General features: G+C 47.3%; 5 protein-coding genes across 7 annotated transcripts in view; 2 read left to right on the top strand and 3 right to left on the bottom strand.

Annotated features, from left to right (window-relative positions):
• FKBP1A (FKBP prolyl isomerase 1A) overlaps nt 1-6,195 on the top strand; it is a 25,674-nt gene extending 19,479 nt beyond the window's left edge. For both annotated transcript variants that reach the window (XM_058563038.1, XM_058563039.1), the window contains 3 exons: nt 1-65; nt 3,001-3,165; nt 5,103-6,195. The exon at nt 1-65 is cut by the window's left edge and continues 48 nt beyond it. In XM_058563038.1, coding sequence (XP_058419021.1) covers nt 1-65; nt 3,001-3,129 — 194 coding nt within the window. In that variant the 3' untranslated portion in view covers nt 3,130-3,165; nt 5,103-6,195. The remainder of the gene's footprint in view (nt 66-3,000; nt 3,166-5,102) is intronic.
• Nucleotides 6,196-30,042: 23,847 nt separating this feature from the next.
• SDCBP2 (syndecan binding protein 2) lies at nt 30,043-48,489 on the top strand. Its single transcript, XM_058563037.1, has 9 exons — nt 30,043-30,100; nt 38,972-39,044; nt 39,725-39,794; nt 40,561-40,661; nt 44,425-44,583; nt 45,243-45,418; nt 45,499-45,670; nt 47,686-47,777; nt 48,005-48,489. Exons 2-9 carry the CDS (start codon nt 38,991-38,993, stop codon nt 48,057-48,059), a joined length of 879 nt encoding a protein of 292 aa, XP_058419020.1. The 5' UTR covers nt 30,043-30,100; nt 38,972-38,990; the 3' UTR covers nt 48,060-48,489.
• Nucleotides 48,490-50,834: 2,345 nt separating this feature from the next.
• On the bottom strand, nt 50,835-89,383 carry SNPH (syntaphilin). Of its 2 annotated transcripts, XM_058563036.1 has the most exons (6): nt 89,326-89,383; nt 88,969-89,074; nt 61,131-61,227; nt 60,301-60,408; nt 56,640-56,789; nt 50,835-53,495 (listed from the first exon to the last, which is right to left on the bottom strand). In XM_058563036.1, exons 3-6 carry the CDS (start codon nt 61,178-61,180, stop codon nt 52,334-52,336), a joined length of 1,470 nt encoding a protein of 489 aa, XP_058419019.1. In that variant the 5' UTR covers nt 61,181-61,227; nt 88,969-89,074; nt 89,326-89,383; the 3' UTR covers nt 50,835-52,333. The 2 variants fall into 2 exon arrangements, with proteins under 2 accessions (XP_058419019.1, XP_058419018.1); XM_058563035.1 differs by lacking the exons at nt 88,969-89,074; nt 89,326-89,383 and having other exon boundaries at nt 61,131-61,571.
• Nucleotides 89,384-97,961: 8,578 nt separating this feature from the next.
• On the bottom strand, nt 97,962-122,260 carry RAD21L1 (RAD21 cohesin complex component like 1). The gene is made up of 14 exons (XM_058562146.1): nt 122,103-122,260; nt 120,628-120,803; nt 119,320-119,449; nt 117,632-117,725; nt 115,474-115,580; nt 113,533-113,703; nt 112,011-112,106; nt 110,749-110,859; nt 109,106-109,332; nt 108,767-108,866; nt 107,789-107,913; nt 105,402-105,497; nt 102,758-102,835; nt 97,962-98,331 (listed from the first exon to the last, which is right to left on the bottom strand). Exons 2-14 carry the CDS (start codon nt 120,769-120,771, stop codon nt 98,143-98,145), a joined length of 1,668 nt encoding a protein of 555 aa, XP_058418129.1. The 5' UTR covers nt 120,772-120,803; nt 122,103-122,260; the 3' UTR covers nt 97,962-98,142.
• A 14,963-nt stretch (nt 122,261-137,223) lies between these two features.
• C19H20orf202 (chromosome 19 C20orf202 homolog) lies at nt 137,224-141,343 on the bottom strand. Its single transcript, XM_058562145.1, has 2 exons — nt 141,215-141,343; nt 137,224-137,457 (listed from the first exon to the last, which is right to left on the bottom strand). The coding sequence occupies exons 1-2, from the start codon at nt 141,278-141,280 to the stop codon at nt 137,224-137,226; spliced, it is 300 nt and encodes a 99-aa protein (XP_058418128.1). The 5' UTR covers nt 141,281-141,343.
• Nucleotides 141,344-142,322: the final 979 nt, after the last annotated feature.

Below are 142,322 nucleotides of genomic sequence, written 5' to 3'. Positions count from 1 at the left end.
AGCCCTTTAAGTTTATGCTGGGCAAGCAGGAGGTGATCCGGGGCTGGGAAGAAGGGGTTGCCCAGGTATGCTGTCGTTTGTTTTGTGTTGTTTTCTAGTGTCTACCTTTTAAATTATGTTTATGGGTAGGACATTCATATGGCTCAAAAATCAAGAAAAGTATAAGTGAAAAATTTCACTCCCATCTCGCCCTGTCTTTCCAGTGCTCCTCCCCAAGTAACTCCTGTTATTAATGTTTCTTGTAGAAACATCTTGTGGTCTTTAAGCATACACAAAAACATATGCCTTTTATTTTTTTTTTTTTGCTTTTAGACACACACACACACATGTTGTTCTGCACTTGGCTTTTTCACTTAATCTGTCTTTGATCCCTTTAAAAGAGGAGGACGCTCTCTTACAGGAGTGTATTGTAATGCACTTCACCAGCACCCTATCGATGGCCGCTTGGGGCGTCTCCAGTATTTCGCAGTATTGTAACAATGCTGCAGTGACTAATCTTGTTTGGACTTTATTTTACATTTGTGCAAATGTTGCCATAGGCAGATCCTCAGAAGTGGAGTGAGGGATTCAGAGGCTGTGTGCACTGTCTTTTGACATATTGCCAAGTTGCCATCTTTAGGGATTACACTGTGCATTGCCATCAGCAGGTTATGAAGGTGCCTGTCTCGTCCCAGCCGCGCCAGCACAGTGTGGTGTTAAACTTTTGACTTCAGGACAATATAATGAGTGAAAAATGTTATCTTTTTGTAGTTTTAATTTGTATTTGTCTTATTACTGACCATGTGGTGTCAGACCGCTTCTGAGATGTCCTACTCATGTAGAAAGTCATTTCGTTTGTCTTGAGTCTGTTTCGTCACTTCTCGCCTCCCCATTTGTGTAAACAGCTTTTGTTCTGCCAACTCTACGAAATTCCCAGTAGATAGTAGGGGACCCAAGCTTGCCAAATTCCAGTTGGAGTCTATCCTCCCATCGAGCCCAGGAATTTTTTTCTTGGCACTAACCAGGTAAAAGGATATTTATAGTGGCCTGAGACCCAGGGGGCTGTATAATTAGGCCCTGTATGGTGGGTAATTAATCTATTTCCCTTTCACCAAAGAAAATTGGAGATTTAACCAAAGTGAAGAGAAAGATAGAAATCTTTCTCTTCTCCAGAACACACATTGCTCTGCTTCCTCTATAAAATATTGCTGATTTATCACCAAATAAACTGCTTAACTTTCAGAAACTTTAAGCCATCCCACTCCCAGGTGTCTAGATTTCTGTTGGTGCAGAGCAGAGGGTTGGCAGTACTAGAAAGAGAGGATCTTTGTGGATTACTTCCCTTTGGAACCTCACCAACCGTTCCTTTCTGTCCCATCCTGTCCCCAACCCCCACGTCTGGCCAGCCCTTGAGTCTGTAGCCCATCCCCCATCTCCTGTACCAACCATTGTCCACACCACAACTCATCTTCTGCGGCTGTTCTGCAGTGGAACAGTAATTGTGTGTTCCAAGAGCCATAGTTGCCCTGAGATAGTGTTATCAGCATGTGTCACATCCCAGGCTTGGCAAGGCATGACAGGATGCTGTCCCAGTCTCCCACTGGACCTAGTGTGCTTTGGGGTCAGTCACAGCTCGGCCACTTGTGAGAAGTCTGAGTGGTCTGACCCACACAGAGCATCTTCTTTTAAACTCCTCCACAGAACATTTCTTCAGCAAGTGAGAAAAGAGGAGTTGTCTTGTGTCCCTTTTCCTTTTCTTTTGATAATTTTGTTGGTTTGGTTTTTTATGTTTATAGGTATACAATCCTGTCACAAGTACTATGTTCAGCTTGCTTTTTTCATCTGATGATGTATCTTGGGCATCCTTCCATGTTAGTACGTGTAAGGCCGCTATATTCTTTCTAGTGGCTAACCTGTGGTGCAGATGTGCCTTGTAATGGGCATTTGGGTTGTTAACAGAAGATTCTGCAAGTGAAATTGCTAGGTAAAGGATATGATCCTTTTGAATTTTATTAGATAAAGCCATATGCTTTTAACTGTCCTTACCACCTGGGTCCAGCACATCCCAGTTTCTGAAGGGAGCTGTGTAGGAAGCAAGACTTCTGAGTGGCCTTGTAAACTTCATTATAGCCTGCGGCTTGCTCTTCATTCACCGTCTCTTGGGCTAGGTTAGAGAGCCAGGAATGCACACGTGGACACTTAAAAGAGACAGGTAAAAGGATAGAAACAGAACAGAGAACCTGCTCACTGTTTGGAAAGTAGGTATTTAAACTTAATGGTATATTTGATTAGAAAATGAAAAAAGTTCAAATATATTTTAAAAAGTGAAAATTTTCCCTCTATCCTAGCCTCTATACTCTGTTCTCCCATAGAAAAACACTGGTATTATTTGTGTTCCTTTCAAAGATGTTTTTTTGTTTATACAGGCGATTACAAATATTTTCCTCTTTTTCACACAAATGGAAGCATACTGTACCTGCTACTTGGTACCCCAGAAAATCATATTGGGTTTTTTTAAGTTTTTCTGTATTTCTGAGTGTGAGTATAAATATAGAAAGTACAGAAAAGTAAACTACGCCCAAATACTACTTTCTGTGTGTTTTCTTTTAAAGGAAAATTTTGATCAAAGTGTTCCTTTTTCAAGAGCATATGTGCCACTTAACATGTCCTTTGAGTAACAGGCCACTGAAGGAGTAGGTAGTGACACTTTCCAAATGTTGGCTGCCCAGAGTGAGGTCAGTAAGACTTGGGCAGAATGGTTGAGGCCCTGATCGTTCTGGGAGTTGAGAGGAGTTTTTATCTGCCATTGGGCCCCTTGGAGCCAGCTGCAGGGGTCATCCAGCCTGACTGCCAACCTCCACGTCCTGCACGGGGGGTGCCCAGCACCCAGGCAGCCACGCAGTCCCTGGAATGTCCTAGTCACACCATCCTGGCCAAGGGATACCCAGGCAAACAGCTCAGCTTCTTGCAGAGACAGTTGGGGAGTGCGTCCAGCTGATTCTTTCTTCTTTCTTTTCACAGATGAGTGTGGGTCAAAGAGCCAAACTGACTATCTCCCCAGACTACGCCTACGGTGCCACTGGGCACCCAGGCATCATCCCACCAAATGCCACCCTTGTCTTTGACGTGGAGCTTCTAAAACTGGAATGACAGCAATGGCCTCCTCCCTGTGCTCCCTGTCCTTGGGTAAGGAGACTTGAAGCTGAAAGGCCTGTAACCACCTTTGCTCCTCCTGTGTTATGCCCAGTGTTTGATGGAGAGCAAGAGACCCAGAAATGCTGTGGTTTTTTTTGCCCTCAACGTTATTCCTCTATCGGGTAGCCTTTCGGTTTTAGTTACTAGTGTATACTTTGAATGTAAAAGTTGGTCACCCTGTGGAAAAGGATGGCATATACTTTCAAATGAACTCATGGGGATGGGGCAGCTGATGGCAGCTGTTTAAATGAAGTATTTTTATATGTAGCTTATAAACTGAAACTGAGATGGGAACTGGAAATATAGGCCAAATTTTTAGTGCCACCATTTTAGTTCTTTAGAAGTAAGACTGTTGATGACTTGCTTGCCCTGTCCTAGTCTGTGCAGCTCCCTCGTTCATACAGTTGTGATTACTGCCTGGTAGATGATACGAGAGGCGCTTTACCACCTGGGCCACCTGCCTCGGGGAGCAAGCCTAGGACACTTGAGGACAGCAGGCCAGCTTGTTATCAGTGGGTTGACAGGTGATGCCAGAAGATGCTTGTGAAGTATAAAGGATGCTCTCAGACAGTCCTAGAAAGGGATCCTAGGGACCTGAGTCAGCCTTCCTGTGCAGCAGGTGAGGAAACGGGCCCAGAGAGCACGGGCTTACTCAGGGGCACATCCAGGCAGTGACAGACTAGGACCAGCTCTTTCCTGCTTCCCCATCATGGACGTTTTTTCTTTCCTCTCCCCTCATTTCTAGAAAGCCAAACTCAATATCCAAATGGCACATAACTTTTCGTGTAGGTATTAGAATCTTAAAACACAGGAAGCGTCATCTTTCCAGTTGGCCCTAGACCTCTACATCTGCTCCCCTCCTGCCCCTGGAACCATGGGGCCACAGCCAGGGGCTGGGTGAGAATGTTTTTGTTTGAAAGCTGCAACAAGTGGCTGCCAGCCTGTCTGTTATGGTGTAACCTTGTCCTGTTGTGGACTTGTTTAAGTAGAAGGGGTTTTTTTATTACTAGCTATTTTCTCTGTCAGTGGTTTGAGCCCTCCACACCTGGGTCTTACAGGCCTGGTCGGGTTTGATGACTCTGGCTTCTCCACTTGTCGTTTCTACCAGGAAGGAACTCCTGGCACTTTACAGAGCCTCTGTCTACCCAGAGGTCTACACCTAGTCCAAACCCTCTTTCCTATTCTTTGAGAGCTGAGTCTTTTGAACATAAGTGTACTTAAGGGAGCCTTGGAGTTTTCCTGATTTGAGAACAGGCTTTCTGTAAATCTGGTAGGACAGAGGCAGGGGAAGGAAGGGAGAGAGGGATAAAGGGCTACGCATCACCCTGGCCTAAGCCTCCCCTACACTGCCAAAGAACATCTGAGAGCGTCTTGCAAGGGTCTTGAAGGAAAGCCCAAGGGCAAACCCAGGAAGTTACAGGTTTGCATGAATGAATGAAGACTGCACATGTTTTCTAAGTCAGTTCAACATGAGGAATACCAGCTTAGGGCTGTGCACATTTAAGTCACCAGGGAAGCTTTTAAGACTCCTAATGCCCAGACCAGTTAACCGCAGTCACTGGGACTGGGGTCCCATCATTAAGATCTTTTAAAGCCCCCAGGTGATTCCTATATATAACCACGTTGGAGACCCAATGATAATGGGCAACTGTATTGTCAGTGGCTTTGTGGACTGCCCCTCCTGGTGTCCTCAGCAAGGTAAACTGAACCTTGGGTTTGAAAAAACACTCGGCCAATTGAAGCGGGAAGGAGGTTGCTCACCTGCTGTCCAGCCCGAGCCCGGCTGGCTCTTCCCCCTGCAGCAGAAGTGGCTTGGTCCCAGTGAGACCTGCAGCCACTGGGGAGGGACTTGGTGTGACAGACCTTCTCCCCATCACACACAGAGAGCACTGAGTTGCTGGAACTCACAAACTTTCTGTCCCCAACAGATGTGCCACGGAGGGATCTGGCGCCTCCAGATGCGCACGCGCGAGTCCGTACGGAGCTTTTCCTGATGTTCCACTACACTCTTTGTATAAACATCCACCCGACTGAACGTGTTCTGTCAGCCGGCTTTGCTCTTCCCCTTCCTCCTGTATGTGTGTTGACCTAAACGATATGCCATAAACCTCAAGTTACTCATTTTATTTTGTTTTCATTTTGGGGTGAAGATTCAGTTTCAGTCTTCTGGATCTAGGTTTCCAGTTAAGTATTAGTCGAGTATTAACAGCACAAGTAATGGGTTAACTTTAGAATAGGAATTGGTGTGGGTGGGGGATGCAAGAATCTTTATTTTTATTTTATTTTTTTTGATGAAATTTTTATCTATTATATATTAAACATTCTTGCTGCTGCGCTGCAAAGCCATAGCAGATTTGAGGCGCTGTTGAGGGCCGAATTATTCTCCAAGTTGAGAGATGTCCTTTGGTTGAATTAAAAGCCCTACCCAAAACTGAAGTGGGGAGGGGAGAGCCTTTGCCTCCGCTGCCCCACTCCACCCTCCCCTGAAACCTCTGCCTTTTGAAAGCAGATCGTTTTCACTGCGATGTTGGATGCTACAGGTATCTGTCCCCGGCCAGCAGGGACCTCTGAAGCCTTCTTCATGGCCTGGCTTTTTTTTCCCCCATCCTGTAGTTTTTCTAATGGATATTCAGGACTTTTGTAATCTCATATCTATCCAAGCTCCACTTCCTAAATTTTAAGAACTTTAATCGAGAGTTTAAATTGAAGGTGCTGTTTGTAGACACTTAACACCCAATGAAAGCCCAGCCATCATGACAAATCCTTGAGTGTTGTCTTAAGAAAATGATGCTGGTCATCGCAGCTTCAGCATCTCCTGTTTTTTGATGCTCAGCTCCCTCTGCTGATCTCAGAGTTTCCTGGCTTTTCCTTCCCCTCTCTCACCCCTTTGCTGTCCTGTGTAGTGATTTGGTGAGAGAAATTATTGCTGCCTACCCCCACCCTCACCTCCAACCCCCTGCACTACATATGAGTTTCAAGTTTTATTATTGCAATAAAAGTGCTTTATGCTGGCTTTTCTCAGCTCGGTGTGATGGTGGTTACTTTCAGGTGCCTCCCCCTGCCATTTGGTGCAGGGGGAGGGGGTTGGGGTGTGACAGTGGGATGTGGTGTTGGAGGTGGTTTCTTGGCCAAAGAACTGCAGGAACACCCTTCCCTCTTGGCCGTTCCGGGGAGCGTGGGGGGCACTAGATTTGCATCTTCACCTGAGGAGGGAACTACCTGGAGTTCGGGCTGGAGTCATCAGGGAGCACCCCGTCACCCATCGTCGAGTAGAGCACCATGCTGGGGGGCGTTTATCGAGAAGTGGGAGATGCAGCCAACTCTCAGGAAATGAGTCACAACCAGTTGGAGATGTGCTGCCCGCAAATTGATGAAGAGTTATGAAGGGAAGATTTGGTTTTAAATCGGTGTCCTCAGTAACGTTTGGTGTGGAGATTCTTTATCATTTGGATAGGCTGGGTGCTTGCAGTAGGTTTCCCTGGCCCCTCCCCTGTACATTCTGGTCGTACTCCTCCTCCATTACGGAGACCACCAGAAATGCTCCCACACCTTTATAGACACCTTCCAAAATTGCTCTGATTGAGAGCCTTTGATTAAATAGAAAAGTTGAAGAACTTAATGATTTTTCCAAATCTGTCCCTTTATTAATTTAAGTCATTGGATGATATTTCAGAGTCATATCTTTTCCCCAAAATTCTTTTATAAAAATCGTCAAACAACAAATGAAAGATTTTTACAGTGAACACCTATATACTCGCCATCTAGACTCTGCCATAAACATGTTACTATACTTATTTATCACGTATTTATCCATCCCTCTACCAACCCATGCTTTTATATCACATTTCAGAATATATGGCAGACATCACTACAGTTCCCCCTAAATACATATCATTAGAATTCATTATTTGTTTAGACTTCTGTACCCTAAAACCCTATCAAGATACAGAATGTGACCATCATCTCAGAAGGTTCCCTTATGCCCTTTCCCAGTCAGTCCCCACCCTACCCCCAGAGGCAACAATTGTTTTAATTTTTTCTACCATAGTGTTGCCTATTATAGAATTTAATTTAAATGGGATCCTACACTATGTCCTCTTGCACTCAGCGTGGTACCTTCACTCACACATAGGGAAGCTGTTAGTTCTCATTGAACTTAAAGTTCAGAGAAATCCTCTGGATCAGGCCCAGGGGTCTGTGACAGGCAGAACCATGGCCCCCAAAGATGTTCACGTCCTAATTCCCAGAACCTGTTGAATATGTTACCTTACAGGGCACAGGGATTTTGCAGATGTGATTATGTTAGGGACTCTGAGGTGGGGAGGTTACCATGGATTATGTGGGTGGGTCCAGTGTGATCACAAGGGTCCTTAAATGAGTCAGAGATGTGAGGACAGAAAGACATCCGTAGATGCCGTGCTGCTGGCTTTGAAGGTGGAGGAAGGGACTACAAGCCAAGGAATGCTGGCGGCCTCTAGAAGCTGGAAAAGGCCAGGAAACAAATGCTCCCCCAGGGCCTCCAGAAGGAACCAGCCCTGCCAACACTTTAGTTTTAGCCCAGTGAACCCATTTTGGATTTCTGACCTCCAAAACTGTAAGATGATAAATTTGTGTCATTTTAAGCTACTAAATCTGTGATAATTTGATACAGCAATGATAGGAAACTTGCATTAGGGCCTTTGTTTCTTTTAGTTTTTGTTTTTGTTTTTGTTTTTGTTTTTTTGCTGAGGAAGATTCGACCTAAGCTAACATCTGTGCCGATCTTCCTCCACCTGTATGCGGCATACCACCACAGCACAGCTGGTGAGTGGATTAGGTCTGCACCTGGGATCCGAACCTCGAACTTGGGCCACCGAAGCAGAGTGCATGGAACTTGAACCACTCGGCCACAGGGCTGGGCCCATGTTTCTTTTGGTTTTAATGTATAACAGAGAACACAATAACAAATCTGGATTTTTAAACAATCTCCAATAGGTGGTTAACCTTGTTAAAGGATACATGTTTTTTAGAAAGTAAAATCATGACTCATACAAAATGAACATGTTAAAGATTTTATTTAATTCGTTAATTAATGGGAGCACCAGTAGGATGTTTTCATTGGTTCATAGGAGAATCCAAATAGCAAGTAAATATATAAACCCAGTAGGGATGCTGAAATGAATTTGCTTAATAGATACAAAACTGGCAAAATTGGGCAATATCCACAGAGCAATAATCAGTTACATTCCACTGGATGCAATTTGCATTTTAATGGACAAGAATTGCCTGCATTGTCAGTTTCCCTCAATTTACATCATTGTAAAGTAGCTTAAAGAGAGTGAAGGGTGGAGACAAGCCAGAAAGGTGGGCTGGCTAGATGGAGCACCTGTAATTGGGGAGGGGGGGACCTGTTACAAAGTCTTTCACAGTGTTTCCTGACACCCTATTGTTGGATACTTGGGTTATTTCCAATTCTTTGTCTTTATTAAAACAAAAAGCCAATAATCTTCGAACGTGTAATTTTTTTCTTTCCTAACTACCTTGATTCTATAGATAAGATACTAGAAGGGGGACTGTAGGGTCAAAAGAGATTTTTGTGACTTTAAATTCATGTTGCCAAGTTGTATAAGCGTTTTCCCACACACTGAAAACAAATCCCATGCATGTCCCATGGCAGAAAATGGGCTGTCACTTCCATGATCTCCTAAAAAAACAAAGTTTTTTTGGTCACATGCCCTCCCACCCACCCACTTTTCCCTCATGTTCATTGGCCCAAGTTAAAGCTGTGGAGAATTGACTGATCTCAACCGATTGAGAGAATCAGACAGACACACACACACACACACACACACACACACACACACACACACACAGTGCTGGAGAAGGGCTCAGGCTCCCCCAAATCCCAGAGCCCCCTGAACCCCAGAACAGAATCAGGTTCTTCCTAAAGAAGCTGGGGCACCAGTGGGCCCAGCTAGAACTGGCTTATGTTGCTACTGACTGTAGTTTCTTTTATTTTTAAGAAGCATGATGGTCACATTCACAGTCCTGGGATTCAGGGAAACTTGCTGATTCTGCATCTGACCTCTGCTAAGGCTTAGACACTGAATAACCGTGATGACGGTTTGACTACAAAAAAGCATCCCATCGACTCCCGCTTGTTCTAGGAAATGGCTGGCCACAGAGAACCCTCCGCCCCTTCCTCTTTTGAAATGTCCCCAAACTGCTTGCGTGCCCCCTTGCAGCTAACCGAGGATGGCCAGATGAACCTGAATACCAACTGGTCTCTCTCCACAAATCCTACCCTAACAGAACGTTTTCCAGTGAGACACAGTATTTCTTTTTTACTCGATAAAACATACTCCCTGACACCTTTGAACTCCTACTGAAACAAAGATGATAGCAGAAGAGGTCCCGTGCTGCAAGTTTATGAATAAACAGACTTGGTTAATTTTATCTTGGACTTAGATTTCTGTCTTTGACACATGTGGGATATGCGTCTGTAAGAATTCTGCCCTTAACACACACCTGCTTCCTGGATAAATGTGAGTTCACTTCGGTTGACAACCTTGGACTACACTAGCTTCTTAGGAACCATCAAGAAGCCATAGTTTAGGGATTCTCGTTCAGCCCTCTAATTAAATTCAGTGAATTAATGAGAGACAGCTGACACCAAAAATGGATTAAAATAAAAATGCCAAGGGCAGCACTCCCCTGGCTCCTGCCCAGAGTGTGTCTGATGAGTTCCTCCAAGGCCCTCCGAGTTCCCTGAGTTCCATGCGTGTGTGGGGCAGATTGATTACGGACTCATCAGAGGCTGGGCTGGCGGCGGCAGCTGCCCCATACGGCACACAGGAAAACAGCTGTCAGCTTTTATTAGGAAGGTAGAAATATTTGCCCGTGGGTATGTAGGACTGGAATATTATTGGATCTGTCTGTTAATTACCACTGTAGTTTTTCCTATTTTAGAATTAATTCATCTATTTCTCAAAGCAGTACATGCCCAAGAGTTAGGGAAATAAATTCAGTTAACCACAGAGTGTGTTTATATAGGTTTGCTACCCCTGTGATCAGAGCTGTTTTAGCTGCTAGGAGTGAATACAGGATAGGACAGAGAAAGATGCTGCCTGCAAGGAACTTACATTTTAGTGGAGACCCAAAACATGAACAAGTAAAGAATGTCAGGTATCCAGTGTGACATCAGTGAGGAGAGTGAAGTAGCCCAGTGAAGGCTTAGAGGAAAACTGTTCTAGGCTAATGGAGCAGCAAGTGCAAGGGCTCTCGGGTGGTGAGTTCGGAGTGCTGGGAAAACAGTAAGACCAGTGTCGGGGGAGCAGAGGTGTGAGGGATAGAGTTGGCCAGGGGAGGCAGGGCGTTACATTACAGGATGTAGTGAGCGTGATGATGCCATTGGTGGATTTCAGCAGGGGAGTGATTATTTGTTTTAAAAAGATGTCTCTGGAAACTGGAAAATTGACTGAAGGGGACCATGGTAGCTACTCTCCAAAGATGGCCCCTAAAGATTTCTCCACCTCCCTTGAGTCTGGGCTGGCCTCGTGACTGCTTTGACCCTTAGAGGCGGTGCTAGGGATGTTCTGGGACTTCAAGCTCATGCCTTAAGAGGACTCCCGGCTTCCACTTGCTTCCTTTTGGAACACTAGCTCTTGGGTTCAAGCTGTACAGGCCCCCCGGAGGAGAACTGAGGCCCGCAGCCCTCCGTCCCAGCTGAGGACCCAGCCAACTGCCAGGACCCACTGCCAGCCAGGCTGAGAGAGCCACCTGGACATTCTGCCCAGTCGAGCCCACACAGGCCCACAGCCCCAGCAACATCACGTGAACAGAGGAACCACCTCGCCCAGCCCAGGAAAACCACAGAATTGTGAGATTGAATAATGGGTTTTGAAGTGGTTTATTTCACAGCAATGGATAACTGAAACGGGGGCAGGGGTGGAAGCAGGACACCAGGGAGCAGGCTGTTGGGGTCATTTAGGCCAGAGATGATGGAGGCCTTGACCAGACTGGTAGAAGTGAGGGTAGTCAGTGGTCAGATGCAGGATACACTTTATCAGTGTAACTTGCAGGCTGGACTGTGAGGGAAAGAGTCACAACAGGAAAGCAGTGCTTCCCTGCCTGGCCCTTCTCACTCTGGCCCACTCCGTAGAGACAACTATTTTAAACTCTTAGCTCTCTCTTCTGACAGTTACCACCATATTGCACCAATTGCTTATACAGTTGTTTTTTTTAAAGAAAGAAAATAAGATTAAAGTAAATCTTTGAGTGGAGAGAGCCTTCTTAATCAAGAAACAAAACCTCAAAAACACAAAGGAAATTATTAATAGATGTAATCACCAAAAAATGAAAAAACAAAACGAAACTTCTATATCATAAAAGATACCATAAAGTTAAAAGCTGAGCCATAATGGAGAGAAAAATGTTTGCAAAATATAATAAATTCTTATACCCTAAATATATAAACAATTCTAAAGAAAAAGACAATCTAATGGAAAATAACATTAAGCTGCTTTAAGAATTTTGCATGATGTTGCTGCATCTTGATGTATCACTTTCAGCCATCTTCTCCTATGGCCTCTCGCCGTCCAGTAGACATGCCCAGGCTTCACAGCGTGGTGGTCTCAGCTCCAAGAAGACGAGAAGAGACGCTTCAAGGCCTCTTTAAAGCTTTGGCTGTGGAACTCACAGTGTCATTTCTGCCACATGCTGTTGGTCATACAAATCACAAGGCCAGCGCACGTTCAAGGAGATGAAGAAATAGACTCCCTCTCTCACTGCAAGGATCAACAAAGGCACATGGCAAAGTGGTGTGGCTACAGGGAGGTGTGGTTCCCTGGGGACCATTGTAACACTCCACCACACCGTGACTAAAATGTCCTCTGCCCTCGAAATTGGTTGATAGCTTGGCTGGGACTGTTATTCTGTATTGGTAATTATTTTCCCTAATAAGGAAGGCATTGTTGCATTGTAGTTTCCAGTGTCGTTGAGAAGGGTGATGCCATCTTAATTTCTGTTCCTTTACATGTGATCTCTTTTATTCCTCTCTGAAAGCTTTCAAGATCTTATGCTTATTAGGATGGCATAATGAAGTTTCATAATATGGTTGCGTAGGTCTTTTTTTCTTTTATCTCCTCCTCGTTTTTCATTTACTTTTCTGGACATTTGGAAAGTCATTTTAATGCGGAAACATGTGTCCTTCAGTTTGGGGATTTTTCTTATGTTATTTCTTTGATAGCTATATTTTGCACAAATATATTTTTTCACAAAACATATTAGAAGAGTGGTGTTATTTTTCTTTTTGCAAATCTCTTTAATGCTTGGCTTAATAGAAGACAGCTGAATTCTCACAACTACTGCATTCCTTCTGTTGCAATATGTTGTTTAGGTTGAAGTATATGAAGAAATTGCGACTAGGCACATTTTAAAAGAGGCTTGTGTCTGAACAGATAAATAGTGCAGAAAGCAATAGAACTAGAAACCTGGCAACCATCTATTTATCTTAGGACTTGCTAAATGGGAAATATTCAGTCATCTTTTTTGAAAAGACTATCCAACCTCACATTGTAGAAGACAAAACTGGGTTTGTTTCCCTGTATAAAACCACTTATCACTTCATTTGTCAGTCTGAATGTAGAATTTTGTGAAGAGAACAGTCAGAGAAATCATGTATCCACTTTGTAAATATAACCAGCCAAGAGAGAATCTGCAAGGTCAGATGACCCCCTAGCTAGTCTGACAATTGCCATCACAAAGTGATGGCATGAATAACAGACTTCTTCCACTAGGGATTTCAGTGCATGAATTGGGCAGAAGATAAACCTTAGAGAACCTGAGGATGTGGATAAGACTGTTCAGAGAGGTACTCAACTCACACAAGCCACCAGGTATTCAGCATGGAGGGAGAGAGAGAGTTATGCAGGACTGCAATCTGCTAGTTATTCTTGCATATGATGAAGACGACTGTGTCCATACTCCTGTTGCTAACTCATAGACACAGACAGCAATATAAGGCCAAGGTTACAAACCCCTAAAATTCCTTGGTAAGAGAATGACTGTTTTTCATGTACTTTGATCTGAGCATGTGATTAGTAAGTATATGACAAAGCAGATCAATTCAGATAAATCCAGAAGAAACCATCCTTTCACTCTGAAATCTTATCCTACCCTTGCCTTGAAAGAAGTACTAAGTGATGCATCAAACTTTTCCTCCCTTGGATCAAAGAATAGGACCTTTGAGAGCAGAAACACAGCAGTGGTGGTGGCAGGAGCAACTGCGGTCCACTGGCTCTTGGGGTCTGTCAGGCAAGAGCAGAAGATGTGACAATCCAAATGAAAGCATAGACAAAAATGTGATGGAATACTACTCAGCAATAAAAAGGAATGAACTGCTGATACACCCAACAATATGGATGAATGTCACAGATATTATACTGAGTAAAAGAAGGCCGACTTTTACCAAAGAGTACATTCTGTGTGATTTTCTTTTTCTGAAACTCTAGAAAAGACAAGTATAATCTGTAGGGACAGAAATCAGATCACGGCTTGTCTGAGGCCTGTGATGCAGGGAATTGACTGGGAAGGGGCACAAGGGAACCTTTAGGGGTGATGGAAATGTTCTTTATCTTGACTTTGATTGATTACATGGGTGCATATAGTTGTCAAAACTCATGGGAATATACATTTTGAGTGGGTACATTTTATTGCATGTAAATTCTGCCTCAAAAAGTTGATTTTTAAAAAAAATATAGGGCTTCCATTTCCAGACAACGTGGAGTGAGTGGATTCACTAACAACTTTTAATGAAGTAATTGATATGCTGAGAGGAGAGAAAATGGAATCATAAAATTAAAACCAGAGAAGTCAGAAAAAGAGAGAAAGGTTAAAAAAAAAAAAGAAAAAGTGGAATGAATACAAAACAGTGACAAACATGGTAGATATTAATTCAGCTATATCAACATTTACTTTAAAGGTGAATGGCCTAAATACATCAACTAAAAGACCAGTTAAAATCCATTGTCAGAGTTGATTAAAAAAAACAAGACCCAACTATATGTTGTCTACAAGAAACCCACCTTAACTATAAAGACACAGATAGATAAAAAGTAAAGGGATATACCTTTACAGGAAAGCTGGGGTAGCTATATTGATTTCAGACAAAGCAGACTTCGGAGCAAGGAAAATTATCAGAGATAATGAGGGATGTCACATAATGACAAATAGGTCACTCTACAAGAAGACAAAATCTTTAATTTGTAGGCACTAAACAAGAGAGCAACAAAGTACGTGAGGCAAAAACTAATAGGACTGTGAGGATAAACAGATGAATCTACTATTATTGGTGGAGATATTAACACCTCTCAATCAGTAGTTGACAGGTCCAGCAGGCAGAAAATCAGTAAGGATATAGTCAAACTGAATAGCACCATGATCAACTAGATATAATTGACATTTATAGAATACTTAACAACAGCAGGATACACATTCTTATAAAGCTCACATGGAACATTCACCAACACAGACCACATTCTGGGCCTATGTTGGCCTATAAACACACCTGAACAAATTTAAAAGAATAGAAATCATACAAAGTTTGCTCTTAAACCACGGTGGAATTAAACTATAAATTAATAACAGAAAGATAGCTGGAATATCTAAAAATATTTAGAGATTAAACAGCACACTTCTAAATAACACATGGGGCAAAGAAGTCGGAAAAGAAATTCAAAAACATTTTGAGCTAAATGAAAATGAAAATACAACTTATCAAAATTTGTAGGATGTAGCAAAAGCAGTGCTTAGAGGGAAAGTTATAGCATTAAATACATATCAGAAAAGAAGACAGGAGTTAAGAATATACAATGAGGAAAGGACAGTTCATTTAATAAATGGTGTTGGGAAAACTGGACAGCTACATGTAAAAGAATGAAACTGGACCACTCTCTTACACCATACACAAAATTAACTCAAAACGGATCAAAGACTTGAATGAAAGACGTGAAACCATAAAACTAGAAGAAAACAGGTGGTAAGCTCCTTGACATTGGTTGTGGCAATGGTTTTTTGAATTTGACAGCAAAAGCAAAGGCAACAAAAGTAAAAATAAACAAGTAGGACTACATCAAACTAAAAAGCTTCTGCGCAGCAAAGGAAACCATCAACAAAGTGAAAAGGCAACCTACTGAACGGGAGAAAATATTTGCAAATCATACATCTGATAAGGAGTTAATATCGAAAATATGTAAACAACTCATACAACTCAATAGCAAAAAAAACCACAATCCAATTAAAAAATGGTCAGAGGATCTGAACAGACATTTTTCCAAAGAAGACGTACAGATGGCCAACAGGCACATGACAAGATGCTCAACCTTACTCACCATCAGGGAAATGCAAATCAAACCACAATGAGATACCACCTCACACATGTTAGAATGGCTGTTATCAAAAAGACAAGAAATAACAAGTGTTGGTGAGGATGTTGAGAAAAGGGAACCCTTGTGCACTCTTAGTGGGAATGTAAATTGGTGCAGTCACTATGGAAAACAAGTATGGTGGTTCCTCAAAAAATTAAAAATAGAACTATCGTATGATCCAGTAATTCCACTTCTGGGTATTTATGCGAAGAAAACGAAAACACTAACTCAAAAAGATATCTGCACCCCAATGTTCATTGCAGCATTATTTACAATAGCCAGGATATGGAAGCAACCCAAGTGTCCATCGATGGATGAATGGATGAAGAAAATAGTGGTGTATATATACAATGGAATATTATTTGGCCATAAAAAAGAATGAAATCTTGCCATTTGCAACAACATGGATGAACCTTGAGAGCATTATGCTACGTGAAATAAGTCAGACGGAGACCATATGATCTCACTTATATGTGGAATCTAAAAACAAAACAAAAAACACACAAACTGAGCTCATGGATACAGAGAACGGATTTGTGGTTGCCACAGGTGGGGTTAGGGGGGCAAAAGGAGTGAAAGAGGTAAAAAATACAAACTTCCAACTATAAAATAAGTCTTGGGGATGTAATATACAGCACAGTGACTCCAGTTCATAATATTGTACTGGGTACTTGGAAGTTGCTGTGAGAGTAGATCTTAAAAGTTCTCATCACAAGAAAAAAATTTTTGTAACTGTGTGGTGATGAATGTTAACTAGACTTATTGTGGTGATCATTTCACAATATATACAAATATCAAATCATGTTGTACACCTGAAATAATATAATGTTATATGTCAATTATATCTCAATCTAAGATAAATAGAAGACTTTGTGGCATAGCAGTAACTCGGCCTTTTTCTCTGCTCTGGAAGGATGCTGGCTACTCAGAGAAAGTAGCAGCAACTGCGAGGTCCCACAGGGAACCTGGGGAAAGGGAGAAGCGGGCCACGAGCTTCTGCATCCGCTCTTGCCCTGTGGCCACCTTGCTTCTGATAACGTCTGTACCCTTGGCTAAATCACTGTGAGACAGGGCGTACACTTGAGCGTGTGTGTTCTCTCCCAGGCCGTGTGGTGTCCCCACAGCCCTGCAATGGATCCAACAGCCATCAGATGAAAAGTGAGAAAGGAGCAGAGGTTGCAGGCAGGGAATGAGGCTGCCCTTTAACCAACCTCAGCTGCAGCACAGCCCACCAGAAAGGAGAGGGCTGAGTGACAGGATTGAAAGAAGATGTTATTTGGGGCCCCAGCCTGGGGCTGTGGGGCCTCTGCAACAGCTGGATGGTGGGAAGGCATTTCTGTACAGACTGGGAAAGGAGGTGGCGCCGTGGCAGCAGTGGGGCAACCCCAATGGCAGAGTCATCGAGAGCTGGGGGCATCCAGCGCCTTGGAGATCAGCCCCTTCACGTGAGGGCCTGCAGAGCATTAAAGGTCTATGGATAGCTAGGCCGCTGGAGCAGGAGGCATGACAGCAGGTGAGGAGGCCAGGCCCAGCCAGCACCAGCATGGTTTGACTCCTAGAGAGGTGCCCTGGGTTGGAGCAGTCATGTATTTGTCACTTGCTTCTGCCCCTAGGCCTGACAGATCCATCGTCCACACTGAGTAAAGCAGGGAAAGGATGCCCCATCCCGTCTGAAGCACAGAGAGGGTGTGACTTTCCCAAAGACACACAGCATGTGATAACTGAGTTAGTCCTAGGACTCAGAAGCAGTGGCTCCCTGTTCTGGGCTCCCTTCCTCACCCACTCATTCACCCATTTCGGGGGATGCCCAATGGTGACATCTTGTTATGATCATCAAAACGACACTTACCATGAAATGAACACAACGGAGTAGCCAGGGTGGGCAGAGGGAGGTCCACCCAGTGCAGGCAGTGAGGGGGGCGTTGTCTGCAGAGAGTTCAAAAGGAAGAATGAAACCACTAAAAGTCGGCCTGCTTTTTATCACTCTGCGCTGGCAATTCTAACCGAAGTCAGTGATTAAATCACTCCTCCCGGTAAAAATCTTTCGTTAGTCTAAATTCCAAACAATCACTGTGGTTACTGTCAAGTTTTAACAACATGGTATTAGCACATTTTAAAACAACTTTTCCTGTAATAAACACTGCGTTCTACGTGGAAGTTAATCCAGACAACTGCATCATACTCTTGGCTCCCAACACACCCAGACTCAACTACAGGCGTTTGTTTCAAGTTTGGTAACAATTTGGAACTGTTCAACTCAACCGCAGACACAGTTGGCGCTCCATCCAGTGTTCCACGTACCCCTGCATTTAAACAGCAAATATGAAATAAGCAATGACGAAAATGAGAGAGGCAGAAACAGAGCTCGAGTGACCTCACGCTCTCATTCCATGTGCAAATCACACTGAACCTCATGGATTCACTCTTTTGCAAGTGTTTCTTAATGTGTTGTTTTTCCTTTTTGCAAAAAAAAAAGACATTAATGTGACTTAAAAGTATTAATTCATTACTGTTTTCTTTTTTTGTACTACAATATTGTATTTGTTTAATTCATTATCTTCACTGCTACAATTATATCTATGCAAAGTCCAATAAAAGAAAATTTTCACTATTTGTATTTCTTTTCTGGCCATTATTTTCTTCCTCCCTCCCTCCCTTCCTTCCTTCCTTTTTTCCTGAGGAAGATTCGTCCCAAGCTAACATCTGTTGTCAATCTTCCTCTTTTTGCTTGAGGAAGATTTGCCCTGAGCTAACATCCGTGCCAGTCTTCTTCTGTTTTGTATGTGGGTTGCTGCCACAGCATGGCCACCGATGAGTGGTGTAGGTCCGCCCCTGGGAACCAAACCTGGGCCACCAAAGCAGAGCACACCAGACTTAAACACTAGGCCATGGGGCCAGCCCCTGGCCATTATTCTTATTATTCATTTTATTTCATGATTATTGATGACAATAATTATGTTGCATAGAGGTGGGGGAAGGGAGAAAATGGCTGCTGCATAAAGGCTAACTTTGTGCCAGGCTGTGCTCAGTGTCAGCCTTGACCTCGCCTAAAACTTAACATAGACCCCATCAGATGGGCTTTTCTAGCCCATTTTACAAGTGAAGAATCTGAGGCTCAGTGAGGGGGAAAAATGAACCCAGGATTACACCGTTAATAAGTGGCAGGATTACACCGTTAATAAGTGGCAGGAGGCAGATTCAAACCCATGATCGGCCTGACTCCACAGTCCATGTCTGAAATGCCAGCAAGTGTGAGAACCTGCCAGAGCAAGGCACAGGGGCGTGGACTGGGGTGGTCAGGGAGGGCTTCTTGGAGGATGAGGTACTGGGAGGGACATCCACAGGGGAGGACAGGGAAGCCTGAGGACCATGTGAGGAGTCAGTGAACGGGGGTTCCAGCCCGAGCCCTGTCACTCTGGCTATATGGCCTGGGATGAGTCCTTTCCCTCCCTGGGCCTTGGTATTCCCTCTCTGGAGTTTTCAAAGGCCCAAGATCCCAGGAATCAGGCTAAGACAGTGTTTTGGGCAGTGAGGTTCACTGGTGAGTGAATATAACCTTTCCCTGCTCCATGTCTAAGTCCCCCTGGCTGGAAGTCCAGATGGTGTTATGGGTAAGAACATGAGCCTGGGTACTGCACAGGCCTGGCTTTGAGTCCCAGATCCACCAGCTCCTTCCCAGATGAGTGACCTTGGACATGCCACTTCTTATGCCTGTCCTCAGTGTCCTAAACCATAAAGTGGGATCATCATATTGCCCTCAAAGGGTAGCTGTGAGAATTAAACAAAATAACCTAATAACAGGTGATATTTATAGGGCAATTCTTCTGTGCCAACACTGTTCTAAGAGTTTTACATCGATTTTTCTCATTAAATCTTAACAACTCTATGAAGCTACTATGATTCTTGTTTATAGACGTGGCAATTGAGAAACAGAGCGGTGGTGTTCCTTGCCCGAGGTCATACCTCTGTCCTGCTTAGCTCAACGCCTGCTGTCCCACAGGAAATGGTAACTGTGATCATAACTAATTCTGACACACTGGCCCCACACACGTTAATGTTTCTGGAATGAGGATGTGCCCCACAACTGATGTCCCAGGAACATGCCAGCCAGCAGACGGAGGGGGAGTCAGGTGTGGTCACTGTCTGCGGTCCAATTGTTCGTGTGGCCGTGAGCAAGCCTGATGGAATTTTACCAGACTGGATCCCTAATTATCACTTAAAATGACTTCTAAAATGATATCACATGGAAATAAAAGATTATCACGTGTACGAGGGCTATCACCGGCCAGGCAATGCAATTAGAAGAAGTAAAAATTGCCAAGTTGACCCAAAGAAAGTTTAGACTCAAAATATGAAGAACTTTGATCAAATCACCAAAGGAAACTGATGTGCAATTTTATAAATAAAAACATACTCTTGTCAGTTTTTTAAAGGGCACACCTGATATGATTCTTTTTTCATGAAAAAGCTATTAAATAGATATGTTTCTTTAAAAAATCATCTTACAATTGATTGTGTCATAGAATCAAGTAAATCCAACAAAACAGTCAAGATTCTTCTGGTTGTGAACAACAGAAAACCCACTTCAAACTAACTTAAGTGAAAAAGGCGTTATATTGGCTCTTGGACCTGAAAAGCCTAAGGGTAGGCAGTTGGCTTCAGGCCCGACTGGATTGGAGGGATTAAGCTACACCAGCAGGCCCTGATCTCTCAGCCCCCAGCTCTGCCTTCTCTGCAAGGGTTCCATTCCCCATGGCTGCCAGAACTCCAGCCTCCAACCCTCCCAGGTTTGATGCTTCCACACGAGTCCAAAGCCTGACTGCTGTTGGCTGGAACTGGGTCACATGACCACCCTCTGGACGGCTCCATCTGAGGCTCAGGGAATGGAAAGCAGACATTGCCCACCTGGTCACCCTCCTCGCCTGGGAGTCAGGGTGGAGTCAACTCCACCCACTGCACCTGGGTGAGGTGGAGGAGGGAGGCTTCCTCAGAGGAAACTTGGGGCCTGCTACCATAAGAAGGAGAAATGGAGCTGGGTGACCCCAGATTATCAGCCATCCTTGGAAGAAAATTGATGGTGAAAAGAAGGTTCAGAGAGGTGACTTCTACCGGATCATCTACCTGGCAGCTCAGGTAACCCCAGAAAGGAAACCAGTTGTCAGAGCAAGAAGAGCCCTTGGAGGTCCGTGGTGTGGTAGGGATGGAAGCTTGAGGCTCAGAGAGGGAGAATGACTGGTCCAAGGCCATACTGCAGCCCACAGGTGGGGATGAAACCAGAACACAAATCTCAGGTATCTTGGTTCCTCATCCAGTGCTCCCAGCTGGCCTTGTGAGGGCCAAAGTGGGCTCTGGAAGGGGGGCCTCCAGCTGGTTCATCGCTCTTGGAGGAGAAGCCCCCCCAGCCTCTCCTGGGGAAAGGGCTTTCTCCCAGCAGCTAGAGTGGAGTGTCTTGAACAAGGCTCCCCCCCATCCTCACGGCACTGGGGTCTCCCAGTCTGTCTCAGATGGAGCAGAGAGGGGTAAGAGGTGCCCTAGATTCCCATAGGCCTTCCCAGTCGTTGATGGCGCCAATCCGAGGCCTTGATCTTACAGAAAATGCATCAGAGCAGCCCCAGGCCAGCGCCTCTACCAGCTCCAGCGGCCGCAGCCCTTCTGGAGAGGCTGGAGCCGCCACCGCCCTGTGTCTTCTGCGGCCTGGGCTCCAGATCCCCACCCGACCGGACCCTAACAAACCACAGTGTGTCCACACCTTGTGTTCAAAGCCGGAAGACTCAAGCGTTAACCCAGCCAGGCTGTCTCCGGACAGCCTCTGTGGGAGGGAGGGGCTTGGGTGCAGCAATCTGGTTGGACCTGGGAGGGGGGCCTGTCTTAAAGCTTCGCTTGCATAATAAACCTGCCATTTCATCTAGAGGGTGTCCCTATTTGGGTGGTAGAGGGGCTTCTGATGGAGATGAGGAGGGGCTTAAGCACGCCCCAGCCCGCCCCTTGGTGCCACCATTGCTACCACCAGCTTAGATCAGGGGAGCCACCCTTAACAATGCCGGGCAGCAGCGGTGGAAATCCAGGCCACAGCGGTGGGAAAGACGCGAGGGGCGGGGGCGCACGGACAAGACCGTCCCAGCAGGTCAGGACTTTTAATAAGGATGATAACTGAGGACTAGATTTATGACACAGAAAGCTGTCGATGATATAAGTGAAAAAGGACAAGTACGAGAAAGCATACGTAGCACCAATATATGTGTGTGCAAAATGTACGGTGGTTAAGAGCAGAGGATCTGGAGCCAGACTACCTGGATTCAAATCTTGCTTTCACCTCTTACTTACCTTGGGCATTTTACTTAAACTCTGTGCCTCAATTTCTTCATCTGTAAAATGGGGCTAATAATAGGGGCACGGTGAGGATTCCCTGAGATAATCCATCTAGAGCGCTTAACGCAGGTCCTGGCAACAGTAGGCGCTCACACGCTGTTGGTCGTTAACCTAGTGAGTCTCCTGCGCAGGGTCCTTGTTCCCACGCCGCTGGTGGTGGCGGGCCCGAGCCGGCCCCACCCCCGCTCCGGAACCCGAGCTCCCCGCCGCCGCCGGCTGCCCATTGTTCCCGCCTTCCTGTTCGGCCCCGCTCCGGGAACCCGGCGGGAGCGGCTCCAGCCCGGCCCGGAAAGCGTCGGCCCTGGCGCCCTCCCCGACGCCGCCGCTCCGGGCGCTCAGCCAGGCCCCTCCGCGCCCCCGCCCGCCGCGGGGTGCAAGCCCCGGACTGGGAGACCTGGGCCTCGGTCCTTCTCGCCTCAGTCGCCTCCCTGGAGAGAGAGGACAGCGGAGACGCCCACCTCACAGGGCCGCCCGAGGGGCGGTGAGCGCACGCGTGCACGCGGCCCAGCACCAGGCCTGGCTGCCCCCATGAGCACGTCTGTCCTCACAGGCATTGTCTCCCTCGGGGCAGCTTTCAGAATGCCGCTTCCAGCCAGGGTGCAAGGGGGACCGGTTCAGCCCCAGTGTCTGGCCTCAGTGGATTTGTCAGATCATCCTGTCTCTCCCCCAGCACAAGGAAAAAGTGGGTGAAAGAGCTGGGCAGCTTTCCCAGACTGGCAGCCGGAAGAGACCAGGACCCGGAGTCCTTGCATCCTGGCTCTGCTACTGAATTGCTGTGTGACTTGGGGCAAAGCCTTCCCCCTCTCTGTGCCCCAGTTTCCCTCTCCTGATGGCAGTAGGAAGGCAGGAGTGACTCCTCACCCTGGCTGTATCAGTGGTTGGCTGGGTTACTATGGGAAAGTTGTTTGACCTCTCCAGGGCTCAGTTTGTCTTATCTGCAAATTGGTATGCCTACAGAGATTAAGGAGATAACTCCTGCTCTCAGGGTGTTTCTCTCTCTTGTCTTTCTGCCGCCCTCTCCCCCAGTTCTCTGCTCAGAAGAGGAACTGTGCCACCAGACTGGGGCTGGCTTTTTGAGGCTTCTGAAGAGTAAAATCCAAGCCTTAGCAGCACGTCCCTCACACCCGGCCGGACCAGGACCTGGCGTTTGACGTGATTTCTCCCCGCCCCCGCGCCGGCCCCAGGGAAGCAGAGAGGGCCTCTGTAGCCACAGGTTGGGTTTGACAGAACGTGGAGGAGACCGGGCAGCATCTTGAGTGCCCATCGTGTGGGAGCGAACCTCCTGTCAGCAGAGGGAGTTTACTCAAGATTTGAGGAGTGAGAAGGACCGGGGGCTTATAGCACAGCAAGGCAACAGATTCAAAGCCTCACTCTCTTCTAAGAGCACCTCCTGCACCTTCACGCTCCCAGGGGACGTTCCCTGAAGGTCACCGTACCTGCCCACCTCTGTCCCTCACGCTGCCTGCCTTCTCTTGCTCCGTCTCTTCTTCCTCTCCCCTCTGTGGACTGCCACAGGAACCCCCAAGTCTTCTCTTTCTGTTGTACAGAACAATTGGTCTGTTCCCAGTTTCAACGGGGACGGTTGTGGAGGGCTTGGACGCCCCCATAATCTCCATCAACTCCCCAAAACCATCCCAAATAAACAGTCACCTCCAAAGACATCTTAGGAATATATTGTGCTTTTGTAAGCACAGTCTTAAAATAAGCCCCCTTCAGCCTGCCTCCCCCAAGCCTCTCTTTGCCAAGCTCCTGCTCTCAGATTTGCTCACCCAAATGCATCAAAGGGCTCAGTAGGGCAAAGAGTCTTCCACCAAAAAGTATCTCCTTCTGTGGAAGTGCTGGGAGTATAAAGGCACGTGTCCCCACGTTACTCATACAGTTCAGTTACTCTTCACTAAAATTCTGCAGGTCAGGAAATCCTGTCTGGATATTACAGACATGGAAACCGAGGCTCCTGGCTGGATTGGAAGGTAGGGCTGTCTGGCTCACAGCCCCAGGCTCTGGAATGTCAGATGTCTTTCCTTCTCTTCAGCCCCCTCAGCCCCAGGTAGGTCCCAGCTGGGCTCAATGAAGCCCCCACGGGACACAGCTGCTCGCTCTGGCCCTGCACAGGTGATCACAACTGCCTAGCAGACACCACAACAGAGGCCTGAGGTCGTCCTTAATATCATTCTCCATGTTATTTCCCACGCTCTGCCCTCCAGGCATGTGGTGGGATGGCACTTCCTTGACCGTGGGGTCATGTGACTAGCCCTGGCCAATAAGGTGAGAGTAGAAGAGGCATTTGTCATCTCAGGTTGGAACATTTAATTGCCAGGTGGAGACCCTCGTTCCCTCTGCCATGGCTATTGAAGCCTTGAGACGGTGACTGTTCCATTGCCCTGGCCCCTGGAGTGACGTATTTTCTGGTGGTTATGAGCCCTGACTCAGGTGTCCGATGGACTTGGGTTCAACAGCGTGACCCACCACTCACACACCTTGTGACCCTGGGCCTGAGCTTTCTCCTCTGTAAACTGGGCACTCTTCCTGTAGACAGGGATTGAAGCTAACGGATGTGAACTGCCTGGTGCAGTGCCTGGCTCACAGTAGGCCCCCAATAACTGGTTCATCTTCCACCACCCATTCTTGGTGTTAGTGGACTTTTGCATTCTTACTGGCTGCCCTGGTTTTGAACCTCTTCCCTTGTCTGGTGAATCCTCCACCTAATGATGCTTCCAATAGAGCAGCCTCAATTTACCAGCATGCTTTGCAGTGAGGGCCTAGGCACATGACCCAGGCTCCACGAATCACACACCCCTAGCCCTTTCCCACGGGGGAATCTCTGACCCAAGTAGGCAGGAGCACCCAGACCTATTCTGGTGGTGCCTACATCCAGTGTCTAGGGTCATTAGGGACAGAGGTTCTGCAGGGACTGACCAAGTCTGGGTGTCAGCAGTTCGGGCTGCCATGTTGGTGCCCCATGGTGGGGGGCTGAGGGGTGATCTGGGCCACGAGACCTCTAAGCTAGCTTCTCTGGTTCTGCCTCCTAGAGACTGTGGGCTTTCTAGTGGCCTTTAATAAGTTCCTTTCCTGCTTAAGTAACCCACAGCTGGTTTCTGCTGACGGCGACCACCAACCCCACTGACTCCCCTTTCTAGGCCCGAAGGCTGACACTCCCTTTTAAGGCTATTCTCTGAACTGCTGACCTTCTCCTACCCCAAGTTGCCTGTGTATTTAGATGCTCCTCCTGTGCCTCTAGCCAAGGAGCTGGCTGGAGCGAGCAGCTTCCGCCAGGAAATTACAAAATTAGACCCAGGCCCAGAGTAATGAGGGTGGCACAAGCTGCGTTTATGGGAGAGTGCACATTTGCAAGGGGAATGCAGTCATGTTCTGGGTTTGAATCCCAGTTCCACGACCTACCACGTGTGTGATCTTGGGCCCACAGCACACCTCTCAGTTTCCTTATGTCACAGCACCCCAACTGTCACTTTGTGTATGTTTTGGGGTTAAAAAGAGGTGAGCGATGGAAAGCCCTTTGCCCCTTGCCTAACACATTGTAGGCATTGGATGTGAGAAGAAACTGAGTCAGGAAGGAGGAGCAAGACAATGGTTGTAATTTGCATCAGAATCACCTGGCAAGGTAAGTCACATGCCCATTCCTGGACCCACTCCCAGAGTCAGACGCAGCAAGGCTGGGTGGGCCCCTGGGATCTGTATTTTTAACAAGTGTCCCCTGCCCAGAGGTCTCTGCTGCAGGGGGCTGGGGCCACTGCACTTGGAGAAATAGAGGATCCAAGGGGAAGGAGTGGGGTCTCTCCAGACATTAGCTTCTCTCTCACTGGAAGTTTCTATAGTAACCGTCTCAGGGAGAGTCCAACCTGGACTTGTGTTCCAGAAAGGATGCAGGTAGTTTCTGTGTTTGACCTTCAATCACATTTAGAAGAGCAATGGATACATTTTTCTCACTTGGATAATGCAATAATCTAGTAACGTGAGTATTAAAATAGTTCAAATTTAGTTAGCACTTCTCATGAGCCAGGCTCTGTGCGAGTACTTTATCTGTGCTAATAAACACAAAGTGAAGTCATTATCCCCATCTCACAGGTGAGGAAACTGAGGCCCAGAGAGGTAAATTGGCTTGCCCAAGGTCACATGGCCTAAAAGTAGGGATTTGAGTCCAGGCAGGCTGGATTCCACAGCCCATGCGATAAGCTGTGCCCCCTTCAGGATATCATCACTTTCGGGTATCCTGAGGACATTAGAGGTGAGGGTCTCCAGCCGGCGTCCATGCTTCCAGTCAAAGGCTGAGGCACTGGGTGGGAATATGTGACGGACAAGTGTGAGGGAGTGGGGGACATCAGCCAGTGATGGGTCTCTGACTCACTAGGGCCCCCAGCTGCCACCTGGGAAATCTATGACTCAGCTGTGGGGATGGGAGACTCCTGGAGTTCAGGTGGCTTCGTTCCGTTCTCAGCACAGGCCTGGCCTTACCACTGGGCTGTGTGGCCTTGGGCAAGGTGCGTCACTCTCTGAATTGTGCTGTGAAGGACAGCTGAGACGGGGTTATGCCCCGTGCCCAGCAGGAGCTCCCCCTGTTGTAATCACTCGGTAGTGTGGAGGCAGCTGTGGTGACGTACCCTGGGTTTTGCCACAGCCAGATTCCACGCAGAGGGTAGGAGTGCACAGCTGGTGCAGCTCCCCACCCAGCAACCATCCCCGCTTCTTCCAGGAAGGGCATCTCCATTTTCACTTGAACAGATGACTTGTGCTTCTGTAACTTGTAGCTGGGCTGATTCCAAGAGGAAGTCAGAAACTTACATCTATTGAGTGCCAGTAGTGTCCCAGGCACTGTACATGATGAAATCATTTAATCGTCAGGACAAGCCTGTAAAGCAGGCTTGTAGATGTGGAAACTGTAGCTCAGACTGATAGCCCAGCCCAGCCCATCTTTTGACCAGGAGTGAGCCTTTCAGTTTATAACTAAGAGTGACTTTTCTTGGAGGGGCATTTATTCATTCAATAAATATTTAATGAGAGCCGACCGTGTGCTAGGCATGGTGCTAGACCTTAGGGATAAGATCCCCACCGACAAGCCCCCACCCTCATGGCGTGCCCACTCCAGATGGCACAGAGGTTTCTCACAGGTCAAATCCAGGTGGCAGCAGCTGCCTGTCACATTATGAGGATTCTGAGCCAGCTCTGGGCTTGGCAGGGTGCTGTCAGGGAGTTTCTGCGTGTATGCTGCATGTTGGATACCCGTGTTTTAGACTTTTGAAGACTACTCATACAAATGCATATAACAAAGCAGAAATACATCCTGGTCAGAGCACAAGTTCCAATTTTTATTTTGAAAATAGCCACTGTAGATCTAATTAGTAGGCCCTGCCCTCAAGGAACTTAGGGTCTAATTGGTAGCCTAAGGTCCACAGGAACAGGACAGCCTGACCCAGAGCTCAGAGCTGGGGCAGGCCACACAGATGCGGATGATCAGGGAGGCTTCCTGGAAGAGGAGCTCAGTGGACTTGGCTAGGTGGAGTGGGGGCAGGGGGAAGGCATTTCAGGAGAAAGCAGCAGCACAGGCAAAGGTACGGAAGTGTGAAGTGGGTGTGAGGTGGAGGTGGGAGAAGAGAGGATTCTGGCCTGGCTGGGGTAAGGTGTTGGGGGAATGAAGGTGAAAAGGTAATAACAGGGGTGGACCACGGAGGCCTCAGTGTCAGGCCTGACCCTGCCCCTCCCCCTCCACCCCCTTTCACTTGGGAACCACGGAAGACTCCGAGCAAGGGCATACCCAATGAGATATTTCTTGGTGCCTGGAATAAGGGGAGAAGTTAGAAATGGGAGGTGGCTATAACACCATGGAATGAAAAAGGGCCCCTGCACGCAGGTGGGGGTTAGGGGACCTGGCTTCCAGTCCCTCGTCTATGCTGACGTGCTGTGTGGCCACAGGCAAGGCCCTTACCCTTCTGGGCTGGTCTCCTTCTCGGTCTTCTCTTAACGGCCCTTTCAGACCATGACTGAGTGAACTCAGGTGTGTGTGTGGGGGGTCACTTGGCTCAGTTAGGGTCTCCATTTTCTACTTTTCTTTGGCCTTGAAGACCTGGACTAAGGCGAGTCCACCTATGGTTTACCTCAAGCTTCAGGCTCCTGTGGCTCAGCCCTAGGCTGTGTCCACGCCTGAGCTTCCAGAAGCATTTGTCTCACAGAAGAGAAAACATGACCTTGGAGCCACTTTCTGGCTGTGTACTTTGAGATGGACTTGGCCTCTCTACTTACCTCACAGGCATGATACACACCATGGAGATAGTGCCTTTAAAGCTGCCGGGCACACAGGCAGCACCTCTGCGCTCAGCGGGCAGTAAGTGCTCAACTGGTGGCGACTGCCTTTCTTGCTGTTGCTCCTATCGGGGCTCCTGTGTGGGACTCTCGGCTGTAAACTTCTCAGAGGCTGGCAGTGTCTCCTCCATGGGGCTGAACACCAGCTGGGCCCCCAGGCAGGATCTGACACCCAAGGCTAGTGCACCTCTGCCCAGCTAGTCACGAGGACTGTGACGTGAGTCTGCCTGGCCTGGTGAGCAGCCCCACCCTGGGTGGGGGCCCTGCGTCATTCCTCATGGGACTGCCCAGCACATGGGTCCCAGGCCCTCCCCAGGCACCATGTGTGACAGGCACCTCTGTCCAACCAAACCCACCAGGACCTAAACTAAATTCCTCCCCCTTTTCTGTTTAATTTTATATGGTTCTTTTTGGGATAGGTAATACATTCAAATATTTCAAACTTTAAAAGGCACCAAAAAGTGTGCTATAAAAATAAACCCCCTCCCAACTCAGCACACAGCCCCCTTAGTTCCCCTTTCTGGAGACAACCAATCTAAATTCCTTTTTTTTTTTTTTTTTTTTAAAGATTTTATTTATTCATTTTTTTCCCCCCAAAGCCCCAGTAGATAGTTGTATGCCATAGGTTCACATCCTTCTAGTTGTTGTACGTGGGACTCGGCCTCGGGTTGGACAGAGAAGTAGTGCCTTGGGGCGTGCCCGGGATCCGAACCCGGGCCGACAGCATCAGAGCGCGCGCACTTAACCGCCAAGCCACGGAGCCGGCCCTAAATTCCTTTTTTTTTATGGTGAGGAAGATTGTCCCTGAGCTAACATCTGTGCCAATCTTCCTCCATTTTGCACATGGGACACTGCCACAGCATGGCTTGATGAAGCCGTGTGTATGTCCACGCCTAGGATCCAAACCCTGCGAACCCCAGGCTGCTGAAGCGGGGTGCACGAACTCAACCACTACGCCACAGGGCCAGCCCCCTAAATTCCTCTTTAAAACAATTAAACTTAATTTGCTGCTCCTCCCTTAAAAAAATCGTAAGTATTCAAAGCAAAAACTAACTTCAAAACAAAACAAAACAAAATCCCACCACCTTGGAATCTACACAAAAGTACAAACCAAAAATCACACCCACAATCCCACCACCATCCAGATTTTCTGCACTTTAGTATATTTCCTTCCAGACTGTTTTCAGTACTCATCCACTTTTCAAAAACGAAAACCAAACCCAAAATCAGAACCGCAATTCTGATTTTTCAATATCTTGCAGTATCTCAGGAACATTTCCTCATGGTGTGTTTCCTTAAGCGACTTTAACAGCTTGGTGAACTTCCATAGAAACTGGCTTATTGGGCCAGACCCTAGTGATGGGCATTTGGGATTTCCAGATTCCCCTATTATAAGCCACACAGCGATGGGCCCTCATTGCCTACTTGTTTATTTTCTTGTAACAAGTTCCTAGAAGCAGCAATACTGGGTCACAAGGTTTGGCCATTTTTTAAGACCCTGGATACCCATCAAACTCCCCTCACATTCAGCAGGACCAGGTGTCCAATCCAAATCCACTTTCCTCAAGGCCAAGTCTTGTTCACACCCCTCCCAGCAGCAGCTGTGTGTGCCCCCAACCCACCTCCACTTCTAGAGTAAGGCCAAAGTCCTCCTCCAGGCCTGGCCACCTGCCTTGTTTACCTGGCCCATCCCAGTCCCAGGTGAGTCAGCTGAGCAGGGTAGGCGCCACCCTTCCCAGAGCAGGAACTCAGCTGGGACAAGGGCCACCACTTTCCAGGGAGAGGAACAGACACTCTGGGCAGTGGCGGGAGAAGGACGTGCAGCAGCAGCTGGCCTGCAGGTAAGAGCTGGGCTGGGCCCGTCGTGGCTGGGACAGGGAGAAGCGAGACTTGCTCTTACCTGCCTCATTCCCACCCTGGCCCGCCCCTTCTGGGACTTCCAGGCAGTTTCTTCTCAAGGTGCTTCACTCTGGGAGGGAAGTATGACTGGGGTCTCCTCTTCTGACTCCAGCCCTGGGCCAGGAGTGAGGGCTGAGTGACCTTTATCCAAACATCACGAGGGCCCCGGCTCCTTCTGACTGCGTATGACAGTGCTCAAGGAGGTCGGACCCCCACTTTGCTCCTTGAAGTAGGCCTTGGAAGGCCAGGCAAAGAGCCAATCCTCAGCTTCTGTTACTCACTTCTTTGCCTGAAGCCATTTCTACCAACAACGTCCTACCATGGCAGGGAAAATCTGCTGGGGAACTGGGCCGGTGGCCTGACCTCTCTGAGAACTGGTTTCCTCATTTGGAGACTGGAAATATCCCCACGCAATCAGAACTGAATGAGATAATGACCTAAGACATCAATATGTGCCCTCCACACAGCAGTTTCAGAATATGGTGCTTAAAATGAGGCTGCTGTGTGCCAGGCCGGCACCACACTGGCTGCTTCCCACCCAGTGGCCCAAACTAGTAACAATTCTAACACCACCATGGCTTCTCACCTAGGCTCCCTGCGTCCACCCTTGCCCCTCTAGTCTGCTCTCCAAACATCAGCAGAGGGGGCCTGTTAAAATGGAAGTTGGACCACGCCACCCTGCTGCTCAAAATTCTCCAGTGGCTCACATCTCACTAGAGTAAATGCCAAGTCCTCACCATGCCCCAAAGCCCCTACAGGATCGGGCCCTCACACCACTTCTCCCACCTCCTCTCCGGCTACTCCCCTCTGAACACTGACTTAGTCTCACTGGTCACAACAGGCACTCCCACCACAGGGCGGCCACAGCGGCTAAGCCCCAGCCTGAATGCTCTTCCCTACCACTTTACTCAAAAGTCACTCTCCACCCACCTTCCCCGCCAACAGTGAGACTCTTCTGGACCTCCTGACAGTCTCTATCCCCCATCCTGCTCTATCTTTCTCCCCATCACTTCCCACCATCTAACACAGCATACCCACTTATTTATCTACCTAGAAAGTGACACTCCGCAAGGACAGATTTTTCTTTTGTTCACTGCCTTATTACTGGTACCTAGAACAGTACTGGGACTTGGACACTCAGTACATGTACTGAATAAATGAACAATAGCTAACGATTACTGCATGCCCTTTACGTGCTAGGTACTGTGCTGGGTGCTTTCCAAACACATCTGACCTCTTTTTAAGAATCTTTTAATCTCCACAGTAACTCTGTGATGCAAGTATTGTTACCCATATCACAAAGGAAGAAATGACACTCAAAAGGGACTTGTCCATGCTTGCTCTCCCGTCAGAGGCAGCAGTCTGAACGCGGTACTGCCTGCCTCCAACATCCTTGCTCCTGCCCTGGCCCTCCTGGGCCTGGACTGGGAGCCTCTGCATTCCTTGAAGTCCACAGCTCTTCTCCAGCAGGCAGTACAGCCCTGGGGGGAGGGGGTACATGCTGGTGGCCTAGCAGCAGCCTCTTCCTTCCCACCCCTCCATACCCCGGGGCTAATGTGGCCTTCTAGGAGCTACTCCTCTGACACTCTAACCCATGCCTCCCTCCTGCACAGTCTCCTGAAGGATGGATGAGGTGTCCACAGCAACAAGTGGGAGTCCCAGAGTTTCAGCTCTCTGGAACAAAGTGTTCTGAAGGAGTGTTCTTATTCCAAAGATGGGGGCTGCCAGCCCCTGCTGATCTCTGAGGACCCGACTGCTGCTTTGTTGTGGGTGTTGGTTGTTATTGCTTATAATACCAAAGAGTACAGAAGCTCAGGGATGGAAATTCTGCAAAGCACAGCGGGAGAGGAAAATGCCTCTGGGATAGATGGGTTAGATGGCTTCTTTTCCTTTCAGAGGAGCCAATTAATTGCCAGAAGCCAACAGCACTGAAATTGAGCAAACTCTTCCACTGTCAGATTGTAGGAGCCAACCTTTCAATCTACCTCATTGGGGCAGTGGTTTTTCTCTTTCTAGGCCCAGGGTTTTCCTTTAAAGGACTTTTTTGGGCTTTCCTCTGCCCTCTGTGTCTGCTTTTGCACTCCTTTAAGAAACAGGGGCCGGCCTCGTGGCTTAGCGGTTAAGTGCGTGTGCTCCATACTGGCGGCCCGGGTTTGGATCCGGGGCGCACACCGACGCACCGCTTGTCCGGCCATGCTGAGGCGGCGTCCCACATACAGCAACTAGAAGGATGTGCAACTATGACATACAACTGTCTACTGGGGCTTTGGGGAGAAAAAGAGGAAAAAAAGGAGGACTGGCAATAGATGTTAGCTCAGGGCTGATCTTCCTCACCAAAAAAAAAAGAAACAATAACGCCTGCTGTATGCCAGGCACTGGGTGCAGCACTGGGGATTCAGAAATGAGCCACATTCCTGACCAGAGAGGGAGACAGGCAAGAAATACAACACAGTGGAAATCCAACCCAGGAAATGCAGGGGGCCTTGATCACAGGAGGTGCTTAATAAACATTAGTGGAATGAAGGATCAACAGGTGAATATGAGATTCTGTGGTCTAGAAATGGGAGGCTTGCCTAACTGTGTGTGTGTGGATGTGGGGATTTGGGGGAAAGCTTAGAATTGAAGGAAGAGCAGTTCACCAGATGAACAAGGGGGAAGGAGAGGGCATTCAAGACAGAGGCATCTGCAAAAGCACGTAGGCGTGAACTAGCAGGGTGAGTTCTGGGATCAGCAGTGTGGAATGTATTAAATGCAGCGTGAGTGTGGAAGAGTGAGGAGGTGAGATTGGAGATGGTACCAGGAGTCGGAGATTTGAATGCCAAGTTGAAGTTTGAGATTTATCCTGAGGGCAAGAGCTGGGTATGGCTTCAAGAGCAGGGTAACTCCCAGACTTCTGGCTCAAACCATGGGGTGGATTTGGTGGGGCAGCTGTAGAGCAGCAGCAAAATTGGGGAAAAATTAGTCCAGTCTGAATGACCCGCAGGAGGTAGTAAAGATCTGGAAGGCAGCTGGACTTTTGGGCCCAGGCCTCTCTACCCCTGGAGTAGCACACTCCACTTCTACCCTCCTGAACCCTCCTTCCTTCCACCAGGACGCCTTCCTGGTTGCCCTAGCCTCTTGTCCCGCACCCCACAGACTCGACTGCCTGGGTCCCTCATAACAAGCAGTGGGTCCAGTTTTGCTGTGGGAAGTGATCTGCCCAGCAAAGCACAAGACCCCTCCCCTGAGCTGCAGGGCTCAGTCACTCAGGCACTGTTGGGTGGGATCCGGGGGTGAATCTGCGTGGAGTGGGGCGAGGCATTTGCAGCTCAGCAGAGGGTCAGGAGTCGGGGCCAGGCTAGAAAGCCCGGAGAGAAAGAGTGGGAGGGATGGTGACGTCACGACGGGTAGGAACTACCCGGGACTGAAGGCGCTTCCGAAAGCGTAGGCAGCGAGGGGGCGTCCTTTTCAGTTCCACCAGCAGGCAGCCGGGAGCGCAGCGTGGGAACTTTGCCCTCCTCCCCTCCCCTCTGCCAGCTGCCTCAGCACAGAATCCTATCGGTCAGCGGCGGGCGGCTCAACCGCACCCTCCCCTCTTCGGAGCCGTAACGGGCCCTCAGGGGTCAGGGGCGTGGGGAGGCGAAGGGGCGTTCGCCCCTTTAAAGCTCGATCTGACCCGCGCAGCCTCCAGCCCGGTAAAGAACGGACACGGAGCCGGACAGAGCCTTCCCATCCCTTACTTTTCTGCTTTACCTGATCTCTTTTTGGCGATGCCGGCGCCAGCCACAGGCGCCTGGAGAAAGCGAGAAGCCAGAGAGATTCTTAAGAACCACTGGGCAACAACCAAAGGCCGAAAATACCACCATTTTCCACCCCGCAGCCGCGGGGCATCCTGGGAGCCGCCCGTAGTCGCGCGGAGGCCAGGGTGGGCGAGACGCATGCGCTCTAGATGACGCAGCGCGCCCTAGCGGCCTGGAGGGGTCTCTGCGCAGGCGCCGTAGCCAATAGCAACCGGGAGTTGTCGCTTCTGGCCGGGTTCGCAGTAAGGGCTGCGTCGGGGTGGGAGTCGTTTGGGGATGACTGAGCGGAGTGACAGATTGGGAAACTGAGGCCTGGGGTGAAGAAGAGGTCCTGGGACCGTTGGGGCTTTCTCCGGTGTCCCAATGCATGGAGTTTGTGCCTGGCTGTTCCCGTTTCACAAAACGGGAAATTGAGGCTGGAGAAGGGGGCGGGTTCGTCCTGAGGGGCCGTTCTCCCTGGGTGAAAAAATCAATATGATGCCCTGTCTTTATAATGAAGGAGAAATGAGGGCAATGAGAGTAATTTATAATAAGAATATGCATTTCGCTGTGTAAAAGCTCAGACTGGGTTACACCCAGTCGTGCTTGTACCTAACAGAAGGAGTACGTTTGGATTTAATGGAAGACAATATTCAACTGAATTTTCCCAACAGTTTATATTTGACATCTTGGATCAAAGGCTAAATGTCTGTATACGGGCATGGAGTCACGGTGACAGCTACAATGCAGACACACGTGGGCGTGTTCTGGTGACTCACCTGTGGTGAGAAGGATCAACAGTGATTTTCCAAAATGGTGGTCAAAATAAAGTATAATTTTCCCGGATTAACCTGGTATATACACTTCTGGGTAATATATTGTATATTAAAACCGGAAAAAAAACCTCATTGTATTTGTATATAAAACAGGTTATAAACATATTTTTTGCCTACATGCAGGTTTGGCAGGCTACTGGAAAGTTGTGCGGGACAGAGGACAATTGCATTACAAGAGGTCCAGATCTCTGCTCCCTGAATGTGTCCCCTCAAGTCTTGTGACACCAAAAAATACTTAGACAAATTTCTAATCTGTTCCTTGGAAAACCACTGATTTATTCAGTCAAATAACAATTTTTGCCAGCGTACATGTGCTGGGCACTGTTTCGGTGGGGAGGTATAGTGTGGTGAATGGGGTGCAGCCCCTGCCCTTCTGAGGGGGGTCCAGTGTGAGAAAATACCCAGATATTAATCATACAATATGATAAATAGCTTGACAATAGAAGCAGTACAAGTCAGGGTTAGGAACACAGGAGAAGACCCAGCCAACCAGCAGGGGGTCCCATGGCCTGGAAAAGCCAACCAGAGAAGTAGCATTTGAATTGAGCCTTGAAAGAGCACCACGAAGGGAAGGGTGGTGTGCCGGCAGAGGGACCAGCATGACTAAAACAGGTCCAGGCTCCCCGGCACACGGCAGACTCTCAAATGTCATGACTGAATAAATGGATAGTTGAAGGAGACACAGAACATATTTGCTGGCAGGGAGCTGTTCCTCACTATGTCATGAACTGCTACAAGGCAGAGGAATACCTGCTTCCTGATTCTGCCCGGAACTCTAAAACTGAGTTGGGGCCCAGAGAAGGTGGCAGTAGTGAAAGGGTCCCAGACTCAGAGAAAGGGTTGTGTGGTCCTGGCCTGGAAGTGGTTTCCAGGAAGTGGATCTCTTTTTTATTTTTGTGAGGAAGATGAGCCCTGAGCTAACATCCATGCCAATCCTCCTCCTCTTTTTGTTGAGGAAGACTGGCCCTAGGCTAACATCTTTGCCCATCTTCCTCCACTTTGTGTGGGATGCCGCCACAGCATGACCTGATGAGTGGTGCATCAGTGTGCGCCCAGGATAAGAACCTGGGCCGCCAGCAGCGGATTGCGCGCACTTAACCACTACGCCACAGGGCCAGCCCTGGAAGTGGATCTCTGATTCTGCTCTCCCAGAGGGCAGCTGCTAAAAATATAAACCACTCTGCTGCTTCAGTTTAGAAAAAGCAGGGCAGAGGTGGCCTCTTACTTTCACATCTGCTGTTCATGCGTGATCCTGGTGGCAGGGCATGTTTTTGGTAGATGGTACCTCCTGAGGACTGTCCCAAGGTGAAAATCTCCCAGAGTGTGTGTCCAGCGGGAAGGCCACAGGCAAAGGAGTCTCTCCCCTAGCCAGTTTAAAGGAGGTCAGAGCCAGTCTCCCCCTCCCCTGGGACAATCCCTATCCTCTTGAGATGATCATTTCTGTCCCAAAGGCCAGGCTAGGGCAAGGATCTGGAACTGCCTGCCTCTAGGAGCTGAGCAGGCAACGTAAATTGGCTGGGTGGGTCCTTCGGGAAACAAGAAAGCATATAGAGCCCCATCTAAGAGGGAGGCTGGGTGTTGCCGGGAATGATGCTGTTGCATTGCCAAATATTTTGGTTTTTTTTCAATACAGTTAGAAGTGAAGAATTTTATGTTTCCAGATTTTAAAATGAAGGCACTAATTTAAATGTAAATTTAAAAAAGAAACTGTGAGAAGCAAATGAAACACGTTTGAGACCTCTGGTCCTTGTTTGCATCCTAGGAAGGTGGGAGTCTGAGGACATCAGAACTTTGTTTACAAGGAGAAGAGTGGAAGCCCAGGCAGAATGCATTGCCTTTGGCAACATTATTGAGTGAATGTCCATGCTAGGGGCTAGGGGTTCCACAGCAAATGAGAAGGCCCACTTCCTGCCCTTTTGGAACTCCCAGTCTAACAAGGTAGATGGAGAAGTCAAGAGGCTACTACAGGTGTAACGAACAATCCACAGGAGTGAGGACATGGGTGAGGTTGGGGTGCAAATCAAGGCAAGCTTCCTGAGAGAAGAGTCCTCTGGTCTGGGACTTGAAAATGATTAGGAGTTAGCCAGGGAGTGGAGGGCGTGGAAGAGTATTCCACATAGAGGGAATAACACAGGCAAAGGCCTGGAGACCTGAGAAAATTCAATTAGTTCGAAGATCTGAAAGGAGTTCGTTGTGGCTGGAGCTGAGATTGGGGGTTAGGAGAAGGACACGTGGCAAGAAATGAAGCTGGAGAGTTAGACAGGAGCTGCAAACAGATGTCTGTGAGGACTCAGCACCAGTGAGTAAAATGGTCTAGATGTAAGAGACAATAGAGAGCAGTGGGGCCTGGGGCGCCCTACAGTCTGCTGCTGCTTCGCTATAGCTACTCAGCTGCAGTCCAAGGTTGCCAAAGTTTCCTATTATTCAGGAGCAGCAAAATTAGATTATTAAATGCTGTGTCTTGAGTTGTACATTAGGCCGCTAATTTGAATGTGTGAAGTACTCTGCAAGGTCAAATAAAATCTGTTTGCATCTGGCCTGTTCCTATCACTGGAGGAATCATGAAGGCCTTGTGGGCCACTTTAGGGAATTGGGCTAGATCCTGAGAGCAGTGGGGAGCCACTGGGGGGCTTTTAGCAGGAGCATGACATCCCAGGCTCATGCAGACAGGGCCTGTTTGCTGCTGTCTGGAGAACAGCAAGAGAGGAGGCAGGACCCGTGGGAGGATCTCGTGGCCCCTGGGGAGGGGCAGGAAGATGATGGAAGTCTGCACAACATCATGGGGATTAGGGATGGGGTGTGGGATAGATGGGATTTGGTGGCAGATTAGGAGGGGTGCTGTGTGTTTGGGGGTGGTCAGTGTTGATGCAAGGGTCAGGCAGCAGGTGCAGAGGAAGGAGAAGGAGCAGTGATGGATGAGGACGACTTTGGCCCCTGGGGTCACTCAGGGGAGATACCCAGATGACCTGCACCTGGGCGGGACTGGAGTCACACCACCCCTGGCACAGGCCACTCAGTTCTGTGTGACACCCAGCCATCCCTTTATTGTGTACCAGGGAATGTGGGACCAGTGGGGTGGATAGGACACACTTTGATCCTAAGGAACTGCAATTGGGAAGCTGGGAAGACAAGAAGACGAGACAGGACAATTAATGAGGCGAGAGCCTGGCCCAGGGTCTCTCCCAGAGGGCACGGCCCTGGGTGGGAGGAGCAGTGACCTCGTTGCCTGGGGAGCCCGGGGAGGCCTGTCCAGCAGGAACCAAGGGTGATAAACGATGGGGCAGGGCATCCAGTTGGAGTGGACCGGCTCAGTAAAGGCCTGGAGATGTGACAGAGCCAACGGGTCAGTGGGAAAATGGAAAAGAACCCAGAAAGACAGACTGCGCCTTCCTCACATTTTATCTAGAAAAGAGGTTAAGCGTTTCTTGTGAGGTAATTCCTTTGAATTTCTTCGAGTACCTTTCTCCGAGGTCCTACTGCTTCTCCTCTGGGACAGTTAGAAGGTGTTTAGTAAACGTTCATGGTGCTTCCCCAAACCCCCATTCCCTCCTCCCTCTGGAGCAATGAATGTTTAAATTCTGCTACAGTTTGTGTGTCTGTTTTGAACAATATCTGTCGGTCTTAGTTCGTTGTAGCCAAGATCAGGGCTGGAAATGGGCGGTAAACAGTAGGAGCTCAAATACGCAGAGGTGAAGAAGGGTGTAGGGGGTAGTGCCCTGCTGCCTTGCTGTTGTGATATGAAGTCCCCACCCACTCAACACTGACCTGAATCCTGTGCTGCTGTGGGACCATGCTGTGCAAACCCCTAACCTAGGCTGGGTATGCAGCAAGTGCTCACTAGGAACCTGCTGGATTGAATTTTGGTCTCGAGTGATCAGACCTCATTAGCCTGTCTGACCTTTGAAACATGGCAGGAAGGGCGTGGCCCCTAGTCCTGCTTTTCCTGGCTAGCGTGTCCTGGGTGGTCCTCTGGGTCTGGGTTCTAAAGCCCAGGGTCAGTTAGACATCATGGGATGGAATTTTGCAAGGGTGGAGACCATGGGCTTAGGAACCAAACAGACTTGGGTTCAAATCCTGCTCCCCCATCTCCAAAATGGGGATAATAATACCTTCTTGGTATCTTCTCATCCTGAGAGTGCTGAGTGACACACATGGGCAGGAGGTGGACGTCCGTGCCTCCTCTCACTCCTCACCCCTCCTCACCCCCTGTAACCTGCAGGGTGTTCCAAGGAGCAGCCATGTCCACCCTGTACCCATCTCTGGAGGACCTGAAGGTGGACCAGGTAATTCAGGTAAGCCGCCAGGCCTGTGTTAGCCTGGGCCCTGTGATGGGGCCTTTGGGATTACCCCAGGGTAGCTAAGGGAGGCTTGCCTTGGAAGGTGCTGGGTGTTGGGGGCCCCTGGGCATGCAGGTCACCACTGCAGGACCTGCTGGTGGAGCAGGTGTCCAGAGGCCAAGGCAGTGGAGTTACAGCAGGAATGGAGAAGACCGAGCAGCTGCAGACTGGCCTCGCTCAGGCCTGCTCTGTCCCAGAGCTTCCTCTGTTGGGTTTGAGGAGACCCCACACTGTAGGGCAGGCTTCCAAAGTAAACCCCATGGGCATGGCATTTGGCCTGCTTAGCCCCCAGAAGCTCCTTCCTCTTCTGTCCCACCTGTGGTCTCAGTGGGTTTTGAGGATTTGGGACTTTTTGACTGAGGATGTGGTTGGGAGGTGGGTCTCAATGTGCTGGTGGCCTCAGGTGGTCAACAGATCATGACATTTGGTGGGTGTGGGCCCCTGGGAGAACCTGCCCCCAGAAACGAGGACATCTGCAGAGGCCACATTTACACACAACCTCAAAGGTTCAGAGACGCCCCCCCTCAAGCCCCCAGCATACCTAATGCCCTGACCCCCAGCCTCAGGGAGCCCCAGGCTCCAAGGGTTCTGGGGATCCAGGCCACAGCTGACCAGCAATCCCTGCCCCTCCCCAGGCCCAGGCCAGAGCCGCGTCCAGGATGCCCGCCCTGCCAGTCCAGGGGACAGCCGTCTCCCAGCCTTCAGGTGAGTGAGTGGCAGTTGGGGGTGCTCTTGACCGAGAGTGACCTCTTCTGCTCACTTCCAGATGCTCTCCTCTTAAGTCTGCCACTGTGCGCTGGGCTTATGCGCATTTCACTCTCACTAGGACCCTGCGAGGGGTCACCGAGAAGATCGGGCTTAGTGAGGGCCTACCATCCCTGATTGGGCCGCCACAGAAGGCGGCATGAAGAGACCAGGATGTCTGGGCCCCCTAGAGTGGTTCGCGGCAGTCTTGAACAAACAAGACTGGTGGTGAAACTTGACCTCAGGCCCAACTCCGCCCCCTCACTGTGTGCACTGTTCCGAGCTGCCCTTGCCTCAGACGCCCGCCTTCCACAGCCGCAGCCGGGGCATTTCTCAGGGGCAGGCCTCATGGCCCCAGCACCAGCTCTGTGCTTTGTGTTGCATGTCTGGTCGGTGCCAAATAAAGTCAGTTGAGTTGAACACCAAAGTGGCACTTGAGGGCCTCAGTGTCCCGGGCCGCTCTTGGAGAAAGGCAGCTCCCTGATCCCCAGACCTTCTGAGGAGAGGACCCCCATCACCAGCAGTGTTCCTGCGGTCCTCTCCCACAGCTCCCGTGTTCCTGGGGACACAGAGAGTTCTCAGGGATATGCTGCGTTCTCGGGAATAAACAGCATTCCCAGGCCCTGGTTCTTCATCAACAGGACCGACCACCTAGGAGCCAGCAGGTGTGGCTAGGCTCGTGCCCTTGAGTAACAGCGTTCTCCTTCCTTCCTTCCCTTCCCATCAGTTTTGTACCCAAACCTGGCAGAGCTGGAAAATTATATGGGTCTTTCCCTCTCCAGCCAAGAAGTCCAGCAGAGCCTGCTGCAGATTCCAGAAGACGCGAGTGTAGGTATTTGTTTCTTGCCTAATGTGGGCACAGAAGGTTCCGACTGTCCCTCCTTGGTCTGGCCATTTAAACACACTTGAATCTTTTCTTTCTCCGGCATTCCTGCGGCTCTGTTTCTTGATGGCACTTCTCATTTTGAGCCTTCATTAAAAGTGCTGTGGGGTTTCATGATTTCCCACGGGCCTTGGGTTTGGAGGGCCACCACCTGCCCTTTGACCTCTGGCTTCAGGCTGCTGGCCTGAGCCTGCTGGGTAGAAGGAAGGACATTAAACCCAGTCTGAGCTGGGGGGGCTTCTGATGAAGGGCTGCCTGTGACAAGTGCAGCTGCATGTACAGGCAGAACCGAGGCGGGAGGAGCTTGTCACCTGGCTCTGGTCCCCAAATTAGCCAGTAATGCTTGATTCCTGCTCTCCAGGGCTTCGGGGAGCAAAAGAAATCATAGCACAGGAATATTCTCTCCTGAAAATGTGTTCACTTAGAGACCCAGTCCCCACTCAGACCTCCTCCCAGTGTCCCTGTGGGCCATTGGTCAGTGTCCTTGTCTGCCCAGCTCCCCCTGAGCCAGTGAAAATCAATTGCAAAGGGAAACCGCGACTCTGGCTAAGGCTGGATGAGTTCATGAAGTTGATGGAATCAACAATGAGAACTGTCACAGCCACATGCAAAGCCACTGACAAATGAGGACCTCACGGGAGAAAACCGACAAGGATGAGGACATGTGTGACCCTGAGAAGAACTGGTGACATTCTCTAAAATGACCCCCTTGATGGTCATGCTGTGAAGGACAAACGTGAAGCAAAGAAAGGCATGTTTACATAGTTCAGTTTTAATCCCTTGACTTAATTCCTGTTTGTTCCGATAATTAGGACATAAGTGCATTAAACCTAAATTTTGAGAAAATATGACAGATAAATGCATTTTTATAAATCAAAAAAATTTTTAATTGTCTTTATTTTTAACTTTTTATTTTTAAATAATCGTAGATTCACAGGAAGTCGCAAAGATAGTGCAGAGAAGGGTACAGCAGATGCCAGCCTTCCCCACCCCGTTCCCAATGGCTGCATTTTATGTAACTGTAGTAAAATATCAGTGACAGGCATCAGAGACAGGCATTGTGTCATAGTTCTGTGTCGTTTTATCACCTATGTGGATTCATGTAACCACCACCACAGTCAAGATACAGAACTATTCCATCACCACCAAGGTCTCCCTTGTGCTGCCCCTTCATAATCATGCCCACCCTCTCCCCTCACCATCCCTAGCCCCTGGAACCACCCATCTGTTTTCTGTCTCTATAATTTTGTTGTTTCAGAATGTTATGTAAACAGAATCATTTAGTGTATGATCTTTTCAGGTTGGCATTTTTCACTCAGCATAATGCCCTTGAGATTCTTCCAAGTTGTTGTGTGTATCAATAGCTCATTCCTTTTTACTGCTGAGTAGTAGTCCATGGTATGGATGTACCGTGGATTGTTTAAGCCATTGAGGGACATTTTAGTTATTTCCAGTTTTTGGCTATTACAGACTAAGCTATTATGAATGTTTGTATATAGCTTTTTTGTGTGTGTGTGAGGGAGATCAGCCCTGAGCTAACATCCGATGCCAATCCTCTTTTTTGCCGAGGAAGATTGGCCTGGGCTATCATCCGTGCCCATCTTCCTCTACTTTGTACGGGATGCTGCCACAGCATGGTTTGACAAGCGGTGAGTCGGTGGGCGCCAGGGATCCAAACATGGGAACCCTCAGGCTGCTGAAGCAGAACGCGTGCACTTAACCGCTGCACCACCAGGCCGGCCCCCTGTATACAGCTTTTTGTACAGACATAAGTTTTCATTTCTCTGGGATAAGTGCCCAGGAGTGCAATTGCTAGGTTGTATGATAAATGTATGTTTATATATTTTTAAGAAGCTGCCAAACTATTTCCAGAGTGGCTGTACCATTTTATTTTCCTGCCAGCAATGCATGAGTGCTCCAGGTCCTTCACATCCTCACCAGCATTTGGTGTTGTCACTGTTTTTAATTTTAGCTGTTATGATAGGTGTGTAGTGATGTCTTGTCATGGTCTTAATTTACATTTCCCTGATGGCTAGCGATGCTGAACAGTTTTTCGTGTGCTTTTTCACTAGCTGTAAATTCTTTTCAGTAAAATGTTTCTTTAAATCTTTTGCTCATTTTCTAAATGGATTGTTTTTTAAGTCAAGTTTTGTGAGTTCCTTATTCCAGAGTCCTTTCTCAGACATGTGGTTGTAAATATTTTCTCCCAGTGTGTAGCTTCTCTTTTTATCCTATTAAAAGGGTCTCTTGCAGAGCAAAAGTTTTGAATTTTGATGAGGTTCAATTTATTGATGTTTTGTATGTATGTGGATCATCCTTTGGTATCCTGTCTAAGAAATTTTCACCAAGCCCTATGTCCTGAAGATATTCTCATTTATTTTCTTCTAAAACCGTTATAGTTTTATGTTTAAATTTATGATTGAATTTGAGTTAGTTTTTGTAAAAGGTGTGAGGTTTAGGTCAAGGTTCGTATTTTTGCCTATGGATGTTCAAGTGCTCCCACACCGTTTGTTGAAAGGACTATGCCTTCTCCATTGAACTGCTCTCACGCCTCTGTTAAAAGCAGTTGGCCCTACCACGTGAGGCTATTTCTGGATTCTCTCTTCTGTTCCGCTGCTCTGTGTGTCTGCCCCTCCGCCAGTATCGCACTGTCTTGATTCCTATAGCTGCAGAATAAGTCTTGAAATTTGGTGGAGTGATTCTTCTTGCTTTACTGTTTTTGTCAGAATAGTTTTAGCTATTCTAGATCCTTTGTCTTTTCATATAAGGTTTAGATTAACCTTGTCTATATCTACAAAACATCCTGTAGAGATTTTCATAGAAAATACTTTAAAGCTGTCAATTGTCCCCAAATTGACAATTCCTCAATTTGTTCCTCCAATCCCTGAAAAGAGAATATCTCTCCATCCATTTAGATATTTTTTGATATCTTTTATCAGTGTTTTGGGGTTTGCAGCATACAATTCCTATACATGTTTTGTTAGATTTACACTTAGTATTTCTTTTTTTTTTTTTTGTGATTGTAAGTGGTATTGTATTTTTAATTTCACTTTCCACGTGTTCATTGTTAGTATATAGAAGTACAATTGATTTTTATATGATCTTGTATCCTGAGACCTTGCTGAACTCACTTATTAGTTCTAGTTTATTTGTAGATTCCTTGGAATTTTCTAGTAGACCATCATGTCATCCACAATAGGGACCATTCTGTTTCTTCTTTTCCGATCTGTATGCCTTTTATTTCTTTTTCTTGCCTTATTGCTCTGGCTAATTCTTCCAGTACTGTATTTAACAGTAGTGGTGAGAGTGAACATCCTTGCCTTATTCTGGATCTTAGGGGGAAAGCATTCATTCATTTTTATACTTTTAGCTTAATTTTTTTCAAGGCAAAAATCAAATCGAGCCCTTTTCCCCTCATTGTGCACTATTTGCTGTGAAATTTTTCTGTTTTTAAGTAGGTTTTAAAAAGGTCTTCTCCTGATACCAACTTGCCTTGGAAAAGGAGGGCCCTCTTGCTGTATACCTGTCCTGTGTTCTCTCATTTTCCCGGCTGTTTTTCAGGGGCGTGGACTTGGACGCCCCCTAGTGGCTTCATGGAGCCGCGTCCCCTCTGGCCCCCTGCAGAGAAGTGCGTGGGGCCCAGCGACCCCTCCATCCTCCTTTCCCTATCCCTACGAGGCTGACCCCCTGTCCTCCTGGTGTCTGCAGACGGTGGTCTCGGGCCCCTCGCCGGGCCAGGTGGTGGCGCCGGTGTCCGGGAACAGCCTGGGCGCGCGGCGTGCGGAGATCAAGCCCGGGGTGCGCGAGATCCACCTGTGCAAGGACGAGCGTGGCAAGACCGGGCTGCGGCTGCGGGCCATCGACCAGGTGGGGCTGGGGGCCGGGCGGGAAAAGAGGAGCCCCTCGGAGGGCGAGGGCACGTGCTGGACAGCGCCACCCCCGCAGCCCCAGCTGCCTGCGCTGCCCCGCGCGTCTCCCGGGCTTTGGCCGCATCGCCCACCAGCCCGAGAGGGGGCGGCGCGGGGCACGACCACACTAAGGAGGATGCGGAGCGGTCATGGGAGCCGAGGCCCTCCTAACCCTCACGCCCAGGCTCTTCCTCTCAATCCCCCTGCCCCAAGACCCCAGGGCCGGCTCTGGGTTTCAGCAAGGACCCTCCTGCCCCTCCGTGGGCTCCTGTGGCTGGGAACCTCCCTCACCCTCCTCCCCCCAGCACACAGGGATCTGGATGCCAGGCGGCTGTCTGTGTATAGTGGAAGCCTGGATGCCAATGCCATTGTGAGAGGCTGCAGTCCACAAGGCGGGGCTGCAGCATCCAGCCCCGGTTGAAATCCTGACTGCTGCTTCCTAGCTGTGTGGCCTGGAGTGTTTCCTCCCTAGGAAAGTAGGGTAACCGTTGTACCAGCCACAGAGCTCTGGTCCCGGTTCCCTGTCCACTCCCAGAGGATCAGGAGGAAAACAGCTTGGAGGAGGGCCCTGGGCTTGCGTTGGGCCGGGGAGCTGACTGTGGGCCCTGCCTCCCTCAGGGGCTCTTTGTGCAGCTGGTCCAGGCCAACACCCCCGCATCCCTTGTGGGGCTGCGCTTTGGGGACCAGATCCTGCAGATTGACGGGCGTGACTGTGCTGGGTGGAGCACGGACAAGGCCCATCGGGTGGTGAAGAAGGCAGCGGCGGAGAAGATCGTCATGGTTGTTCGGGACAGGTGAGTGAGTAGCCAGCCCCAGGAGGCTCTTCTCCGCCCCCAGCCACGTCCCGGGCCCAGCTCACTGTCCGCCCCGCCAGGCCGTTCCAGCGGACCATCACCTTGCACAAGGACAGCACTGGCCTCGTTGGCTTTGTCATCAAGAAGGGGAAGGTCGTCTCTGTGGTCAAAGGGAGTTCCGCGGCCCGCAACGGGCTCCTCACCAACCACTCCGTGTGCGAGGTGAACGGGCAGAACGTCATTGGGCTGAAGGTAGGCCAGCACCCGCGCCCTGCCCCAGGGCCTTCAGGGGCTGGGGGACCGCAGGGTGGTGGGAAGGTGGTCTGCGGGCAGGTGCGGACCCATCCGAGCCTGTTTCCTCGTCCTAAGGTTGCTGTGAGGATTCACTAAGACGAGGTACGTAGAGCTCCGAGCACAGGGCCAGCACACAGTAGGTGCTCAGTAAACATTAGCTACTGTTACTAACACGTGGAGGCCAGAGGCGTGGCAGATGGCATGTGTAAGGACCTGGCGCCCAGGGGGCTGCTGGCTGCATGGATACCTCCCCGCTCTGTGTGGCACCTCTGTTTGATACTGGGTCACGTTCCATAGTAGGAATATTTTAGAAAATTGCTATTCGGAAATCCGTTTCTGACCTCTATTCATTTGTTGAGGGTGTGTGTGCATGTTTTAAAGTTTTATCTTCAAAAAACAAGAAGGAGCACGTGGTCCAGGGTCAGCGCTGTGGATGTGGACTGAGAGTGGCTGCCTTGGGGAATGGACCATGGAGGATGAGGAGTCTCGTGGCTGTTGGTCCCGGAACAAGTGAAAGTGGTTTTGTCCTGACTTGATGCCACATGGACCGGGAGTGGTTCTTAATCCCAGTTGTGGTTTAGAGTGAGGGTTCATTCCCTCCTGCAGCCAGGGCTTTGGGGCTCACGTGGCAGGGCGCCCCCGGCAGAATGGCCTGGGCAGTGGCTTCTCACTCTGCAGCTGGCACAGTCTTTTAGGCCAGTTTTCCACCCTCACAAGGGCCATCACCAAGTGATTCCTGTCACATGTCTGCTTCCCTGTGCTTGGCAGCCTCCCCACCTTCCTTGGAGGCTTGCTCAGGTGACTCATGAGCATTGTGATCAGGAATGTCTTCCTGATGACTGTCTAAGAGCCCTCCTGCTGCATCCCTCCCCTCCCTCTGGAATCAGACATGACAATCTGAAGGGAACCCATTATATCTAGAAAGTCCACTACACTAATACCAATTCTTAGTAGCTGGCTCTTTTGGATATTAGTGAATTCCAAAGCATTACAGTTCTTTGATCTTAACTACCCTGGAAAGCAGTCCTTCTAAATGTGCTGCACATTCTCTCGTCCTCCCGGATGGCTCAAGGCTTCGCTATGAACTTATCAGTTATCCTGCCAAGCCATGGTGGTGGGAGGCTCTTGGGACTGGCTTTGTCCCTTTTCTGAATGGCTCCAGACAGCTATGCATCTTGAGATCATTTATCTTTTCAGTTTATCTATTTCCACATCTATCTGTGGCCATCACTAGTCCTATTTAGCACATCTTCTCCCGTGTATTCTGGAACCACTCAGAAAACGTGCAGCCAGGTGAGAGATGTGTATAAAGGTCCCTGGTCCCTGCGTGAGGACTAGAGGCTCTTCTAATCACCACGGCTTTAGCGTTGGACCGTTTGGCACACTTTGCTTAGAGACTTTTTGTTGCTTGTTCTCCTCATGGTCTGAATGGCATCCACAGGCCTGTTTCTTTTTATTGGTCAACAAGATGTGAGAGCTTTGAGGTCCCCTGTGGGCTCAGCTCAGGCTGGCTGGCCGACACAAGCCCAGCGGGTGGGTGGGTGGGCCACATGTCCCTCCTGCATGGTTATCCTCTTTGTGCTTTGGGGCCAGAACCCGAGTGTGACTGGGGCTGGGGAGATGGGATAGAAGACGTGGGCTGTGTGACTCCAGGAGCTCTTCGGGGGAAGGGAAGGAGAGTAGTGTTTATGAGGCCCTGTTGTGTGTCAGGCCCACTTGACAGCCCTCAGGGTGAGGCGGGGAGTGGGGTGCTCATTTTACCGAGGAGATCCTCAGGTGGGAGGCCCACGATCTTGCTCAAGCAAGGCCTCACCTGGGTGTCTGCCTGGGACCCTCACCTGATGGAGAGCCCTGCCCCTGCTGTCGGGTGTCAGCAGTGTCCTTTAGCAGGGGCCATGCTGAACCCTTGGACAGAGGTGCCCGCAGAGTTGCCCCTGGCCCCCAGGGTGACCATTCACTTGCCTTCTCTCCAGGACAAAGAGGTCACGGAGATTCTGGCCAAGGCTGGGAATGTTGTCACCCTGACCATCATCCCCACGGTGATCTACGAGCACATGGTCAAAAAGTAAGGCCGCCCCCTCCTGCCTTCCCCTCACCCCCCTCAGCTCCCTCCAGGCTTATGTGGGGCACAGACCAGCTTGCTCTCCCCTCCTGCCTTCAAGAGGGCTGGTGGCTTCTGGTGATTTGAGCCCTAGAAATGGGAGTGAAGGCCCACATGGGATGCAAAGGCTGGGGGGCAGTGGGGGAGAAGGTGCTGCCAGTTTGGGCCACTGTCGTTGTTGCTGCATCTAGGTTGTCCCCGACCCTGCTCCACCACACCATGGACCACTCCATCCCAGATGTCTAAAGCCACAGGAGGGCAGCTCAGCCCTCCGCCCTTCTGCAGGAAGGGGCAGAGTCCTCAGACGGGTTGCGGAGGCGGGCTGCCTGGGGGCGTGTTCCCGTTGGGGCGACATCTGATCACGTGGGCCTTATTCATACACAGGCCTCCTGGAGCCTCAGACTCTCAACTGGGCTCGGGCCCGGGCAGGGCCCCAGGCAGCCGGGTCTGTGCCAGTTTAAATGCTGGGCACGTAGGCAGGCCCACTAAACGCTTCTTAAAGTTGTAGTGGGGTCCCTTTCAAGATTTTGCCACTGCCAGAAAAATAGTTCCGTGTTTTAAGAGAACAGAAATATAATCTTTGTGAAAATTGTTTCTTTTTCTTTTACTTGCTCTTTGTCACAAACTGTATATAGTTGTAATTCTTCACTTCTTTTGAATAAAGATTTGATTTTAAATAAAATCCTTTCCTCAAAAGTTATTGAAAATTCCAGAGGCCTTGGTCCCACGACATGCCCAGGGCTGGTTATCTTTTAAGCGGTGGGAGACCAAGGCCTTCTCTGCGCCTTGCCTCTGAGAACAGTGATTTGGCTCTGCCACCGTCACATGCCGCCTGCCAGGCTGAGCGGGGACAGCGTGGGACTCTGGTAGAGGGGCCCTGGCTTGGGTGCACCCCCTGCTCAGCAACTGTGTCCTGCTTCTGCACCTGGAGAATGAGAGTGAGAACCAGCCCAGGGTACTACAGAGGACGGGATGTGATGTGCTGACAGGGCCCAGCGGATCTGAGACTCGGTGGGGGGGGGGGGGCGGCAGGGGAGGTGCTTCTAGATCCTTTGCGTGACCCCCAGGATGGAAGTGACCCCAGCTGCCCGCAGCAGATGTGTGGTAGACCTAAACCAGCACGTGGCAAGCTGGTTCCCTCGACCTTGGAAAGCATCTCCGCCCGCGCGGCTTTTCCAGTGCGCACGTTGTGACCCCCATGCTGGCGGGGACAGATAGAGCCCCCTTCACCCCCTCAGAAAAAGACACAATATAAAGAAGACAGGCCAAGGGTCTCGCTGTGTTTTCATGCTTTAATTCAGAACTGTCTGCTGCAGGTATGACCCTGTATGAACAAAAGGACAGAGGAGACGAAAGTGAAGACCCCGCCCCACCTCCCCCCTTCCCGTGTCCCCTGAATTCTCTGTCGAGGGGATGGCCGAATATGAGTGCACTGTGACTCGTGTGCACTGTCCCCCTAGATCAGAGAGGGGTCATAATTCACTGGGCAGAGGCCCCTCAGTAGGCCTTGGCCCCAGAACCTGGTTATTTGTCCACTCTGCCCCAAGGTGCTGTCAGACACCCCCGTGCTAGTGGCAACTGGGAAGCGTGTTCAGTGAGAAGCTAAGTTATACCCTTGGAGATATTTGGACTAAACTCCACTCAAGGCCAGCTCTCTGTGCAGAGTCCCAGCCCCCGCCTCGGATTCCTGCCTGAGCCTGGACCAGAGGAGCAGTAGGGCCCCTCTGGCCCGGGCCCTACAACTCAGGAGAAGCCACTTCCGGCCGCTGGGCTCCAAGGGACCAGCAGCTCCGGAAGGTGGTTCCTGGAAACATGGTCCTTAGGTCCTAATCGGCTCCGGCTGGAGGCTGGGGAGAGGGGAGCCCCAAAGATTTCCGCTCCAGAAGCCGAGGGTGGGAGGGAAGATCACAGCCCAACAGGAGGAGGTGTTAAGCAGGAAGGAAAAGGGGAGCTTGGAGGAGGAGCTCTTGACGGGTGCCCCGGTCCCTGGCCTCGCCCTGCAGCCCCACGTTCTGTGCCCTGCAGTCAGGGCCCGAAGCCTGAGCCCGCAGGCTGCCGCCTCCGCCACCTGCAGCCGCACCAGCAGCACTGCAGCTTTTGCATAGATGCAGATACTGAGCACACACATGGACACACGCAGGGGCTGGGTGGGGCTACCAGCCACCACAGTCCCCAGGTCTGGGGCGGTGAGCTGCCTCCTCCACTGACAAAAAGAAGCTTGTCGAAGGCCCCATCAGACCCCCCAAAAAGAAGACCCTCAACACTGTGGACTAGTGCCCCTTGACCCAGACGGGCAGGTCTCGGGCCGGAGCAGGAATAGAGGGTGGCCGCCGGCCCCACTTGCCTCATCTACAGGCGTCTGGTCCAAGCCCAGTCTAGCCCTTCACAAGTGCCTTCTCCAGCAGCAGGGACAGAGTGGACTACAGCCCCAGCCCTGACCATGTCCACCAAAACACAAGACACAACAGGGAGGCCACAGACAGCAAGACATGGACAGGAGCAGGGGGGATACGCAGCTTGACTAAATTCCAGTGGTGAAAAATATATAGATTTTATGTTGTCAAATATAGTCATATATTTATTTTCTCAGCAAAGCTTTGACTGTTTCTAAGGAGATGCTATGCAGCTCCGTGAGTACATGGCACAGGAGGCTGCGTCCGCGGCCAGTCCCCGCTTGGCTTTGGATTGGGCTGGTCCACTGCCACTCCATGTCACGACCTTAGTTCTGTGGGGCAGCCCAGCCAGGCCCCAGGAGTTCGGGTTTGGTTCAGCTGGGGCACGGGGTGCTCCACAAAGGATGGCTGGTCGGAGGCCCCGACCAAGGTGTGGGGAGCTTTGGAGGCACAAAGCACGTGGCAGAGGGGCTGTCGCCCCGATGGTTGGGCTGGCCTCCCACTCCCAGTGCATGCAGGTGTCGCCCTTCGAGTGGAGGGCACAGAGAGGAAGGGCAGAGCCCACGAGTCAGATAGCAGCTGTGGGAGCAGTGGGAGTGGGCAAGCAACCTTGGCAGAGAATCAGTGGCGTCAGTAAGACACAGGGTCCTGCCCACCCCTTCAATGTGCGGCCGAACTCTGAAGAGTGGGTGCGATGACCAGATGGGTGTGAGCCCTGCAGGGGAAGAGGAATGGGTTTACTTTGTAAAATAACAATGGAAATAAAATGTCAGCAGCTTTGCTGGGGGTCCCAGATGCCGTCCTGGGGAAGGAGGGGGACAGTGAGCCTTCCCAAGCCGACTGGGCTCGGGCTGGGAGCAGGAGGCTGCAGGGCTCCTGCCAGCCCCACCCCAGCCTGGGAAACATCCCAGGGCACCCCGCTTTGGCCTGAACAAACATCATGGCTTCAATACCCCATCTTGCCATTCATCCTCTCAGAAGTCCCCCCAGAGGCAGAGAGGCCTAAGATTTGGGATCCCTCACCCTGGAAAGCAAGCAGCCACCTCACAGGAGATCCTGGGATGCGTGAGAACCAGGCTCCCAAGTGAACATAGTGCAAAGCAGAAGTGGGTCCTGGGGCCCCCAGAGTAGCTTGCGGGGAGCTCTCCAGGGGCAGTCATGGCCTCTGGCTTTTCAAACCAGCTTAGGATTGCTGAGTCCGGCCCTGCCTCGCAGAGGCAAGGCCTCATCTCAGAAGGCTGGAGGAGCGCCACCCCCCGATCTGCCAGCCCCCGCCTCCTCTTCTCGTGCTGGCAGAGTATGCAGGTGGGAGCTGGGGCCCAGGCAAGCGTTCCTAGCCCAGCACCAAGCCCGTCTGGCTCAGCTCTCACAGGAGGAATTATCAGACACACCCAGAAGCACCAAGAGGAAACCAGATCGTGGGGAAGGTCTGGGACGAGCAGACAAGACACGGAACCCACACTGCCCTCTGCCACCTCTCGCCCATCATCGTCTTTCCTCAGGTCCATGGCCTTGACTGTGCTTCTGAATCCCAGAGTGGGGAGCAGCCCGAGGAGGCTGGAGCTCAAGCCCAGACCAAGTGGTTCCAGACCCTGTTCGGAGTCCGGGCCAGGTGCCCACACTTTGGGCTGCAGCTGCCTCCATCTGAGGAGATGGTACCTGCCCAGAAGCCTGGGCCGAGGGCAAGGGGTGGCTTGGGAGAGAGGGCCTGGAGTGAGCAGGGAACTGGACAGGACGTAGCGGGTGAGGGAGGCTCTGAAGGGCAACGCAGCCCAGCCTCCCTGGAACAACACACCAGAGACTTCCTGAGCAGGGGCTGCCCTGTGGGAAGGACCAGGTGGACAGGGGCCGGGCTGGGGGACTCACCACGTTCTCTCTCTGCCAGTTGTCCAATCAGCGGCCTCCCCGCCCTTGGTCTCTCTTCCCTTGTCTCCTGTCGAAGTGTTGGGATGCCATCCCCGAACCCCTACTCCCAGCCCCCTGACACTGTTAACACCCCGGAAAAAACACTTCCAAACCCAAAACTAAATAAATAAGATGATGCCCCACGGGAATGTGTGCGAGGGAGGACGGCACCCCTACAATCAGTGGTCAGGCCGCCCGGGCCGCTGGCCGGGCGGGGCCTCCTCAGAGCTGGGAGGCGCCGGCCTCGCTCAGGCTCTGCTGGCCCAGCGAGCGGCAGCTGATCCTGCGGATGGAGTGCAAGGCCACAGTGCAGCAGCCCCGCAGCAGGGAGCTGATGTTGTAGATGGGCTGGCCCTGGCGCCGCTGGGTGCGGCAGAGCCAGGCCACCGTGGGCACGGCCGGCACCACCACGGCCAGCAGATCCACGATGTAGTGGCGGCTCCAGTAGCTCTTGGGCTCCTTCTCGGCTGCGGCTGCTTCCTCCTCCTCTTCCACGGGGCACGCCACGCTCACCGATGGGTTGGGGTTGGCACCAGGCCGGTGTGGCGTCGGCCCTCGGGTGATGGGCTCCGGGGCATCAAGCTCGTCACCCACCGTCACCACCACTGCTGAGTCGGGGTCTCTGGGCCCCAGGGGGTGGGGATCCAGCTCCAGGCACCTGTCCCCTGACTCGGGGACTGTGCCACAGACCTGGGCCTTGGTCACTTTCTCCAGGATGGTGTCCAGGTCAGGCTGGTACTGCACGAAGTCCGTCTGGATGGCACGCTCCTGCATGCAGCTGGCCTGCACGCCGGCCTCCATGCCACACAGCAGCTTCTCGTAGGTGTTGCTGGCGGGGAAGCGGGGGCCCAGGCCAAAGGAGCTGTGCAGCGAGGCCTCCTCAGGGCCACAGTCCACCCCTGATGACAGCAGGCTGCTGCCCTCCAGCGCGTCCGTCCGGCTCAGGGTGTCATCGGTTGCCACGAAGCCACTGTCAGCCCCGTCCTCGGCGGAGGTGCCGGCGTGGTCGCCAGGGGGCCGGTCGCCGCAGACGGCTGGGTCGCTCAGCTTGGTGTAGGTGGAGCTGCGGGTGAGGGAGCGCGCGGGGGAGCCGCCCGCCGACTCCCCGTCCTCCTTGGCCAGGCCGTTCTGGGCCACCTCCATGCTGTGCAGCAGCGTCTCCAGCTTCTTGTTCTGGATGTTGATGTCCACGAAGTACTTCTGCAGCCCCTTGTCCTTGTCGATCAGGCTGTTCTTGACGGTGTCGATGACCTGCTTGAGCTGCTTGATCTCCTTGCGGGCCTCCTTCAAGGCCAGCTGTGCTTCCACCCGGTGGCACTCCTCCTCGATCCAGTCCTCCTGCATGCGCGACAGCTGCGTCTTCAGGTCATCGATCTCTGTGTCCCTGCGGGCAGAGGAGACACCCACGCTCACTGCCTGGCCTGTCACCACCACCAAGGACAGGCAAGGGGGGCTGTCACCACGGACAGAGGGCCTGTGCCGCCGCCGCTCAGAGCTAAAAACAGGAGGAAGGACTCAATGTCCTCCCTTTGTCTCTTTGTTCCCGAGGGGAGCGGTGGGGCAGGGGGGCCCGGGAAGGAGAGGCCTCCTCAGGGTTGCGGGGAAGAGATGGCGACAGGAAACCCACCGCATTCCCACCCCCGGGGCTGGGATGCAGACGACTGTCCACACTGAAATCTATGACCTACAGAAGAGACTAGACAATAACAATTCTCAATTTAAAAATGCTACTGCTATAAAAACCTAATACATCCGTTTTAAAATCTTAACATAAAACAACAAAAACTAAACCTAAAATCTCTGCTCTATAGAAGGGAATATGGCCTCCTACTAAAGCCGGCTGTGGAAATTTTAAATGGAGGGGTATTTGTCCAGAGAGCCCCGGGGAGAGGATGGACCACTTTGTTTTTATGAGAGAAATTACTGCCTTCAATGTTGGGGGGAAGCTGATAATTTCATATCTTCCCTCAAGTTGGGGGATGGGAAGAGGTGGATGAATCAGAGGAGAATGATGAAAACAGGGTGTCTCTGTTTCATCCATGCTAGATGTATCTATCCTAAATAGGAAAGGCTGAAAAGATGGATGGAAAAGACAGAGCTCCTCCTGAGAGGAGAGGTGAGTGCAGGCAGGGCAGACAGAAGACTCGTCCAGAAACCCTCAGTCTTTTTAAATCCCTGAGTCACAGATGAATCTGGGAGGGCACAGGGGAGGGAGGCAAGTTAGAAAAACAAGCCATCAAGGCCAGAGGTAAACTCAGGGCAAGACTGGACAGGACGGACTATAAGCAGGGAGAAAGGAGGAAAATCATTCAGGAGACTGAAGATGCTGCCCCGGGTGTCCCTCGTCCTGCACATTCTTAGTGACATGGCCCACACACAGCCACTCAGCCCAAACCCTGCGTTCCCATAAATACAATCCACAAATGGCATGACTGTCACTTTGGGGCTTATATGCCAGGCAGAGTGACCATCCCAGATCAAGCACCCCGTACTTTTCAGTCAGATTGGAAATTCAGTTCAGGAAATGGGCCCAGGAACCTCATGCCACAATATGCTGAAGAGGCCGCAGTGGCCACGAAGGTCAGCCATGGCATCATCTGGAAGGGGATGGACTGCCCAACAGGACACAGCTGAGGGATGGCAGTGGGGTGGCCCCAGGGACCAGAGCTGCTCAGAGCGGCAATAACAGACATGCCAACAGGTATGGGGGATACCTGTTCTTCACTTCTCCTGCCTCATGGTGGGGGCTCTCCTGCCTCTCTCCCTGCTCCTCACTGATGCCGAGCCCTGGGAGGAAGCATGAGTTTGGAACAAGGAGCTGGGCACGCCCAGCTCGGCTGCTCCCGCCCCATCTCCTTGGAGCCAGCAGGCCCCCAGGGAGCTATGGCTTCCAGCCCTGTCCAGGTCTCAGTGGGCTGCAGGACACGACATTTGAGCTGGGTCTTGAAGGATGTTTGTCAAGGCAGCAAGATGGGGGAAAGGGCATCTCAGGAAGTGAGGACCCAGCATACGAAGGCACAGAGTGTAGATGCATCTCTGAGGAGCAGGCAGGCTCCTCCCCTGTGGGGATGGCGGTATCAAAGGGAATGTCCAGAGAGTGTGTGCAGTGTGACCACACGGCCAGTAAAGACCTGCCACAGGTTCCTGCGAGAGTGACAGGCTGGCAGAGAGTGGCCAGGGAGTTGAGGTGTGGGCGAATCCACGACAGGGCACCCGCCCAAACCACACAGGCAGACGGTCGGCTCCGAGCCGCCGGGCCAGCCCTCGAAAGGAAGCTGGGAGACGGGCCGTCTGCTTCCTGAGGACTTTAGTGCAAATGGCCAAGCAGACCCAGGGCACCTCCAAGAAGATGGAAAATAAAACTAGACATCCCAGCTCTACAGACTAGGAGCCTCACAGAATGCCACCTGCAGCCTTCCGCAGTTCAAAACCACAACAAATTCAAACTGGATTGGCTACTTGGCAGGGCGCTGGTCAAGGAAGATGTGGCCACGGATACTGAATGCTTCCATTTATAGGCAACGTCCAGAGAACAGACACGTCCATAGAGACAGAAGGATTAGTGGTTGCCAGGGACCGGGGTGGCTGAGGCATCACTGCTACTGGGAACGGGGTTTCTTTGTGGGGGGATGAAAATGTTCTAGAATCAGATACTGGTGAGGGTTGCTCAATTCTGTGAATAGAATAAAAATTATCAAATTGTGCGGTATGTGAATTACATCTCAATAAAGCTGCTATATATAAAAAAAATAGAAAAGATAGGAAGACGTGGCCGTGGAGGCCTGCCTGACCTCCAGTGCCCTGCACAGCACCTTGTCCAGCTCACAGTCGGCTGCGTATTTGAATGAGCCTGGAGAAGATGGTCAAGATGATGAAGAGATCAGAGGGCAGCCCTGAAGCTTCGACCATGAAGACAAAGCCGCCAGCCTGGAAAGGCAGAGGCTGGGAGGGTCAGGATTGGTCCTCAGGTCTGGAGAATGCACTCAGACAGGCCTGCGGGGGCTCCTGGGGGACCCCTGGGTGGGGAAGGAGCTCAGAGAAAGGTTCCCCATGATTGGACACCATCTGTAAGTAGATGAGGGGGAAGGCTTCTGGGGCCTGAACTGCGGGCCAAGAGCCCCCAGTGACTCCCTGGGAGGAAGCAAAGGAGGACCAAAGACTTTGTCCCCACAGAGAAGGTAAGCCAGGAAGAATGCCCTGTGCTCCTTCCCCCAAGTGGAAAGGAGCCAGCAGGTAAGGGGCTGCCAGGCTAAAACGGGAGGGCACTGCGGAGGGGAGGTCCGAAGGCCCTCACTGGGACGTGCTCTGGGCCTGGCCCCAAGCAGCCATCCTGCGTAGTCAAGGACAGCCACTGAGGGGAGGACAGGGATGGGCTGGGGCTCGAGAAGTGGGCTCAAATGGGGCTTTGCTGGAAGGCGCCTGCAGCCCCTCCTTCCTCCTCGAGAGGCCCCAGGTCCTGGTTCCTCTGAATGAGGAGATAGCGGTGTGTCCCAGGGCTTCCCAGGGCCGTCCCTGGCCGCCCGCTCACCGGTCCTGGAGCCGGTCCTGCGTGTCCTTCAGCCGGGCCTTCAGGTGCCGGATGCACACCTCCTTCTGCTGCAGTGGCGTCAGGTACTGCTCTGGGGTGGGCGGCTTGATGCCATGGTTGTCGCTGCACAGCGTGTACTTCATGGAGCGCCTGCAAGGGGACGCTCGTCAGCGGGGAGAGAGGAAGGGGTTGGCCAGGCACAGGCCCTGCGCCTCCAGGGAGCAAGGGGACGCCAGCCTAAGAGTCCTGGTCCCACAGCCACCAGAGGGTTCCAGGCCAGGCCTCCCCCACAGGGCCTGTGTGGGCACAAGAACACTAGCCCTTCTGGAAGGCAGGTTTTACCACAGGTCTTCTGCATGAGGACCACAGCATCAGGGTGGGGAGCTCAGTGCTCCTCCAGCCAGGGTGGGAGACATATTACAGAGCACGTGCACAAGCCTGGCACCATGCCAAGCACTCCACTGACACTGCCTCTGTCAATCCAGTCCCAGTGGTACATCCCAGTCTCAGGCGTCCAGTCTCCCAAACCAGAGACGGAGTTTGGGGACTGGTAGGTGGGAGAGGCCACCCTCTCCCCGTAATTCTCCCAGGGCTTGCATGGGGGGTCTGCATGGTGACAAGGACTCTCCCCTGTGCAGGAGGAAGCACCCCCCAGAGCTGAGAGCCCTCACACCCTGGTCTGCAGAACCACGACGGGGAACAGGGAGGGCAGACACGTGTGTGCAGGCACAGCTGTCTCCATACACACTCTGACGTCCTCCTCGCCCGTCCCAACGTACACGTGGGCTTGCACCACATGCACACACACTTACTTGGAGTGCACATCTGAGTACACTGATTCCCGGTCCATTCGTGCCTGCACGCCCACATACGTGTACACACACCAGTGCCCGCACATCCCCACCATCTTGCTGCCGCCCTCAGGGGCAGTCACAAGTACTAGGACACCAGCCCATGCACACTGTTCACACAAACACACGCAGACCCTTTCCATCTGCGTGTACACATGGGCACTCTGGGGGCGCACGTGAGCACATTGTGTGAACACTCACTGGCTCTGGGCATCGATGCACTAACAGCTGCACCCTGAGGTGGCGGCAGGCTGTACGTGCACTGCTCCCGGCAGCCACATGCTCTCCAGCACCGGGTGGCACAGGCATGCACGTGTGGTGAGCACGCCCTGGTCCCGTCCCACCAGTGCGAGGAGGAAGAATTCCCACTCAGTGGAGGAGGGAGGGCCAAGGCTTTCAGCCAGCTCCACCCACAGACCACAGCCTGGCCTCCTCAACTCCCAGCTTCCTGCCTATGGGCTATTCTGTTCATAAAAGAACCCCTGAGATCTTGGCTTAAAAACCTGGGCACGTCCTCACACAACTTGGCAGAGGCATTGTTGCCACCCAACTCTGCTCCTTTAGGGGATGGGGACCCCCAGGTCTAGGGAGGGGCAATGACATTTTACGGGCCTGGAAAAGACAGGCCCTGGTGAGGCCCCTTTGCAGAAGCACCCAAGTAGGAGGCAGTATTAAAAGTGTTGTGAAAGCTGTCTCAAGTTTATTGTGGAAAACGTATTTGTAAATTGTAAACTGTTGAAGAGAAAGTGGCAACAGAAGTGGAGAGAAAGAGAAATGATTCTCTTCTACTTATCGCCTCCCAGTCCCCGTGTTCAACTCAAGTCAAGTCACAGGCAGGCCTGTTTTCCATGAGGCAAGGGGCAGAGGAGTGGCGTGGGTTGGAGCTTAGGGATTCCTACACAATCCTTTCAACAGAGAAGCCAGCCAGCGAGGGTGTGGACCTCAGATCACCCTGAAGCCCCAGCACTAGTCCTGCAGACACTCTGTACCCTGCCAGGACTTCGGCAGAGGGGCACCGACCTGCGGTCAGTAAGAAGAGGTCTTTTCCCCTTGCCTGGAGGTGGACGAACTAGGACTGGCTAAACTAGTAAGAGTTGAGGATTAGAGAGAAGTAACTATTTTAACTTTTTCTCTTTGCTTTCATGAGTGTTTCTTCCCAATATAACACTTAACACTCATACATTTTTTGTCACTAGCTGTATCTTTGTTGGAAAAAATATATATATATCTATATAAATAATAAGAAAAATACACTATAGTTCATGTCTCTCAACTATTCCTGCCTTGGAAGGCCTGGCTATCTGCAGTGAGGCCACAGCTGAGGCCCCAGTGCCGACCTGGCAGCAGCACCTCTTATGGTGGGCAAGAAGAAGACCCTTCCATGGAAGCGGTTCTCCGCCTCAGGGTTGGGACTGCCCCCGAGGGCGGCAGTTATGACATGCATTACAAAAATCTGCTAGTAATGAAAAAGTATTAAAGTCGCCAATTATACACTTTTCAAAGCATAAGTCAATGCATCAGTCTCACTCACGCCCCCAGGTTCTGGGGTGGAGTTACGGCCAGGAGGCTGGGGTATGCTCCCGCACACGCATGTCACCCATCATGCGTGTCTTGGTGGAAAACTCTGAGAGCTGCTGCCTCAGCGTGATCTGACATCACATCATACACCTGACACGCTCCCTGCTGGAAGGGGCAAGACGGGCCTCCCCAGGAGGTGCTCTGCGCCGGGGAGCTACAGGCCAGTCTCCGGGCCTCTCCCGCCTACACTCTCGAGTCTTAATGATGGCAGTTATGATACAGGCCACCTGCAGTATACAGCAGGGCACAGATATCAACTCCCCGAAGCTTCTGGGTTGTCGCTCCATTTTACAGATAAGGGAATGGAGACTCAGACGGGAAGTGACTGAACTCCAAGCCCACATACCCCTACCTCCACTTGTATTTCAGTGCTGGGGAAACAGAGTGGGGTACCACCATTACAGCTCTTACTTCCCAGTCTTTGAGGACCCTCGGCTCCCCTTTATCTGTCTCCCCAACCCGGATCCTGCTTTTCTTCTTCAGTCTCGGTCGCCTTTCCTGAGAGCACAACTTAGCACAGGCTGCATCTATAACACGTTTCGCTTTCTAAACCATCCCCACCTCTGCAACCCTCAGTGTCCCCCTGAGAAGAGCAAGATAGCAGACGCCATGAATTGCCTTCCGATATCCATTCTTGCCTTTTTCCCAATGGAACTCCAGTTTCGTCTGAGGTGGCACTGTACAGGGGAGAACACAAATTCTCCCCGCACCACCTGGTCCTACAGCCAGAGTCAGGCACTTCACCCAGTTCCAGCCAACCAGGTGTAGACAGAACTCCCTGGGGAAGGTGTCCCTTCTCAGAAACATGAGGCCCCGGTTCGGGGGGGCTTTGGCCTTTCTACCTTCTTCCTTCCTGGACACCAACCTGATGCCTGGAGGTGCAGGAGCTGCCTTGTAACAACGAGGACAGAAGCTGCACATCAAGGCTGGTAGAGCAGGAAGACAGGAGACGGGGTCCCTGACACTTCAGGGAGCTCCCTGCCTCTGGCCCCTTGCTCTGAAAGCATCCCCCCTAGTTTGTCTAAGCCACTATATCTGGTCCTGTGCAGCTGGTGTTATCACATCCACCTTAGACAGGAACTGAGGCTCAGAGAGAAGACCTGCTCCAGGTCGCACAGCCAGTGAGTGTGCGGGAATCAGGACAGTTAGAACACCCACCTTCTCGCACGCCCCAGGGCGCCCAGGTTCCCAGCCGGCTGGGCTGGGCTGGGTGGAGGGGAGGGGCTGGTTACCTGGGTGTGGGGCTGCTGTCACTGCCCTTGTAGGAGCCCGAGTTGCTGCTGCTGCTGAGAGAAGAGGTGCCGTAGGCATCCCGCACGCTCACGGGCGGAGAGGTGCGCCTGGAGGCGGGAAGAAGAGGCAGGTGCTCATTCTGGCTGGTGGGCAGCTGCGGACACTGGGCAAACACCGCCAGGCCGCTGCGGCCCAAAGGGCCCCCACTTTGGGGTCACCGCCGGGGAGAGAAGCAGAAGGGAGAGGGGGACGCACAGACAGGGGTGACAGAACAGACAGTGCAAATCAAGATGGAAAACCAGAAGGAGGCTGGTCTTCCTGGTTCCCCAGGACAAGAATGGAGGCTGGGCGGGACTGTGGGCGAAGGGTGGGGCCCCACCTGCCCTTACCAAGGGTCCTCAACTTCCAGGATCCCCAGGCCCAGAGGAGGAACTCCCTGCACAGACTAAGACAGACGTGGAGAAGACTGGGGCAGGCAGGAGGAGGGACAGGAGGCGGGGCACACAGGGGTGAAAGTCAGGAGAGGCCGAGTGAGCCTCAGTGGAAGACTGCGCGACATCCTCCAGTAATTGTGAAGGCCACACAACAACACTGATGATGGTGGGGATCCAATGGGTTAACTCTTCAGAGGACTTTCATATCCACCGTGTCATTTGAGCCCTTAAACAGTTCCAGGAGCAGGCGAGTGCCAGCAAGCAATTTTAAAAATGGGAACACTGGGGAAAAGACTTGCTCAAAAACACACTGCAAGTCAGTGGCAGAGTAGGGACAGAGACTCTCTCTCCTCCCGCCCTCTGAGGCCAAGGTTCTGGGCAAGGGGGAGACTCACCTGCGGGATCCAGCAGAGGCCCGTCTACTGCCTGGCAGGGACATGGCCATGAGGCTGCGGGTCCGGGTGAGGGGCGAGATGGTTGGTGTCCCCGGGGCTGAGGAGAGAGGCCGCATTGGGGGGGCCGCGGGGAGGGCCGGACTGGGCCACGTCATCCTCTCGCTGGGGCCGCTGCCCAGCATGGCTTCTCCTCTTGCCCTTCAGCAGGACACCCCAGGACGGAGCAAGGGTCTGGCAGGCCAGGCTCTGGCCACAGCTGCCTCCACCAGCAAATTTAGCAGACTCCCGCCACCCAAATCACGATTGTCAGAGCCTCAGGGGTGGCCAGAACTCAATGGTCCAACCCCACGTTCTCCAGATGAGTGAATGTGCCCCAGAGAGAGCGGAGGCCTTGCCCAAGGTCACACGGGCATTGGGGCAGGGCCGCTGACCACCAGCGCAGCACTCAGTCCTCCACGCTACAAGCCAGGCCCCCCAAGATCCCTAACACCTGGTCCCCCACCCTCGTGCTGGTCAATCCTCCCTCCTCCACAGGGGCTGCAGGCTGGAGGACTCCTGGAGCAGAAACCTCAAATTAGGCTGGGCTAGTCTCGACGTCACCTTCCCAGAGTGCCCGTTGGTGCGTGGTTCGGGGCTTCCCGGCTACAGGGGAGACAAGATAGACTGACATACCAGCACACGTGTGTAGAAAGACATATGGATACACATGAACACAAAAAGGGACCATGTCTCTGCCATTCCAAGATGTGTCACACATGTCTCAGCGAACGTGCTCAGGGGGCCTGCCCATGATGCAGGACATGCAGCTGGGCCCCCCGCACACGTGCAGCACAAAAGCATGCCTGCACCCATCTGTGTAAATGCGCGTGCTGGTTTTGGCATGCACCAGGAACTCAGCAGGCTCAAAGCAGACGAGGAAGGGGGCAGATGGGAGCAGAATCCCTCCCCTGGGGGTATCTCAGTGGGCTGGACCCAGTAGGAAGTGACCATGACTACAGAGACCCATCCTTGGCCCTCCTGACAGGTGGGTAGGGGGCCTCAGGCCCTCTGGTTCCTGCCCAGGAGTCCCTAGGCCCCTTTCCTGGGTAGGGCCTTGGGCTCCATGGGCAGCCCTATGGAGGTTTAAGGAGGGGATAGGCCCCGCGTTGGGCTAGGTGTTGGCTGATGTGGGGAGGGGGCCTGCACTGGGCATTAGCCCAGAGCTCCTGGAGTCCGAGGTGGAGGGGCCTGGGCTCTTTGCAGCCAACATGCTAGTCCTGTGCCAGCTCCAGACACCCCAGTCCCTTCTTCGTGTACTCAGAGCAGGGACTAGGGACAATAGCCGGGGTTACAGGCGACTCAGCCCAGGACACTGTGCCTCGGGCCTTCCCTCATGCTGGGAGAGAAGCACTCACTGAGCCCCGCTCCACGCCAGGCCCCGGGACAAGTACTCTACCTACATTAGGCCATCGACTCCACCCAAAAACCCTAGGAGGAAGTGCTCATCATCCCTTCACAGATGAGGAATCCGAGAGGCAAGGGACTTGCCCAAGTCACACCCCTGTGTGTGGCAGGGCCAACCTCTCTGAACCAGGCCAATACCAGATGCTGAGGGGCTGGCTCTCAAACCCCGGAGTCCTCAGCCCAGGACAACACCCCTTCCCACGTCGGGGCCTCCAGGGAGCCTGGTCATCCTGACCAGTGGTGGGGTTGCCTCCTGAGCTGAGAAAGGTGCTGCTCAGGTGGCCTGTTTCCTGGCTGTGATACAGAAAGCGGCCTGTTCCCCTGGAGGGCCCAGACACAGCCAGCATTGTCTGCCTGGAGGTGTTGGGTGCCAGGTGTAGGAGCTGCTGACACCACTCTTGTCACCTGAGCTGCTTGCCCCAGCTTGGCAACGCATTGCACCCTCATGCCCAATTGTGGAGGCAGGGCCTCCTGGAACTGCAGGGCCGGACCCTGGAGAAGGAACCATGGGACAGGGGCAGGGGGACAATGGTGCACCCCCACACTTGTCAGGAGGGCCACCAATGGCTCACTGCCTCCTGGGCACAGGGGGCGACAGTTGTTCCCTATGGGTGGGCCAGGGCTTCAAGGATCACCTGCCACTGATTGAACCCTTCTGTGGCCAGGCGACCATGCTGAATGCTTTTGTGTGCCTTGGCCCATTACTTCAAATAAAAGTCCTTCAAGGCAGGATTTGTTACCACATTTGGGCCCAAGGTCACACGGCTGCAGGCCCAGCAGACTCTGGCTTCTAGCCCCCATCAGCCTTGCTTCCTCAGCCACCCTCCCACCCTCGCTCCTTCCTTCCTGGCTTTTGAGAGGATGCAAAGAGGAGGCTGTGCCTTCAGAGGACTTCTCAGCAGAGGCAGGACTCAGATTGGAGGTTGGGCCTCGCTCTTCCAAGCCAGCTTGGGCAAGTGTTGCTAAGGAGCTAGGAAAGTCTGGGTGGGGCTCTAGGGAGGGTCCTGGGAGGCAGGCAGGATGCCTGGTTTGCCTCGGAGCTGCCTAGGGCTCTGGTACAATGAGGGCTTTGTCCCAGCTGTCCCTGCTCCTACCTTGCTTGGCAACCCCGCCCCTCCCTCCTCTTGAGCTCTCTCTTCCTTCCTCTCTGGCCCGGGGGTGGGAAGGGGACAGCATTTGTACCTGGATGGAGCTGATAGTCTCCTGGGAGGCCAGAGCCAGCCATTCATCTGGGACAGAGGTGGAAGTGGCATTTCCCCTGCTGGGACGAGACCTTGCAGGCTGGGGTCCCTCATGGGAGGGCAGAAGCCACGCAGGCCCAAAGGGCGCCACCTCTCCAGGATCCTGCTCAGAAGCCTCAGTGTGTGCCCTGTGCTCTCTCAGGTCCTCCCTCCCTTCTAGGCCCCAGAGAGGAGGCAGATTGCCATGGCATTTGTCACCATGCCGCCTGCTTGGCCTGGAGTCCTGCAGGCCTGTCCCCAGGTGGCCAGAGGCTGCCACTTGGAATGGAAGGTGGAAAGAAAACCCTTAGCTGCAGGGGGCTGGGCTGACAGTCTCTCATCACCCGGACCCAGAGTAAACCCAGCCCCTTCTCTTCAGCCTCCCTCCCTTTCCCCAACCTGCTGCACCATGGCAACCCTGCTGTGCCCATCCCCTCACACGCCCAGTTTCCTGAGGGCCTACAATGGGGGTCCAGGGGATACAGCAGGATCCAGGGAGCAGGGGATGGAAGGACATGGAGATAGAGTCAAACAGATCTGGGCTCAAATCCCAGCTCTGTCACCTTCCAGCTGCCTGCCTTGGGCAAGTCACGCCACTTCTCCGAGCCTTAGCTTCCTCATCTGTAAGTAGAGCTATAACAGAATGCACCTCATATGGTCACCGTGAGAATAACACGGTATAACGCACGTATGGGGCCTAGCCCAGGGCACACAGCAAACACTCAAAAACGGGAAATGCCCAGTATTTTGGAAGTAGATAACTGCAATGCAATGTGAGCTTCAAGGCAGAAACACATTCAAGGCATAATGGGTGGCCTCAGGAGAGTCAGGGAAAACTTCTCCAAAAAGAAATTTTCACTGGGTCTTGAAGGATGAATAGGAGTTCACCAGGCAGAGAAAGCGAGTGGGAGGGAAGGTGAAACCTGGGCAAAGGCAGTAGTAATTCAACAGCAGGGCTGCTCAGGAAACCAGGGGGCCTGGTGAAGGCGGAGGCACAGTGGGGGTGAGGCTGCAGAAGGAGGCGGGGCCAGGCCACACAGAGCCACATAAGCCAGGATCTTGTCCTGTGAACAACAGGGAGCCGTTGACAGCCCTTAAAAGTGGGGGACACAACCAGATTTGCATTTTAGAAAGCCTCTGGATGGGGGTCCTTTGAGCAGTATGGCCAGGAAGGGACAAGAACAGAGGCAGGGAGACCAGTTAGGAGGTTACCAAAAAATTAGAAGGGCCTGAGTCAGGGCAGCAGGAGGAACAACGGAGAAGAAGGGCTGGAACCTCCTCAAAATTCATCAGATGCCCCCAGGGAAGTAAAAATTAGGGCAAAACTCTTGATCCCGGCATTCAAGGACCTCTCATCTATACCCTTTCCAACCTGCTCTCAGCTGCCTGCTGACGCCCCAGGAAAGCCCCATTAGTGGCTCCCACAGCTCTGTGCGGGCTGTGTGCCCAGCCTGGCGCGCCTTCCCTGGCCGTCCTCATGCACACCTCACACGCTTTCTATCAGGCTCTGCCCTGCAGCCCTTTCCTCCTGGGACTTTTCCGGTCACTTACTGTCTTGACCACTTAGCATGCCATGCCTTGGGTTGAAACTCATGGAACACCACTCTCTGGGGAATTTCACAAAAATAAACACAATCAACACACAAATGTTAGGAACACAATGGTTTAAACAGGCATGTTTGATAGAGCAAGGGGTTGGATTAGATGGTCTCTAAGGTGCTTCTGGATCCCAGATCCTTGGGCTGTTAACGAAATGATGACTTCCAATGGACGCTTTCTTCCCCCACTTCAATTACTAGAACTCCTGGGTTTCAGTTTTCACATCTGTAAAATTAGGAAGCTGCATTCTTCAAAGAGACACTATGGCATTTTACTCAATCAACAAGTTACGAGAGAGAAAGCAGGTACTTGTGTTAATCTAATATTCTAGCTAAGTGAAAGTCCCTGTAAGTACCATAAACCATCTATTTGCAAAGAATTAGCCATCAATAAAAGAAGAAAGCTAACCTAAAATCCAAGGGAACAGAACAATCTGTGTCTGCTGACTCAAGCCTCTGACAGCTGTGGAAAGCAGAGCATTGCAACCAACAGAACAGAACTTGGGAGGGGTCCTCCCTCTGTCAACACGAGAATGCAGAACATTCTGCCCGTCAAACAGCAGAGCGCCTGGTGCTCCTAGAATGCTAATGCAGAGAGAAGCGGGAGATGGAAGACCAGCCTGGGAGTGTTCCAGCAGCTGTACTCTGGACCTCAGGGGATTAGGGCTACAAAGGCTGGTCACAGCTGAGGACTTCAGTCAACCTTCCGCTGGCTTCATGGCCACACAGTGAAGCCACAACACTCCTCCGCACTGTCAGCGAAACCCAGGACCATTCTTCCTGGACTTGGGCCTTTCTCCAGCTTGTTTCCTGTGTCCTGCACAAGTTGCCCTCAGAGCTGGAACCACAGATGGGAGCCACTGGACTCTTTCTCACTGTGGTAACCCCAGCACAGCAGCAGGACAGACTCACATCTTGGCCAAATGTTGCAAAGGCTTCCCAAGGCAACCAGGCTGGGATTGAGGGCTGAGGCGGCCACTCCTCAGGAAGTCTCTGGTGGTTAGACTCGGATTCCAGAGCTTGGAGGGCCTGGAGTCAAGTGGTCTTCAAACCACCCAGAGAACTTGCCTCTGGGACTGCTGAGGGGGTGGGCTCAGGCCTCCTTTCCCATTTCACCTGAAGAGGCTCCTCTTGTATCTGTTCTACATATAGAAGGTCTGAAGTAAGGCTACTTTTTAAAAGGGGTTTTGCAGGTTAAAAATCTCTGCCATATGTACTTTCCACAACGAGATACTACTGCACGTCCACTAGGATGCCTATAATCTAAAAGATGGACAATAACAAGTATAGGCGAGGATGTGGAGAACTTGGAACCCTTGTGCATTGCTGGTGGGAATGTAAAATGCTGCAGCTTCTGTGGAAAACAGTTTGGCAGTTCCTCAAAAAGTTAAACATAGAATTACCATATGACCTAGCAATTCCACAGTAGTTATATACCCCAAAGAATAGAAAATAGGTGTTCAAACAAAAAATTGTACAGAAATGTTCATAGCAGCACTATTCACAATAGCCAAAGGAGGAAACAACCCAAATGTCCATGAACGGATGAAGGATAAACAACATGTGGTATATACATAAAATGGAATATTATTCAGCCATAAAAAGGAACGAAGTACTGATACGTGCTACAACATGGATGAACCTTGAAAACATTATGTTAAATGAAAGAAGCCAGACACAAAAGGCCATATATTGTCTGATTCCATTTAAACGAAATATCCAGAATAGGCAAATCCATAGAGACAGAAAGCAGATTAGTGGTTGCCAAAGGCTGGGGGAAGGCGGCGGGATGGGGAAGGATTGGTAATGGGTATGGGGTTTCTTTTGGGGATGATGAAAATGTTTTGGAATTAGATAGTGGTGATGGATACACAACTTTGTGAATATACTAGATGCCCCCCCGAACTGTACATTTTAAAAGGGTGATTTTTCCAGTATATAAATTATATATCAATGAAAAACAAATTTAAAAAAATCTATATAATATATATTTTAAATGAACAGTTGTAAAAGGACAGGCGTGGTCCAGAAAGGGGAAGGGAATTGCCCGGGATGGCTCAGCAAGTTGTGACAGAACAGGAGCTAGGACCAGCCCTCCTCCCTCTACCTGACCTCAGGCAGCTGGGCCAGGGCCCAGGGTGCTTTTCTGTTGCTCCTGACTCTGGGTCAGCCTGGAGGAGACCAAGGCTGCTCCTTTGCACATCCACAACCCCATCTTATCCTCATGAGTTCCCTTTTGGGAGGCCAGGTGGAGACCATTCCATCAGACACGAGAAACCTGAAGCTGCAGCGGTTTCCAGAGTCACCCAAGGTCGTGGCCACCTGCATTTCTACTGCATCATGACGGTTTCATAATACGACAGACCCGGGACACATTTCATTACGTTGCATAAAAGAGGAAAAATCTACTTTCCCAGGAGATTCGAAAATACCATGGTAGAGATGAGGGGCTCCTCATGCTTCCATAAAAGCAGGGCCCCACAGAAACAGGAGGTGAGCAGAGCAAGGAAGATTGTTAAAAAAGAAGTGTGCTTCTCCCTGACCAGTGTAAGTCTCTCCCTATTTCTCCACGAATCAGCCTTGTGGGCAAAGGAGAAGCCTTCACCATGAGGACCACTGTTCTCAACTCTCCCAACAGCTACTGCATCCCACCCAGAAGCCTAGGTGCTCTGAGAGCCCGCCACGGAGAGACCCCCAGCTCCTGTGAGCCACATCACATGGTCCCTCTCTGTGACCTTGGGCCCTTGACCTCTCTGAGTCTCAGCTACCTCGTGCATTCAGTGGGAACCACCCTTCTGACCCTGCCTGTCTCATTGGGATCCAACCAAGGTAATGAACGGAGGGAGGGAGGAAGTTCCCGGACAGTTAGAGGACTGAAGACTTCTTGCTATTACTATCACTACCCCTGGAAGGGGACAGTTCTTGTTTTACCACCTCAGATGAAGTCAGAGCAGGCCCAGGGGGCAATCCTGAAATTACTGGCACCTTTTGCCAAGCCAACTGCCCGGGTGGCTCTCCAGGGCAATGCCTGGCAGGTCTCCTACGTGGGAAGGGGGCAGCAGGGGAACACTGGTTTCCACTCCTCTACTGTCTAGCTGCTCTGGGGCTGTCCCTCAGCAGTCACCCCCACACCACAGGTGTGGGGAACCGAGGGGCTGTGGTGCTGCCCCCAGCTCGGCAGCTGCCTGGCAAGTGGCTCCTGGCAGATGGAGGCCCTTCAGTGACCGTGGCTGCAGCATATGCTTTCCTGGGCTTCTGGCTGATAGAGCTGTCAGCCTCAGCCCGGCTCCTCTCCCTGCCCCCTCCTCCCAAGGTCCCAGCTCTAAAGCATCAGTAAAGGGAAGACAATGGGCCTCCATTCCATTGGATCCTCTCTTTTTTTCAGATCTCCACCTTGCTTCTTGGGATCCCTGAGTCAGCGTCCTCCCCACATTTATCCCAAGTACCAGCAGGGGCTAACACACTCTCAGAACGCTAGAATGGAAAGGATCTCAGGTAGACTTTGTCACAGCCCATCATTTTACAGAAACTGAAACCCAGAGAGAGCATGTGATTTGCCTGAGGTTGCCCAGCAAGTGGGGGACAGAGCCTAGGCTGGGACTCAACCCCTGACTCTAGTGATGAGGCTTCTGCACAGCAGCCCCCACCTCTCACCCCCATTTGAATCCAGACAAAAGTTCACAAAATAAGAACACAGGGTAGCTTTTCGAGTAAAGAAGTCATGGCAGGAAAGCCTAGGGGTAAGACAGGAGAACTCTCACCAACTTTAAGGCAGCTTGCAAATGACATGTAGTGAAACATACACTGAAACCGAGGCCTAGGGAAGAAGGGAATACCACAGCCTGACCACAAACAACCATGGCAGCAATAACAAGGTTCAGATTCAACTCCGAGCTTCCTGGCCACGGATGCAAAAAGAGAAGTTATGCCCAGTCTTCTTGTTCTCATGGTTAAGGGAGCGTGGGAAGCAGACTAATTCCCCAGGAGAAATAGAGATCCCGCTAAAATGAAAGCTAAAAGAAACATTATTGCGGGGCTGGCCCGGTGGCGCAAGCGGTTAAGTGCGCACGCTCCGATGCGGTGGCCCGGGGTTCGCAGGTTTGGATCCCGGGCACGCACCAACGGACTGCTTGTCAAGCCATGCTGTGGCAGCGTCCCATATAAAGTAGAGGAAGATGGGCACGGATGTTAGCCCAGGGCCAGTCTTCCTCAAGAAAAAAGGGGAGGATTGGCGTTGGATATTAGCTCAGGGCTGGTCCTCCTCACAAAAAAAAAAAAAAAGAAAGAAACATTATTGCATGGGACTTGCTGTAGCGGGGAGGACTGCCCTTTGGGAACCTGCAAGGAAGGTCTTAAGACAGAGGAAAGAGGGTGCCCTCAAAGCTCACCCTAGTCGCCCCGTGTGTGCGTGCTTTGCTGATGTGAGATCAGAGGACCCGTGGAACACAAGGACCAAACGGTCAAGGGGACGGGGAGATGTCATCTGATCTGCCAGGGACCCAACCCCCTTTCCATGGAGATAGTCCCCCACCCAATCTGAGACCAGACAGCGTCCATCTTCCTGGGAATCCAAAACAGGGAACCACAAAAACTCACACCATCTCTCGCACTCTCTCTCCCGATATTTCACGACAATCTAGTCCAACTGCCACATTTTCTAAGCTGAAAACCGAGAACTTGCCAAACCGTGAGCTATCGGAGCAGGGGACATGAGGCTGAAGGTGGGCCAGCTGATTCTCACGCTACCAACCACTCTGGCATGTGGCTCCTGTTGGAAGCCAAGTCTCATCTGTCTCCTTGAGGCTCCTGGGAGCTCAGGATGGAGATTCTAGCTCAGTTCACCCAACCGTTCCTGTTTCAGCCTAGGAGCCATGCCCACCCCACTCAGCATCCTTTGTCTCTCCTCCCAGATCCTCTTGCTTTCTCCAGCTGCCAGCTTCCCTGCCATCCACAGCAGCTGATTCCTGTCCAGCTGATTTCCAGAGGCATTTCCGTGTCAAGCTGAATTCTTTCGCCTTTGCTAAGATCCAGGGCCTTCGACAGGGCCCAATATGGCCCACACTTGTTGGAAGAGGGTGGGTAATTCATAAACCCCTCTCCCAAGAAGTCTTCTCTCTCTAGAGAAGCTGCCCCACCCCTTAATTTAGCTAAAGTGAGCATTTTAAAAATGTTTTAAAAGAGAGATTCTGTAAACATCTATGTCCTATTTTAAGAGCGCTTTGTCTCAGACTGAGTTTTTCCCCTTCGCTGAGAGACCAATGAACCATAGCTTTGGGCTCCAATTTGAATTCCAGACTCCACCACCCACCATCTTTATGACAGTGGGAACGCCACTTTACTTCTCTAGGCCTCAGTCTCCTCATCTGTAAAACGGGGCTAATTACATCTGTGCGTGAGTATGGTCATGATTAGCAATACTGCATGCTAAACACCTAGCAAGGACCTGGCATAAGGAAAGCACTCCACAAATGGTAGTAATTATTTATTCAGCTAAATACATTCTTCTTATTCATAGATATTACATCTTTATCCCAGTCCAAAATCTTAATCTGAAATATTATAAGAGTTTGTATCTCAGCGGGAGATGACGAGATCATCAATCAAATGATTCTGACTACAGAATCATTTATACCTACTTTGGTCCACTGGCAAAAAAAAGGGAAAAAACACAAACCAATCATTGTCTACCAAACAACCGAATTTCAGGACCTTGCCACTTAGATCCAACAGAGCAGCTTAAAATGAACGTGTCCAATATACGAACTCCTGGTCTGAATGTGACGCCTCTCGGCACCTCACTGCTTCCTCCCTGGTCCGAGACACCCTCTCTCTCTGGGATGATGTGACAGTCTCACCCCTACAACCTCTACAGCAGCCAGAGGGATCCTTTTAGAATACGAATCAGATCACGTTGCTCCTCTACCCAAAACCCCCCAAATGGCTCCCACCTTGGCACGGAAGCCAAGCCCTTACTATGGCTGACATAAAGCCCTGTACCTCCTGCCCCCATCCCCTTGTCTCTCCGACCTCACCTACCACTCCCCCCATTCACTCTGCTCTAGCCACACTGCCTCCTTGCACACTCCCACTCAGGGCCTTTGAACATGCTGTGCCTTCTGTCTGGAATGTTCTTCTCCCAGATCTCTGCCCAGTATCTTTTCTCTCTCCCCACTTCAGGTCTTTGCTCTAACGCCACCTCCTCAGTGAACCATCCTCAACCACTTTAAAATAAACCCCTCTGCCCCAGCACTCCCCCTCTTTCTTCCCATGTTTTACTTCCTCTATAGTCCTTAGCAACAGCACAGTCCAAGGCACAGCTGGGACAGAGTTTCCAGCGGGCAGAAAAACACATATATTCATGTGTTTATTTTCTTTATTGTCTCGAGAATAGAAGCTCCCGGCAGGTAAGGATATTGCCCCATTTTGTTCTTTATTTAGTTCCCAGCCCCTAGACCGGTGCCTAGTACACCACGGGCCCCCAGTAAACATTTGCTGAGTAAGTGGGTCTGCAGTCACCTGGGCTGATGTCACCACCCAAGTGAGTGTGGGTTTCTTAGCAAGTCAAAAAAAGCCTTTGTGTATATTATTATAGTCCTTTTACACACAGTGTCCTATGTAGGTGGGCTTGTCCGTCCTACTAGACGATGAGCCACAAGGGTTTTATTCATCTCTGGTTCTCAGTATCTAGCAGGGACTGCAGAGCAAAACTCCGAATAACTGGATCCTAAGAGAAAGGATGAGAGCATCACGGTTGTACAGCTGCCATTTAGTCAGCACCTTGCCAGGCACAGCCCTGGGTGCCCCACACTTATTCCTCAGTTCACCCTTCTGTCCCCCCCACAGGTTCGAGGGCATCCTCTCCATTTTACCACCAAGGACATTCAGGCTCCAGAGGCCAGCGAACTGTCATGAGGGCACGTAACACCGAGAGTGGAACCAGCACTGACTGCAGCTGCCCCTCCAAATGCCATCTCCACACTCACAAAATCCAGTCAGTGTGTCAACAATCCCAAATCCCGACCACGGCTCCCAGAGAAAGACGAAAGACATGTAATTACAGCTGGTCCTCATCATCTGTGGGTGCTGGACTGTGGATCCACCTACTCACTAAGATTTACGTGTGACCCGCAAATCAGCACTCGTGTTCTCTCGTGGTCACCCGTGGACACGCGCAGAGCTGCCTGAAGCGCACGTCCCCACCGTGGCGGGACAGGACAACCTTCTTGTTCCACTTCTCATGCTGTCAACAAGTGTCCTTTTCGCAGTCTATTTAGTGCCACGGTTTTAACATTTTGGTGTTTTTGTTGGTGATTTCACTGTTCAAAATGGCCCCCAGCACACAGTCCCAGAGTGCTGTCTAGTGTTCCTATGCACAGGAAGGCTGTGATGTGCCTTATGGAGAAAATACGGGTGTCAGATAAGCTTCGTTCAGGTGCGAGTTATAGTGCTGCTGGCATGAGTTTAGTGTGAATGAAACAAAATATGCATTAAAGAAGGTGTCTTTAAACAGAAACACATATAAACAAGGTTAGGTATCGATCGACTGATGAAAATGCTGTGATCAGAGGCTCGCGGGAACCCAGCCACGCACTTTCCCTCAGGAGCAACGTTCAGTATTCACCAACGCAGGGTTTGCAGTGGCTTCATAGCACATAACGAGGGCAAATAACAGGAATCAACTGTACTAAGCGCAGCTATCCATTACACAGATTTGTATACAATAGGTCCAGCTGTGTTTCTGCACCAGTGTGCACACATAATCACACTCATGAGTGTGTGCTCGGCTCCATGTACTAAACACTGCCATTAGCACCAGCACCAGCAGCTGCCCTCTGAGGGGCGTGATGTCTACATGCAAGAGCTCAGGTGGTAGAGTCGACTGCACACCCCTGGATTCAGATCCCAGCTCAGCCAGTTGTGTGCTCTTAGATCAGTCAATCTCAGGGCCCATTTCCTCATATGCACTTAAGGTTAATCATTGTCTTGACAATAAAGAGGTCGTGCAACCTGCCAAGAGCAGTGCTGGCACACAACAAGACACAGCTGGGACAGTTTCTGGCGGGCAGCAGGACAGAGCCCTATTGAGGCCTGTGTATTTGCCCAGGGAGTGTGTGGGGGCCAAGGAGAGCCAAACTTAGGGCCTCCTCCTCCTCCTCGGCAGACTGACCTGCCTGCTCTCACAGGCCTGGGCGTCATGCTGCCCAGCACTGTCTCCAGCAGTGTTTGTTGACCGGGAGTCCAGGAACCAGAGAGCCAAGCCAGAAGTGCTCAGAGGTAGGCACTGCAGAGGTCTCACACTGGCAGCCTATTGCCATATCGTGCCTATAGACCATTCTCCTTTGGCCTGATGTGTATGCATTTTAATTTGAGTCATTATTTATAAAGAGAGATTTCATATTTTAAAAAAATCCAGATTTCTGGCTCGTCTTGAACAAATCCAAAGATCCTGCAGCTCTGTGCCTGCATCCCTGCCTGGCAGTGACGGGGTGAGGCCAAGGAGCGGCTCCTTTTTGCCAGCATTCTTGCTCTCACACCTGAGTTGCTTTGTGTGTCAGCTGCCTAGCAGTGGTGTTTGGAATCTCTAGTCTCCTCCAGTCCCATTTTATAGGTCCAGGATCTGAGGTCGGGGTGGGTGCTGGGACGCCGAGGAGGTTGGGAACACAGAACGGGGGACTCGAGCTGAGGGGGACATCCTGTTCAGGAAAATGCTGCTGGGGCCGGAGAGGTACAGCAGAGCACAGCAGCTCAGACTGCAGTCAGCAAAAAGCTCTCTTCGTCCCACCTGCTGGCAAACACTGACCTCCCCACCCACCTCCGTCTGTAAGATAAACTCCTGCAGGGCTCTGTTGACACAGTGCTCTCAGGTGTCCCTCTCACCTGCCTTGTCCCCTGAGCAGCAGAGACCTCCATAATCATAGGAGCCCCTGGGGTGGGGAGGGTGCAGAGCAGGGGCGTGGTCCCAGGGCAGAACCCAGCGAGAAACCTAGTTCTCAGCAGAGGGTTGACCATGAACTTTAGCTTCTTCATCTGCAGAATGGGGTTTCAATCGTGAAGATTTAATTAGCTGATGCACGTGAAGGGCCTGGCACGCACTGCCCAAGGGACACCACTCGCCCTTATTTTATAAATCAAGGCCCAGAGACAAGCGAATAATTCATCCCAAAAAGGTCACAATTAAAATGGGCTCCCTTAGCTCCAACTGGGTAATTTTTAAATGTTAAATAGAGTCATATTTATGAAAGTAGTTATTATAACTCTAAAAGTAGTGGACACCTTTTAAAAAAATTCTTGTGTTGCTACTCAAAGATAAACCATGGATTAATTTGCTGCCCCTTCTCGTTTTTTGTCTAAGTACAGAAAAAAACTTTTTTGGGGGGGTTGTTATTTTTACATACTTATAACCATGGTATATACGCAACTTTATATCCTTTAAAAATTTAACATGGTTTAAGAATTGCCCAGAATGTGGCATATCCTTTAGAAAAAGCATTTTATGGGCTGCATAATATTCCATTTCATGGGTCCATCATGGTTAACTTAACTTCCCCCCTCTGACCATTTAGACTTTAACTTAACTGCCCCCCCTGAACACTTAGACTTTCTCATTATCGAAAAGAATGCTACAATAGATATCTTTGCGGATAATTATTTTTCTGTATTTAGAACTATTTCCTCAGGACAGATCCCCAGTAGTAGATGTATAGGGTCAAAAAGTATGAATGTGCTGCCAAACTGCTTTCCTAAAGGGCTGAGCTGCCAGTTGATCCTCCCACCCCTGACATATGCACATCAGCTGTGTTTTCTGCTTGATAAAACCACTGGCACTCAGCCTTGCCTCCTCAAAGGCAAGGAGTTCAAGCTCAAACACAAGAATTATCCAAGATGATCTGTCTGGGTCTCTTTGGCCTTGTGGCAAGTATCTTTACCCCCATGTGGCAAGGGGGAAACTGAGGCCTCCTGAAGAGATCCAGCTCAAAAGTAGCCTAGCTCCAAGATTGACAGCTGGTTCCCCAAGGCTTCTCCCTCTCCTAATTACCGCACTTCTATCTGTGTGGTAGCTCTCGCAGGGCTGTTTCCATCAATATTTACCAGTGTCTACTGTGCCAGCCGGTCCTCTGATAGGCCCAGTAATTGAAGCACATGTCAAGGAGGCGTTGGGCAGAGGAGGGAGTGAGTCTCCCTGCAGAACTCAGGAGGAGGTACCCTTGAGCAGGGTTCTGAAGGATGGATGCAGAGCGGTCTGTGGAGGAGCATTCCAGATTCAGTGCAGGGAGAAGAGTTAACATTACAGAGGCATGGGTACTGCTAGACCAACAGTGCAGGGGCAGAGGGGGAGGAGGGAGGAAGGTTGGGCACCAGGGGAGCGCCTCTTGAGCCGACAGAAAAAAGTTCCAAGCAGAGGAATGACAAGGATGGGTTTACGTTATAGAAGATAACCCTGTACCAGCTCTGCTGAGAATGGACTGGGGAGAGATGGGGAGAGCTCCGAGAAGAGGAGAGGAGAGCAGAGGAAGTGAGAGAAGCAAAGAGGGCGTCAAGAGAAATTTGGAGGGAGATGCTTCAGGGCCTGGAAAAGACGGGCTATGGGGAACGAGGGAGAGGGAAGAATCGTGACAATGTCCAGGCCTCTGGGTAGGACAGAGCCTACCCAAGCTCCCTTTCTCCCTTAATAATAGAACCTCATTTTTGTTCAGGGGTGGCACTATACCCAGCTTAAAACACACAAGTATCCAGAGTGGCAGTGGCAGTTCTGGCCTGTGCGCTGTGAGCGGCAACACACTGGGCCAAAGGAGAAGAAGGCATCACGCCTTCGGTGGCTTGGGGTCTTCTGAGGAACAGGGCTGGATTCAGAATCAAGGCATAGTGACACCTGCTGAAGGGAGTCAGGCAGCCAAACAGATGATCCTGGGGGTCCTGGATCCACACAGTCTATCCAGCTACCAGGAACAGGGGCCCTGAGAGAGCTGCACTGTCTGTCTCTCCTGGGACACAGCCTGGCACAGTAGAGAGAGCAATGTTGGGAGCCAGGACATTGAGCTCTGCCACTGACTCACAGGCCTAAGGGCACACCTCTCTTACTTCTTGGTACCTCAATCTCCCCATCTATAACATGGAGATAACATTCCCCACCACCACCACACAGAGCTGTTGTGACAGCCTGACCTCTGACTTCCTTGTCAGCCTCATCTCCCATCACATCTTCTTCCCGACCACCCTCACTGAGTTCACCTGTGGATTCACCATGCTTTTGCCTACGCAGTACCCTCCGCCTAGAAAGCCCTTCCAAGCTTCTTCCATCTACTCATCTTCCAAGCTCAATTCAAGCATGGACGCTTGGGCGGAGCTTCACAGGAGACAGTTTACGGCTCCCTCCTTGGTGGCCACATTGCACATGCTCCTTTTGGAGCACTTTCACACCAATGGGACACAGGCTGTTCATACACATCTCCACCTGTGGACCACAATATTCCATCTTTTGAGAGTTTCTAAGCCTAAACACACTCACACATACACAGGCATTTGGTTTAGGCAGCACGTGTGCTGCTGGTGAGCTGTGAAAGGGCTCTGGCAGAAGAGGTGATGACATCCTCAACCAGGATCCACATAGCCCAGAGCGAAGCAGAAAAGGTTGCCCAGCACTGCTCCGAGCAGTGGCCCAGCCTAGCCACTTGGCCAGGCCATCCCCAAGCCTGGCCCAGCATGGAGCTCAACAAAACTTTCCTTAATGTATACATGGCTCCTCCTCCTCTGCTTCCCAAAGGCCTTTTGATGGCAATAGATAGTGCCACACACTCTCCTCGACCTTGGAGTTGGGACGGTCGGCTAGAGAGCTCTGCTCCGGCCTCTCGCCCATAGGAAGGCACCTCTGTGCCCATCTTACAGACAAGGTGAGGAGGCTCAGAAAGGTTACCTGACTCGCCTGGGGTCACAAGAATAAAAGGCATCAAGGCACCCCACCACGGGCCCTCTTCCTCTAGAGATCAAGGGTCTGTGAGGGCTCTGACGCCACACCCACGGGATCTCAGGGACTCAGGCTCCCTGTTCACAAAATGAAACTGTTGAGATGTGTGAACTTTAAGTACCTCTACGTGCTGTCCTGTGATTCTAGACGGTAGTAGAGAAGAACTGAATTCAGAAGCAGGAGTCTCTCAGGAAGCTAGTCTCTCTCTCACACACACACCTGTACACGCACACACACAAGCACACCGAGTCTGAAACTCCCACAGGGCCCTCTGGGGCAAGACACAGACTGGTAAAAAAATATTTGCAAAATATATATTTAACAAATATCTTGCATCCAGAATGTATAAAGAACTCTTACAACTAAATAATAAGACGACTAATAACCAAATGATTGAAGACTTAAAACTAGGCAAAATATTTGAACAGATTCTTCACCAAAAAAGATATATGGATGAAAAATAAGCACACAAAAAGATGCTCAACATCATTAGTCATTAGGAAAACGCAAATTAAAGCCATAAGGAGATACCACTACATAGCTATTAGAATGGTTAAAATTAGAAACACTGACCATACCAAGTGCCGGTGAGGATGTGGAGAAATGAGAATTCTCACACTGCTCCTGGGAATGTAAAATGGTACAACCACTTTGGAAACACTTTGGCAGTTTCTTAAGAAGTTAAATATATATTTACCAAGTAACCCAGCCATTCCACTTCACCCCTAGGTATTTACCCAAAAGAAAAGGGAGGTATATCCATACACAGACTTATATACAAACGTTCATCGTTGCTTTACTTATAATAGCAAAAAACTGGAAAAAACCTAAATTTCCATCAACAGATGAAGGGATAAACAAATCAGGGTTTATCTTTCGTTATAGTGGAATACTACTCAGCAATAAAAAGGAATAAACTATTGATATACACAACAACATGAATCTCAAAATATGCTGAGTGAAAGAAGTCAGACCAAAAAAAGAGTACATACTGCAGGATTCCATTTATATAAAATTCTGGAAAATGCAAAGTAATCTACAGGGATAGAAAGCAGATCAGTGGGTGCATGGGGAGGGGAGGGGAGGGGAGGGGCAGGAGAAGGAGCAGCAGCAAGCTGGGGGGGTCTTTCTTAGAAACCTGGGCGCACACACACGGACATACACACGGACACACTGACACACAGGCACGTACATTGAGTGTGAAGCTGCCACATGGCCTCTAGGGCAGCTCCAACAGTCTCTCAGCCCAGGATTCCATCTGAAAGACACACCAAGGCTACTTGTCATTTGCTCATTATTTTTCCAGAGTTGTGCTGGGCATGGGGGGTTCAGAGGTCAATCAAACACAGTCCTTGCCCTAGGAAGTTCATTCTATCAGCCACGGTGGAGCCTTCCCCAAATTCAACCTAAACATTTAGCCACATGCCCCAAACACTGCGGCCGGGGGCCCTTCACAGGATGTATTAGAGCTCTTCCTCTTGGACCTGATCTTGTTTCCAGCCTTGCCTCCTCTTGGGAGAAAGCCTTCAATTAGCTCACAACTCCAGCAGAATTCTCTTTTATCTCTGCTAAACAGACAGCCAAGCCAAACCTCAACTGATTTCTAATAATCGATTAATGAGGTCTGAGTCAAGTCTGCACAGAATCACAGAAACTCAGAGCAGGAAAGAATCTGAAGGTTTCGAAGCCCAACATCCATCTGATAGAAGATCCATTTCTCTAAATAACATTCCTGTTCTGCAGTCACCCAGACCTGGTTTGAACACCTCCAGTGAGAGGGGAGCTCACTACCAACTGAAGATGCATCGGATTCTTGGAAAACTAGGCAAGTTATAAAGTTCTTTCTTTCTAACCATGGATGGAAGGGTACTGGCATTTATTAAGCACCTACTGTGTGCTAAGCCCTGTGCTGGGGGCTTTACACATATGGGATTTCTAATCTAGTTTAATTCTCACGCCAGTGTTGCTCCTATGAGGCTGGGATTATGATCATGATGCCCATTTTTACTACTGAGGAGACGAGGGGTCAGAGAAATTAAGTGACTTTCCCTCGATCACAAAGTCAGTCCATGGTAGAGACGGAAATGCAGTCTAAGCCAACTCCAAAGTCCGTGCTTTCTGTTCTGGACCACTCAGAGCAGGGCGAGGGGTCTGACACTGTCTAGGCTCTTGTCCTGGTCTCCTTCATCTGGATGCTGGCCTCTGGGATTCCTTACCACAGTGATCTCCCGCCAGTCCTAATGAATTCTGAGGCCCATATCCTCCCAGGCACAGATCTCCCAGAGTGAGGAGCCCCCTCCCGTGGGGGTAGAGGAGGGCTCTCCAGGAAGAAGAGAGAGTTGGCTCAGGTTGTCCTGCGCTCCAGTCTGGGCCCTGGTACCACCCAGTGTGGGCTGGTCTCTGCAGGGCAGGCAACGGGAGGGTGCGGAGGGGTCAGGTGCTCTCCATCCTCTGAGAGCACAGAGCTTGGCATGGTGACTAAGAGCCTGGGCTCTGTGAAGGAGCTGTGGGAGTCAGAAGAGGGAGCCCTGAAGGATGGCTTTGGAGCTGGGCCTGGAGACAGTTTGGAACCTGGGGAGACAGCAGTAGTGGCAGGAAGAAATTTTCAGGCAGAGAGAACAGGGGCGAGTAAAAGTAATGTGTGGAAAGGAACAGCCGTGGGTGGAACACAGCTGACCTGAGGTAGAGCCTCCAAGGGTCGCTCAGGGACATTTCTGAGGTAACAAAGTTTCAAAACGCCCTTCTCTGGCTCTTAGGCCAGCTCACCCAGTCCGGCCCAGGGCTAGTAAGTTGGCATTTTAGAGCCCAGCTAAGGCTGAGGAGGGAGGAACAGACATTCACCGGCGTGAGAGCAGAAATGGGGAGAGAAAGAGAATGAGAAAGCAAAGGGAGGAAGGGCGAGTGGGGAGAATGCGGGCTCTGGCATCAGCCACACGTAATAGCTTTGGGACCATGGACAAGCTGCTTAAATTCCTTGAGACTCAACTTCCTCTGCTACAATACTACTCTCCTCCACAGAGCTGTGGGAGGAAGCTGTAGGGTCACACGTCCTTGTGCCTGGCGTGTGCTGTAGCTGTTATCATTAACCTGTGGGACTCAGAGGGGCAGAGAAGCAACTGAGGCCCGTAGAGAGGAGGGGCATGTGTGGGGACACGTGCAGTACACCAGACCCTTTCACACAGAGGATCTCAGGAGATCATCCCTTCTCCTTTCGGGCAGGAACGATGGATCCCTCTTTCGCAGATGAGAACGTGGCCCGGGGGTAAGACAATTTGTCTGAGATCCCAGCTAACTGGTAGCAGAACCGGAGAAGAGCCAGGCCTGGCTCTGAAGCTGGTGCTCACCCCAAGCAGCGAGTAGCTCCTAGGAGGCCCAGGGCTGCTTCAGTGGAAGGAGCCGAGGCTCCCCGCTCTGGCTCTGCACCCCAAATGTGAGGAAGGCGGCCTCTGTCGGACGCCTTAGGCTGCCCCACGGCCTCTGCCTCTCTGCAGAGGCCACGTTTGGCACGGCTTTCTCCCAGTTGAGCTCAAGTGTCCAAAGTCTGCCACTTCTGAGAAGGAGGATGGAAGGGAGGTGACGGGTGCAATGAAGAGAGGAGGGGGTGGCCGGGAGGTAAGTGGGGGAAGTGGTGCCAAACCGGCCTCCTAACGAGGCTTTAGGAAAGACCCAGGATTCATTGTGCCTCTGTTTCCACCATTTAAGAAGCCAAAGAGAACAGGGGAATATCCTTTGCTGAGGGGCACCAGTCCTCTAACTCAGCCAGACTGGTGGGCTCATTGCCCTAAGACTTGCTGACCTTACACAGTCCTATTCCTCTCCCTTTCCCCAGCCCTTTGGATCCTGCTCTAGTTCCTCCTCTTCCTCTAGGAAGCCTTCCCAGACACCCCCGGCCTACAGTTAGTCTTTCTCCTGGGAACGCCAGTGGCACCCACTGCTTGCATCACCTGTGACCAGTCCTATACTAGAATTCCAGATCCTCTGGCTTGCAAGACTGTCAAGCACAGCCATTCTAAACTCCATCCCATTGCAAGAATTCCTTCTAAAACATCCAGACCTATGTGAGCAGCCCAGAGGCGAGGAGCTAGCTCTCAAAACATACCGTTCCACTGCTAGATAGTTTTTCGCTTTAGAATGTTCTTCCTTGAACTGAGCCAAAACTTGCCTCCCTGGCTGGCACTTGTAAGGGCTGGTCTGGGGTCTGCCCCTGAGGACATGTGGAAGCCCAGGCTCTCTCCTGTGACAGTACTTTAAGTATGTGCAGACAATTATCTTTACCTGTGAAGCCTACTATTCTGACCTGACAGTGTGGGAAGCCATGTCCAATACACCTGGGCTGGAGTCCTGACCGCACCCCTTCATGGTTATATAACTCTGACCCGTTTCTTCTTTCTAGTTGTCTCACTTTCCTCACCTATAGAAACTCCCTACTTTACCAGGCAGCACTGTGCCTCACCTGTCATACGTGGTAGTTTTATTATTTTGCTTATTAATCACTTATTTAGAGGCAATATGGCTTAGAAGAAAGAACACAGCTTCCATGACAAACAAACTAGCACTTAAGTGTCGGCTCTGCTAAACAGCAGCTGTGCCACTTTGAACAACTCCTTCCCCTCTCTGAGCCTCAGTGTCCTCATCTATATCATGAGGCTAACATACGCTAAGTGGGCCTGAATTGTTTTGCCTCCTCTTGTTTTTTCTGACCATCTGTGTCTTGGCCTTTCCTCCGCATCTGCCCGGTTTTCCAGGTCAACAATAACGCGGCTACCCTTCTATCGAGCGTCACCATGTGGCAGGCACAGTGCTGAGCGCTTCATGTGAAGAGTCCATTCAACCTCCACACCCGCCCTCTAAAACAGCTACTATATGGCCAGCACCTAACACTCAGCAGGCACAAAATCAAAGGGCAGCTGTTACTGATGTTTCTATGAGCCAGGCCCTGCGCACCATCTGTGTATCTTTATCATCAGGCTACAAAGCCCCCTGAGGGTAGGGACCACATCTTGGCGGCTGCCTGTAGACACTGTATACATATTGGTAGAATGAATGGATGCAACTTCTTCGCATTCCTCTACTGTGGCCGGGATAAAGCCTCACCACGGTAGGTGCTTGATGAATATTTGATTAACTGGAGCCACAAAAATGTAAACTGTCGTCCGTGGCTTCAGTCTGAATCCCAGAATGCCCTGAAACCATGTCAGCGGGTTCCTCCCGCTAATTAGGAACTCCTCTGAGATCCTTCTCTGAGAGTGCTCTAGGATTCCTCCACAACCAGATCCCAACTTCTCCTGTGTGATGGCTGTGTGGCAGGGCTGTATATGAGAGACCGCCTGCCGTCCACACCTCATCACAACCCAAGCAGAAGGCTCAGCTACAATGCCAGCGTGGCTTCCAAAGAACAGGAGCCACCCCCCTCACTGAGGAGCCGCCCGAGCCTCTCCTCACGCCTGTCTCTCAAGGGCAGCTTCTGTGCCAAGCTTCACAGGCCATCAGCCAAGTTCCCTCTTCTGAGGCTGCCGACCAAGCTTCCAGTGCACCTGCGGTAGGGAGGCCCAGCTAGTGCCAGCTTCAAGGAGACGCAGAGGTGTCTGGAGGCCTCAGTCCCTCGAGACTCAATCCTGACAGTGCTGCCGAAAGGGAAGGGGCACAAACAGGGCCTTGAAGCTGAGGGCCCAGCAGCAGCAGAGCACAGGCTGCCACAGTAACGGGTTACCGAGCCTCGCAGACAAGGTGTGCCTCAGCCCAGGCCTGCCCTTCCAGCCTGCTTCCCTTCTCCACCCGCAGCCCCAGCCGACAACTACTGAGCACTACGTGCCCGGCATCTAGAACATTACATCAGAGGACACAGACTGATCGCCTGCCACAGACACATTTTAATATGTGCATTTAAAAATGTTGCCTAGTTGGCCACATATAAAAAGGTGAAAAGACGTCACAAACAAACATCCAGATCTCTGTCTGATAAATGAGAAGATCTGACAACGCTGGGCCCACATTCTTGCACAGCCAGCATGGCGGGAGCCGGCTAGCAGCTGCCTCTTTCAAGAGAGCACTGTCCAATGTGCTATAATCCCCAAACAGCCCAACCGACCTGTTTTGCTCTGTAGACGACTGGGTTCGAGGCCCCTTGCTTTACGTGTTTTCTTCTAACACACAGACCTCCTAATGACCTTATGTGGTAGATAGCATCATGTCCCCATTTTACAGATGAGGAAACAGAGGCTCTGAGAGAAAAAGTAACATGGCCAGGATTCAAACCCAAGCAGCCTGACTCCAGAGCCAAACACAAGAACATTAGTCTGTGGCAAAATGAGCAAAATATGCTCATTTTGAGTTTTTAATAACACAAAATATATTCAATTTGAAGGAGTACCTTTTTTCCTGATATTATATAGCCTTCTCACTTTGGGGATAGTGGTGTTAAAATGCTTGTTCTCTCACCATATGATATTGATAGTAAACAGAACTCTAAGTGTCACTTGAATGTCCTTAGCTAGCAAAATATAAAGTTGGCCAACCTAGGATAGATTCCCAAATGCACTGATCTTTGAAATCTAAGTCTGAGGATCACTGCTCTGCTCTACAGCCTTCCTGTCCCAGAATGACAGCACGCCTCTGCTGCTCTCCTCCTGGTTCAAAAAAAAAAAAAAAAAAAAACCCTCTATCTACACCTCATCCTAGCTTTGAAGAGGTGGCTTTTGAACCAAGCCTCTCCCAAGCCCTCTCCCTCCAGCAAACCCACAGAGCATTTGTTCATGCCTCTTGTTATATTTATCTCATTCTTCCTCAAGTTACAGTGATCTGTATCCTGTCCACTCTTGTACCCCCCAAAGTGATTACAGAAGAAAGAGGTGCTGAATTCAAGCCTCTCACAGCTTGAAGAGCCCTTAGAGATCACCACCTCTAGCTCTCATTTTGCAGGTGTGGAAAAGCAGAGGCCCTTCCTCAGGCCACCCAGGGAGTCGATGGCAGAGCCTGAGTCTCCCAACTCCTCCTGGGTGCAGGCTCTTTCCACTGTGCTGGGCTGCTTCCCAGACACTCCCTTTTGGTTGGCTCAGCACCTCAACTCAGAGGAGAGTACTGAGCATGTGACAAACACTTCATAAATATCTGTCCATTAAGAGGTGTAAAGCAGCCTAGGGAACACAGGCTTCCCTCTCTCCAAGGGCCCTCAGCTCAAGCTTCGTATGACCTGCATCAAACCTTCACTCAGTGCAAGCTGCCCACCAAATGGGGAAATGGCCCCTCAGGCCCCTGTGTGATCTGAATGTAGAAAGACCCCATATGGCTCAGAAATGCAATCCCCATTAGGTCGAGTTATGATCCCAGCCCTGCTGAGCAATCTTGGGTAAATGCCTTCAACTCTCGAGGTGTTAGGTGCTCCAGACAGGTGGAATGCTGAGAACGGACATGAGGGGGAATTCCTCAAGCCTATTGGATGGTTATAGGCACTAGACAGGCTTTCCCAGATGAAGTTCAGGGTCCTGCCTCTAGAAGCCTCTAAGGACAGGAAAGGCTCTGGTCCACTTGGGACAAATGGATAGTTCCATTGGAACTGTGCCACAGAGTGAGCCTGAATGGTCCCCAAGAATCTGTGGCCACTTTTTGGGTTGCTGGGGTCAAGAGCCAAGTCTTTAGAACTGTTTGGAAATGTCCTAAGCCAGGCAGAACATTTTACTATTATTATTTCACAAATTCAATGTAGAAAATAAGGAGATGACAGTGGCATCATTGCTCTAAAGCCTTCCTGACCCACTGAGTGGGAAAGACCATCCCCTCTCCCTGTCCCATTACACCCCATCTCAGTATTATCACAGCTGCCAGACGGTTTATCATAACTACACGTTTAGATATTTGTCTCCTCTGTTAGCTGTGAGCTTCTTGAAACTAAGGATCACCTCTTACTCTTTCCTGTATAGCCCAGGGCCTGGCTAATAAATAGGAAACAAATGGTGATCAACATTTAGCTAGACAAGGAATCCCCTCTACTCCTATCCTGGGACAAGGTGGCTTTTAGGCCTTTTAGAGCCAGTAGATACATCCAGTCCACCTGCGCGATGGGAACACCGACATTCAGAGGGAATCTGGCTTACCCACAGTTACTCAGTCAACGAGAGGGCTCAGACCAAAAGCAACCCTTTTGACTCCCACTACAGTGAGCTTCCAGCTAAACTTCCTCAGGTTCTACAACACATTAGCTGTGTAACTCTGGGCAAGACTCTTTGCCTCTCTGCTCTGGCTTTCTCACTTGTGAAATGGGTAAAATTATAGCCCTACATAATGGGACTGCCTGAGAAGAAAATAAGTGAACCTGTGTATAACAGAGCACGGCACATAGGAAGCACTCAAAAAAGTGTGTCTGTCATGACTGTCATTCATTCCTAGCCATTCTCCTTGGTAAAGGGGCACCGCCCATCAGCAAAGGGGAGCTCACAGCAAAAGGAAGGCTGTCCAGCACCGACTTACACACTCTTCAGCCCAGCAGGGCCCCTGCAGTCATCACTTTGGGGAAATGCCTGGTTTCCTGCCATGACTCCTTCACAGCTTTCCCTTCTCCCTATGCATGCGTGCAAGTGTACACACAGCTCACAGCGACAACAGCAAGGTATGGACAGGGAGGCAGTGAAACTTTTGGAAGAGCACCCTGTTTCAAGTCAGATTGACCTGGTGCCGGATAACAGTTCTGCCACTTGTAGTTGTGTAATCTTAGGCAAGTCAGTCTCTCTAAGCCTCAGTCTCCTCATCTTTCTAATAGGTATAACTTGTTATGAGGATTACCTGAGCTAGGTAATGGTCTGGTACTCCATAAATGATACTGAGAGTAATAACAGTTGTCCCATCTTTATTTAACAAAATCCACTTGACAAAATGCCAGAACCAGAAGGGGCGGTAGGGATCCTGTAGGCCAGTCCTCTCATTTTATAGCTGGGGACTCAGGGGTCTTGAGAGGAGGCATGATTGGCCCAAGGTCACACATCGAGGTGGTGGTGGAAGGAGAGCTGGGACTGGGTCTCCTGATTTTCTACTGCATGTCCATGTCAGCCACTGGATTCTGCTCATCTGCCCCTCTCCCCCAAACACAGCGAGTGGCTAGAATCGCTCTCTTCCCAACCCTCTGCATGTTCATCCTACAGCAGCCAGCACCATCTGTTTGCCTATGTTACCATTCTCCCAGGCCCATCTAGCCCCTTCACACCTGACTAGAGGAGAAGGTAAAACAAATGGGGGCCACTGGCAATGGCAATAATAATGATGTTAGTAACAGCAATAATGATGACAACCAACAACCTGCACAGGGCCCTATACTTAAAAGAGCTTTTACCTACACATTTCTTTTTTTTATAATTTTATTTATTTATTTATTTATTTTCCCCCGGAAGCCTCAGTAGATAGTTGTATGTCATAGCTGCACATCCTTCTAGTTGCTGTATGTGGGATGCGGCCTCAGCATGGCTGGAGAAGCGGTGCATCCGTGCGCGCCCGGGATCCAAACCCGGGCCGCCAGCAGCGGAGCGCGTGCACTTAACCGCTAAGCCACGGGGCCGGCCCATACCTACACATTTCTGTTAACACATTCCCGCAGTTTCTCCCTAACCTAGTTGGCTTAGGGATATAATTTCCTCAAACTTATTTGATTCAACACTCACTGAGGACATACTGCGTGCCTCGCCACAGGCTACAGGCTGGAGACACAGAGAGGAAAAAGACGGGGCCTCTGCTGTGAGGAGCTCACAATCTAACGGGGATTTAGGGCAGATGGGGACATAATTTCTTTTGGCCCAAATGGTGCAGCAGCAAAACGCCTTGCCCCACCCTACAGGGAGCCTTCTTTATCATGCCCTAAAGAGGCAGAGTGTATCTGTGGAATAAATTGGAGCAAGAGAGTGAGTGCTAGGCTGACAATGACAGCAGGAGGGAAGATAAAGAATTGAAAATGTGGACACCAAACCCCTGACTGCCCTGTCTCAGGGAGATTCTAGTGAGGGGAGCAGGGGAGCAGCACTGGGATCCATATGAAACCCAGAAGCCGTGGTCCCTGCCTCCCTGCCAGCACACAAGATTCTGATGCTTCTGTTCCCTTAGGGCCTCTGCCCTCGGATGTCAAGATTTTCCAAACCCAGTGCTGGGCTATATAAGCATCCCTGGGACCATCATTTGCTAGAATGATGTCACAGCCTTTGCAGTGGAAATGTCTGTACCTCCTGGTTGCTTCCTAGGCCCTCAGCCTGGCAGCCCAGTATCCTCTAGCATTCATTATCCCCTGGCAGGGACACCATCGCAGGCATGTGGAAGAGACTGGTGGGGTGGGGGAGGGGGAGAGAAGAGGACTAAAAGCAGCCACCCCTCCTCTCTTCCCCCAGTCTTTCTCCCAAGTCCTGCGTCCCTGAAAACCTGCTACATGCCAGGCACAGGCACTATTTTAGGTGCTTCCATATACATCTCATTTAATCCTCTCATCAACCCTCTGAGGCATGTACTTCCCAGATTTACAGATGAGGAAACCGAAGCTCGGAGATGGGAAGGAACTTGACAAATGTCCCCCCGGCGATGGGGAAGGGATGCCCATATAAGACTGTCTGACGCCTCCCGTTCCATGAGGCCCACAAGCCCAGGGTTTCACTTGAGAAGTCCAGAGTTGAAAGAGATCGACTGAGGAAACCCTAATTATTTCATAGACTGAAGTTTAAGTTCTGGGTTGCTTTAGCAGAGAGATCTCCCTGACATGTAAGAGCTACTTGAGCAGCATATTAAAATTGTACAGACCGTCTAATCCAACTCCTGCATTTAATAGATGAGCAAACACACCCACGCCTAAAGAATGTTAAGATGGCTACTTGTGGCCTACTAGCAAGCTAGGGGACTAGAAGCCCATCATTGGCACTTTCCCTACACCACCCTGCCTTGCAGAGATCATCTGTCTCTGGGACGCCCCTCTAGCCCATCCCACACCACCAGATGGGCAGAGAAGGCAGAGGAAAGAGGTAGCATGTGCCCAGGCCTCTCCTCAGTTGGCAGGGTTGAGGAAGGGAATACTGGGCTCCCCAGGCTCCCTAGCTCCCTGCTGAGGAGCAGAAGGAGAAAGCATCATATCCCACAGAAGCTCCAGGGACACTGAGGCTCAGATCTCCCACTCGAGGGGTCATGGGCGTGTTTTCCAGATCTACCGCAGGGCCCTGATGCCTCTCAGGGCATATGGGAAGGAAGCAGTCATTGGCACCTGACCTTGGGTTGCCTGTAGGGTTCCAGCCTTCTCCCAACCCCAGGTACTCTTGCTCCTCCTCCAAGAAGGAAAGAGGCTTACATGTTTGCCAAATGCCAGAAGAGGAAGACATAGGAATGGGATGGTCCCTAAAACCCTCCTAATCGCCCACCTTAGGTATTTTCCCTGCTGCATTCAGCATCCTCTAATTAGTGAATTTCACGGGCCGGGGGTGGGTGGGGGCGCTGAGAGGGATGAAGGGGAATGCAGGGAGGGTAAGAATGAGTCACAGTTAACCCCTCCTTGGCCGGTGCCCCCAGAGGGATTCTACCGCAGCGAGCGGTCGCAAGCTGCCCCCGCCCGCCCTCCCGCCGCGGTGCAGGCAGGGCCCCCTCCCGCTCGGCCGCGGCCTCCTCACCTGAGTCCACTCGCCCTCCGCAGCCCCGCCGGCTCGCACCACTCCGGCCCGCTTGGCGCAGCGCCTCTGCAGTCGCTGCTGCAGCTGTCTGGCCCTGATCAGCAACCTGCGGCGGCGGGGAGAAACAGACAGACAGGGGCGGGTGAAGGCGGGCGGGGACACCCGGCAGCCGAGCCCCAGAGCGCTGACAGCGGGGCCGCCGCAGCCAGAAGCCCGCAGGGCAGGCAGCCTGCCGGGCGCTCCGCCGGCTCCTCCGCGGCCCGCGCCTCCCCTCCCCCCACCCGCACTCGGCACTCGGGGCGGCGGCGAGCGCAGCTGGGCGGTGGGCTCCGGGGCCCCCGGGGGCCCTGTCATCACCTGCGGAGGCTTCCATGGCTTCGGCTGCCCTGCCCGGGCCGCCGAGCTGCTCTCCGGAGCGCCTGCTGGAGGCGGCTAGCTGGGCGCTCGCCGGGGCTGGGGCTGCCGGGAGGGAGGAGGGGAGGGTGAGCTGGAGGGAGGGGACCAGCCAGTCCGCCGCTCGCCGGCAGCTGCGTAAGCGGCCCGTCTTCACTTTCCTTCTTAAAGAGATAGTTGGCATCTTGTTCCAGAGGGCGCGGGAACGGAGACGGGGGCACGCATGGAATGGAGTCCTTTCCCACCTACACACCAGCCTGTACTTAGAGCTGGGAGGTGGGGCATGGCGGAGAGGGCTCTGGTCTACTGACAGGCTCTGTGATCCTGGGCGAGTCCCTTCACCTCTCTGGGCCTCAGCTTTCTCATCTGTAATATGGGATGATGATACCAATCTCACTTCCTGGCACACAGTTGGCTTATGTTAAATAGTAATTTTATCTGAATTCCCGTAAGAACATTTTTCACTCCCCAAACCAAGTACCTCCGAGTACCAGGGTTATTGAATGTGAACAGCACTCGGACTACTAAGAAAATGATGGCAAGAATCTTAAATATCTGAAAACAAAAATGTTTGTCTTGGAAGTATTAAGATGGTGAATCTTTGGAAAGATGGAAAGATGAACCTAAAGTGTTCACTATACACCTTTTCCTTCTGTCTTCCACAGGGGAAACAAGGGGACCAAAGATCCAGAAAACTGGGTTCTCTGCCTAGCCCTTCCACTTCCAGCCATGCAACTTTAGGTAAGTTAAGTCACTTTCTGGGCCTGGTTTCTTATCTGCTGCATGTGTGAGAAGTGGGGCTCAGTGGGAAGGGGCTCTCTCCTTCTGAACCAGCCCTAACTATCTGATCAGTCATTTCTCTGCTCGCAACCATCCCTCACTCCTTCCAGATCTCTGCTCAAATGTCACAGGTCAGGGAGGCCTTCCTTGACCACCCTCCCTAAAATAGTCATTCCCTCCTCCCCCACTCCCTCTGCCCTAGTTTTGGTGTATTTCACCACCAGCTGACATAGTGTATGCTTACTGTTTGTCATTATCACCCCCACTAGAATGTACACTCCATGAGGGAGGGAACTTTGTTTTGTCCCCTGCTATATCCCCAGTGCCTGGAATACACCTCACATGTGTTAGGTGCTCAATAAATATTGACTAAGTGAATGAGAGAGCAAGCACGCATTGTGCCAGGCCCTCATCTTCTGTAAGAACACTAGGCCAGAATGCCATCCTGGTCTCTTAAGACTCTTAAGTCTTTAAGTCTCTGTCTACTCTTGGCAAGGCTGAACTTGGTGCTCTCTACTCTCCACCCTAAGCTGAAGGAGAATTTGTAAAGTGACTTCACCGACTTTATATTATGACTCTGCAGTACTGGCCTGGTAAGAAATAGTTAATATTTACAATGTACATGAAAAAAGAATTATTTTAAATTTACTGTTACTTTTCAAAGTTAAATCTTTTTCTGTAGCTCTAATTTGTGGTAAATCCATCACTCTATAACAATGCCTATAACTTTGCAATAAACGCCTATAAATTTTTTTGGCATTGGTTATGTTTTTCCCTCTATTCAATTAAATTGAATTCTCCTATCTGACGGCCACCATTATATTATGCTTTGTGGAAAAACATGGCAGAGCAATTGTAGCAGGAATAGGAAACTGTAGTTGAAAAAGCCATGTGAAACGAGGCCTGCTGTATATATAAAAAAAACAACTAATGCTGTATTAGCAAGTTAAATGATGAAATGTTTTATCTGCCCTCAGGCCCACCTAAATTACATAAGTGACTTCTTTACACTTACAGCAAAGTCAAAGCCATGTAATTACTGTTTGTTTATCAGGAGATAATTTCTGAGATTCTCATTAAATAAAAATGTTTTTGACTGTCTCCCATGTTTTTTTGCTTGGCACTGAGAAGACTACATTTCCCAGAGATCTCCACAAGGAACTTCCCCCAAACAAGAGAACACCTCCACCCACGTTACTTCCATCTGGAATGGTGTTAGCCAGTAAAGAATTCTCTCCTCAGCATCATTAAAGCATGTGCTTGAGAAGAGAGCCAGTGTTTAGTTATAATGTAAATTGCAACAAATGAGGATTTTAAGCATAAAACAAAATTATTCTAAAGAAATTAGTAGTTTTGTACCAATTGGGAAATACTTAAATTTGTTTAGTTTCAAAAGCAATTTGGGTTCCAATTCTGGGTAAGCACACTCCTCCCACTGAATTCAACAATAAAACCTAAACGAAATGCATGCAGCAACTACTTGAGGACTCTCAAGAGAAAATACTAGCAGGCAAACTGGGGAAGAAGGTCAGAATTTGATGTACCACTGAACTAGTGACTTTACCACTTTTGTTTCTTCTGATATCCCCTGGCCTGGTCTCAAGGCAGCCTAAAATTTGGAACTGAGGAATCAACACAGAGAGAGCTCCCAAGCAATCTCTCCAGTTCTGACTTGAGAATCAGGAAAGGAGACTCCTGATGCACAGGGTGAGTGGGGGAAATAATTTTTCCTTTCTTTTTTTAATCTTTTCTGCATTGTCTCCTGACTCAGCCCCCAGGCAATCCTGCAGTGGTGGCTGTGACAGCAGGGACCCCCAGGTGCCTAAAACTCTGAGGGAGGAGAAACTTCTCCAATCAGAGGAGCTGTAGTCCTGAGAGAGGGTGAGCTTCTGCTGTTTTTTGTCTCTTTCTATCCTCCCACCATTTGACTCCAGGTGCAGGTGCAACTGAGGGAAGAAGGCAGCAAAACAGAGCAGAGTAAATAAAGCTCCAAGCACCAGCATTCTGGTGAACCCCAAAGAGGATAAACCAAATAATAAAATGATACTAATAGAAAAATAATAATTTTCAGTTACTACTGAAAACTAAAAACAAAGAAAAAAATGTTGAAAGCAATCAGAAAAATGATGTGTTAATTATACAGGAATGATTTGAATAACTTTGGATTTCTCAACTGAAACCATGGAGGGCAGGAGAAAAATGGAACAAAAATTTTAAATTGCTGAATGAAAAGAGCAGCCAACCAGGATTCTGTACCCAGTAAAAATATCCTTCAGGAATGAAGGTGATATTAAGACTTTCTCAGATAAAGGAAAACTAAGATAATTGCCAGCAGACCTGCTCTAAAAGAATTGCTAAAGAAAATTCTTCAGACAGAAGGGAAATTATATTAGAAGGAAACTCAGAACATCAGGAAGGAAAGAAGGACAATAAAAATGGTAAATATCCAGGTAATTTAATAGACTATTCTTCTCCTCTTAAATTCTTCAAAATATGTTTGACAGTTGAAAGCAAAAATTGTCACATTGTCTGATGGGGTTTCAATGTATGTAGATGTAATGCATAAGACAATTACAATTACAATATAAAGGAGGGAGTGTAAAGAAACTTATATGGTGCAAGGTTTCTACATCCACTTGAAGTGGTAAAATATTGATTCTAAGTGAAGCATAAAGAGTTAAGTATGTGTTTTGAATCCTTAGGGATATCTATAAAATAAATTTTAAAACAAATAATATTTGTTATAAAATATCTATAACAAAAGATATAGTTAAAAAAACCACAACAGATAAATTAAAATGGAATTCTAAAAAAATATTCAAATATTCCAAAAGAAGGCAAAAAAGGGGGAAACAGGAATGAAAAATAGAGGAAACAAACAACAAACAAATAATAAAATAGTAGCTCTAAATCCAAATATATCAATATTTACATTAAGTGTAATTGTTTTAAATACATCAATTAAAACAGATTATCAGAATGAATTAAAAAATGAATTAGATGCTATCTACAAGAAACTCACTTTAAATATAATGATACGGGGGCCGGCCCCGTGGCTCAGCGGTTAAGTGTTCACGCTCTGCTACTGGCAGCCCGGGTTCGGATCCTGGGCGCGCACCGACGCACCGCTTGTCCCGCCATGCTGAGGCCGCGTCCCACATACAGCAACTAGAAGCATGTGCAACTATGACATACAACTATCTACTGGGGCTTTGGGGAAAATAAATAAATAAATAAATAAAATAAATAAATAAATATAATGATATAGGTAGGCTAAAAGTAAAAGATGGAAAAAGATATACCATGTAAATACTAATCAAAGGAAATCTGGAATGGCTTAATATGAGAAAAAGTAGACTTCAAAGCACAGAAAATTACCAGGGATAAAGAGAATCATTATACAATAATAAAAGGGTCACTTCACCAGGAAGACATTATAATGGTAAACGTATGCATCTAATAAAAGAGCTTCAAAATACATGAAGCAAAAACTGTCAGAACTGAAAGGAGAGACAGACAGATTCACAATTATAGCTGCAGACATGAACACTCCCTTCTCGGTAATCAATAGAACTAGCAGACAGAAAATAAGCAAGGATACAGAAGAACTGAACACTATCAACCAACTAGTTCCAACTGATGTTTATGGAACACTCCACCTAACAGCTGCATAATGACTCAAGTGCCCTGGAACACCCACCAAGACAGACCCTACACTAGGTTATAAAACAAATCTTAAAAAATTTAAAAGAATCAAAATCATTTCAGGTATGTTCTCTGACCACAGTGAATTAGACTAGAAATGAATTACAGAAAGATAACAGGAAAATCTCCCTTGGAAATTAACAACATACTTCTAAATAATCCACAGGTCAAAGAGAAAGTCTCAAGGGAAACTAGAAAATATTTTGAACTGAACAAAAGTGAAAATACAAATATCAAAATTTGTGCAATGCAGCTAAAGCAGTGCTTGGAGGGAAATATATACCACTGAGCATTTATATTAGAAAAGAAGGAAGGTCTCAAATCAATTAAGCTTCCACCTTAATAAAACTAGAAAAATAAGAGCAAAATAAATTCAAAGCAAGCTGAAGGAAGGAAGTAATAAATATCAGAGCAGAAATCAATGAAATCAAAAAAAGAAAAACAAAGGAGAAAATCAATGAAGCCAAAAGTGGGTTCTTTGAAAAGACCAATAAAATTAATAAGCCTCTAGTACAACTGAAAAGAACAAAAAGAGAAGACACAAATTAACAGTATCTGGAATGAAAGGGGTTATTACTATGGACCCTGCAGACATTAAAAGGATAATAAGAGAACTCTCCAAACAACTCTACACACATAATCACCAATTTAGATGAAATGGAACAATTCCTTGAAAACCACAAACTACCAAAACTCACCCAAAATTAAATAGATAACTGAATAGCCCTACAGCTATTTTAAAAATTGAATTCATAGTTTAAAACCTTCCGTGAATCTCCAGATCCAGAGGGTTTCATGGGTGAATTCTACCAAACATTTAAAGAAGAAATAACACAAATTTACACAGTCTTTTCCAGAAAAATGAAATAGGGGGAAATACTTTCCAAGTTATTTTATGAGGCCTGTTTTACCCTGATACCAAAGGCAGAAAAAGAAGAAAAGACAAATACAGAGCAATATTCCTCATGAATACAGATGCAAAAGTCCTAAACAAAATATTAGCAAATCCACATGAAAAGATGCTCAACATCATTAGTTATTAGGGAAATGTAAATCAAAATCACTTCACACTCACTAGGATAGCTATAATAAAAAAAGGGACGATGAGTGTTGGCCAGTATGTAGAGAAGGTGGAACTCGCTCACACTGCTGGTAGAAATGTAAATAGTACAGGTACTTTGCAAAACAGCTTCCCAGTTCCTCAAAAAGTTAAACATAGAGTTATCACACGACCCAGCAATTCCACGCCTAGGCACATATCCAAGAAAGATGAAAACATGTATACATAAAAACGTATACACCTACGTTGACAGCAGCATTCTTCATAATAGTCAAAAAGTGGAAAAACCTACATGTCTACCAACCGATGAATGGATAAACAAAATGTATATTCACATAATGGAATATTAATTTGGCCATTAAAAGGAATGAAGTACAGATACATTCTACAACATGGATAAACCTTGAAAACATTATGCTAAGTGAAAAAAGCCAGACACAAAAGGCCATATATTGTATGAGAGACAGAAAGTGGATTAGTGGTTGCCAAGAGTTGTGGGGAGGGAGGGAATGGGGAGTGACTGCTAATGAGTATGGGGTTTCTTTTTGAGTGATGAGAATGTTCTAAAATTAGATAACGGTGATGGTTACATAACACTGCGAATATACTAAAAATCATGAATCGAACACTTTAAAAGGGGTAAATTTTATGGTATGTGTGTTATATCTCAATAAAGCTGTTAAAGTATATTAGCAAATTGAATCCAGCAATACATAAAAGGAATAATACATCATGACCAAGTAGAGTTTATCCTGGAAATGCAAAGCTGGTTAAAAATTCAAAAATCAGTTGGTGTAATCCACCATATTAACAGTCTAAAGAAAAATCTAATGATCCAATCAATCAATGCATAAAAAGCATTTAACAAAATTCAACATCCATTCATGATAAAAAAAAAAAACTCGCAGCAACCTAGGAATAGAAAGGAATATTCTCAACCTGATAAAAATTACCTACACATGCACATACAAGCATACACGCTCATATACAAAACCAGCTCTAGCTAACATCGTACCTAACAGTGAAAGAGTGAATGCCTTCCTCCTTGTGCTGGGAACAGATTGCAAAGAAATGAAACTGTCCCTATTTGCAGACAACTTGATTGTCTGTGTAGAAAATCTCAAGGAATCTACAAAGAACAAACTCCTAGAACTAATTTGTGAGTTTAGCAAGGTCACAGGATACAAAAGTTAATTGTATTAATGACAAAATTATAGAGATGGAGAACAGTTTAGTAGTTGTCAGGGGCTCCGGAGGAGGGTAGGGAAGGAGGTGGCTGTGGCTGCAAAACAGTAGCACAAGTGATACTTGTGATGAAACTGCTATGTCTCTTGACTGTGGTAGTAGTCACATGAAGCTACATATGTAATAAAGCTGCATAGAACTAAATCCCCACATGCAAATGAGTGCATGTAAACCTGGTGAAATACAAATAAGGTGAGTGGATTGTATCAATGTCCACTTCCTGTGATTGTACTATAATTATACAAGATGTTACCACTGGGGGAAACTGGGTGAAGGGATGTACAAGATCTCTCTGTATTATTTCTTACAACTGCATGTGAACCTACAATTATCTCAAAACAAAAAGTCAACTGGGAAAAAACAAAAAACAAAACAAAACAAAAATTCAACTGGAACTCTCATACATTGCTAGTGGGTACACCCACTCTGGAAAACAGTTTGGTAATTTCTTATAAAGTTAAACATTCACTTATCATATGACCCAGCAATCCCACTCCTAGATATTAAGCCTAAAGAAATAAAAACTTTTATTCACACAAAAACTGTACAGAAGGGTATGCAGCAGCTGTATTTATAATTGTCAAAACTGGAAACAACTTAAATATCCTTCTGGGGATAAATGGATAAATAAACTGTGGTATATCCAGACAACAGAATACTACTCAGCAATATACAGGATCAAACCACTGTTATAGGCAACAGCTTGGAAGACTCTCAAAGACATTATACTGAGTGAAAGAAATGTATCTAAAAATGGTTACATATTATATGATTCCATTGATAAGACATTCTTAGAAAGACAAACCTAGAGTCAAGGAGAAGAGAGGGGCCGCCAGAAGTTAGAATGGGAGAAGGGTGTGACTACAAAGGGAGAGCACAAGGGGTGTTTTTGGGTGATATTATTGCTGGCATCCTGTTTGTGGTGGTGGTTACAGAAATCGATATGTGTGTTAAAATTCATAGAACTGTGCACCAAAATTAAAAAGTCAAGTTTTCTGTATGTGAATTTAAAAAATAAAAGAAATTTTTTAAAAGGCGATTTTGATATTTAAATCTTATAGTTAATACATTCAAAGAGGCCATTGAGAATTTATTTTATAGCATAATTCCATATACAGCAGTATGTCAGAGAGTACCATAGGCTTCATTTTACAGTATACTATGGAGCTCACAAAGCATTATATGAAAATTTCCTAATTCAAACTTCAACTAAGAAAAAAGAAAACAGTAGTTTTAATGTCAAAAAATGCTCAGTAAACACGAAGTTAAAAGAACACTTTAGTGACATTTACTTGAATTGTAGCAGCGGACAACACGCTGAATAAGTGTCTGTTAATTTCTTTTTAACATAAGAAGCAGATTTAGTTTTGCTGACACACGAATTGTGGTTACAATAATCATTAAATAGTAAATAAAAAGGTTAAATGACCTATAAATAGACTAAAAGCTACTCAGATAATTTAAAACAAAGATGAATTTTGTAACTCTTCAATTAAGATATTAGATTAAAAACCATGACATTAGGTCAAATCAAGGATGGTATGCATTAGAATCAAATAAATTATTGTCTGTGGGGAAATAAGAAAGTGTTGATTATTAATTAATCCCATAAAATTTAAGTAAATAATCCAATGTAAAATAGCCTTTTAAAAAACATCCTTGAATGTTTCTTGAAGGCATATAGTGTTTAAAAAGCATATTTTAAATGCAACATGGAAATCAGGGAAATGGTAAGTGTTATATATTCAAGTCAGCTAAGTTAAAAATATTACTTAGCTATTATTAAGTATTATTAAGTATTTCTGTAAGCATATAGGTTTCCAATTCTGGCTGTGATTATTCTGAACTTTCCTCTGAAAGAGGAAACAGGAGGTTGGCCAATCGATGAAACTGATCAGACCTCAGCTGCTTCCAGACGGCTTCTTCATTAAATTGAACAATCTATACAGAAACTCCAATGATGACATAAATCTGCATGTTCTGGATTTCCTTCACATTGTGTGAAACATTGGTCCCACTGTCGCTATGATATCTGCATAGGGAGCGCTCTGGCTCAGCTCAATAGCCCGCTGTTTTTTTAGGACAAGAAAGCTATAAAATTTGGCAGCAGCTTGTTTTCGGTCACTATTTCTGCAGAGTTTCATCAGACTAAAGTACTGCATTCCCATCTTGTTGGATTCCTGGGAAAATAATTAGAAAAGAGGAAAGGAAAGGAAACAAGATCATTAAAAGTAGAGCAGGCTGCGTAAACATAATGAACAACAAAGTATTGATATTTTTGATAAGTGCGAAATCCTGAAATGGAGGAATGCAAATGACTCATTAGTAAACTTAAAAAAACATAGGTCATTGAGCACAAGCTTGGTTCATTGAGAAAATGCATGCAAAAGAACTCTAAAGTGTTATACAAATTTCCAACGTGCTATACAAACTTTAGGTCTTTTAAAAAATTGATTCCACTCCTGTGGAAAGTGCAATTAGTTTAGACTTGTAGGGAGAAAAACATCCCAGGATTTTGGGAGGCTTTAAATGCAAGGAAAATCATCAGCCTATCAGGCTTCTTTTCCTCAAAGGTACTGAGTTGGGAGTGACTACAAACAACTCGAGCGGTAAATGTAGACGTGTATTTGTACATCTCAGTGGCAGGCGAATGTGACTATATAAACATCTCCCACTTTCTCTGCATAGATTAAAAAGATGTTGGATTCACCATAGGGCACCTGTGAAACTACTAGAAAAAATTGAGGTACAATGAAGTATTTAATTACGGATGAAGATAGCTCCTTTTATGAAGACTAGTACTTGGAATCAGATTCCTAGAATAGAAATATACTTTTTTAGTTAGAAATTCTGTGGTGAATACCGGCCAGTATCCCTGTGAGTATCGTACTCTAGCTGTGAGCATTTTTAGAAATACCATATACAAGTCTTTTTTTTTTTTTTTTACCAGTCCGTAACATTTAACAAATTAAAAAGTTAAATACTTTATCATACTTTATCTCAATCAAAGGAGTAGCCCAGCATCAGCAACTTTTCAGAGATGGCGTGCCAAGCCTTCATTTATTCCCTCCCTTGAGGAGACAAGATGTGGATTGGGTGGCTTTTTCCCCTGGGAGAGAAGCAGGACAACCTTTTCAATTTTAAGAATCCTTCTGAAAAACACCCTGAGGGGACAAATATGCAAGACTGAACATATGTGCTTATTCTGTTCCCTCCAGAATCCCCTCTAAAATGAAAGTAAAGGTGACAAAGGAAGTAGATAAAGACAAAGAAAGTGGAAGATTAACTGACTTAGCAGAGTAAAGCAAGTTGAAACCTAAGTGCCAGCAGGGAGGAAAGCCAGCAAAAAACAAGCCAATTTGAGCTACAGAACGTTGGCAAAGCTCAGGAATTGGAGGCAACAGTATTGTTATAAGCCGGAGAGGAAGGGTGAAGCTGAAAACATGAGAATTTGTTGCAAGTCTACTTGGAAGCAGTTAAACCCTCAGGTCCACTCCACCACCTCACTGAACCAGGAGACCACTACCCCCATAGGCTAGCAGGAGGCAGGAAGTTGCCGTTCTGGAGATGCCAACCACTGAGGCTCTAGATCTGGGACACCAGGCACCGTGGATGGTGGAGGAGAAGTGTCATACCACAAACTGGGGGATCAAGTGAAATTCTACACTCTAAACAGTGAGACAGCCAGCCTCTCCTTTATCCCTTTTTGGTTCCCAAACCACGAGCATCATGCTTATATCTCCTAGGCAGTATATTTGAAGACTAAGCTGGGAAAACTGACCATTTCGAGGAAAAAAACCCTCTGGATAATAGCATCTGTGTGTGTGGGGGGGAGGGGTACCACCCAATTACCTTACTATAAAGATCACAAGTCTACAAGCCCCAACCATACTTATATAACTTCCAATCAGCTTTTTGGTGTCTCACTCTTAAATAAAAACAGATGACCAAAGATCTGCCAGACATTTGAGTAAAATTTCTAACATTCAAGAGAAAAAAGAATGCATTCAAGAGAACCACTAAGGAAATAGAGACAATGCAGGAAGCAGAAGAAAACTATAACCCCTGAAAGTTAAGAGAAGACACTGCATCTGTGAAAAATGATTAGGATGATACTGAGAGAAAGCAGATCAGTGGTTGCTTGGGGTTGGGGGACGGAGATGGGACAAGGATTATCAAGAGGCACAAGGAAACTTTTTGGGGTTGTGGATATATTCACTATCTTGATTGTGGTAATGGTTTCACAGGTATACACATACAGTCGGCCCTCCATATCCACGGATGCAGAACTTGCAGATACAGAGGGTGAACTAAGAGACTTGAGTATCTGATGATTTTGGTATCCGCAGGGGATCCTGGAACAAATCCCCTGCTAATACAAGGGATACCTGTATGTGAAAACTTATCTAACTGTATACTTTAAATGGGTATGGCTTATTGTATGTTAATTATACCTCAATAAAGCGGTTAAAAAACTGACTAAATAAATAAAAAGATTAGGGTGCTATAAAACAAAAGAATAATTAATAACTAAGAAAAAACTCCTGGAAAACAAAAAAGGTGAAAGCAGAAATAAAATTCAATAAAGACTAGAAGATAAAGTTGAAGAAACCATCTAGAGAGTAGAAAAATAAAAAAGACAAAGGAAATTAATATAGAGGATAAAAGATTTTTTAAAAATTAAAGGCGCAATTCAGGAGATCCAACATCTGACACGAAGGCAGTCCAGAAAGAGAGAACAGATTAATAACAAGGAGAGAATCCAAGAAATGCAAAAAAAATTTCCTAGAACTCAAGGAAATGAACTTTCAGAATAAAGAACTCACCACATGCTCAGCACAACAAATGAAAAAAGACTCATACCAAAGCACATCACCATAAAATTTCAGACCTCTAGGGATAAAGAGATCTAAGAGCTTCCAGAGAGAATATAAAGGTCACCTACAAAGGATCACCAATCAAGCAGCATCTGACTTTTCAATAATAACACAAGAAGCCTAGAAATGTTACAAAGCCTTCCACATCTAACAGATAGTATTTTCAAACTGTTTAGAGACAAACAATCAATTTAAAGGTAAAATACAGAAATTTTCAGACTTGTATGCAGTGTCTCTATCTCTGAGGCACTCTTTATCTCAGAAATTTACAAGAGGATGTTAACCACCAAAATTCAAGATAAGAGAAGATCAAAGCACCAAGAAATAGAGGAACTAATATAGGAAAGAGACAAAGGAGTTTCCATGTAACGGCAAAGGAAACTTCCAAGACAAAAACTGGAGCAGACCAGAGAGCAGCTAGTCCAGATTAGAAGAGGATGACGAGCTCCAGGAAGGATAGCTTCAAGAAAAAAAAGTGGAACAGATGAATCAATTGATATATTTGACCACAATAAAAGGGGGTTATTGTACTGTCAGAGAGTTTAGAAAAAGAATTAAGGATGGGTATATAGACACAAAGCAAATGGGAAAAATGAGGTAAAGATTAACTCAAAAAAAAAAAAAACCCCATCAAGTTGACAAGAAATGTATTTACCCTATGAAGCTTCAATGTAAACTAATTTTTACATAGTCTGTGGCAGTGACTGCTGGTTGTCCCTTAATATCCTTTCTTCTCTTCTTCTATAGTAATTGAATTATTAGCTGGGCCCAAGGTGGCCAGATAAGAACTACATTTCCCAGCTAGATGTGGCAAAGTAACTAAGTGCTGGTCAATGAAATGTGAAAAGTGATCCACACAATTTCTGGTTGTACCCTTAAAGGAAACTTTGCTGCTGATTGGAATGCAGACATGGTGGGTAGTTAGCCATTTTGGATCCTGAGAACAAGGAAAATGAGATAAAGGGAACCATTTGTGAGCATAGCTGCCATACCAGATCGTACTCTGCCTGAGAGAGAAATAAACTTCTATCTTTTTAAGCCACTGATATTTTGGCTCTCTGTCACAATCAAACCTGCATCATAACTATTACAATTACAACATTGTAAACACTGAATACTGTGTCTAAAAATAGACCGGGGCAGGTGAGAGATAACTAAGCTAAATTTTCATTGTCTGTTGAAAGTAGCCAACTGATAAAATTTAAAGCTGAAGTATCAAGAAAAAGCAGTAAGAGCATGTAATTAGAAATAGAGATACATATACTGAAAGAAACAGCTTAATATAGTTGCCTCTGATGAGCAGGACTTAGGGATAAGGAGGGGTATGACAAAGGACTTCTGCGTTTCCTTTTCAGCCTTATAGCATAGCACTATTGAACTTTCAAAATTATATACATGTATTATTTTGATAAAAATATGTTAAATTTTAAAATGATCTGTTTCACTCTTAAACTGTTATAAACTTAGCTCCATATTGAGAATTATTTGATAGCCTCCTAAACACAACATGACTGTGGGTAAGAAGTTGATTAGAACATGTAGGCACCAAAAGCAAACTCCCATATTTAGCCCTGGGTATACTGCTCAAAAGCATTTCACTCTAGTGGAATTTGGCCTCAACAAAACATAATGAAAACAGTTTCATTTTTATTACTATCTAGAAGATTGAAGTCAACATTTCATTTATTTTTAAAAATAAAAATAGCGTTGGTAAACCCTACCATCTTACCCGCAAACTATTTAAGATCCGAAGTACTCTTCGATTCCATCTCTCTGCCTCAATAATTTGTTCATTCTCCAATGACTCCTGTTTGAATGATTAATAAAATATCTTATTTAAGCAAATTTTACTGAGTGTTTACTATTTTCCAAGTATAGTGTTAGCTGCTACAAGAAACACAACTATAACACTGGGTTCTGCCAAATAAGGAGCTTATGGTCTGATAATAGAGAGAATAAGACCAATACACAAACACAGATCCACTTTTGCAGGATTATATCTCTGCTCCCCAGGCTATCTTCTGATATGGGGCAGTCTTTACTAGTAATGCATCCCAGGGCACTGTGCTCTTACTTTCACAAGTAGACAGGAAAAACGATCACTTTTGTCTTGGACTGTCCCAGCTCTGGTCAATCTGAACTCAACTGACGGGAGTAAACATCAAGCTACAGAAAAACTGCTTTGTAAAGGCCTTTATCTGAACTTACCTGCTGAAACAGGTAACAATAACTGATGTTTAGTAGTTTGTGTACAATTGGGTTAGAAAACTTTCGGATTTCCAGGGTGCCTTGTCCAAAAAAGATCAACCCACTGCCTATCATGTTATCTGAATAGATTCATTCTTTTCAGTCTTTAAAATTCAGCCACCTTCAGAAACCACTCAATATTTAAAAATTATTAAGTTGAAATCCCTTCTCAGGAACTCACTCTACGCCCTTATCAACTAACACCTTATGAGCTAAGAATGGAAACTGGGCATAGGAGAGGTGCTGATGAGTCTGATAAAAGAGCAGGCCTACAAAGGGTTGGAGGAAGGAAAGTGCACCAATCTGACCTACTTTATAATTTTTCCTAGGCTAGCTCTGACCAAGACACCCATCAGCATCTGTGTTACCCTTATCGCAGGTCCACTGTCAAGCCTCCATGTATACCTCTGGAGCCCAGACACTTTCTAAAAGTGCTTTCAATTTCATGAACTCCAAGATGATTTCAGAAAGCTCCAGAATATTCTGTATGACATTTGAAATCATTTGAGGCTAAGGGGACTGCTGAGCCCCCATTCCCACCAGCTATACTGGCTTCCTGGTCCTGCCTATGCTGTATCCTTTCTTACATTCCAAAGAGACAATTTGAAAATATGGTCACTTTATTCTGAAGAGTTTTCCATATCTCTCCAGCTACAATTTATGTTTATTCCTTTCTGGTCTGTTCTGGGATAAATGAGTCATCCAATTACTAATGTTTATTTTATTGTTAAATACATAAATACTATTTTTCAAATGTAAAAGGCAATGGTCCAAATCTTTGTTAAAGATCCATGAGACTGCAGCTTCACCTACATTCACAACTAAACTAACCAGAAAAAGGCTCAGAAGAAATAGTCTGTGTGCTTTGCTGATACATTGTCCACTTGATCTATCTGGACACCCTACAGCTGAATCCATTGTGTGGAAAGCCCAGTGGATTATTAAAATAGCTGAATTATTAAAATAGGTGAAATGTGCTGTGTTGTGGTTTGCTTGACCACATATGAAAATAACCTGTGTCTACAGAAGTAAAGAGAAAGGCAAAAATGAATCAACCTATTTCTGACTCAGCTGTTTGGATGTTTCAGGTAAAAATTTCAGGTATTTATTCTGTCTTAGATTATCCAGAGAACTCAGTCTGCTTTCCACATATGAAAAAACAATCTAATTGTCCTGGAACTCATTATAAAGATAATTTATTTAAAAACAAAATTAACATCAAGCATTAATAGGAGTTTTGACATTATTTACTAAGAAACTTTTGCTAAAATTCATTACAATCTTAAAAATGCCTTCAGCATTCTTGGATAAGGACTAGAGAAATAAGACGGCAACATAAATGGAGTCAGGCGAGCCAGATGTTACTTTTGGCTTTGCTACTGACTTGTGGCCCTTTGAGCAGACTATTTTCTTTTTCTGATCTCTAGAAGTCTTCTACAGATATAGGCCTTGAGCCACATAATGTTTTGGGAAAAAATACCCATACATTTTTTTGTAAATAAAATAGAATTTAAAATGCCCTAGGCCATACACCTAATAGTTCTGTTTCTCTAAAGACGTTATGAAAGTAATTTACAACAGTGATTCTCAACATTTTTTCACCTGTGGCTATCTTTGATAAGCACAAAAATCTCACACCTTCCTTTAAAATTATTTGAAGTTTCAAAATAAATTAAAGAAAGATAAAAAAGTCAAAGCATAAAAATATGTTTTATCAAACTACTCACACGCATCTTTTTTTTTTTTTTGTGAAGAAGATTGGTCCTGAGCTAACATCTGCCAATCCTCCTCTTTTTGCTGAGGAAGACTGGCCCTGGGCTAACATCCATGCCCATCTTCCTCCACTTTACATGGGACGCTGCCACAGCATGGCTTGCCAAGCGGTGCGTCAGTGCGCGTGCCCAGAGTCTGAACCGGCGAACCTCGGGCTGCCGCAGCGGAGCGTGTGCACTTAACTGCTTGCGCCACCCGGCCAGCCCACACACGCATCTTTCTTGAGATCACTAATTTAAATTATAACTTAGAAAGTAACATGACAGCTGTAAAACCAATTTTTAGGTAAATAAGGTGTTAAATATTTAGGGACAAAGTTTTTAAAAACATTCCAAAACTATACATACATTTACCAATTCAGCTGGACAATTTTCAATTTCTTGTGCCAAGATGGCATTCATTAAAGAGGATTCCTCAGCAGCTGAAGAAATCATTTCAATCATATCCTGCTAAAGCAAATTAGGAAAAGATAGGTAAGCCACCCAGTAGTAGTAGTCATCACAGGAACAATCTCATTTTGTTAAATGCTTTAATCCCATGAATGCTCATTTCTAAAACTAATTTAAAATACTACCTGAATTCTCAGAATATTATTTCTGAAATATCCCAGATAGGCAGCCCCTGACTTAAATATTCCTGTTCTTCATATGCCTCCTACAAATGAAGAACTCCCATGCCCCTTCCCTCCTTGCTTTCTATCTTTATCCTTCCTATTTCCCTCCCTACTGCAGACCTCATATCAAAAATCTCTACTGCTGTGTGGCTGAGACCACTTTCCTTTGAAGCATTTTATCTAGCCTCAGTCCCCTACCTCTATTATCATGCCAGTACCAGGTGGCAGAGGAAGGAGATCTGCAAGCAGAGAGAGTGAGAATGAGGGAAAGGATATTAATATCCCTACCTAGGGCCATGACAGGATTCTTGCCACCACTGCTGGAGCTGTCACTGGCAAAGGGGAAGAAAAACTGTATCCTCTGGAAGGGGAGTGAAGACATAAAAGAAAAAGGAAAAAGAGCCGGAAATTCTCCATTCCCCACCATCTCCCTTTTTCATTGCTATAGAAGCTGTTGGCCCCCTTTTTCATCTTCAGCCTGTCTCCAAGCTTCATTCCCCAGCTGTCATCTGTGATCTTAAGTTAGGAGCTTCCTACAACATAGTTTACTTGATTTTTCACTTCAGTTTTTTAAAATTTTAGTGAATATAAGGAATTGCATTTTATTCTTTAATATATATACTTGTGTTTTTTCCTCTTTTAATTTCTATGAATAGTCTACATTTTAAATACTCTCAATTTTGCAGTTACTTTACATAAAAATTGTTTTATGAATATTTGAAAATGATTAATCAGAATCAATATTTTCCTGTCCCTTCAAATTGACTGTGCTTTCATTCCTGACTATATTTCACATCTGTTCACCATTTTTGGAAGTAGAATAAAAATGAAATTGAAGGTTAAAGCATAAGTGTAGGGTAAAGGAGTAAAAGATTCAAAAGAACTAGTGTATCAATCTCTTTCCCTCATTTCAAGTATTTCAGAAAAACCTATTTTATTAATATGTTAAAGACTCATAAACTAAACAAACTTGCCTAATTTTCAGTGGGTGTGCTCTAAGAAATGCCTGAGCCCAAATAAGGAAGAGAGTAGTACTGGCAACCCCGTTATCTCAATATCCAGTTTTTATCAAACATTTAGTAAAATACATTCTCTTTTTTTTATTTTTATTTTTTGAGGAAGATTGGCCTTGCACTAACATCTGTTGCCAATCTTCTTCTTTTTCTTTTTTTTCTCTCCAAAGCCCCAGTACATAGTTGTATATCATAGTTGTAGAGTTGTAGCTCTTCTATGTGGGACGCCGCCTCAGCTTGGCTTGATGAGCAGTGAGTAGGTCCTCACCCAGGATCCTGACTAGGGAACCCCGGGCCGCTGAAGCGGAATGCGTGAACTTAACCACTACACTACCGGGCCGGCCCCAAACACATTCTCTTTTAATGCATCATGAAATTGTCTTTCCTTCCAAGGGCATTCAGTTTCAATGTGGATTGACTCTGAATTCCCTGAGTGATTATCAAATACAGTGATGATGGAACAGACCAGAAAAGCACTGGTCTATTTTTATCTGGTGTGGCTATAATATTTACATTTGTACAATCAATAAAATGACAAGTGGGAAAATATTTTAAAGCACACTGTTTCCAAGTATGTTTTCAAATAACTATGTTTTTCAAATAAAAATTATGTCTTTAGACAAAAATTTTTTAAAATTTTGTTTTGGTCATAGATCTTTAGATAGTCTTTCATATTCAAGGCTAAGGTAACTGGTAGTTTTAAAACATATTATTCTTAGAGGTAGGAAGGGTGAATTTATGACCAGAAACAAAATATAGGTGTAGTGTCTAGAGTCCTAAAAGATTCCATGACATATTGAATATGGGGTCTAGTAGGATTCTCAGCATATTACCAGAGTCAAGTACAATCATTTATTTAATGTGCCATGCAAAATACTACTTCAATATGAAACTACTTATCTTGTGATTTATTATCCTAAACTTCTAGAAAATACTGTTCTGCAGATGAAAATCATGTTTTATCCTGTAGTACTGCTACTCACTAAAGAAATTACAGAATAAGATGAAATATAAACTATTAATGTAAGAAGATATGCCAGAGTCTCAACATTCCTTCACTATATCTGTGTCAGAAAAATAGTAATATTTTTATGATTCTCTTTGGTTAACTTACCTCAGAGTTAATATTTTTATTGCTATCCTCATGAGAGCTACACTTAGATCCATCAATCACATCCTTCCGAGCTTTGGTCTGACTTAACTCTTGCTGGGAATTTGGCTCTTCCATAATGGAGGTCTCTGAATTATTAAGGAAGTAAAGAAGATTTCACCAAAATATCTTTCAAACTTAAGTTGGGATATGGTTGTTACTAAAGAAAACTTCTGACATTAGAATTCCAGAATTTAAGCAAAGGGTGCACAAAAGTTTTTATGGCTCCCCAAGTCTCATATATTTATCTTCTTTTTCCCCTCATCTGCCTCTTTATCACCTCCATTCCCTATCCTCCATCAACTCTCCTCCCTGCTCTCACTCCCATATATTCACTCAGAAGACAACATGGATAGTTCAAGCTCATCTTAGTATATTGTTCAGCAGATTTTAATGCCTTCAGAAAGGGTGATCAGGAAGCAGAGGTTCACTCACCACATCAGTTAGTATTATTATTCCTTTATAATAATCACAATAATAATCAGCAATTATTAATACTCCATGTATCCTGTAGGTGGATGGAAATATCCATGTCTCAGGTTAATTGTTATTGTTTAAATGCTATTCTTATCACTAGGTGACTTTTCATGTTAGTTGTCTTAAAGTGAAATATTATCCTACTAGATATAAAAATTTTCTTTGTTGAAGGTTTGTGAGTACTGCCTTTGGAAGTGAAGGAGGTGGGAAAGAGTGAGATTAAGAATAGTCCATGTAGTAGATATACTTCATCTTTTTAATGTAGCTTTTTAGACAAAAATTAATCTGCAAAACAGAAAAATATAATGCTCATATAAGAATTTCTTCTAAGTTCAAATACTCTTCTAGAGACAGCATTTATATTTAGGAATATGGGATTGGATCCCATCTTCATTTTTAAATGTAAAATGAAATTTTTGTTTCTACAACATTCCCCTCAACACCAACAGAATTAAGATGTCTCACCTACTATGTTTTCGTTTCCCATTGCTTCCTTTACTGACTCCTTCTCTATCAATTTTCTTCCAAGTTTAAAGCCAGAGGACACAAGGCATTTTGTAAACAACTGTAAAAATACAAATTTTTGTTTCTCATTTTTGTACAAGTAAAGCAATTCAATAAAATACAAGCACATATGCTAAAAAGTAAAAACTATAATTCATGCACACACATCCAGCAAATTAATTCAAAAGTAAGCGGGTATTTTTTCACAAGTTTAAATTTTGTTGTATATATGAATGTAAATATGCATTTACTTATTTATAACCAAACATCACACCCATGTAAAAGGATGGAAACTATTACCATTTTCAGTTCAGCGTGAGTCAAATCCTGGGCAGCCGTTGACAGAAGTGTATCCACTCCTCCCCTCTTCTTCCACATCATCAATCTTTGGGTAGGAGGTGCAAGTTCCAAAACCATGAGTGTGTCAGAAAAGGAAGTAAGCTGTTTATGCATAATTTTGCTACTGATCTCCTTGACTGGATCTATGAGCAATTTCCTCTTTTTGCCTTTCCTTTTCTCAGCAATGTCTAAATATAAGAAATAGGCACAAATGTGGTTGGTTGTACATCTTTGTAAAATGATATTGTAGGCACTACATAGCTAAGAAATGTCTACCACCTTACAACATACAGAGTTGCATTGGGAAGAAAATCCCCTTCTCTCTACTGAAAATTATGTTTTACAAGTTTTTGCACAGCTAGAGTGTCTGAGCAGCCAAGAGTTTATGAGTTTATGCATTTTATAAGGTGTTGCTTGAAGGTGCTTAGGAGGGACTATGTTGACCTACTAAGCGGACAACTGAGGAAATGTGGAGCAGAGGGTATACTGAGAGGGAAGTCACTCAGTTTTGAGGTTCCTTAAAATATCTACATAACAGGATAACTTTTTGAAACATTAATTTGTATTTGTCCAATATATTTTTCCCTCCCCAACTGAAATTCACACATAAATTCCAAGTAGGTAGCTAGGCCCATGGGATTTTGCTCCTATGGTTAATTTTACCAGGTAGAAAGCAGAAGTCAAACTTTTCCTTAGTAAAGATGCAAAAGGGGAGGGAGGGTTAGATTTCCCAGGATGGACGAAGATGTGAGATCAGATGGAGCCAGAAGGAACAGGAACCTGCTTGCTAACGTGCCTCAGTAAAATCCTAGGAACATAACAAGATCCCAGAGGGGCTGGCTGTGTGATGACCCCAGAGGCTATGTAGGCTGGGTCAGTGGGCACCACAAACTGGTATGGCTGACAACCAGAGGTTCCCTTCCACCTGCTACACCCCTGCCCCCAATTTTTATACTATATGGCTTAGGGCAGATGGGGGAGCCACGCAGATTGAAATTCTTGCAAGTCCAGTAAGATAGAGGCTCAGAGTTGAATTTAGTAAAGAAAAAAATTTGAATGCTTTATTCTTTACATGCCTGAGTTTATAAACTGAAATTCATATCAATTATACTACTTAAAACTAGGATGTTCTTAACAGGTCCAGTTATATATTAGATTCATATTTATTATTTATTCCTCAAAACATGTGTGAGGTTAAACGTTAGAGGGGATATTGCCTCTTCTCTTTCAATCTTTTTAGTTTGCCATATTTTATATTCATTTGCAAGTTTATTTATCTTCCTGATCAGATTGTAAGCTTCTTAAAGGCAGGCACTATGCCTTCTTCATTTCTGTACCCAACACAGAGTAATGGCTTCAATAACTACTGCAACTGAACTCAGTTTTAAATTTTCCAGTTTCCCAAACTGGAAATAAGATTTGACCAGGACTGAATATAATGAAAGGATCATCTCAAGTTTCCTTCACACTCTTCCCCTATTGTATTACAAATGTCATTACTAGATTGACTACCTCCTATAATATTTCACTGATTATTCAAATATCTCACAGTAAATAAGATATAGTGTATCAAAAAGAAAAATAAAAACATAAGCGACTCTGACCTGAAGCATCAATTGGCTCAAGGGTAAATCCTTCCTCTTCATTTGATAATGTGGTTTCATCCATTTTTTCATTTTTACATAGACATATACACTCTGGATTATCTGGTTCTACTAATCAACATCACCATAAAAGGAATTACAAAAAAATAATGGTTATGTTACAAGCTAGAGGATTATATGAGAACTAAAGTGAAAGATAAACTAATTGAAGATTTATATTGCTAACTGGAGCCACATCTGAATTCTTAGAATCCTGTATTTAACAGAGTTGAAGAGGCTCAGAGATTCTATAGTCTGGGACCCACAGTGTCTATGTGAATCAAGTATCATCACCCTCTTTTGCACATGTGACATCTAAGGCTGGACTTAGATGTGACTGTGACTATGGTCACAGTGGAAGTAAAAACAGTGGTACCAGCCATAATAAATGACTGAGACAAATTTGATTATATGTCTGCTAAAAAATTTGTATTCTGTTAAATCATTTAATTATTAGTTGACCCATAAAGAACCACAACTAAATTTTTATTGCCTATCTCTTTTTTACATTTTAAATTTCTACTATTGCATTAGAAAGCAAATGTAACGTCAAAAAGAGTGAAGAATCCAAATGGGCTAATCGTACTCTTAATTCTTAAGAAAAATCAGACTAAAAAACCTCAAATCATTTGAGGTAGCATCATATGAATTTCAAGTAGAAAATATCCCCATATTTGTAATTTCTCTCAAATTGTATATAGTTTGTCAAACCACATTAATACAGTATTAATATTAATAATCAATAAGCATATTAACATCAAACATTAATGATGTTTTACCATGTAACATATAGTATTCTAATGATTCAAAAGCATAGTATTTTTTTTTTGTTTATTGCAGTAACATTGGTTTATAACATTGTATAAATTTCAGGTGTATATCATTATACTTCTATTTCTGCATAGATTACATCATGTTCACCACCCAGATACTAATTACAACCCATCACCACACACATGTGAAAAAGCATAGTATTTTGGCAGAGTATTTAAAGTGCTCTCATACCAAACAAACTCAATGCTGGTTAAATAACTATCACTGTACCTGTCTCAGAACTAATTTTCCTATCCTATACTGTCTAGAGTCAGACTACGAGAGTTTGAGGGACGATGTTATTTATTATCTTCACTGTACTATACTGCTACTTAAACTCAGAAGCTCTGAGGCTTAATTTGAATATTAGCACCTGTTCACTTTCTAAACAAAGGAAAATTTCAACATACCCACTATAGTAGTGGGAGGCTCAGAAGGCAGGGAAATTTCTCCGTTCAAATGCATGTCTTCTAACAGGATATTCTGATCATCTTGTAACAGATTGTCTTAAAAAACACAATAAATACTTTTGTCATACAGAGTTGAATCTGTCATTTGTTCACCAAATATTTATTGGCATTATTATACGCAAGGAATAGTGAAGGGCTACAAAATCAATGAACCCTACCTAATTAGATTTATTGGTTACATAGACTATCACATTTCATGCAGGATAACACAGGATTTTGTATATAATTTCCTTTCTTTTAGTAAAAATCTGTTTTTAGATGTTTAATTTCAGGAAATGTTTACTAAACTACTATCAAGATAGTAGCCGTGTTACAAAGCCATGTTTAGATTTCAAATCAAGAAGTAAAAGGGTTTTGGGGCCAGTCCCGTGGTCCAGCAGTTAAGTTCGGTGTGCTCGCTTTGGTGGCCCAGGTTTGCGGGTTCAGATCTGGATGCGGATCTACACCACTCATCAGCCATGCTGTGGTGGCAACCTACATATAAAATAGAGGAAGACTGGCACAGATGTTAGTTCAGGGCTAATCTTCCTCAGCAAAAAAAAAAAAAAAAAGTAAAAGTGTTCAAACTCCTTTGATAGAGATCTAAGGTAGAGCCACTGTTTTTCCAAAATTTCCAAAAGTTTATCATAACCAGGCTTTTAATGTAAACTAGAGAATTTAAAAGATTTGATTTATAATAGTCAATATCTTTAAAATATGTGCATTTGAGGCTGGCCCTGTGGCTTAGCGGTTAAGTGCACGCGCTCCGCTACTGGCGGCCCGGGTTCGGATCCCAGGCGCACACCGACACACCGCTTCTCTGGCCATGCTGAGGCTGCGTCCCACATACAGCAACTAGAAGGATGTGCAACTATGACATACAACTATCTACTGGGGTTTTGGGGAGAAAAAGGAGGAGGATTGGCAATAGATGTTAGCTCAGAGCCGGTCTTTCTCAGCAAAAAGAGGAGGATTAGCATGGATGTTAGCTCAAGCTGATCTTCCTCACACACACAAAATAATGTGCATTTGGATTTCCCAGTTTTTGTCTACACTGTTTCTACAATTACCTTAAAATAATAGCATAATATAAAAATAAAATGCTTAACAGATCATTTAGAATAGCTGTCCCACAATTTCTGTTAAAGAAAACAATATTTTTTTAGTATATGATCTAGTATATTTTGTGAAGAATACATTAACCTCACTCTTTCCTCTCTAAAAATTAAAAATTTGTAAAAATAAAAACAAGCAGCACTTCACAACCTATATGGAAAATGTGTTTAAACAGATGTCTATTTACTTAGACCTAGCCTAAATGTTTAAATATACCATAAGTTTTGAAAATTAGTGTAAAAAATGTGTTGATTTATATGACACAAAAGCATTTCTGAAATTTTAGTTTGGTCTAATAAATCTACTAACATATTATAGTAATTTGATTGAAATAACTATCCAATTTCTATAGAACCAGACAGCATACCAATCATTTCTCCTGCAGCCCCTTCATCTCCAAATCCATCTCCACTGTCATAGAACAGTGATTTTTCTCCAATGAGGCTTCCGGAACTATGTTCAACTAAAGGACCACTGGAACTCAGCAATATGTTGTCATCAAAGAAGCTATGTCTTCTGAGAATTTCAGGTTCCTCTCCTAAATAAATATATATCATCAATACTGAGTTAGTCACAGAAACACAGAATTTTAGGGTTAGAAGGAAATTCAGATGTCATCTTGTATAGACACTCCTCTCTTTACAGATAAGGAAAATGAGAGCTCAAAAACTTATTTGAATTATTCAACTAAAGTCACTCAGTTAATCAGTGGAGCCTGGATTTCTAGCCTAATACTTTTTCCAATACAATAGGAAAAAAAGCCAAAACATCAGGACAGAGTTTTTAGTTATGATACAGTTTAATAATTTCCCAGAAGGTTATTATTGGCAGTGGAATGATTTCTTCTACTTTAGATAGGTCATGTTCTGCTTGATCAAATATTATTTCATATTATTTCGAGGACAATTGCTTGTGTTGTTTATCCATAATGCGGGTTTGGAAAATAAGGGGCATATATGCCTTCTGAGGAAAAGAAAGGTGGGTAAAATATTAAAGAATAGGCTTACAACATTCATTCAATAAATACTTATTGAATGACTGGGTATTACGCAAGATGCTAGGGGTTGGAGATACAGCAGTAAAAAAGACGAAAACCAGTCAGCTAACATTAACTGAGTGCTTATTATGTGCATTATATTATATAATAGAAGATACTACTATAATCCTCATTGTACAGACAAAGAAACACATCCACAGAAAGGTTTTGTAACTTGCACACAGTCACACCCTAATATATGACAGAACCAGGATTTGAACCCAGCAGAGACAGTGATAGTATCAGTGTTAGAATTCTGACTGGTAAAATAATTTCAAAATGGAGACTTTTGAGAGAAAACTCCTAAGACACTGACAGCAGCAGGTAACACAAACTCTGCTTCAAACTGCCCTGCTTCCAGCTTGGCTGTCAGAGCACGCTTATTCTTTCCCTCCTTTGGGTTTGAATCCATAGGTCCAGGAGTCTGAAATTCCAGAGGTGAGAGCTGGTCTTCTCTTCCCTCCCTCTAACAACCCATGTTAGTGCTAGTCAGTAAAGAAAATTATGAAATATCACTCATATTGAAAATTCTTCTATAGGCCTACACCTTCTAGAAAGGAAGAGTTGAAAAAGGCAAGCTTCATTTTGTTGGACTAAAGATTTGATCAACAGAAAAGACTGACTTTTCCAAAAGGAACCAAAAACATGTTCACATCTTCCAGTTACAGCCTGATAGCTCCCAAAAGAAAAATCAGCCTTGGTTAACAAGATAATAACATTTAGGAACAGACACTATATTCTGAGCACTGAGCATCAGGAGAACCTGAGACTACTCAAAAAAATTAAAGAAATAATCATTGCCTTCAATATTACATTGTAATCCAGAAAAGATAGATTAACATTAAACGTTTCTTAGAGGACATTAGGTTTAAGCTAGTTTTTGAAGGAGAGAAAAGTCACTTATTGGTGGATGGGACTGAAGGAGGGAATAAGGGAAATAACTCTGTGATGTTGCTAGTAGTATCTCAATTTTACATATAGGGCAGTAAGGCTCAGAGAAGTTAGGTAATTTGCCCAATACACACATCAAGTCAATAGAGAAAGGCCAGATTCAAACCCAGGTCTGTAGGTCTACTAAGAACATGTTCTTCCCACCTATACTAGAAAAAGGCAAGAACAAACTTACTGGGGGTTACGTTTACATATCAAAAGATTCATTCTAAAGATATTTCTACTGGCATAGAAATAGCTATTTCTATTGGCATTGTTTTAATACAAAAATGCAAATTTAATTATTATGACTTATAATTTTAATTTCTCAAATATTCTCACCAAAGCTCCCAGCTTGGAAAAGTAGATCGTTGCTATAATCTTCTCTAAGTGTGATTTCTTCTGGTTTGCTTTGGTTCTGAGTAAAGTGTTTTGAAACATCAATAGCACTGTGGAGAAATATAAGAGTGAGGAAAACATGTGAACAGAACACAATGATTTTGTAGTAGACTGCAAAAAACCCCACAAAAAAACCTAAAACAAAAAACAGGTTTTATTATAAAAATAAAGATTTTAATTTTCTCAATAGTGTTATTTATAAACACTAGTTTATTATATATGCATATATACAAATGATCTCCAGGTTGCCAAACCCAGCGGTCAATTCTCAGTCCTTATCTTACTTACCTTAACCAACAGTATTTGAAATAGATGTTCACTCTCTTCCTCATGGAATACATTCTCCTCTTGGCCTCTGGGATACTTCCCTCTCTCTCTCTTTTTTTTTTTTTTGTGAGGAAGATCAGCCCTGAGCTAACATCCGTGCTAATCCTCCTCTTTGTGCTGAGGAAGACCGGCTCTGAGCTAACATCTATTGCCAATCCTCCTCCTTCTTTTCCCCAAAGCCCCAGTAGATAGTTGTATGTCATAGTTGCACATCCTTCTAGTTGCTGTATGTGGGACGCAGCCTCAGCATGGCCAGAGAAGTGGTGTGTCAGTGCGCGCCTGGGATCTGAACCCGAGCCACCAGTAGCGGAGTGCACGCACTTAACCGCTAAGCCACGGGGCCGGCCCGATACTTCCCTCTCTTAACTTTCTTCCTACCACATTGGCTGCTCCTTTTCTATCTCCTTTATTAGTTCTTCCTCATCTCCTAGACTATTAGCTATTAAGAATGACCCAACACTCAGTCCTCAGATCTTTCTCCCTCTTTTTTAAAACCTACAGTCAGTCCCTCGGGGATCTCTTATGTCTCACGGTTGAAGTTCCATCTATATACTCACAACTCCCAAATTTATATAGCCCATCCAGACCTCTTTCCTGAATTTCAGACCCAGATATTCAACTACCTACCTACTCCCCTTGGATGTGTAACAGTCATCTCAAAACCTATGTCGAAAACCTAATTTACTTCCTTCGCCCGGCCCTCCTTAAACTTGCCATTCCCTAGTTATCCTAATCTCATTAAGTGGTAACTCCATTTTCATGCCAAAAATCACATAGCCATCCTTCAGTTTTCTCTTTGTCTTAAAGCCATGTCCAACCAGCAAATCCTATGGGTCTGCCCTCAAAATATATTCATAATTGGACTGCTACCATCTTGATAACATGAAGACGGAGAACTCACCATGGACCCTGTCACTTCTCATCTGGACTTCCTACCATAATAGTCTTCTCAGAGGCTCTCTGCTTCCTCCCTTTTCCCCTTACGGTAAGTAGTCAGAGGCAGCATATTGAAATCAAGTCAGATCCAGTCACTCTCGTATTCAAAACCCTCCTGTCCTCCCTATCTGAGTGAAACGGAAGTACCTATTGTAGCCTACAACACCCTACCTCACCTGCATCCCCAGCTACCTCTCTGCCTTCATTTCCTACCACTTGGGCCCTCATTTACTCCACTCCCCAGTCTCACTTGTCTCCTTGCTGTTCCTTGAAAATGTCCCAAGTGCTCTGCCTTAGGGCCTTTCCACCTGATCTACTTGGAACATTCTTCCTCATGTTACTGAATGACTTTGTTCCTTCACCTCTTTCAGGTTTCCGTTCTGACCTTATTAGAAACGCCTTTCCTGACCATTCTATTCTCATTTCATTTTATTTTCTATTTCTCTTCCTAATGCTGATCATTTCCTGGCATATTGTATGTTTACTGATTTATTTGTTTATTGTCTGTCTACCCCAACTAAAATGTAAGATTCATGCGGCCAGGAGCTGTGTTTTATTCACTGCTATCTCCTCAGTGCCTGGCATCTGGAAGGCACCCAATAAATATTTACTGAATGAATGGATGGATATACCACCAATACTGCAAACTACACTCAGCAAATACAATGATACATTTTTGGTGTTGTACTTCAAAATTTCACACTAAATTTAAGTCTTTGTCAACTGCATGTGTACTTCAATTGTTAACTACATTTCATTTGTGTTCATGAAATGTTAAGATGAAAACAATAAGATATCAAGAAAATTAAACTGAAGGAAAATAAATACAATAATTTACTTCACATTCTGGGTGTCAAAATCATGAAATTCTTCTGGTAATGTGATAGCACTGTAAGCTGCTTCAAAATTCTCTTTTGGAAGGTCAACCAGTCCTGAAAAGAATCAAAAACCACATTCAATAAGCAATGATGCTATATAAAATAAGAAAGTCACAACGAAATCTCTACTTTTTCTCACTGGACTCCTCTGCTTAGTCTCCTAACTAGCTTCCCTGGATCCACTCCTGCCCCTCTTCAGTCTATTCTCTACAAAGCAGCCAGAGTGATATTTTAAATACGCAATCAGATCAGATCACTCCCCTGCTTAAACTGATTCAGTGACTTCCCCAGTGCATTTAAATAAACTCCAAATTTCTAATCAGGGCCTCTGCAGCCCTACAAAACCTATCGGCATCATCACACGGCCCTGTCTGCCTCACTCACTATACTCCAACCATACTGGCCGTTTTGTTCCCCGAACAAGTCAAGCACTTTTCTGCCTGAAGACCTTTGCTCATGCAGTTCCCTCTGCCCAGAATGCTATTCCCTCTGGGACTTTTTACATGGCTGGGTACCTCTCATTCTTCAAGTTTGAGCTTAAATTCTATCCTCTCAGAAAGCTTTTTCCTGACTAGCCTAACTAAAATGGATTTGGCTGTTGTTTTTCTGTTGGAGTACTCTTTTTATATTCCTTCTTAGCACAATCACAATCTATAATTATTGTAATAATTTAAAAAACCTTTTTCATTATCTGATTTCCCACCAAACCAAAAGGGACTTTGTCTTGATTTCCCCACCAAACTGAAAAGGACCTTATTGGTCCTGTTTGTCCTTGTATCCCAGAACCTAACATAGTATTTCACACAAAGTATGGGATCAATAAATATTTGTGGAATATATAAATGAAATAATGAACAAATGAACCATATTTGATATGATTATAAATCTACCTAGAGAGTCTACAAATATTTTAAATAAAGGAAAAAAACCTTGTCAATCCCAATTCAACAAATATTAATTGAGGGACTAGCATGTGCAGGGCACTGAGACAAGAACTATAAGAGATTCAGAAAACAAATATGACAAAGATGTTGCCTTCAAGATGCTTCCAGACTAGTGTGAGAGGCAAGGCCTGTACCTGAGTAACCACAAAATGAGGTGGAAAGTGATGAATGTCTTAAACTTAAAATTAAATTAAATTTTGAAGCTTTTACATGACACATGTAAATCTCTAGTGCTTTGGAATGCCTACAGATTTTTTATAATATTTCATAAATAGCATGCTACTCAGAATCTCGAGAATTCTGAAAACAATGACAATTATTGATATTTAGATTTTGTCAATCATACTATTTCTAATTTATCTCATAAAGGCAAAAACAGACATGGCAAACTAAGTGACCCGTTAAAACTGAATATCAGAGTTTCTTACACAAGGGTGGTAGCTTTAAATATATTTCCTATGTAAATATGCAGGAACATTACAAGTTTTTGAAAGCATAACCTTTTCCTGCAAATTCAAGAAAAAAGCAAGGGAAAGAATGTAATTTCTCCTTAACCATGGAAACTGAGATTCAGTCAAAAGGAAGATTACATTCACTATACTCACCCTGGAATTGTAAAGTGCCACCAATTAAAGGAGCCCACCCAAAATAAAAATGCAAAAGGGAAGCAAGATGAGCGAGACAAATCAATATTGCACATATACCTGGGCGAAATGTCATCTTCATTTTAAGCAATGCTTCACTGCAATCTGCCAAAAGATATTTTGCCTTCCTATTATAGATTCGAACAACTCCCAAAAGAAGGTGTCCTGAAGTTCGAAGTGCAATTTTCACCTTTCAATAATTTTTAAAGTATTAGAATATTAAAAATTAGATTCATAAACCCTGCTCTTTGAAAATTACAAAATCATAAGAGTTTCTTTTCTTTAAAAAGCAGACATTTTGTATTCTTATTTAAAGTGAATCACTTAACTTTTACCCCACCTTGTAAAACGATTAACTTTTTTTCTTATTCAATAAAGATAACCTAATGTGGCATCTAAGTGAAGAACGACAGTACTGGTTTTATGGGAAGAATGTAAACTCTGCAGTCAGGCAGCCTTGAGTTCAAGCCTTGGCTCAGTTGCTGAGGCTGAGTCACTTAACCTTCCTGAATTTCAATTTATTAATAATGGCTACAATTTATTATATACTTATTTTGTGCCAGGAATTGTCCTAAGAGCTTTTCATACATTAATTTATTTAATTTTGACAACCTCTATTTTCAGAAGAAAAAACAGACTCAGATGTGTTAAGTAGTACGCCCAACGTAACACAACTATTAAGTGAAGGAGCAGAAAGTAAATTTAATTTGACCAACTCAAAGGCGCATGCTGTTAACTACCACACCTCACTGAAGCTAAAAGAAGCACATCTCATGGAGTTGTTAAGATTAAGTAAACTAATGAACATCAAGCCTAGCCCAGCGCTTGACATATGGTAGGTTTTCAGTTATGTCATCCTTCTCCCAAGCAGAAAAATACTTAACCTATAAAAATAGTAAAATAATATTTTAATGCAAATTCTAACAGCTTGTTATAGTGTTTTATAATGAACATAGCATTTTATTGCTTATGAAGTGTTTTCATATATATTTTGATTTATACTCAATCCTCCTTCTTTCTTTCTACTCTCTCCATTCATTCACTCACTATTTTTCTAAGAAATACTTATTTGGTACCTACTGTGTATACAGTATTTTATTAGAGAATAAGGTAGAATTACAAAGTATGTATAAGTCACGGCCTCTATCCTTCAGGGTCCAATCTATTTATGATAAACATATGAAATAGTTAATTACAAACACATATGTTTATATTCAGACAATAAATACAATAGGAATTAAAAGAGAGAAGACCATTTGAGAAGTAAAACTTCCTTGGAAATGTATTTCATGATATAAATGTATTTTAATTCCTTTCCTCTCTACAAGTCATGGCAAATACATACCATAATTTTAATCAATAACATACCTTAGGTGAAAGAATTTTTTCAATGGTTATCTCTAGATTACATTCAAACACATGGGCCTTTGTGAGTTTCTTCTCCCAGTGAGCTGCAAGCCATATTTTGGCCAATGGCCCTCGCTTACTCATAAGCACATGCGTGTAGAACATGTTGCCAGTGTTCCTTAGTTGTATTTAACAAACTAAAGGGAACATTAAAAGATATTTAAAATTGGATTACAAAAACCTTTCTGTGCTATTTTACAACAAGCAAAAACATTTTTCATTAATTCCATAAAATAACACTCACATTATCTTCTAATTCAATGTATTATTCAAGTCAAATTATTTTCTTGTAAAGAGGAAACCTTTATTTAAAATACAAAATAATAGGGGCCGACCCCAAGGCTGAGTGGTTAAAGTTCTGCACGCTCCACTTGGACAGCGTGGGTTTATGGGTTTGGATCCTGGGAGTGGACCTACTCCACTCATTAGCCGTGCTGTGGCGGTGACCCACATACAAAATAGAGGAAGACTGGCACAGGTGTTAGCTCAGGGCGAATCTTCCTCAGCAAAAACAAAAATAAAAACAAAACTCCCCCAAAACAAAATTATAAACTAATGACAGAGCTCTATTAGATTGTGAATCACACCTGGTTTAAATGTATTCTGATAACCCATCTCTTCTTACATTTTACTTACTCTTATTCTACAAAGGATTTGAGTTCTCGTATTAATACGGTCAAATAAATAGAGGAGGGAGGCTGGAAAAAACAGGAGATGGAAATAGGGAAAAAACAACAGACTAGGAAAAGGTGGGCAAAACTAAGAAAAGTGAACACATATCACCACTTTTCTAAAATTTAAGGATTTGAGAGGTGTTGGATCATTGATTTATATTCAGATGTTGAATATCTTTTTTCTCCTTAAGATGCTATGGTTTATTCAACAGTATATTAAATATATGGAAGTTAAAATAATGGAACTCCAAAGGACCGTAAAGTGGAAAAATTAAGAAAATAAGAAACTATAAAAAACTATGGGCAAAGAATCAGAAGTAGGGAAGAAAGGAAACAAGAATCAAATTAAAATATTTTGAATTAACTACGGTATTTGATATATTCAAATATATTTGAATTAAGTATGGTAAAAGAAAACTTTCACTTAAAAATAAAGAATTTATGCACATTCCTACCAACTGTACTATTCTCAATAACATCATACGGCTCCACTATTAGGCGAAGAGATGTTATAACATTTCGGCTGACTTCTAGAGAAGAATCAAATTATCGCTTACATTTAAGAACCCTTAAGCGGCCACTATAGAAGCTTCCTTTTGCTTCTTTTCTACTTAAAGTTCTGATGAAAGAGAAAATTGAGCCCAAATGGATACAAAAACAAAACCAGCCACAGAATTAAAAATTTAGGTGAACTTTGATCAATGCCCATTTCCACCCCAGGAGTCTCATCATTGGGCCCAAACTAAAGGCTACGCCACCTACCAAACCACACTCCCCAGCGGGACAGCGTGAGGCTTTAACCCTGCGGCCTGGGCCTTGCCGTGGTTCCACTCACTTCCTTTCTAGTCTGCGTGCGTGTTATCGTAGAAGGAATTCCAATGTATCTTTACAAACGGCTCCCAGGTGTATGATTATGCATGTACTTTAAGAAAAAAATATCCCTGGGAAGTTAACATTCCTGAGACACTGATTTTCCTCAGCGCGTATCCCCCTCCCCCCCCCCCCCACACACACACAAAAAACACAAACCCACGCAACCCCCCGAAGTCCTAGAGTGCGCGCGCGGCACCCGGGGCCCGGGAACCGGCCAGCTCGTGGGAGACGGCCCAGGGGAGGCGGCGAGGGCGGGCGGAGGGCGGGCCCCGCGGGGATGCGCCGGTGGCCGGGACCGGGAGGGGCGGGGGGCGCGGAGAGGGCGCGCTCCTCCTGGGGAGCAAGGAGGCGCGAGCGCGACGAAAGGAGGGAGCGGGGGGCGTCCAGGGCAGGGACGCCGAGGGCTCCCTCCACAGACCACTCCTCAGAGTTCAAGGCCGGGCGCTCAGAGAGGAAACTGAGGCCAGAGGGTTTCCCCTTCGTGAGGGAGGAGCGCCCGGCTCGCGCCTCCAGCCCAGGTTGCGGGCGGCGGCGTGTCTCCCTCAGGCGTGTGGGGATGCGCGCGACCGCGGCCCCCTTCACTCGGCCCGCCTTCAGCCCCCGGGTCCTGCCTGGCCCCTCAGGCAGCGCCCTACTTTCAGCGTCGGGTCTGAGGAGAAGCGCGCTGAGCAGGGGCTGGAGGAGGAGCCGCCCGTCCGCGCGTCAGGTCAGAGGCGCTGCCCTCCTTGCGCCGCTAGGCGTCCGGGTGAGCACGGCCGGGCGATGGGCGGGGCGAGCAGGGGCGGGGCGGGGCGGGGCCGTGAGCCGGCGATGGGGCGGGGCAAGCAGGGGACGGGGCGGGGCAAGCAGGCGGATGGGGCGGGAAGAGGGGCGTGGCAATGGGTCAGGTGCGGGGCGCTCCGGACGTGGTGCACCGTCTCCAGGCGTGGTTGCGCTCTGGGAGCTCCAACCTTGGACCTCACCTGTGCAGGAGGTGACAGGGGCGGGCCCGGCCGTACAGAACAATTGTGAAAGGTGTAATGTCTGATGCTTCTGCCTGATCTCTGAATATCCCTAGGATGGAGTCCTGCCTCTTCCACTTACTAGCCTGTGGTCCCTGGAGAAGTTATTTAATCCTTTAAACTTCAGTTTTTCTCATCTCTAAAATGGAAATTGTCAACTTAAAAGCAAATTCGCCTATTTAACACTCAAAATGAGTTTATTCAGGAATAGCCAAAAGAATTGCAATTCAGAATGTGCATGCTATGGCGGAAAACAGAGGGGAACGTGCTTTTATAGAGAAAAAGGGGGAGTAGGGGAGGGCTGTTCTAAAAGAAAGTTCACTGGGGGAACGTAACAGTTCAGGGTGACAACCGGCTTCTCACTGGCTGAGCTGAGGCATTTCTCATTCGCTGGGCTGTTGCTGCGTGGAGAGAGAAATCTTCCTTCAGTAGTAAAGGTGCCTCTCTTTCTGTTTGGAGTACTTGATGATGATGATAAGGCATGAGCGCTCCCCCTACAGGCCTTCCCGTCTCCATTTTAGTTAAGGTTTCTTTTATTAATTTCCACAAAATAATAATAAAAAGTACCTGTGCCAAAGGTATTGTAAGATAAATGAGATGAGCATGTGAAGAGCCTAGCGATAATAAATGCTCAATAAATATTATTATTACTGTTGTTATTAAAAAGATCATTCAGGGGGCTGTCCCGGTGGCCCAAGCAGTTAAGTGCGAGCACTCCACTGCAGCAGCCCAGGGTTCACTGGTTCGGATCCTGGGCGCCCACTGATGCGCTACTTGTGGAACCATGCTGGGGTGGTGTCCCATAAAAAGTAGAGGAAGATGTGCACGGATGTTAGCTCAGGGCCAATCTTCCTCAGGAAAAAAAAAAAGAGGAGGATTGGCATCAGATGTTAGCTCAGGGCTGATCTTCCTCAGGAAAAAAAAAAAAGATCATTCACATTGACCTGCCCTTTGGGGACAGCAAATATTTTCCTGCTGTGGACTATCACAGCTTTCAATAGCCAAAGCCAACTGCTAGAACCTAAGAAGAATCACACTACGGCATAAGGATCCAGGACTGGTTTCCTCCCTTGAGATTCATAGTAAATACTAATAAGTCTTGGAACAAGAATGGTATCCAATATGTAGGTTATTGATAACATCCCAGGCTTCTTGTTAATAGGTTATCTCATTTACACTTCAACCTCACAAGTTATTAGTTTTCCCCCTTTTGCAATGAGAAAATGGCAGGGAAAGGAGAAGCAACCTGTCCGGGATCACGTAGTTGGGAATGGTAGAGACAGGATTTAAACTCAGGCTTAGCTCCCATTTTCCCACCTCAGGGAATGGTGTCACAGCAACCACTCAAGCAGATATCTGGGAGACATCCTTGATGTCAACCTCACCTCTACCTTAATGTCAATCCATCAGCAAGCCCATCACTCCACCTTCAAATATGACTTTAATCTACGCACTGCTCACTGTCTCTACCCACTCCACCTTTCTCCTGGAAAAGATCCAACAGCCTCCTCAGCAGTCTCCCTCATGTCACTTGCCTTCCTTAAGCCCATTGTCCACACTGAAGCCAAGAGGGGGTCTTTGAAAAATATAAATCAAATCATGTTACCCCCTGACCTGCTCCCTTTAAAGTCCTTTAAGTCTTCCTGTTGTTCTTAGAATAAAACCCAAACTTCCTACTAACAACTACAGGGCTCTACATGGTCTCCCCCTTATACTCCAGCTTCATTTCACATAGGTGGATTTACCTGGACAATAATGAATCTTCAGTGTCAGGGCCTATGCAAGCAAGGGCCCCTCCAAGGCCCAGGGAGAAACAGCAATGTGTTCACCAGGGCATATGTTTTTGTAAATGTTGCAGAAGTAAGATATTTAACTGTAATGCTTTAAGATGGATACCTCTTTCCACTCCAACTCTCCCTCTATCACACGAGGTTGGTGGCAATGGAGTACCTAAAGGATTCAGCTAAGGCAGGGTTGAGTTAGGTATACGTTTAATCTAGGTTCAGAGGTGTTTTGGACTGAATGTTTATGTCCCCCCAAAATTTGTATGTTGAAATCCTAACCTCCAGTGTGATGGTATTAGGAGGTGGGCTTTGGAGAGGTGATTAGGTTATGAGGGTCGAGGTCTCATTAATGGAACTAGTGCCCTTATAAAAGAGACCCCAGAGAGCTCTCTTGCCCCTTCTGCCAAGTGAGGACATAGCGAGAAGACAGCTGTCTATGGACCAGGAAGCAGATTCTCAGCAGACACCGAATGTGCCAGCATGTTGATCTTGGACTTCCAGCCTCCAGAACTATGAGGAACAAACATTTGTTGTTTAAGCACCCAGTCTATTGTAGTTTGTTATAGCAGCCCTCAAAAAACTGAGACAGAGGGATCCATTTATATGGTTCACAGTCACTCTCATCTATAGCAATGTCGTTGCTGTCCATCTCAGTGTGGGAATGGCTTCCAGGAATACTCTGGCTGCCCACTGTGCTGACTCACCCTGCACGGTGACATGACGGTGCAGGGCCATACGGGGTAGTAGTGCCCAGCATCGGGAGGATGTACATAGTGGGTGGGAAACAAGATTTGAAACATGCAGAGCCAGAAGAAAATTGTCCCCATCATCAGACATAGGAAACCATAAGCAGAAGATTTGGTTCTCAGCAAAGCCTAGTTAAAGCAGTTCTTTCCTGGCAGAAATATATTTGGCAGTGCGGCATATACAATTATAAATGCACGGCACATTTTTTCTTCCTCTCTAATAGGAATTGCACAAACCAGAGATATCAGACTCCTGTGTTTGTCAGCCATGTGGCGAGCATGTGGCAGAACAATAAACAGCTAGTATATCCATGTGGGAAGTTGCGTGTCTTATGATCTCATTGTATTGTGTCATGTCTTACTTAGCATCTCTACCCTAATGATGTCTGGTGCTTACAGATGAAATGGCCTGCAGATTGTAACAAAAGTAATAATTCTTTAAGAGGAATAGATACATTTCAAATTAAAGTAATGAATAGACTTGGATTGTTTAATAATAATTAATTAAAATGAGTGTATATAATTTATGATTATATAAATACATTGGGAAAAGACTTCTTTAACCTGAAATACTGTCATGGATGAAGATTTAATCTTTTTGCGGGGGCCGTTGACAATAAACTGGTTAACATGCCGTCAACTCAAAGAGTACTTAAAATTAGTCACTATACAAGACTTACAGCGCCTATATGAAAGAAACTTAGAGGTTTTCCTAAATTGGACAATAATCCTAAAAATTTACGTGGCGTTAAGCTTTACAACTTGAAGAAAATTGTTTATCCACAAAAAATTAATCAATCTTGTAAAGACCAAATTATCTTCTTTATATCTTTATAGAAAGACAACACAATCATTGTCTTATGACTAGATGATCAAAGAATATACAGCAAAAAATGTAGAGAAAAAATTATCATAGAGCTATATCATGCAGTTAATTAAGAAAAATGTTTGCTGGGGCCGGCCCCGTGGCTTAGCAGTTAAGTGCGCGCGCTCCGCTACTGGCGGCCCGGGTTCAGATCCGGGTGCGCACTGACGCACCACTTGTCTGGCCATGCTGAGGCGGCGTCCCACATACAGCAACTAGAAGGATGTGCAACTACCACATACAACTATTTACTGGGGCTTTGGGGAGGAAAAAAAGGGAAAAAAAAGGAGGAGGATAGACAATAGATGTTAGCTCAGGGCAGGTCTTCCTAAGCAAAAAGAGGAGGATTGGCATGGATGTTAGCTCAGGGCTGATCTTCACACACACAAAAAATAATGTTTGCTATGTCTCTAGATCGTATGAAGTTTGTGATATTTGTCCGCTTTTAAAATTTTGTACTTTGTTGTTATTTCTTCTGTCATTATAAAAAAATGTATTCCTTTTCTAACCTAATTATGTATTTATCACTTTGTATTCTTTTTCTTTAAGAACAGAATACTCCAAACTTGATAAGCTTCACGCCCCACAAAACCTGGTCCCATCCCTGCCCAACCCTGTCCCCTTGCTCCTCTGTATTCTAGCCATATTGCTTTCCCTCTACACCCACTGCTTAGGAAATTGCCTGGCACATAGCAGCATCAGAAAAGTATTGTAGATGAATGAATGAGTGATTCAGGAACTGGAATGTTAGCATGTTAACTACATGAAAATATGAATTTTGTCTGTTTTATTCATTGTTACATTCCCACATCCAGAAAAGTGCCTGGCATACAGCAGGTGCACAGTTGTTTTTTAAAAAATGAATCCAGACCTGTTCAAATGCAGACAATGCTTCTTTCCACTGCCTCCAGTTATTCCCAGTTTACAAAGCACTTCCCCAAGATCCTCTCCACAGCTCTGAGAGGCGTCATTTTCATCTTAGAGTTAAGGTTAAATGGAGGATCAGAGGAGGAGAAGTAACTTGCTGCAGGTCAGCCAGTCAGTGGCAGAGCTGAAATTCAAACCCAGATCTCCTGGGCCAGAAAACCTCATCCCCCATGGCCCTCCCGGTAAGATGTCCCACAACAGAAAGGTAAATGGTGAAGGAGCCTCTCCTACAGCCCAGAGCAGGCGGGTTCCGGGAAGAATTACTCTGCATGGACACCAGGTGGCGCCCATCCACAGAGTAGTTACACTGGTCTGATGGCACTTGGTGAGGAATGCAACACTATCAAAACCAAACTGAACCCCAGTTTAATTTGCTCTCAACTGTCCCGCTTTTGCTTCCTTGGCCTTTGCTCTTTGGGCCTGAATAGAAAAACCTAGTCTTTCCCTCCTGAGTAGGGAAAAACCTAGTTCTCCACCTCCTGTGTGTTTCTCCTTTACTTTGACACAGAATGCTTTACATCTGACACTTCTAGTCACCAAACGTGTGTGGGGTTTTCCCCACACCAAGCAATTCTCCACGGCACCAGCTGGGTGTCCTACAATTTTAGTTAAATTCCGACACTATCTACCTGGAGATAGTGTCAGATCTCACAGGTTAAGGGTCAGTCCCACAAGACTGCTCTCCACTTCAGATGCTAAACGCAAGGAGTGGTCTCCAGGTTACCCAAAACTTCTGGCCAACTTGGCTACAAATGGGAGGTTCCCACGATCCTTCCTCGAGTTCAATTAATTTGCTAGAGCAGCTCACAGAACTCAGGGAAACACTTAACATTTACCAGTTTGTGAAAGGTTATGATAAAGGATACAGACGAACAACCAGATGAAGAGATACACAGGGCGAGGTCTAGGAGGGTCCTAAGTGCAGAAGCTTCTGTCCCCGTGGAGTTGGGGTGCATCACCCTCCTGGTATGTGGATGCATTCACCAACATGGAAGCTCTCTGAACCTCCTACTATCGGGGTTTTTATGGAGGCTTCCTCACATAAGGCTGGTCAATTATAAACTCTATTTCCAGCCCCTCTCCCCTTTCTGCAGGATGGTGGGTGGTGGGGCTGAAAATTCCAAGCTTCTAATTATGGCTTGGTGTTTCCAGTGACCAGCCCCCTCCCAGGAGCCATCCAGGAGCCTACCAGAATCAACAGAAAAAAAGATGCTCCTAGTGTTCTTATCACTTAGGAATTTACAAGGGTTTCAGGAGCTCTGTGCCAGGAACTGGGGGCAGACACCTGTGTATATTTTCTGTTATCTTACAGGGCCTCAGTTTTCTCCTCTGTCAAATGGGATTAATGCATACTTCCTAGCCAGGTGATATGTTTTGGGGCCTGTGCATACTAGATGTTCAACAAGCATGTCATCCTTCTGACAGGGCCCAAGGCAATCTCCAGCTATGCAAAACTCTTCTTAGCCCTGCACGTGGGCCAGAGGATGATTTCCAGAAGGAATGAGAAATTCCCTTTTGTTGATCACCGACGGTGGTAGGCGGAAAAATCACCCCCTTCCTAATCCCTGGAATTTGTGAATGTTAATTTATATGGTAAAAAGGAGGGGAATGCATCTTTGCAGATGTGATTAAGTTAAGGATCTTGAGATGGGGAGATTATCCTGGATTATCCAGATGGGCCCTAAATGCAATCACACGTATTCTCAGTAAGAGGGAGGCAGAGGGAGATTTTACACACACAGAGGAGAATGCTACATGAAGACAGAGTGATGTGGCCTCAAATCAGGGATTGCCAGCAGAAACCAGAAGCTAGAAGGGGCCAGGAACGCATTCTCTCCTAGAGCCTCCGGAGGGAGTGCAGCCTGGCCAACACCTTGATTTTGGCCCAGTGAAACTGACTTTGGCCCAGTGAAAGAGGGACAGAGCTGTGGCCCCGGGGGCAGAGGCAGGACAGGCAGAGGCAGGACAGAAATCCCATCTATGAACTGGGACTCAAGACATACTGGGAGTGGGGAAGGGGTTCACTACTGGGGACACCCAGATTCTGGGCCTGCTTACTAACCACGATTCCAGAGAGTGTTGTTCTGGAAATATCTCTGAGTTCCCTTCACAGGCACAGAGACGCGTGGAGACCATCTTGCCCCAGATCCTGCCAGAAGGAGGGGGAGGGGCATGTGAGCCTGATTATCTCTGCCTCTTCCCTCCCATGGCACTCCTTCCTGCACCATGCAACATCATATCGTGGGTAAGAGCTCTGCTTAGGCAGAAGATAGATGTGAGATTTAATGCCACCGCTGCCATTTACTTACTGCATTATTTTGGGCAACTTAGCTCCACTAAACCTCAATTCCTTCATCTGTAAATTGGAGATACAATATCACCCTCGCAGAGCCGTTGATTGGGCTCAGTCTTCATGTGGTGCTGATAGTTAGGGTGGGTGATTGATAATGCTAAAGGATAGCTTACGTGGCACACACAGCCTTTGTTAGACGACAGGCACTGTTGTAAATGTTTTACATTAATTAACTCATTTGTTCCTCACAACAACCCCAGGAGGTAGGAAATATTATTATTCCCGTTCTAGAGATGATGAAACTGAGACACAGAGCGTTTAATGACTTGCCGAAGGGCACATAATTAGTAAATGTTAGAACTGGGATTTGAACACAGGCAGTGAGGCTCCAAGCTGTATTTACAACCACTACATTATCCCGACTTTAAAAATGGTGACTGTTCTCATTAATTATAATCGTTAAAATTTCTATGCTAGGAACATGTTGACTCACTGCATTTGCTCAATAGCCCTATGAGGTAATGTCTGCTATTATCCCCACTTTATAGAGGAGGAAACAGGCAGGAAAAGTTGTTATTGCTGAAGGTCACAGAGCTAATAAGTAGCAGACCTGGGATTCAAATCCATGCAGCCTGGTGTCAAAGCCCTCACTCCTTTTTTTTTTTTTTTGTGAGGAAGATCGGCCCTGAGCTAACATCTGCTAATCCTCCTCTTTTTGCTGAGGAAGACTGGCCCTGGGCTAACATCCATGCCCATCTTCCTCTATTTTATATGGGACTCCGCCACAGCATGGCCTCCCAAGCAATGCGTTGGTGCGCGCCCTGGATCCGAATGGGCAAACCCCGGGCCGTGGCAGCGGAGCGCACGCACTTAACCGCCCGAGCCGCCGGCCAGCCCCAAAGCCCTCGCTCTTAATCACTACATTATATTACCTATGTATTGACGATGATGATGGAGGAGAAGAGGTGGAAGAAGTGCAAGAGGAAGAAGAAAGAGGAGGAGGAGGGAGGGGAAGGGAAAGAGGAGGAGGAGGAGGAGAAAGTAAACCTGCGTGATGCTAACAACCTGTGATGTGTCCGGGTGTCAAAGCTGCGCTGGTCCCCTTTCTACAGACACTGACGCTGTAGAGAAGCGGCAGCAGCGTGAAATCCTTAGCGGTAGGAGTGGAAACTGAAAAGATGCAGGAAACAGCCCAGAAAGCAAAGCCCAGGTCGAGTTCAAGAAAGCTGAAGCCATGAGGTGGGACAGTCCATGCAGAGCGCCCTCCCGCCCTGGTTCTCAGACTTCACTCGGGGGAGTGGGGCTACGTGAACTCGGTTCCCAGGCCCCAGCTCGGAAGCTCTGACTCAGTGGGCCCAGGTGGGGCGGGGGGTCAGCGTTTCTAATGCGCATCTGAGGAGCTTCTGAGGCGGTGGTAGAGACTGATGAGGACGCACTCTGACAGGACGAGGGAGCTGCTCTGCTGAGAGAGAATGGAGCGTGTGTCCAACACGGCGGGGCTCACCAGACTCTCCTCTGCTCCCCACGTTTCCCAGCCCCCTGCTGGGACAGACCACGTGACTAATTCTAGCCAATGGGCTGTGGGCAGAAGGGACATAGATCACGTCCTGGCTAAACTGTCAAAGAGCCAGTGACTGCAAATGTATCTTCCCTGCTCTGGCATCTGGTGACCTTCCAGGTGGTGGCTGGGTCTCTGAGCAGGAGCACATTCCCTGACCACCCCATGCGTAGGACATATCGTGTGAGAAGGAACGAACCTTGGTGGTAGTGACGCACTGAGGTCTCAGGGTCTGTTTGTCACAGCAGCAGAGCTGTGTGGTGGCTTTAAAACATGTCTGCAAGTTATTTGATGCCCCTCCCTCAAGAGGTGGAGTCTGATTCTCTTCCCCTTGAATATGAGCTGGCCTTAGTGCCTGGCGTTTACTGCATAGAATGCAGTGAATGTCACACTGTGACCCCCAAGGCTAGGTCATACAGGCTGAACAGCTTCCTCTTGGCTCTCTTCGGATGCTTGTTCTTGGCATCCAGCCACTATGTTGTAAGGAAGCCCAGGCCACATGGAGGGGTCATGCGTAGGTGTTCCAGCTGACAGCCTCAGCTAAGGTCCCAGGCAACAGCCGGTGTCCACTGGCAGACATGTGAGTGAGCCTTTGAGATTAATCGAGCCACAGCCACCGTCTAACTGCAACCACTTGAGAGACCTAAAGCAAGAACCACCAGCTGAGCCCAGTCAACCCCCAGAACCTTGGGAAACATGATCTGCCACAATAAGGAATGATTGTTGCAATAAGAAAATGGTTGTTGTTTTAAGTCTGGGGGCAGTTTCTTACACACCAGTATACACAACACACAGGCTCCACGAGGTGTCACACCTGGCCCAGGACTGGAAGCAGGTGCTGCGTAAAAGTCATCCGATCATTTCTCCTTAGTCACAGTGTATGTCCTGAACTGCCTGCACTGCTCCACTCTAGGTATCACGTCTTGAACTGTTCATCTTTCTGCTCCTAATTTTTTAGCTTCTGACCTCATCAATCCTTTTCCCATCTGTGCTCCCTCCTCTCCTCACCCTTGGATGCAAGCCTGGGTATAAGTCCTGTTTTTCTGCATTAGCAGAGAAAACCCTGGATTTTCCTTCCTGAGCCCATGATCCACATGCTGTCTTTGGTGCTCACTGGCTGTCTGGATGTACGTGATTTCCAGCCCAGCCCTCTAGGACCCACACTGAGGATGTCATTTTCACTCCACCCCACTGTGCCCCAGCAGCTGGGCTCAGTCTGAGTTTGTTCTGACCTGGGATCAGAAACTGAAAATTGGTTCCAGATGTGGGGTCTTGGAGACGAACAAATACCCCAGCAGAGGGGCAGGCTCAGGGCTCCAGCTCTGTCTTCCCAGGTTGGTAGATGGGAGGTTGGCAGGGGTTTTTGGTCTTGCGGCCCAGCTATGGGAAGCTGGGAGAAGCAGAGGGTGCTAGTGGTTGGCGTTGGCCATGGGAGACCAGTGTCGTTTCTGCTTTGCGTGACCAGGCAGATATCTCTCTCAATGATGGCTGCTAACAAGCCTGTCTATTTGTAAGTCATAGTTTCACAAATCAGTATATAATCACACAGCAATAGTGACAAGCCGCGATTTAGTAGCCTGTCCAATGCCAAGTGCTGTGTAAAGTGATGTATATGCATTATCTCACTTAATCTGTACAATAATCTTATGAGGCAGATACTATTATCCCTTTTTTTTTTACAGATGAGGTAGCTGAGGCTCAGAGAGGTTGAGGAACTTATATGTTAACTTAAAAAGCAAATTTGCTTGTTATTTTATCTCAAAATGAGTTTATTCGGGAATAGCCAAAAGAATTATAATTCCGGAGGGACATGCTGTGGCAAACCATAGGCAAATCCAGCAAACAAAAAAGGGGAACTGTTTTGGGCCGGCCCGGTGGCGCAAGCGGTTAAGTGTGCGCACTCTGCTGTGGTGGCCCGGGGTTCACCGGTTCGGATCCCGGGCGCTCACCAACACACAACTCGTCAAGCCAGGCTGTGGCAGCGTCCCATATAAAGAGGAGGAACATGGGCATGGATGTTAGCCCAGGGCCAGTCTTCCTCAGCAAAAAGAGGAGGATTGGCAGATGTTAGCTCAGGGCCGATCTTCCTCACACACACACACAAAAGGGGGAGCTGTTTTATAGAGCAAAAGGGGGAGTAGGGAGGGGCTGTTCTAAATGAAAATCCCTTGGGGGAAAGTAACAGTTCAGGGCGGCAACAGCTTCTCATTGGCTGAGCTGCAGTGTTTCTCATTGGCTGAGCTGTGGGGTTTCTCATTGGCTGAGCTGTGGGGTTTCTCATTGGCTAGGCTATTGCTGGGTAGGGAGAGAAATCTTCGGTCAGTAATAAAGCAGTTTTGCTTCCTGTCCAAGATGCAAGTGTCCCTTTCTTCCTGTTTGGTGTAATTGACAATGTATGATAGGGTGTAAGAGCTCCCCCAACAGGCCTTCTTGACTCCAATTTAGTTAAAGTTTTGTTTATTAATTTCCACATATCTAAGATCAAAAAGTAAGTAAATGGCGGAGCTGGAATTAAAACTTAGGTTAACGACCACATTTGTAATCAGGATCATGCAAGTTAAGATGTAATGTGATACCATTATGTACCCATTATATTGCCAAAAATTAAGAAGATTGATAATACCAAGTGTTGACGAGAATGCGGAGCAACAGGAACTCTCAGACATTGCACATGGGAGGGTAAGTGAATGGCCCGCTTTGGAAAACATGTTTCTTGTAAACCTAAGCATTCACATACCTCCAATACAACTCTTCACTATATACACCAGAGAAACTCTTGTACAGTCATGTGCCACATGACGTTTCAGTCAATGACAGACCGCGTATATGATGGTGATCCCATAAGATTAGTACTATATAGACTAGGTGTGTAGTAGGCTACACCATCTAGGTTTGTGTAAGTATACTCTATGATGTTCACACAATGATGAAGTCACCTAACAACCCATTTCTCAGAATGTATCCCTGTCGTTAAGCAACCCATGACTGCACTTGTGTGGGGTGGGGGATGTGGGGACGGGGGTTCAGGAACAAAAATGATTACAGCAGCATTGGTGGTAATAGCCAAAAACCGTGTCAGTCAGAGACAGGCAGGAGACAGAAATCCCCCCAGTTATTTTAACAGAGAGAATTTAATACAAAGAATTGCTAACTAGGTATAAAGTTGCTAACTGGGTGGCTGAAAGGTTATAAAAAGAACTCTAAGATATAATGAAAGTAGTGCTTGCAGCAAGCATCTGCCACCCCCAGGGCTGAGGGAACAAAGAGAAGAGGCTGAATTTATTAAAACTGAAAAACGGAGAGGAGGAGCCCTGAGGGGCTAAACTTCACATGTCTGAGAAGGAAGCTCTGCTCAGCTGGGGCTTGTGTCTCGGAGAACAGAGGAGGACCCGGTAGGCAGGACTCAGACTTCATGGGGGGAGGTGCCGGGCCTTCTGGAGCTGGTGCCTCTGAGCTCAGGGGAAGAGCCCCGTGGGGCTGGGACCTGGAGCCCTGAGAAGGGGGTGCTGGCTGGTGCCGCGGGGAGAAATTGCTGCCGTGAGGTGAAGAAGCACTGCTGGGTGGTGCTCATGGGAACAGGAAGCTGCAGAGAACAAAGATGAAGATGCAAGTCCTTTCTCCCTCCTCCAGCCCGGTGTTGGCCCTGCAGCCCTGACCTGCTTGTCGGCGAGGTCTGACAAAGCCTAACCCAGAGCAGCTGGGATCACAGATGTGTGGTCTGTGGGGTCCTGGCCCCAGCATCACAGAGCAGGTATGTTTTTAAAGTGTTTATTTAGTCTTAATTGTGGTACAATGTGACATAACATAAATTTTACCATTTTAACCATTTTTAAGTGTACAGTTCAGTGGCATCAAGTACATTCACATTGTTATGCCACCACGACCACCATCTATCCATAGAACTTTTGTCATTTTACAAAGCCAAAACTCTGTACCTATTAAACGATAACTCCCCACTCCCCCAAGCCCCTGGCAACCACTATTCTACTTTCTGATTCTATGAATTTGACTACTTTAGGTACCTCATGTAAGTGGAATCATACAGTATTTGCCCTTTTGTGACTGGCTTATTTCACTTAGCATAGTGTCTTCAAAGTTTATCCAAGTTGTAGCATGTGCTAGAATTTCCTTTTAAGGCTGAATAATATTGCATTTTATGTACATATCACATTTTGTTTATCCATTCAGCCATCGATAAACAGAAAAGTATTTTTTATATTGTCAAACATTATATAAAAATCCCAGGTTAGTCTGACTATAAATATTGTATATATAACGCACCCCCCCCTTTGCCTCTGAATTCAATGGGTTTACTTTTTCAAGCCCATAAAAACAATATTCTAACGACATGCAAGTAGATATTCAAAAATAAAAAGGTCTTGGGGCCAGCCCAGTGGCACAGGGGTTAAGTTCGCGTTCTCTGCTTCAGCAGCCTGGGGTCCACAGGTTTGGATCCCTGACGCGCACCTACGCACCGCTCATCAAGCCCTGCTGTGGTGGCATCCCACGTGCAAAATGAAGGAAGATGGGCACCGATGTTGGCTCAGGACCGATCTTCCTCAGCAAAACGAGGAAGATTGGCAGTAGGTGTTAGCTCAGGGCTACTCTTTCTCACCAAAAAAATAATAATAATAAAGATAAAAAGGTCTACCAATAATCGGGCCATCCTGGACTTCTTTATTTTCACCTGCTCTATGGTGAAGTCTTTCTTATAGGCAGATGTAATTTCTCAAAGTTATGACTCCATAACTGAGTGTTCTGCCCCATCATAAACCCCGTCACCTGCTGTCACAGGGTTGTTGTTGCCAACCCTGAGTGAGTGAAATGCTGTTTTCTTCATCATTTCTCTCCTTTGCTTCTTTGAACATCTGGATTGTATTCCTCAGGACTGTTTTTTGGTAGCAAATGAGAGAAACCCTACTCAAGTCAGCTTACGTAAAAATGAATTGGTGTGTGTGGTGGTGGGTGGTGATGGTGGAATTTACTGGTTTCGGTGGCTGGAAAGAATGCAGTAGGAACTCACAGAACTGGGGCCTAAAACCAGGGATGAAAAAGAGCCAGCACTCTTCCTCTCTGTCCATCTCCTGTGTGGTTCTCTCTCTACTTCTCTTTGAAGGGTATAGCCTCTTTCTTTCCTACTGCAGACAGGTCTTCTTCACCTGGTAGGGAACACGGCCACTGGCAGCCCTAGCTTGGCAACTGTGGTAGAAAGAGCATCCAGATAACAATCCCAGAGAGGGCTGTAATTGGCTCTGTTGAGTCACACGCCCACCCATTGGGCCAATCATGTTGTTAGGGTGACCATGAATTATAATTGGCCAGGCCTGATCACATGCCCATCCCTGTGGCCAGGGTGATGACAGGGCCTGGGGCTTTCAGATAAAGAGGAATGAGAAGGCCTTCTGGGAAGACAGAAAACAACTATCAGGTCACTACCAGGGGCAGGGGAGGTCTGTTTTTCACCATGGCCACACTAGGTGAAAATCCTCACACATTAAGTTCTTTCTTTGTTTTAATAATCACTTTGTGAGAAATTCCCAAGGATAGGATTACTGTCATAGTGCTGGCCAGAAGGCATGGAACATGTTTGTATTTTCAAAGCATGTTCACATCTAATATCTTATTTGTGCCTCGCCAAAAACCCTGATAAGTGACAGGAAAGGAATCAATGACACAGAGAAGTTGAGTGGTGGGTCCAGGGACACACAGCGGATGAGGGCAGAGGAGGACCCGGAGCCCTGTCTTCCCGACTTCTATTCCACAGCTCTCTCCCAACAACATCAGAAAGGTTAGACTAGTGGTGCAAGGGCTCAAGCCCAGGGTCATCTCTGGCCAGTTAAGGGAGGGAGCTTCGTCTGCTGTCTGCCCCTTGGAGGAGCTGGGCCAGCTCCCTGGAGGAGCTGAGCTGGCGGCCCCTGCCTTCAGAGCCTGCGCGCGCTCTGATGGGGGACATCCCTCCGCTGGACCTGGCCTCCTCCCAGTGGGCATTCTCTGCACGCAGCTCCTCCAGGACACTGTGAAGGTGCCTCAGCGTGAGCAGGAGTCTCTGGTCTTGGACCTGCATCTCAGCCTAGGAGAGAGAACAAGTCTGTGAGGGGGCTGGACATTCCCCAGAAAGTTCCCATCACTGTCTCATCAGAGACAAGCCCACAACCTCACAGAAGCCATGTCCACCAAAGCCTCTGTTTCTTCGCCTGCAAAGTGGAAAACAAATTACTTACCTTTCAAGGCTCTTATGAGGACTGAATGAATTAGCCCACGCTCTAAAATGACGTGCTGGACTACCAAGGTCTGTGATTATCTTCATCATCATCATCATTATTAAACATTATCATTCTTGCTTACAACCCCACTGTGTGCTTTAATCCTCACTGTCACAGACAAATCCTTTTATAGGTATTAGGGTGATAGTGACTTAATATTAAAACAAAGCAGAGTACACCCTGCAGGCAGGCAGGAGCCCTTTAGAACAGAGATGCTCAGCATATGGTATGCGGAAACCCTTGGGTCCCCAAAACCCTTTTCAGGGAGTCAGCGAGGTCAAAGCTACCTTCATCACAATGCTAACATATTATCTGTACTTTTTACTTTCATCTTCTTATGAGGGTACAGTGGAGTTTTCCAGAAGCCATGTGACACGTGATATGGTGTCAGATCGAATGCAGAAGCAGATGAGAATCCAGCTGTTTTCTATTAAGGGAGACCCTAAAGAGATTTGCAACAATGTAAAACAGTGCCCCTCTGCTCATTAAACATTTTCTTTGAAAAATATAGTTATTTTAAATAAATTATTAACCTGTAATGAATTTACTATTATTTTTAAATGCATTAATAAATAAATACTAAAGGGCCGGCCCCGTGGCTTAGCGGTTAAGTGCGCGCGCTCTGCTGCTGGCGGCCCGGGTTCGGATCCCGGGCATGCACCGACGCACCGCTTCTCTGGCCATGCTGAGGCCGCGTCCCACATACAGCAGCTAGAAGGATGTGCAGCTATGACATACAACTATCTACTGGGGCTTTGGGGGAAAAAAAAATAAATAAATAAAATTAAAAAAAAAAAGAAAATAAATAAATACTAAAAATTTCTCAGTTATGGCTTCTAATTCGGTCAATGTTGATAGCTATAACTCATATGAACAAGAGCTTTTTGGTGGGTCCTTAATAATTTTTAAGAAGGTAAAGAGGTCCTAAGACCAAAAACTTTGAGAAACCTCCACCATCCTCACTCACCCGTCTCCACTCCTTCCCCCATTTTCCCTAGGGATATTTTTTCCCATACATTTTCACTCTTTTTCTTTCTATTTTGAAATGTTAACATTTTATTTTTCTGACTAGGTAATTCTTACACATGATACAAAATTTAACAGCAGCAAAAGGGCATGTAGTGAAGCGTCTCCCCCACCTCATCCCACTCTATGCCACAGCTCAGTCTCCCCCCCTAGTGGCGGCCACTGGGAATACCAGTTTTCCCTTTCAAAGCCGGCTCGGGTACAGGCATTCTCGATCTGTCTGTTGCTCTCTCCAAGAAATAATTACTAATATGATTTCTCCGTTAAAAATAGTATTTTTATTTTCATGACAAACTAATTACTACACGAATGAGAAGACAAAGCCCCTTTCCTTCCCTCCAGCAGTTAGTAATACCATCGAGAGAGGAGAGAACTAGAAAGAGAGAACTGGAGGTGAAAGCTAGCCCACCTCCCAAGAACACTGGGATTCCTCAGGCTGCACCTCGAGGGCTAGCAGGGCCACCCCTCCTAATTCTCGGGAAAACATTAATTAAGTCTGGGTTTTCTCAGTTTTAGGGTTTTCCTCCCACACGTTGTTTTTTCATCCAACCTTTGGCGCCAGCTCTGGGTATGTGCTCCTGGGACAGCGCAGGGAGGCGCCCAGCACGCAGGCGGTGTTAAGGGAGGTAGTGGACCTCGGCGCCTTTGGCTTTGAGGGCTGGAAACCCTGACCACAGTGGCTTCATCGGTAGGGAGGTGAGCTGTCTCACAGGGCACGGACCTGCGGTGAGGCGGGCTCCCGGCTCAGTTTGCTCAAGCTCCGCTCTGCCTAGCTCTGTCCTCCTGCCGAGTGACCACCGTTGAGCCATCAGCCTGGTTTGCTTTGTCACGAGACGGCTGCAGCTCTCTCCCCTCTTTCAGATCCCACCAGGACTTTGGGGCTTACATGACCCCAGGAGAGGAGGGAGAGCACGGACTTTGGTCCATAGTGGGCATTCATTATTGTTACCAATTTGTTCTGCTGCATGAAGTGACTGTCCAGTGCTGGTCCCTCCCCGATGGTCAAGTGGGGCTTCTTGGCTGGGCTCCAGAGGGGCCCTTATGGAGTCATGCAAATTCCATGTGATGGGGTGAAAAACAAGCTTGACGGGGAAGTTTACGAGTCAGGGATCAGCAGGAGGAGACTCAAGTCTCCCATCTCTTGGCATCACATGGAGGGAAGTCCTTGGGCCTGGGAGGCTGTGCCCCAGATAGGCTCTGCCCCCCGCCTTGTTCTCCCTCTTTAGCGGGGGAGACATGCTTTATCAGGTGGAGATCAGCACTTTGGGTTCAGGCACCAAGCGGTCTCAGCGTGAGCACCCAGTGTTAGGGGAGCATGAGAGGGTTGCCGCCCCCCTCTGGATGCCTGAGGAACACAGGAAGCTGCGGCTCCTGCTGCTGGAGTCCCCTGGGCCCAGAAGAAGCCCTCTTGGGTCAGCCCCTCCCACTGGGGTGAGGAAAGTGTTGGGCCCCCCTGGTCTGTTGCCTGGCAACCCAGAAAGGTCATTTTTGGACAGTCCTGTCTGTCCCTCCCCGGAAGGAGAAGCTGGCATATTGGGACACAAACCTCGGGTACCTTCCGAGCTTCCCTGAACCACTCCCTTCTCTCTGGGCTGGTGACCTCACGCACTTTGGGGCTCCCCTGTTTTTGGACTTGGAGAAAGCACCACAAGGAGAGGCATAAGGCCTGGCTTCCTGAGCAGCCGCTGAGGGACCGAGTAACATAACTCCTAAGTTCAGGAGAGTTAGTGCTCCCCCGGGGCGGGCCTTTACTAACAGGAGATGGGAGACAGGAGTGAGCGGGCAGATGCACGTCCTCTTCTTTCTCTCTGCTCCAGGGAGCAGATTCTTCTTCAACCCTTGCAGAGAAACCCGGCAGCCAGGTAAACCAGCGGCTGGGAGAGGCGCGGGGCCTCTTCAGGGCTCCTTCTGAGGCGGCCCCAGCTCCCTAACACATGCGTCACCCGGCCCTGACTCGTGCCTCCACTCCCTGTTTCCCCACTCGCACAGCTCTGGGCTGGCACCTCCGAATGAATTGTTAGCAGCCCAGGCTTTGCACAAGCCTCTTCTTTCTAGAAGATCCAGGCTAAGGCAGCGAGTGTGCTCCATGTCCACCTGGGTCAGGACTGTAATAGCCGACACAGACGTGCCAAGCAGACGCTAAGCGAATTACACCATCACCTCACCGAATTCTTATAATACCCCCTGCAATGTTGGTGTCCCCACATTATGATAAGGAAACAGGTTCAAAGAGATAAAGCCACTTGCTAGAGGCCACACAGCAGCAGAGCTGGGCATGTACCCAGGACTCAGTGTAATTCTGAAACCAGTCTGGCGGGCACTGCACCCAGAGCCTCCTATGTAGGCCACGACCTACTTACCCCAGCACCTGAGATGGCGATTGTGCACTGCGTGGCTGGTCCCGGAGGGGTGCCTACAGGGCCTACACCCCAGCCTGCAGCCTCTGCCCCAGCCGAGGGGGCACCTGGGAGAGGGAACCAGGGAACCTTGGAAGGTGTGGGGTGGAGGCGTCAGGTGAAAAGAAATGCAAAGCCTTACCAGCTCCTTTCTCAGCCACTCCAGGGTCTGCCCAAGATTCAAGGTTGGCTCTTCTGCTGCTTTCATCTCAGTGTCCTTGGGAGAGACCTTGATGCTGACCTTGGGTAGGGCCTGAGGGACCTTCAGCTTGGGTAGGCTCCCACCTGCTTCAGGCTGGGAGCAGGGTCTGGCCAAGTCACTGAGGATGGAGTTAATGAGAGCACCAAGTGGCTCACGTTGGAAAATGTAGTTTTTTTTTTTTGTTTTTTTTTTAAAGGGCTTCAGTGCTCTGAACAGAACAAGGAGGGAGGGCAGGAGGGAGACCAGTGGGATATGGGCGCCTCAGTACCTGCGGGCTCCAGAATCCAAAATCTGATGCCAACAGGATCACAGAGACTGTAAAGCTTTAAATGATAACAATAATAATTATTACGAGAAAGATGCCCCTGTCCTAGGGCTTGTTTTGCTCTCAGACCTTTGCATATGTGTGTGTGTGTGTGTAGATGTGTGTGTGTGTGTGTGTGTGTATAAAATCTCATTTGGTGCAGATACTGCGTCTGTGTCCCAATCCCCTTCCTCCCTCCCTCACCTATCTGTAGAGTCTAGATAAAGGGAAATACTCACTCTCCAAGTCCCCTTGCTTCTGGGATGCCCATGCTGCCCATTTCTAGTAAATACAATCAAAGTAGAAATCTGCTGTTAGATTTCTAGGAAAACTTTTACCCACCTGATAAAAGGAAAAAGGTCAGTGGTGCTCTCCCTTTACTCCTACTTTCTTCCCCTTCCTTCTGCCTTGAATGTGGCTGTGATGCCTGGAGCTACAGTAACCATCTTCCAACCATAAGACAAAAGCCAAGATAGTTGCAGAGGCATTTGAAATCACTGAGTCACAGAATCACCAACAGCATCTGCCTGTAGGTGAGACAATAAACCCAATTTTCAATTGGGCAAACTCAGTCCTAACTGACACACCATTTATTCTTCACAACACACTATGCAGTGGCTATTCTTTAATTCTCTCTTTCAACAAATACTTATTGAGTGCCTACTGTGTGCCACGTTCTGCTCTAGGCACTGGGGGTACGGCCCCAAATCAGAGAGACAAAGGCTGTGCTTTCCTGGAGCTGAC

Source organism: Diceros bicornis, chromosome 19 (genome assembly GCF_020826845.1).
Source record: "Diceros bicornis minor isolate mBicDic1 chromosome 19, mDicBic1.mat.cur, whole genome shotgun sequence".
Classification (NCBI taxonomy): domain Eukaryota; kingdom Metazoa; phylum Chordata; class Mammalia; order Perissodactyla; family Rhinocerotidae; genus Diceros; species Diceros bicornis.
The sequence above is the reverse complement of the archived record's forward strand: the minus strand, read 5'-3'. Positions and strand labels throughout refer to the sequence as shown.

Excerpts from the sequence above, each read along its gene's own strand:
- C19H20orf202 (XM_058562145.1), bottom strand. The coding sequence starts at position 141,280 with ATGAAAGCAGCAGAAGAGCCAACCTTGAATCTTGGGCAGACCCTGGAG. Across the intron at positions 137,458-141,214 it reads AGTGGCTGAGAAAGGAGCTG|GCTGAGATGCAGGTCCAAGA; the intron begins GTAAGGCTTTGC and ends TCTCTCTCCTAG.
- SDCBP2 (XM_058563037.1), top strand. The coding sequence starts at position 38,991 with ATGTCCACCCTGTACCCATCTCTGGAGGACCTGAAGGTGGACCAGGTA. Across the intron at positions 39,045-39,724 it reads AGGTGGACCAGGTAATTCAG|GCCCAGGCCAGAGCCGCGTC; the intron begins GTAAGCCGCCAG and ends GCCCCTCCCCAG. Across the intron at positions 44,584-45,242 it reads GGCTGCGGGCCATCGACCAG|GGGCTCTTTGTGCAGCTGGT; the intron begins GTGGGGCTGGGG and ends TGCCTCCCTCAG.
- SNPH (XM_058563035.1), bottom strand. The coding sequence starts at position 61,312 with ATGCTGGGCAGCGGCCCCAGCGAGAGGATGACGTGGCCCAGTCCGGCC. Across the intron at positions 60,409-61,130 it reads GCCTCTGCTGGATCCCGCAG|GCGCACCTCTCCGCCCGTGA; the intron begins GTGAGTCTCCCC and ends TCCCGCCTCCAG. Across the intron at positions 56,790-60,300 it reads GACAGCAGCCCCACACCCAG|GCGCTCCATGAAGTACACGC; the intron begins GTAACCAGCCCC and ends GTCCCCTTGCAG.
- RAD21L1 (XM_058562146.1), bottom strand. The coding sequence starts at position 120,771 with ATGTTCTACACGCATGTGCTTATGAGTAAGCGAGGGCCATTGGCCAAA. Across the intron at positions 105,498-107,788 it reads ATAAAAATATTAACTCTGAG|CAGGATATGATTGAAATGAT; the intron begins GTAAGTTAACCA and ends AATTTGCTTTAG. Across the intron at positions 98,332-102,757 it reads GGATCTTAAATAGTTTGCGG|GAATCCAACAAGATGGGAAT; the intron begins GTAAGATGGTAG and ends TTATTTTCCCAG.